The sequence below is a fragment of the Neltuma alba genome, unplaced genomic scaffold, assembly GCF_004799145.2.
Source record: "Neltuma alba isolate B1F8T4 unplaced genomic scaffold, ASM479914v2 tig00010689_pilon, whole genome shotgun sequence".
Lineage (NCBI taxonomy): Eukaryota > Viridiplantae > Streptophyta > Magnoliopsida > Fabales > Fabaceae > Neltuma > Neltuma alba.
Window position 1 is genome coordinate 134,058 of NW_021635529.1, and position 144,179 is coordinate 278,236.

The 144,179-nt window shown below is 33.3% G+C and overlaps 10 protein-coding genes and 3 long non-coding RNA genes across 21 annotated transcripts in view; 7 read left to right on the plus strand and 6 right to left on the minus strand.

Annotated features, from left to right (window-relative positions):
• The first annotated feature begins 611 nt into the window (after positions 1-611).
• LOC114758352 (glucan endo-1,3-beta-glucosidase-like) lies at positions 612-3,745 on the plus strand. Its single transcript, XM_028947403.1, has 3 exons — positions 612-1,660; positions 2,802-3,093; positions 3,455-3,745. Exons 1-3 carry the CDS (start codon positions 614-616, stop codon positions 3,655-3,657), a joined length of 1,542 nt encoding a protein of 513 aa, XP_028803236.1. The 5' UTR covers positions 612-613; the 3' UTR covers positions 3,658-3,745.
• A 2,480-nt stretch (positions 3,746-6,225) lies between these two features.
• LOC114758353 (protein DJ-1 homolog C) lies at positions 6,226-14,656 on the plus strand. Of its 2 annotated transcripts, XM_028947405.1 has the most exons (10): positions 6,226-6,338; positions 7,054-7,124; positions 11,843-12,098; positions 12,236-12,436; positions 12,626-12,775; positions 12,863-13,042; positions 13,515-13,598; positions 13,680-13,880; positions 14,000-14,137; positions 14,221-14,656. In XM_028947405.1, the coding sequence occupies exons 3-10, from the start codon at positions 11,883-11,885 to the stop codon at positions 14,431-14,433; spliced, it is 1,383 nt and encodes a 460-aa protein (XP_028803238.1). In that variant the 5' UTR covers positions 6,226-6,338; positions 7,054-7,124; positions 11,843-11,882; the 3' UTR covers positions 14,434-14,656. The 2 variants fall into 2 exon arrangements, with proteins under 2 accessions (XP_028803238.1, XP_028803237.1); XM_028947404.1 differs by lacking the exon at positions 7,054-7,124.
• Positions 14,657-27,649: 12,993 nt separating this feature from the next.
• On the minus strand, positions 27,650-27,997 carry LOC114758345 (uncharacterized). The gene has a single exon (XM_028947398.1). The coding sequence runs from the start codon at positions 27,995-27,997 to the stop codon at positions 27,650-27,652; it is 348 nt and encodes a 115-aa protein (XP_028803231.1).
• A 4,134-nt stretch (positions 27,998-32,131) lies between these two features.
• On the plus strand, positions 32,132-34,831 carry LOC114758354 (transcription initiation factor TFIID subunit 8). Of its 5 annotated transcripts, none has more exons than XM_028947407.1 (3): positions 32,132-32,253; positions 32,895-34,191; positions 34,572-34,831. In XM_028947407.1, the coding sequence occupies exon 2, from the start codon at positions 33,151-33,153 to the stop codon at positions 34,108-34,110; it is 960 nt and encodes a 319-aa protein (XP_028803240.1). In that variant the 5' UTR covers positions 32,132-32,253; positions 32,895-33,150; the 3' UTR covers positions 34,111-34,191; positions 34,572-34,831. The 5 variants fall into 5 exon arrangements, with proteins under 5 accessions (XP_028803240.1, XP_028803241.1, XP_028803242.1 ...); XM_028947408.1 differs by having other exon boundaries at positions 32,951-34,191; XM_028947409.1 differs by having other exon boundaries at positions 32,975-34,191.
• A 6,352-nt stretch (positions 34,832-41,183) lies between these two features.
• On the minus strand, positions 41,184-45,910 carry LOC114758364 (vesicle-associated membrane protein 721). Its single transcript, XM_028947421.1, has 5 exons — positions 45,610-45,910; positions 43,386-43,527; positions 43,186-43,306; positions 42,475-42,537; positions 41,184-41,560 (listed from the first exon to the last, which is right to left on the minus strand). Exons 1-5 carry the CDS (start codon positions 45,803-45,805, stop codon positions 41,411-41,413), a joined length of 672 nt encoding a protein of 223 aa, XP_028803254.1. The 5' UTR covers positions 45,806-45,910; the 3' UTR covers positions 41,184-41,410.
• Positions 45,871-66,296, plus strand: LOC114758365 (uncharacterized). Its single transcript, XR_003741783.1, has 4 exons — positions 45,871-45,942; positions 51,414-51,419; positions 51,950-51,954; positions 66,287-66,296. It is a non-coding gene; the product is annotated as an uncharacterized LOC114758365 (long non-coding RNA).
• LOC114758363 (peptidyl-prolyl cis-trans isomerase FKBP17-1, chloroplastic) lies at positions 62,177-66,534 on the minus strand. 3 transcript variants are annotated; one of them, XM_028947419.1, is made up of 4 exons: positions 66,141-66,534; positions 65,645-65,767; positions 64,632-64,748; positions 62,177-62,519 (listed from the first exon to the last, which is right to left on the minus strand). In XM_028947419.1, the coding sequence occupies exons 1-4, from the start codon at positions 66,477-66,479 to the stop codon at positions 62,493-62,495; spliced, it is 606 nt and encodes a 201-aa protein (XP_028803252.1). In that variant the 5' UTR covers positions 66,480-66,534; the 3' UTR covers positions 62,177-62,492. The 3 variants fall into 3 exon arrangements, with proteins under 3 accessions (XP_028803252.1, XP_028803251.1, XP_028803253.1); XM_028947418.1 differs by lacking the exon at positions 62,177-62,519 and adding an exon at positions 62,571-63,343 and having other exon boundaries at positions 66,141-66,533; XM_028947420.1 differs by lacking the exon at positions 62,177-62,519 and adding an exon at positions 63,206-63,332.
• Positions 66,535-70,766: 4,232 nt separating this feature from the next.
• LOC114758357 (cyanate hydratase) lies at positions 70,767-73,579 on the plus strand. The gene is made up of 4 exons (XM_028947413.1): positions 70,767-71,118; positions 71,646-71,717; positions 72,697-72,805; positions 73,332-73,579. The coding sequence occupies exons 1-4, from the start codon at positions 70,850-70,852 to the stop codon at positions 73,377-73,379; spliced, it is 498 nt and encodes a 165-aa protein (XP_028803246.1). The 5' UTR covers positions 70,767-70,849; the 3' UTR covers positions 73,380-73,579.
• Positions 73,580-84,292: 10,713 nt separating this feature from the next.
• On the minus strand, positions 84,293-94,157 carry LOC114758360 (uncharacterized). Its single transcript, XR_003741781.1, has 3 exons — positions 94,097-94,157; positions 89,386-89,396; positions 84,293-84,303 (listed from the first exon to the last, which is right to left on the minus strand). It is a non-coding gene; the product is annotated as an uncharacterized LOC114758360 (long non-coding RNA).
• On the plus strand, positions 94,016-109,851 carry LOC114758356 (exocyst complex component EXO84C). The gene is made up of 7 exons (XM_028947412.1): positions 94,016-94,198; positions 97,309-97,403; positions 103,589-104,630; positions 106,187-106,705; positions 107,313-107,501; positions 108,395-108,531; positions 109,426-109,851. Exons 1-7 carry the CDS (start codon positions 94,103-94,105, stop codon positions 109,673-109,675), a joined length of 2,328 nt encoding a protein of 775 aa, XP_028803245.1. The 5' UTR covers positions 94,016-94,102; the 3' UTR covers positions 109,676-109,851.
• Positions 109,852-116,907: 7,056 nt separating this feature from the next.
• Positions 116,908-119,539, plus strand: LOC114758359 (protein PHLOEM PROTEIN 2-LIKE A9). 2 transcript variants are annotated; one of them, XM_028947414.1, is made up of 3 exons: positions 116,908-117,086; positions 117,693-117,769; positions 118,953-119,539. In XM_028947414.1, the coding sequence occupies exons 1-3, from the start codon at positions 117,039-117,041 to the stop codon at positions 119,320-119,322; spliced, it is 495 nt and encodes a 164-aa protein (XP_028803247.1). In that variant the 5' UTR covers positions 116,908-117,038; the 3' UTR covers positions 119,323-119,539. The 2 variants fall into 2 exon arrangements, with proteins under 2 accessions (XP_028803247.1, XP_028803248.1); XM_028947415.1 differs by having other exon boundaries at positions 117,696-117,769.
• A 2,324-nt stretch (positions 119,540-121,863) lies between these two features.
• LOC114758361 (lecithin-cholesterol acyltransferase-like 4) lies at positions 121,864-132,823 on the minus strand. The gene is made up of 12 exons (XM_028947416.1): positions 132,355-132,823; positions 131,663-131,754; positions 130,933-131,051; positions 128,687-128,822; positions 128,466-128,517; positions 127,149-127,249; positions 125,704-125,817; positions 124,422-124,514; positions 123,832-123,989; positions 123,678-123,732; positions 123,324-123,377; positions 121,864-122,557 (listed from the first exon to the last, which is right to left on the minus strand). The coding sequence occupies exons 1-12, from the start codon at positions 132,593-132,595 to the stop codon at positions 122,141-122,143; spliced, it is 1,632 nt and encodes a 543-aa protein (XP_028803249.1). The 5' UTR covers positions 132,596-132,823; the 3' UTR covers positions 121,864-122,140.
• A 9,276-nt stretch (positions 132,824-142,099) lies between these two features.
• The window catches only part of LOC114758362 (uncharacterized), a 4,532-nt gene continuing 2,452 nt past the window's right edge, over positions 142,100-144,179 (minus strand). The window contains exon 2 of the long non-coding RNA XR_003741782.1: positions 142,100-142,496. This is a non-coding gene — a long non-coding RNA (uncharacterized LOC114758362). The remainder of the gene's footprint in view (positions 142,497-144,179) is intronic.

Here is a 144,179-nt window from a genome sequence, read left to right on the forward strand (position 1 = left end):
ATAACATCTATCTAAGAAAAATTGAATCTACCAATTGAAGCAAGTAAAAAAAAAAACACAGATTAATATAATTTTTGGTTTTTGGAGTTTATGTTTATTTTTGTTTTAGTTCGTCAAGTCAAAAAAAAAATCTGAGTTTTAATTGAATCATAAAAATTAATATTTTAAATAATAAAAAATTTGATGATCAAAATTAAAATAAAAATAAATTTGAAAAAACAAAAATTATATTTCCTCCAAAAAAAATATTAATGATCATCCCCTACTATACAGTGACGGGTGAATATTAATTAAGCAGTATAGTCATGGATATAGTAGCGTAGAGACGTAGACATCTAGATTCCAGAGAAAACTCCAAAAGAAACAAAACAACCGGACAACCTGAAACCAAACTTTGGAGTAATGTCTTTGCTTGAAATTATTTAATGTTCATTCTTTTTTTAAAAAATTATTTTGTTCATTAATTAATTAATTATTCACGGCCCTTTTTGACCCATAAACCCCACCGCTTCTGACCCCACTTCGCCCCTCTCCTTCCCATTCAACACTTCACACCTCACTTTCACCTCGTCTCTCTCTCTCTCTGTGTGTGTGTGTGTGTGTCTGTGAAGCTATGGCAAACCCCTCACTGAAGTTCTTCTTCCTTCTTTTCTCCTTCGCTTGCATTTTCACTGGCGCCGCACCTTATTCCATCGGCGTCAACTATGGCACCGTCGGTGACAACCTCCCGCCGCCGCCTCGTGTCGCTACCTTCCTCAAGTCCCAAACCAACATCGACCGCGTCAAAATATTCGATGCCAACCCCGACATTCTTCGCGCCTTCGCCAACACCGGCATTGCCGTCACCGTCACCGTCGGCAATGGCGACATCCCTTCTCTCGCCAAGCTCCCTGCTGCTCGTTCCTGGGTTGCCGATAACATCCTCCCGTTTCACCCTAAAACCATCATAAACCGTATCGCCGTCGGCAACGAAATCCTCGCCACCTCCGATAAGTCTTTAATCGCTCATCTCTTACCCGCCATGAAAGCTCTTCATTCAGCTTTAACCCTTGCAAACATGACTAACGTTCAAGTCTCCACGCCTCACTCGCTGGGGATTCTCTCCTCGTCGGAGCCACCAAGCTCGGGTCAGTTCCGACGGGGCTACGACCGGGCCATATTTGCCCCGATTCTCGAGTTTCATAGACAGACCAAATCTCCGTTCATGGTGAACCCGTACCCGTTCTTCGGGCTCCAAGCCGCGCGACCCGAAACACTGAACTACGCTCTGTTTAAGCCAAACGGCGGCGTTTTTGACCAGGCTACAGGGATTAACTACACCAACATGTTTGATGCACAGATGGACGCGATTTTCTCGGCGATGAAGAAGGTTGGATACGACGACGTAGAGATCGTGGTGGCGGAAACGGGTTGGCCTTCGAAGGGTGACCCGAATCAACCCGCGGCCAGTCTGGACAATGCGGTGTCGTATAATGGGAATCTCATAAAGCATGTGAACTCGGCAAAAGGGACGCCATTGATGCCAAACAGGACTTTTGAGACCTATATCTTCGCTTTGTTCAACGAGAACCTCAAGCTCAGTGTCGCAGAGCAGAGTTACGGGTTGTTTAATGCCGATTTTACCCCCATCTATGACGTTGGCGTCCTCAAACATGAACAGGTAATTCCGTAATTTTCGGCTCCTTTTCGGATTTGGAAATTAGACCCGTGTGCGTTTTCAGTTATGTGCTGTCTGATGAAATCCAGCTGTTGTTTCAGATTCCATTTTCAACACACATAATCACGTAGATACAAAAGTACTCCTTTAATTTGCTTTATTTTGCTCCCCAATATTAATCCTACAAAAATAAAAAAGTAGCAAAACTGCATTGCTAATAATCCACTAAACGTATATTCTATATATATATCGTTGATTTGATATCGAAAAATATTTTTATTTTTTTGCCAACAGAAAAATATATTTATTAATTCAAATGATTGTTAATGTGAGGAATATTTGGGTGAAATGAAATAGATTTAAACTTTCAGAGTGAAACTCGGCCTCCTAGGTGGAGGGCTGTTTGGTCATTTGGGTTCGATTTCCATTTATGGGAAAGCGCGAAAGCTTTTCATCGTACAAAAAGTCAAAAAGTTCGCAGGCTTTTCTTGTGCAATTTGATAGTAATTTGATCCCTACGATAGAAAATAAATTTTAAAACAATAAATAATTATAAGATATTCTTTGTAAATGAATTCTTATTTACCTTCTCCCTCAGGTAGTCTCAGAATACAGTTTTTCATATTTCAAATGTATTTTCGTTTAAAATGTTAATTTTTATTTTTAAAAGATTAAAATTTATGATTTAAAATTTGAGTGATAAAAATCACAATTAGAAGAAAAAAATTATATTCCTCCCGTTCTAATTATAAGACCCAATTAACTTATTTGAGGAGATTAAGGAAGTAAGTTAAGTTGGTTATTTATAATAAATAAGTGTTGTTATTCCTAAAATATCCTTGCTAATTAAGTATATTGGCTAAAACTATCATTATTAGAAGGATTATTTTGGAAAAAAATATAAATATAAAAGAGAAAATGGATTTGGTCTTATAATTAGGACCAAATAAAAAGTTAAATTGAGTCTTATAATAAGAATAATAAGAATCGGAGGAGTATTAGCTATTTTTTGGATATTTTGCGAGACACTTTTTTTTTTTTGGCCGACATTGACAAGACATTAGATGATCAGAATGTTGCACTGTTACCGGGAAAGGTCATCGGGAAGAAAAGTGTTATTAATTTGGGTATGGATTGTGTACAGGCGCTGAGTCCTACATCCGGGCCAGCGGCGATGGGACCAACGTCGGATTCAGAGAACAAGTGGTGCGTGGCGAAAACGAACGTGAGCGATGAGGTCTTGCAGAAGAACATAGATTATGTGTGCAGCAAGGGAATAGACTGTGGGCCCATAAAGGAAGGTGGGCCATGCTTTAAGCCCGACACTGTAAGGTCTCATGCCACATATGCAATGAATGCATATTATCAAGCTTCCGGCCGGCATGACTCCGATTGCTATTTTGCCGGCACCGGCGTGATCAGCACCACTGACCCAAGTAAGTCTTTTTAAAATTACATATTTGATAAAATTTACCACTAAGAATTTCCAGAAATATCTTGATATTTTAAAAAAAAGAAGTTCGAGAGATTTGTTATGTTTTATTTTCTATTAGTTTATTAAAAAATAAATTATTATTATTTTCACTATAATCAACGTTTAGCTAGATATTTATAATTTGATCTATTTTAATGTTTTCGTCACATCATATGTGCTATGTGCTATGTGCTATGTGCTATGTGCTAATGAAATTATATCGTAATGATAAAAGCAGTAATTATAATAGATGTAAATTAAATAAATTTAATTTTAAGAAAAAGGGGCAATAAATTAAATTATGGTGGTGGTGGTGATGTCAGGTTACCGGAAATGTGCATACGGCGGAGCACGGAGTGGAGCAAAGAGAGGAGAAGGACCATCACGGGCAGAGACAGGTGGCAGTGTGAGAGGTGGCAGTGTGAGATTGGGCAGTGATACTTTCCGTCTCCAACATAATAATGCTGTAGCCTTGGGTTCTTATGTAGTACTCCTATTATTGTTGCACTTTTGTATGCTTTCTTAATTCTTGTTGTTATTGATATATGGATCTCTGCCCTTGAATTTTGAGTAGAATTGTCATGTGATGCGACAGTAAAATGTGATGCCCTTGTCTTGGGTTTTACTTTTTCTTGGGTCTCTGGACATGTTAATTGTCCAATTGTCCCCGCAACCAAAGCACGTTAGTCTTCTCTAAAATTGAATCATTTTTTAACTTTTTCATATGGGAAAATGACCCCAAAAAGATTGAATATAGTAAATTCCAAAATGCAGAGTTACCACTTCCAAATAACACGAAATAAGGCAAGCTTGAATTGGAATTATGAAAACTTGAAAAATATGACCAATATGTCTTTGTGTGAAGTATGAACTAACAATTTTTGAATTGAAAATGACAAATTATAAATTACTTATCAGAACATGTTATTAAGATATAACTTGTGAATTGAAAATAACAAGATGTGAACTGAAAATAATAATAACAAAACCCAAAATAACAATTCGATCACACAATGGCATATTAGTTATTTCTTCAAATTTTCATAATTCCAGTTTAGGTTTTTTTTTTCTTGTCATTTTAAAGTGTTACATATTTTTTTTTTTAGAATTTTCTATATTCAATGTTCTTCTTTTGATCACTTTCCTTCACATATTAAAGTTTGATTTAAGAACCATGGTTCCTTATATTCCCTAACTATTGATGTTGTTGTTGAATTAAGCTGTAAAAAGATAGTGATCTTGATGCAGGCCATCATAGGAGATTGGAGGCTGAAAATTGTTTATACTAATATGATACTGTTTAGCACTGTGCTTTTTAAAGATTCACCTCATTAGATCAAAGGCATTGTTCTTCAAAAGGCTCAAATTAAATTTGGAATCACATCACAATGCAAGAAACTGGAATTACTTATTTTTCCTATTTTATAATTTTTGGTCAAATCAGAGAGTGCATGTAACTAAATATAGTTGGCTATCCCTTCTGTCCAAATGTTCCTCCTTCTGAAAAGGAGCATTTGGCTCAGATAGTTAAAGTTCTTGTTATTGAACGAAAGACCAAATATTTAGGAACTTGGATATATACGAAAGTACTGTAAACTTACTGATTCTGCTTTGCATAGACTTCTTTTGGGGTTTCGTCGGTGATCAAAAGAAAATTCGTGTTTAAAACTGGAACGTATGAATTCAAATTCTTTCATTAAAGTTACTTATAATGCTTCTTAGTTTTGGAAGCTAAGGGAATTAGTTCAGTAGTTGATTTAATTGTTCCTAATCTTAAACAAAGAGTAGGTACTAGTTCAAATGTTCCCTTAAACCATGCCTATGAGATCTAATAGTCCTCTTGCTGCCAATCAGACATTAATAATAGCTGATCTTGTTGGAAGAGGCAGCAATATATGGCACCCTGTTAAATGGAACTCTCAACTCATAAGAAGATTGTATGATCTTCATACTTTTAAGCAAATTATTTGTTTTTGTTGTTTTTTCTTTTGGGGATGGCCAAACATGGTTTTAATATTTTAATGAAGTACTCTTCCGATCCTAAATATAAGACATTTTTTATAGTGTAAAATGTCTTATATTTAGGATCAGAGGAATAGCTTGTTTCTCATCTACCAAGGCAAGACTCTTTTTCGGATAAGATATATCAGGAAATTCATCTTACACTATAAAAAATGTCTTATATTTAGGATCGAAAGAATAGCTTGTTTCTCATCTACCAAGACAAGACTCTTTTTCGAATAAGATATATTGAGACATTCATTTTCCATGTAAATACTTGTTATTTTTTTCTGATGACTAAATGCTTGTCATTTTTTGCTTAAAAAAAAGGTAAATCTTGAAATCTTCTTTGTCATTTGGAGAAATTCTCAAATTGCATCATCTCAATGCTTCATCTTTATATCTTTTTATATTTGAACTACTTCTTAATAGAAACTTTTTAACAAATATAATCACTATAGGATTGCTTTGAGGACAAAATAGATAAATATTTGATATAAAGTAGATTGTGATGTCACATTTAGGGTCACATTGAATTTTCAGCTCGTTTTTTTTTAATTAACTACAAGAGGTAGTGTGTGTATATATTTTTGTGTTAAACTTGGTCTTCAAATCATTTACAAAAATTATAAATTTTATAATAAAAATAGTTGTGAATTTAAAAAAGAATGTCAATTTTAACAGAATAATTGTAAATTGAGTCATCTCCTTTTTATTCTTTTGGTGGTTCTCCCTATTTTCCTCTTTTTCCTCCTATTCCTTCTGCTTCTTCTTTTTCAAATTTTCTACTGGAAAATTTTAATAAGAGTAATATTTGAAAATTTTTAATTAATAACTTATTAAGTGATCATCAATTTTTTGGGGGAAAAAGTCATATATAAAGGATAAAAAGAAATAACAACACTGTAGAAAAAGAACTGATTTCAAAACCTTTGGCCCAAAAAAAATTTTGATTTTAAACCTCAAGAATTAGCGGGGAATTTTCTCTGGAAAAAAAATCTAAAATAACACTTTTGGCGAAAATAAATTAATTTTAGGCTTTAAACAGAGCCCTTTTCAGTGCTCACTCAAAAAAAAAAAAAAAGCCCTTTTCGTTTAATAAATTCCTCTTTTGGTTCGGCATTCCCCCTTTGGTTGAGCTCCCCGTCGGACGCCGTCCACTGTTGCCAGCCCTGCGTGGTTGTTCTCCTGCAAGTGTTGAAGAAGGTGCGTACTTCTTCTTCTCCCTCAATCCGTTGACATTGATTTGTTCAATCTGGCTTTGAATTGGTTCCCCCCGTCATCTGTTGATTTCTGTTCATTGCCAACCCTGCGTCTGTCGCCGTTGTACCGTTTCTTGCTTTGTCTTCTGTTTATTTCACTTTAGTTATTTCGAAGATCGTAAATTGCTAGAGTCTTAATAGTGTTATTCTCAAGTGGCTTGGAGGAGTTGCCTGCACCAATTCGGCTTACCAAGGCGTCTTCATTAAAGTATCTGGAACAAAAATTAAAAAGGGAATGATATCAACTTAGCATCTTTCAAAGATTTGGCCCCGGCCCTCGGGGGGGGGGGGTTTGCTGTCTTTAATCAACCTCCACCTCAATAATGTGAGGTGGCGGATGATGAAGGAAAAAACGTAAATCCTTTTTAATTTCACATCTCACTGTTTTGCATCTTATTTCACAAAACAATTTCTTAAGAACCGCTACTATGCAGGAATCTAGCTAGTTGAGTAACTTGTTCATCTAAAAAATTTTATAATGTTGCATTCCTTGTTATCATTTCTGTCAGAGAATCATTTTTTCCTGTGTCAGAATGATTGCATTATTTCTCTTATTGGAAATTTTGCTTATTTTCATAGGCATTGAGTTTCAGTTTACATAGTTGTCAATAAGCTTTTAATGCATATACTGTCAGCAAACTTCACTTCATGCGTAGCAGGATTTTGATGTTCATGGAAGGTTGATTAGTCTTAACAGTGAATATACTTCTTGACTGGCAGAAAGGAGCTTGTAAGCATTTCTTCACCCAAATCAGTGGTAAATGCTGAGTTGCTGACAATAGTTTTTTCTTAGGGCTTCTGTTTCTTATATTTTCTCATCTACCAGCTCTTTTCCATGAACCCTATGCGAAACCTAAGCATTAGGAAATCAACTTCAAACCCACCTTAAAGGCAAAAGCCAAAAAGAAGAAGAACTGTGCTGAAATCGAGGCTCAAGTGGGCAAAAACCCCATCAGACTTATCTTTTGGTGTGGCAAAAGTTGCCATTTCGCAGATCTGTCAGTCAGTTGGCTTTAAGAGAACCCAGCTCTATGCTGTTGAAACCTTAACTAATGTTGCTGTAGAATATCTGCAAGCCATTGGCAAATCAGCTGCCTCTTTTTCCAATGCCTCAAATTGCACCAACGCCAACCTCTTTGACCTCATCAATGCTGTTCATGACATAAGCTCTGTGCAGGGATTTCCCACAGCTTCAGAGATGCAAAAGAGTGAGGTGCTTAGATCTAGAGCATTGAGAGACATAATGAAATTTTCCAACCTTTATAAAGAATTATCATGTGCAAAGCCAATTCCCTGCCCAAGTTTTTCTCCATGTCCAAATCCAGTACAACCCATTGATTCAAATGCATCCATGGGCTGCTATAAACAAAATCTGCGAGGTTCTCACATACCAAGATGGCTGCCAGACTTTCCTCCTGAAAGCTCATGCAAGATTTGCAGTCAGGTAATTAAGGAAAGGAAAAATGGTGAAAAATTGTGGGGATAGTCAACTCCCTTGGAGATTTGTGGTGGTGGCATTGGGCAAAAATAGGAAAGTATTACAGACCGATGAGGTGTGTGGGAAAGAATTGAATGATGGAAGGATGGAGCTAGCAAAAGAAGCAAGTTAAAGTTTAACATTAGAAGGCAGAAAGGGCAAGCTTTTGGGTTATACAATACTCTGAGATTCCCCAACATTGGACTTATAAAAATGCACCTCCCTCGAGAGCCAAAGTTCTCGATGGCTCCACACCATAGTACTTTATTTGGCCTATTGTCGGTCAGAACCCTCTGTGGATAGCCCTTTTTGTGATATCAGGCTTTCAATGAAAGCACTGATGTGATAAGTATAAGTCTAAAAAAAGAGCCTAAACTCAAAAGACTATCATATTAAAAGGGAGAACTATTTGAACTTATAAATCACAAAATACTTATCCCCACTGTAAAACTCATGACATGTTTCCACCTATGGGAATTTGTTTAACTTTGATCATTAATATTTTTAAAGCCAAAACTGCTTCCTTTTTAATACTTTCATGATATTGATCCAACAAAATTTTTTGGATACTCATAGTTCATACACAAAAATTTTTGGGACAAAATTGAAGTTTAACCCATTTTGAAATGTCTCAACTTATGGGAATTTGTTTGCCATAGCTTGGTTGGGTTTAGAAACAGATGAAATGCCCAAGAAGTGATTAAAGCACCAAGAGAAGATGCAAGACTAAACAGTTTTGAGCATGGCTGCGATGCAAAACGAAACAGTTTTGAGCATGGATGCGTTTAAGGAAGCAGATAGTGGCATTTTGGGGTGAAATGACGCAGCCCATTTTATCTCATATAAAATGTCCTAGCGTACCAAATTTGGTGTGAATCTGCTTTGGGGTGGCCTCTGAACTATCTTCAAAATTTTAGTCCAAGACCTTTACTGAAATATTTTGGTGCCATCAACAGGACCTGGGTTTAACGGAGATTTAACTTCCTATAAGGAGAGTTACCCCATTTCACCTGCTCCTGTTGTAAATGAAAGCTGTATTTCGGTGTCGTATAGCCCTAAGATTTTTAGGGCACAAGGTAAATAGAGTAATAAGAAGCCAATGCAGAATTAAACAAATAATAACCATAGTAATATATCTTCAGATTTTTCTTCACTCGTTATATCCCCTCTTCTCCTCTCCTTGTCGTCGCTGCTGTGGGTGGGTGGCTATGGTTGAACGTCACCCCTTTTCCTTTTCTCTTGTACATGGATTGTGTGAGGTACGTTCTAATATTTCTTCCTCCTTGGTTTTCAAGAATGTTGTTTTTTCCTTCTCTGTTGTGTCGTATGTATGGACTGGGAAATCGTTGGTTTTCCTCCGATATCAAGGTTTGATGATTATTTAGAGTTGGATTATAACTGTAATTTATGAAGTTTGGGACTGTGATTCTAAAAGGAATATTCTTGGAGCCTATCAAATTGAATGCACACTAGGTGGTTGATAAAATGTTTGAAAGGAGAATTTAAAGCTGATAGATATGAGTAATGTAGCATAGACCAAATTCTGGGATTGAGGAAATCTCGAGAAACCATTTTTGTTGCTTGGAGAGTTATGATTGGTAATTTATGAGCATGTGGCGTTGTTTATATTTGATTACCCATAAGGTGCTTGATGAAGTGATTGGTAGATGAATTTTAAATTATTGTAGCAATTTAGCGTGCTGAAGTTATTTGTTTATGAGTTAATTTTGGGTGCCTTCAAAGTGTTGGATAAAATACTTGAAGGAAACAAGAGTTATAAGTGAGTTGTAAGATAGTTATGATGAATATGATATTTGTTGGACTTGGAAGCATGTATGAAAAGGAAGAATACAAGACTTCTTTTATGCTTGCTTGGATTGTCTTTAGAATGGCTAAGTAGCCAACCATGGTGTGTATGCATACACACACACACACACATATTATCAATATCAATTAGATTTAATATTATATTCTATGTGAGGAGGGTTGAAGCCAAGACCTCTGTCTATGCTTATTAAAAGTTTAGAACGGTGGATGTGTTCATTAGGTCATGGAAAGTTATCGCTAAATAATTTAAGGAAGTTGGACTGAATCTTGAACGTTGATAATCATAATTACTAGATGGTTACTGCTAAATTGGTGGTAGTATGGATTTTATTAAATGGATTCTTTGAATTCTTATAAAGGTTGTGAAACGGGAGTTATAATAGTTTTGTTTTGGGCATCAAGGCTTTTAAAAAGTGGATGCTATGTGAAAGCTGCTAATAAAGTAAATTGTAGGTATCTGGCAATGTAACGGGCAGTGCAGCTTATCTGGTTCGTCTTGCTGATCATTTAATAGTTTGGGCTTGAAGTTGAAGCGTCATTTTGAATGATCCCTAATTTAAATTAGAACCTTAAACTCTTGTATGTGTTTGTAAATCTTCTTGTAGGTGCTCTGCATAGGCCACAAGTAGGATCTCACCTTATTTATTGTTCAGTATATCTGTTGTTATGGAGCGGCTCCGCTCTTTGGTTGAATTGTGCTAATTTACTATTGTAGAGTTTTCAAATGGTCCTCTACCAAAATTTCTACGAGTTTGTGATTTTTGTTATATAAATTATATTCATACTCTGAATTATGAATTATAAATATGTCTATATATATATATATAAATACAGGAAATTTTATATATTTAAGGCTTAAGGGCAGTGGGATCTTTCACATTTCATGCCGGTCACCCCTTAATTTTCGGGGTGTGGCATGACTTTTGCTAGGAGGAGGAAGTGAGAGAAAATTAATTAGTGTTTAATAAGGTTTTATTTTCTTATTTTGCTGTTGCTTAATTTGAGTTATTGTGGAGAGATTTTAAGAGTCATGTAAGGATACATATTGTAGTTAATGGGACGCCAACGTCCAGTTTTTGCTACTTAGTTGTCGGAGTGAGTTCTAAAATTTCAGGAATTACTTTTGGATTTTATTTGATTATTTTGATGTAATTCCAGTCTATAAATAGCCACCATAGAGCTAGTCATTCAGCAATAGCATATCAATTTTATCCTTTGGAGATTCTCCATATTCTTTGACTAGTAAGAAATAGTCGAGATACTTGCTCTACTTTTCTTCCTAGGCAAGGAATTCTAAAGTTTGGTGAATTTTAGAGTTCATCTGACTAGGTAAATACTGACGTATGTTAGGTGTGTTGAAATGTGTTTTTATTTTATTGTCATGTGACGAGTCTCAAGGGAGGAATGATTGGCCGATTATATTTGAAGGTGATATTATTGATGGTAAGTATTTTGGGCATGATCACGTGATGATTGTATCTTGGGAGTGGTCATCTTGAGAACAAATTCTGTGGAGGTACTGTCATAGTTTGAGCTTATGGTTATTTCAAGATTTTGGGTGCATGGACAAACCTAATTCGACAATCAAAACTTGCCCGAAGTGTTGGTGTCAATTTGTTTGAGTAGCAAAATTAACCATGTCTAAAAATCACAATTTTTGGCTTTTGGGTTTTCTAACTTAGGAGAAGTTTTGGTTTCAAGTGTGCGGTTGTCATTGCTTGATTTCCACCAGAATTTAAGAATTTTTTCTACTTAGAATTTTGGGTTTTACTTCTGTTCTATGTAGAATCATGGGAAGTTCTAGTTTGGCTGCTTTTCATGTAGGTGCTCTTATAATAGATAGTGATTTAAAATACTAATTGGCTCAGGTCTATTTTGGATCATGATAAAACCATTGTATTAGTTGTAATTATTGCTGTTTGGACTTGAATAGCCCATATGACCATGTTTTGCATATGAGAGCTTTATTTAATTAGTTGCATGAGTTAATTGCTACACTGGGATTGGTAAGTTAAATTAACAATTAACAATTAAAGAAAAATATATTTATTATTATTCCAATTATATCCCCCCCCTAAAAAAAACCCCCACCCCCACCCACTATTTGTATGTATAGCCATTGACTGACTGGATTTTATGTTCAGAATCGGGAGCTCTTTAAAGCGTGCACAGGAGGAGCTACAGATGGCGTCTTTGTCATCGATGCTGCTGCCACATCCTGCAGAGCTTTGTTCTGTGGCTGTAGCTACTGTTCCTTCTATATCATTTTCTTCTGTAACCCCTCAAAGAAAGAGGACGCCTACCTCAAAACGCTCTTCTAAGCTCACAAAGTCCATCTCTCCACTTAAACCCTCAACAACTGTGACTAAAACTTTAGAATCCTCTATTCCTCTCAAAAAGGTGGTTCAAATGTTCATTGTATATGGAAATTTATTGGATCTAATTCACATTCTTTGACTGCTGCTAAATGCCCTAGAAATTTTGCGATATATGGGATCTTCTCACTTTATTTTTATTTTTTCTTGTGGGCAAATCAGGTATTGGTTCCTATTGGTTTTGGAACTGAAGAAATGGAAGCTGTTATTTTAGTTGATGTTCTGCGTCGAGCTGGTGCAGAGGTGACTGTGGCATCAGTGGAGCCACAACTTGAAGTGGAAGCTGCTGGTGGTATCAAATTGGTAGCTGATGCTGACATTTCAACATGCTCGGATGAAATTTTTGATCTTGTGGCTTTACCGGTGTGTTATAAAACTATTATTGGTGATTGTTCTGTTTTGCACCTTAGATATCAACAAAATCTTTTATCTGTAGTCTGAGAAAGTATGAGCAATGACATTAAGCCCTTGTAGCAAAGTGAACTATATATTAGAGTTTCATCTTATCTTATGCTGCATGCCATTAAGTTATTTAAATCTCCCGTTTTACAGGGAGGAATGCCTGGTTCAACAAGATTAAGGGATTGTGAGGTCCTGAGAAAAATAACCTGCAAGCAAGCAGAGGAAAAGAGGCTCTATGGTGCTATATGTGCTGCTCCAGCAGTTACTCTTTTGCCATGGGGTCTGCTAAGAAAAAAGAAGGTAGTTTAATTGGATGAACATCTATTATAGTTCTTATGATGCTTGCTGGTCAACACTGGCTAATTTTTATATAGTTTGTCATGCAAGACGACTTGTCATCCTGCATTCATGGACAAGCTTCCAACATTTTGGGCTGTTAAATCAAATATTCAAGTTTCAGGAGAGCTTACAACAAGCCGTGGCCCTGGAACTACTTTTCAGTTTGCTCTATCCTTGGTAGAACAGCTATTTGGGGAGTCAGCTGCCAGAGAAGTTGGAGAATTGCTGGTATATTGTTATATTGTTGAGCCCTGTCTAACTTCTTCTTCAATGTTGTGCTCAGCCGCTATCTTTGTTTAGTGATGGAAAAATTAGGCTTCAATTCCTACCAAAAACGCAAAACCCCAGGCCTAAAATGGACTTCAGCATGCCCGCAGTTTTTTTTCTTTGCCTTTTCTGTTGATAGATTGATGCAATGCGGAACAGAAGTTAATAACAAGATGAAATAAAACTAGAAATTTAGTAATAGCCTATAAGGAATGGTATGCAAGGACTCGTCTCTTTTGTATGCCAAATTTTGATGTGATCAGGGTGAAAAAAGCCTCAAAGCCAACTGTTTGAATGGTCAAGGTACTTAGTTTGGTTGAGGTAGAATTTAGGAATAGAAAAGAGTAGATGAAAATAAAGGCTAAGAGATAAACTTGTGTGAAACTGAAATCCAAAAATTGAAATGTAGATTAAAGCTCTTTTCTTGTAACAGTTGTTAGGTAATGCCAATGATGATTGTACAACCAAGAAGGAATTCAACACAGTTGAGTGGTCCCTTGATCACCATACGCCCAGTGTAAGCCGTACTACAATAGCCGATTGATGAGTCTACGTAACCCTATCTTGCAATATGAATCTTACTTAAAATAATATGCAGGTTCTCTTAGCAGTTGCTCATGGTTCTGAGGAGATTGAAGTAGTGATTATTGCAGATATTCTAAAGCGAGCAAAAGCTAATGTCATAGTTGCATCGGTAGAAAAAGATCGTGAAATTTTGGCTTCTCGAGGAACGAAAATAATTGCTGATATGTTGATTAATGATGCTCAAGAGTTAGCATATGATTTGATTATTCTTCCGGTGAGATGGATTTCTATATATAACATATAAATTTTCAAAGTTTTTAGCTCCAGAGATTTTAGAAAATAAATATCTTGCCCCAAATATTTGTTGATGTTGAATTTATCATGAACTTGAAGGGGGGAACTGATGGCACTCAGAGGTTAATCAAATGTAAAGTTCTCAAAAGACTTCTCAAAGAACAAAATGCATCCAGAAGAATTTCTGGGGCAGTGTCTTCTTCGCTTGTGATCCTTCATAAACAAGGTTTACTGAAGGTATTGGACACTCTCTTATTACAACTCTGCTTTCTAACCCATTTCTTAGTCAAAACGTAATATAGATACTGTTGATTTTCTAGGAAAAGAACTTCACAGCTCATCCTTCCATTGTGGACAATCTCAATGATGAAACAATAGGTGGTGCTAAGGTAGTTATTGATGGAAAACTGATAACTGGTGAGGGACTTGCCTCTGTCACACATTTTGCGTTGGCCATTGTTAATAAGCTTTATGGTCATGGAAGGGCCAGAAGTGTAGCAGAAGGCCTTGTTTTTGAGTATCCTAGGAGTTAACTCTTAGAGAAATTCTTTGGTGTAACATGGATGGAATCCATTGTATGTTATTGACTGGTTAGCTTGATTCGTGATAGGAACAGAGGAAGAAGGTTGGGTATTAAATAGGCAGTCCAACAATCTTGTCCTACGCTGCCCTGTGCAAACAAATCACAAAACCAAAAAAGCATATATAATGACATCATGTAATCTATCTGATTGGGTTGGGATCAAGTTTTGTTGTCGTTTCTCTGTTGAGCAGTAGATTAATTTGACTGAGAAAAAATGGTAAATAATTTTTAATAGATGAAATGGGTTGTATGGATTTTAATTTCTCTCTGTCAATCTCTCCACCACTAAATTTTAGTAAGGTAGAGGGTCCAATTCTTAAATTGACACGAGTCAAGAGAGAAAACTGGTTCAGACTCACATTTGTTTGAGATAAGCCTGCATTAACCGATTGATGAGCATAAGCTGACAATAACAAAATATCCGCTTTCTCTCAAGTTCTATTCGATTCAACGTAGAGAGGAAATAGAATTAATGGATTTTTCAAGCATAACATGATGAGGGGGAAAGCAGAGGACAAAAGTTTCAAACTGAAAAATTCTTAGAAATAAGGAAATGCGTTAAGAGAATGGCGAAGAAAGGAAACTTCGAAAAAAAAAAATACGATGCTAAACAAGCATGGATTTATATAAAAGTTAAGGTGTGTTTATCAATCTTAAATATTCTGTCAGGTATGTCTAGCATTGTAAAATATATATTTTCTTGTGTCTAGTACTATGAAGTATATTTTTCAAATGCATCTAGTATCTAAAAATATTTTGAAATGTAATTTTACTCTTAAAATATTAATGTTTTCAAAAGTAATTGTAGTTTTAAAATACTATTTCATGAGTAATTTTAATTTTGTTTTTAAATCCTCAAAAAATCCGTTAAATAAATGTATATTAAGTATCATAAAGTATTTTTTATTATTTTGTTAGGGCGTTAAACACACTTGGAAAAATATTCTAAGATATTAAACACACTTGTCAAAATATTTTAGAGGTGCTAAATGCTTATTGACCTTTTATAAAATTACTACGAACGGTCAAAGTTTCCCCCAAAAAGCGCCGTCCGTATGGATCCTTGCAAGCCCCCGAATCCGGATTAGTCTGGGGACGTTGTCACGGCTGAAAGACGCCTATTTCCCTGGGATACCGGATGGAGTAATCCAAAAAAAAAAAAAAAATTTCCCCCAAAAAAAAGTAAATGGACATAAAATACACTAATATATATATATGGACATAAAATACACTAATATATATATATAAGTTCAGTTGCCAATTTTGAAAGTTTATATTTAAAAATGAAAAAAAAATCACAAATCAATTGTGAAGCCATTTCACCACTTGAGAAATCAACCAATTGATATTTCAATTTGCACACTGAAAATTACAAGATTTTCAGCCAGCTTTTCCAAAGTTTACACTAAGTGCTAACCGCATAAGGGCATTTTCAACTATTTTCTTTTTTTCAAAAAGAATTTAACTTTAGTCTTCCTCATAATTTCATAAACTTGTGATCCTTCAGTCTCATTTTTTTTTCCCGCCCCAAGTTCATTTATGTTCTCAACTCTGAATGACATTAATTTTAACCAATTTTAATGTATCCTTTCATACTTGATGCATTACACAAGATCTAAAAAAAACATATTAAGATTAAAAATGTTCAAAATTTCTTATGCAGTAGTCTATAATCAACTATACATATGGGGAGTGAGTTGTTTTTTTTTTAAAAAAAAAATAAAAAGCAAATATAGTAATCATTAAAAAAAGTACAAATAAACCTCTTATTTTAAGCAATGAGGGACGGTGAGAAGAATGAAACTTTTAAATATGTCTTCAAATTATTGAATTTTTTTAATGAGAACTGTAAGGTTGAATGGTCAGACTTCTGAACACTTCTTAAATAAAAAATTAAATTTAAAGTATTTAAATGAGGAAAAGTAGGTGACATTAAAAGAGTCTCCTCTTCACATGAGGCAACAAAATTTTTTGAATCTTTTTACAGTAGTTTGTCTTGGTCTTTTGGTCTAAATATTGATTTGTTATAGGATCTAGGTAATTAATTTACATAAATTAAAAAAAATTAATTTAGTCAAATACTTGTAAATATATGTGTTAGTTTTAAAAATATTTTTATATGAAAAGTACTTTTATTAATTTTATTTATTACCATATGTGATTAATAGATAGTTTAACCAAAAAAAAAATAACAAAAATACATACGAGACATAAAATGAATTAGATATCAAATATATATGTGTGTGTATTTGTGTTTTTGTATATATAGGTGCTCCAGGGAGTGGAAAGAGCACCCAGTGTTTAAAAATAGCTTCAGAATTTGGATTTGCCCATCTTAGTGCTGGGGATCTTCTTTAAAACAGAAACTAACTCCAAAACTCAACGCGGGTAAGTAAATGTATAAAATTATATGCATGTAAATTCCATGCATTGGATAAAATTGGATCAATAGATTACATATTTAGGGCATGTTTGTTTTCTGTTTTTTGGTTTTTTGTTCTCAGAAAAATTTTATAAAATAGTTTTTTAGAAAGGTTTTGAAAACAAAAAACAAAAAAAAAATCTGTTTGAATAATTGTTCTAAAAAATTATATTTAAAAATAAATATATAGAGATTGGAGGGTGAAATTTCGATAAGAACTCAAGTCCTCAAATAAAAAAAGTCATGGAGTAGAGAAGAAAGGGTTTTTCAATTTTCCCAAACAAAAAATAAGAAATACAAAAACAAAAACAAGAAAACAACTAGAAATCATTTTGGTCTCTTGGTTTTTTTAAAAAGACAGATTTATATTTTTTGTTTTTTTTAAAAAGTCGCTCAACTAAAAACAAATTATCAAACAAGTTTTAAAAAAAAAATGTTTTCAAAATAAGAAAACAAACAAACCATTAATTACTATGAATTTTATATTGGAAAAATAGCAAATAAACACCCCCAATATGTGAAATTACAATTTAGGACTCTCAATTTGAAAAATAGTAAATAAAAACCCAGTCTCATATTACAAATATAAAATCTTTGTGAAATGTCTGAAATACCCTTTAGCAAAATAACAAGTTGACTATAGGAAATGACTAATTCACTTTAGTGAATAACAATTTCAGTGGATCAAATCACAACTTGACTGAGAGTATGTCAAATGACAAGTTGACTATAGGAAATGACAAGTTTACTTTAGCGAATGACAACTTCAGTAGACCAAATCACAACTTGGCTGAGGGGCATTTCAAACATTTCACCAAGATTTCATATTTACAATATAGGATCGGGTCTTTATTTGTTATTTTTCAAATTGAGGTCCCAAATCGTAATTTCACATATTAGGTGGTCTTTATTTGTCATTTTTCCTTTTATATTCTTATATTGATATATTAAATATATTGTCTTATTAAGTTTAATATATTTTTCATCTCTCTAGTCATTTATATTAAGTTTCATGCGTTAATAATATTTTTGTTGAGATCAATGATGGAGGAGTACAAGAAACGAGGGAAGCTTGTTCCGAGTGAGATGGCATTAAGGTTACGTTTGGTAGGAAGCATTGAAAATGAGGGGATTGAGATTGAGATTACAAGTGAGAAAATCTATCAAGAGAGTGTTTAGTATAAAAGATTATTTGATATATGGGATTAGCTAAAGCCATGTATGTGGGATTGGAGAATACCATAGGGGGAAGTGGTATTCCCCAGTCCCACCTTTATGGGTTTGTCTAATCCCATATAACAAATAATTACTCATACTAAGTATTATTTTAATAATTTTTTTCAATTACAATTCTAATCCCAATCCTTTATTTTTAATGCTTCGTACCAAACGGGACCTAAGAGTTTTGGGCGAAGCAATGAAGAGGAGTGAACCAACAAATTTGTTATTGATGGATTCCCAAGAAACCAAGAAAATGTTGAAGCAGCTGAGAATTTTGTGAGTCTCAAATGCTTCAAAATAATTATCCTCAATTAATTAATTAATTTTTAATTTTTTGTTTATCTATAGTGCTTGTGTGAGTGAATGATCAATGATTGACTTTGAAAAGAAAATAATTATCCTAATTAATTAAATCATGTTTAACCGATAAAAATAGAGCCAAACTTGGTTCTATATTTTGCTTGCAATGAAGAAGAGTCCATTAGGCGCCTTTCAAACAGAAATCAGGTTAGTTAATCACTCTTTCGGCTTTATTCAATCATTAATATTACAGATTGCTCAATTCAAATTTGATTATTGTCATATTCAGATATTCAATAAAATAGGCACTTTCGACATATTTCTCTTCATTATTAATAAATTTCGAATCTCAACATATTTTTCCTTATTATTAATAAATTTTGAATATGTGGCCATGTCTAATCAAAAGACATCAAATTCCTTTCATTCAACTTAGACATTACTGGTAAGGTTAAGGAGCAATGGTCATGTTTGATTAAAAAAAAAAAAAAAAAGAGGAGCAATAGCCATGAAATTTTTTCTCATAAGCGTTTGGCGTCTTAAGCTTTTTTTTTTTTTGTTGCCCATCCAATTTACCGGAGCTTTGCTCCGACTACATCTGGATCCGACCCGCGTTGCGTATCTAGCTGTGATAAGTGAGTCTCCCAACGGAGATTTGTATATACGCTGAAGCTCGAACTCGAGACCTCGCTTAAACAGTACCAAACCGCTGCATCGTAAGCTTTTTAAAAAAACAAAAATACACACAAAGCTTCAAGAGATAGAAAAAGTTTCCCAAACTGTAAAAGGGCCTAACATCCTTACATGGGGTCCACAATTTCGTGGGCATTTTTGCCCCTTTTGAAAACTTTAGGATGCCTTGTCTATTAAAGAAAATTTCATGGGCGATTTTGCCATAGTCGTTGGATAAAGATAGAATTACTGCAAGGTTTCAATAAAGAAATCTAATTACTGAAAAATCTCAATAATAAGTGAGTGATATAAAACTGTTATTATTTATTGTATTATACCTTGTCATTACACTTTTAGATGATTAAATCCCTTCGATACTACCTTATAATATGAACCCTGCCTTTGGCGTATTTAATGCTTGGGGGGATTTTACCTTTTTTTTTTTTTTTCAAATTCCTTGTGTATTTTTGTTACACTAAAAACTTAGGATAGCAGACCCATCACCCATGGCCCATGGTAGGTATTTCTACTCTTTAACCCTTGTTGGCAAGATAAATAAATTGAAATTTTTATAGCTTATAAATGTAATAACTTTTGTTAAATGGTAACATATAGATTATTGATAGATTAATACTAAGCTGAGCAATATATAGGATTATACATACATATATTTTTGAGTGAAGAATATACAAATATTAAGTGTTTGATATATGTTTGAGGGTGGCATAAACTATGAGAAGTAATTTTGAAGTGAATGTTGAAGGGAAGAGTTGATGATAACATTGAGACCATCAAGAAGAGACTTGACGTTTATTATCAAAGCACATTACTAGCGATTGATTATTACTCCTCAGAGGGCAGAGTTTGCAAGGTATGTATATATAATATTGAATATTACAAAAAAAATGTGTCGTATTGATTTTTTTTGTATTATAAAAAGCAAAACGTTAGTACATTGCCAATTCTTAATTATTAAAAATCCCACAAGAGAAAAGAAAAAAATTAAAAATGACTAAAAACCGGATGGGTACTTAAATTAGTTGAGACGACGATTAAAAAGACAAAAGTGAACTGAGGTCAATTGAATCATAATTAAAATATATAGCTTGAAAAGAGTAGTATTTTAAATAAAAAAAGCATTAACTATTTAAATGAAAAAGCATTAACTAACAAGTATATGGAGCAATCATACATAATTCACACAAAACCTAGCAAACCAAAGGCCACTAAAGGGCAAATAGGACAAATTGTTTTTTCCCCCTTAACTCAAAACAACATCATTTGAGACTCAGTAGCGTGAGGGGAAAAAAAATATAAAAAATCAACATGGTTGACCTATTCAAAATTCTTTATCCGAGGGTTTAAAAAATTAGTTCACTGATTTATTGGTCTAACCAAGCAATTCAAATAGGATTTTAGTACCATGAAAAAATCAAACTTCATAGATGAAGGAAGATGTTTATAATATAATGCAACAAAGCATTCCCATGCTTTATTGTAGGCAAAAATGCACATTTTGTTAGTTAACTTCATATAAAATTTAATTTTGGTTTCTTAATTTATAAAGTACTACCTCCTGTCCTAATTATAAGAGCCAGTTGACTAATTTGAGAAGATTGAGGAAGTAAGTTGAGTTAGTTATTTGTCCTAAATAGATATTGTCTTTCCTAAAATATCCTTGCTAATCAAGTGTATTGACTAGAACTATCATTATTAGAAGGGCTATTTTGAAAAAAAATGTATAAATATGAGAGACAAAGTGGATTGGGGTCTTATATTTAGGACCAAAATAAAAGTCAAACAGGGTCTTATATTAAGGACCGGAGGTAGATATATTTAGTCCTCTAATCTTAACACATTTAATTTTAAATGTTTATTTTTTGTGCCAATTATTATTATTTTAAAAATTAAATTTAATATATTAGCATTTGAGAATATTTTCTTAACATTTAAAAACTTAATAGATGCATTTTTATCAAAATAAAATGCTGTATGAAATTAAAGGATGAAAAAAATTCACTCAGGCTTTTATTGTCCTCCCTCCTGTCACAAGCAAAGACAGGTGGCGGTGTGAGATTGGGCAGTGATACTTTCCTTCTCCAACATAATAATGTTGTAGGCTTGGGTTCTCATGTAATACTCCTATTATTGTTGCTCTTTTGTATGCTTTCTTAATTCTTGTTATTATTGATATATGGATCTGGGAAAATGACACATAAAGAAACCTGAAATAATAAAATGCCAAAATGGGAAGCTAAGCAAATGTATTACCAGATAGGGAAGTGTTTCCTGATTTGGGATTATGCAAATGTTGCACAATTACGAAACAGCCCCTGTCAGTTAGCGTTTGAAAGCAAAGAGAGAGAAGGCGCGAACACTCGTGCACTGCCTGTCGTGCTTCTCGGTTTCTCGCTTCCACCATCCCCATTGTTGCCCTAAAAACGCCAGCAAGCTAGACAGTTGAGGACCCCGAAATAGTGTGTGCGTAAGAGAGCAGAGGAGTTGGAAGTGGAAGGGTGTGCTGTTCGAAGGGCGAACATGGTCGCGTTTGACTGATTGTGTGGAAAGACGAAGGTTGGCGCACGGTGATTCACCATTGCAGTTAACATCAACAGCATTTCAGTGAGGTAAGTTTAGGCATTTAAGTTTCGTGCTGTGGTCGACGTTTCTGGGTGAGTTTGGGAAGCAATGATTGGGCAATATTTAGATATGACGCGATGAAGTTTGTGAATGACAGGAATGGCGATTAAGGGTTTATGCTGAGTCTCTGTGGCAAGCTATTTTGTTTTTTATAACGTAGTTGAGAACTGGAAAAATGGGTTTTCAAATCAGTAGGAAAATTGTCTGATTGACTGGAAAAATTATATGAACAACTGGAAATGACAATAACATACTGGTAAATGACTATGATCGAACCTAAAATGACCATATTCATAGTAATGACCTTACTGTCTGAATGAGTGGAAAGATTATATGAATAAACTGGAAATGACAATACCATACTGGTAAATGACTATGAAGGAACTTGAAATGACCATATTCATAGGAATGACCTTACTGTCGGACTGTAATGGCCATGTTGGTAATGACAATGAATTAATTGGAAATGACCATATTCATAGTAATGACCTAACTGTTAGTCTGTAATGGGCATATTGGTAATGACAATAAATTAACTGGAAACGACCATATTCATAGTAGCATCCTTACTGTCACTCTGTAATGGCCATATTGTAAATAACAATGAAGGAACTGGAAATGACCATAACGAATCTGGAAAGAACTAGATATCTAGTAGATGTATAAAAATTATGATTTAATGATGGTACCTTGATGACTTTGCAGAACTATACGAGATGGTGTTGGAAGAAGGGGAAGGGTCCACAAGCAAAGGAGTCCACAGTGGGCTTGTGTTGTTCAGAAGGGAGTATATGGCAAAACGAGGGGAGAAGTGTAAAAACACAAGAGAAGAAAAAATTGAAGTGGGGAAGGCATGGAGGGCCCTGAGTGAAGAAGAGAAAGATAGGTATAATGAGAGGGCAAGGAAAACGAAGCCATAGAAAGGTGAGAAGAAGAAGTATGATGTTCCCTTATACACCTGGTGCTCATTGCCCGGATTTCTATCATTGGCTGAATATGTGAAGAAGAACAGGCGATTGAGGCAGAAAGTTCAGAGGATGGGATTTGGGAACTTGCTTAATGTGAATGTGAAGCAACTTCCACGTGATCTACTTGTGTCATTGTTGAGATGCTATGACCCACCAACACATTTTTTGACCATTAGAGGGTAAGGGCAGGCAATTGAGGCAAAATATGCCCATGAGTTTCTAGGTGTACCTGACAGTGGGGAGAAAGTGAAATATGATGTTAGTGAGGATGACCTGGAATACAAGAGGTTGAAGGATACTTATTGGAAGGTTCCATTTACCTAGATACTGAAGAGGATATTATCTGGGGAAGAAAGCGACAATTTTGAGTTCCTATTTATGCTTTATATAGTTGGAGCTTTTTTATGTCCTGGGTCAAGCACAACTGTACATATACGTTTGTTGAAAGTGATGCATCACACAATGGATGGGTTTGGGAAATATGATTGGTCAACGTACATAATCAAGAACCTGTGGAAGGAAATGGGAGACTTTGTGAAGATGACAAAGAAGAAGAAGAAAGGAACCTGCAATGTTGGAGGGTGTCTTTATTTGCTGCTGGTAAGTCAATATTTTTCTTATGGTTCACTATATTTTTGTTTTATGTTATTGTTGTAGAAGTGTGACCTATTTTTGTTTGGTTTTGCAGCTGTATTTTGCTGAGCGTTTCCCGCTGGGATTGTCTGTTGACCGGGGTTTAACAAGCGCCATTGAATATTAGACCGAGGAGAAGATAAAGGAGAGGGTGGAGAAAGAGAGAGGTAGCAACATGGGAATATTGCATGGAAGCAGTGGCAGCGATGTTTACTCAGCAGGACATGAGGACAGTCCAATTCTGCAGTCTTTAGATCTGGTATATGGGAACTTAGAAAATATACGTGACCTGAGTTTAAGTTAGTCTATTAGCAAGGTTGATACTTGAGATGACAAGACTTTATTTACAAATGACCAGTGAGATACTAGCATTCGATAACAGTGAACAATTTTTTTGATTTCTTCATTTACTGTGTATGTAGGTATTGAAGGAGTTGAGGGCTCGTTTTGTCAAGAAGCTTGAAGAAAGCCAGAGGACGTTAATGAAGGCTCTTGATGATGAGCTACTCAAACTGCAGATTGGATTGAACGCCAAAGTTAAGGGGATGGGGAATGAGAATGCCACTGCTAAAGAAGGGGTTGAAATAGTTGGTGATGCAGGTGGTAACGATGCTGAAGAAGCTGATGATGTTGACCGAGTGGTGGAGGAGATTGCAAAAGAGGTTGCAGTGGGAGGTGCAGATGAGGAACTTGATGAGGATGAAACCAACAAAGGAGATGATGAGAAGGATGAGGATGAGGATGAAGAACAATATGACCTTCATGACAGGGAAGTCAGTGATGATTACATGGTTGAGGAGGTGGAAGAAGAGGGTGACCGTGATGGTCATGGAGGTGATGATGACGACGATGAGGATGAGGAGGAAGATGACCATGATGACAGGGAAGGAGGTCATGTGGTTGATGAGGAGGAAGATGACCATGATGACAGGGAAGGAGGTCATGATTATGTGGTTGAGGAGGCGGAAGATGATGATAAGAAGGTTCGGGATTCAGATGATGAGGGTGAGGAAGATACACATGTACTGACAATGACCCCTACCAATGTTCCTTTGCTGTTGGATCGCGAATGGGTGAGTAGTGACAGTGGGGAGGAAGGAGGGCCTGAAAAATCGATTGACGTTAGGAGGTCAACAAGGGCAAAGAGTTCCACAATTAAATCTTCGTGGATAGAATTCAAGGCAGCTCTGAGGACGAAGAGGCCAAAGGAGGAAAGGGACATCTTTTTCACTTTAATATCCCGTAGACCCAAGGGAGAGGAAGAGGGGAATATGTAAGTATATCCCCAGCTAGCGTTTTGTTTTCAAATGACACAGTGTGCCCTGACAATGACAGCAATAGAATTGAAATAACAATAAAATACATGGGGATGACAAGTATTGATGTCCCCAACACCATACTTTCTGTCACTGACATCTGACAATGTTTGCAAGACTGTCATCAAAATGTTTGATGAAGATATAGACCGACAATAGCTGTTTTCCCTGGGTGGAGTGAACAGAGTAAATAACAGGGTATTTTAGAATGCTCTGTCCCTGCACCCATGATTATGTTTGATAATGTTTGGTGAGATTATTGTATCAGAATGACGTTTTCACTTGTGTTCCGTAGGTGCTTAATTTGGTGTGCAAGGCAGTGATGGAGGACATGAAGGCAGAGTTGGGGCTAGAGAAGAGGCATATTTTCGATGTTGATTTCATGGTGAGGTTGCATAATTCCAAATGCAAATACCAATGACAGCAATTGAATTGGAAATGACTTGTTCTCTGTTAATGGATTAACAATTTCATGTCATGCAGAACATGATGGCACATGATCCAACCTGGAAAGCCCAAAAATATAAGAAGCTCTTTCTTCCTGAGTTCCTTGGCTACAACTTAGCTTAATGTGATTTCATAATTGGTCCGGCTCTTGTTGGCCAACACTGGTTTTGCGTTGCCATTCAACCTAGCACATTGGATTTCCACGTATTAGACTCCATGAGGGACCAGTTTGGAACCAAGGACAGAAAGAAGAAGAAGAAGAAGAAGGTTGTCATCAAAGACCCAGTGGAAATGGCTGTGGATGACTGTGTAAGAAAAAACTCATTATCTTTACCCTAGTTTTTTAACTTGGAAAATCATTAAACTTTCTATGTTGGTCCTGAATCTTGTTGCAGAGGATGAGGTTCAATATTATACTGGACTTGGTCAAGCCAAGATTGGTTGGGAAAAAGCCAATGTCTCCCATGATATTTGCAGAAGTTCCCCAGCAGAATAACCTGTCAGTTTTGTCAAATTCGATTTCTGTGTGGTAAATGCACATGTCAGATGTGTTAACTAACTGTGCTGATATTGCTACGTCCACAGGAGGGATTGTGGGGTGCACTGCATGATGTGGCTGAGAAGATGGGAACCTGGTGTGACCCTTACCTACACAGAGGAAGAAGTTGCTGGCTTTCGTCGTGATCTGACATGGTGGTTGGTGAATCATGAACAAAATGAAAAACGTGACGAGGCATTGGCCCTTATTCGACGACCACAACCAACCAAGAGCACAAAGTCCAAGAAAAGGCATCGGTCTTAGGTGTCTCGATGTTAGGGTCATAATTCACTTGTCCTCTGTTAGATTGCTGTATTTAATGTGCATTGTAGGCTGATCAGAAATTTACTGTGTATTGTTATGGTTAACAGAGATTGGTGTCCATAAATGTATGATTGTTGAGATCCATGATGCCAATTTATTCCCCAGTGACATAAATGAATCTGACATAAATGAATCTGAGTTTAACCACACCAAAACAGATGATGACAACAACCCCATTGGACATGTGCTATTGGTTTCCATTTTCTGTTGAGGTCGCTAAATTTTACTTCAATATATCCTGTTGGTATCCAACAGAAAATGACACCAAGTGAAGCGAATATAACGGCGATAATGATAAGGATAACCTGGTCTGATTTTATAACATCAGTTTAACACAGCTGTCAGCTTATGCTGATAGCATCACTGCCAATGACCAGAACAAATTTAAAAATGACAACAAGTGATCCGAATATGACAACGATAATGATAAGGATAACCTGGTCTGATTTTATAACATCAGTTTAACACAGCTGTCAGCTTATGCTCAAAACCAATTTAAAAATGACAATAAGTGATCCGAATATGACAACGATAATGATAAGGATAACCTGGTCTGATTTTATAACATCAGTTTAACACAACTGTCAGCTTATGCTGATAGCATCACTGCTAATGACCAGAACCAATTTAAAAATGACAACAAGTGATCCGAATATGACAACGATAATGATAAGGATAACCTGGTCTGATTTTATAACATCAGTTTAACACAGCTGTCAGCTTATGCTGATAGCATCACTGCCAATGACCAGAACCAATTTAAAAATGACAACAAGTGATCCGAAATGACAACGATAATGATAAGGATAACCTGGTCTGATTTTATAACATCAGTTTAACACAGCTGTCAGCTTATGCTGATAGCATCACTGCCAATGACCAGAACCAATTTAAAAATGACAACAAGTGATCCGAATATGACAACGATAATGATAAGGATAACCTGGTCTGATTTTATAACATCAGTTTAACACAGCTGTCAGCTTATGCTGATAACATCACTGCCAATGACCAGAACCAATTTAAAAATGACAACAAGTGATCCGAATATGACAACGATAATGATAAGGATAACCTGGTCTGATTTTATAACATCAGTTTAACACAGCTGTCAGCTTATGCTGATAGCATCACTGCCAATGACCAGAACCAATTTACAAATGACAACAAGTGATCCGAATATGACAACAATAATGATAAGGATAACATGGTCTGATTTTATAACATCAGTTTAACACCGCTATCAACTTATGCTGATAGCATCACTGCCAATGACCAGAACAAATTTAAAAATGACAACAAGTGATCCGAATATGACAATGATAATGATAAGGATAACCTGGTCTGATTTTATAACATCAGTTTAACATCGGCTGTCAGCTTATCCTGATAGCATCACTGCCAATGACCAGAACAATTTTTAAAATGACAACAAGTAATGCGCCATTAACAAAAGCTAACATCCCCATAACAGTAACTTCCTTTCATGTATTCAATGACAAGTGGACATTAAGATACTAGCCACACTTAATGCTCCCTTATCACTGAAATTTCTATCAGCTTACTTACAAAAAAATGTCTCCACCTAGCTCCTAACTACAACCCCATTTCCAAAAAAGTTGACAAGGGCGGAGCATAAAACTATGTACACCAAAAAATGACCCATCCCCACTGTACTCGAAACTTCATGATGGATTAGGATTTCTGCAATTCCTCCTTGTGTGTCCAGGTTGGTGGCATCTTTCACAGTGGTATATTCGTTTGTTCTGGAACTGTGGTTCATCCTTGTTTACTTTTGGTCTTCCTGGTGGTCGGGATGTCATGGGAGGTAGCAAGAAAACTTGCTCACTGACATTTTCTATTCTATAGTAGTCATTTGGGTGAGGCATGTCTGTTGTTACCACAGGAATCATACTGCGAGCATAAATCTTTTCTTGTGATGACTTTTTATAGCAATTATCAATATAATCATAAATATTGCCGTGCACAATCTTGATGGCAGCACAAGCATGGGAACAAGGGATCCCCGTCATTTACCAAGATCTGCAACTGCATTGGTGTAGTCCAAGATCAACCTGATGGTCTCCACGTGATGTTGTCACCTTCACTCTTCCCCCACCATAATTTTCAACATACATATGGTCAGACCCAGCCACCATATCCAGCACCTTACTCTCTATATTTGGACCAACGCAATTCTTCCATTTGGTCATAGCCACATAGGAGGCATGCAGCTTTCTTGCAACTTTATCTCGGTGCTCATAGATCAATTGGGGTACAGTATGCTTTCTCTCATTGACCATCCATGCATTGAATGATTCTGCTATATTACTTGTAATATTGTCCCATCTTTTATATGGGAACCTGCTTTTAGCCCACCTATCTACATCCCCATGATGAATAAGCCAATCAAATAGCCTTGGAGAAAAGGATCTCATGTCATCCATTGCTGCCTCAAATTTCTCATCTGTCCTTGCGTATGCAATTTTATCCAATAAATATAGTGCATCCTCCTTTGATCGGCCATTTGTCCTTGTTTGCCCCTTATTAATTTTCATAACTTCTGAACTAAAATTCTCCTTGACGTGTCTATAACAAAAGGCATGCCTTTGACCCCCAAAGATTGATGCTACTCCTCCGATGATAGCATTGTGTTGATCTGATACAATCGTTACTTCCACAGAACCCAGGATTTTTTTTTATCATATAGAAAAACCACGTCCAGTCATCTAGTGTTTCTCCCTTCACAATTGCAATTGCAAACGGCAGCAGCTCGTTATCTGCATCATAAGCTAAAGCTGACAACATTGTCCCCTTGTATGGTCCGCTTAAGTGAGTTCCATCAACATACATAATACGCCTCGCACCACCCAAGAAACCCTCAATGCATGCCCCGTAGGCAATGAAAACACGCTCAAACCGGTTCCCAATAGCAGTCTATTCAGCCACGGATTTTTCATCTGTTTCCTTTATCCTTTCGCATACCCATGGTATGAGCATGTATGATTGTTTAGGCCTGCCATATATGTCTTCCAATGACTTCTCTCTTGCTCTATAAGCCTGTTTATATGTTAGATCAATCCCATACTCTCGTTTCAACCTCTTCCTTATCTCAGAAGTGCGCTTGTCTGCATGATCCCTCATCTCATCAATTATTATTGATGAGTTCAAACTAGCTCTTCCAATATGCATCACGTCCAAGCTATCTTGGGCAGAATGAACATGCCAGTTTATAAATGTCGTCACTCGTAGCACATCACAACTCTTCCCCACATGATTTGCACATAACTTCCATGGACAACCCTCAACTTTACACCTCATCGACATGAATTCCTTGTTATTCCTCACATACTTGGCCACAAACTTGTTTGCAAGTGCAAACTTGTATACAGACACCCGAAATACATCTGCACTAGGAAAACGTTGGCCCACTCCTGTAAAAAGTCCCCTCCATTCCGCATGAACCATCTCACTACCATCCGTATCTTAAGCTACGATAGATGTATCCACATTAGGGGGCCTACTTATTTCATCATTGTCACATTCACGAGTATTTTCTTCATTGAGCCAGCCATAATCACAACACAAACTAATGGGAAACGCATCCAGTTCCGTTTGCTGTGACATGCCCATGAATCTCTCTGTTCTGCATTCATAATGACAAGACTCGTTAACATAAATGACAAGAACAAATTCATAAATGACAACAAATAGTTAGGACAAACTTCCACTTACATTTCTACATTGTCCCTTGGTTGGGGACCCACTTGTCTTTTTTCGGCTACATACACATGATCGCTGTTCCCATTGTATTGAAAGAGGTTATACATTTCAACATTGTCATGAAGGTCAATCAATGTCTTCTCATCAAAGGCCACTATGTACTTAATGTCATAATTTCTTCCATCACCACCAATCCACTCAGATATCATTAGCCTCAATTCATCAAGTGTCAGCCCATCCTTAATGCTTCTTAACCTCACGCCACCTCCATTATATCTCACTTCACCTTCACCATTTGTCACAAATTTCCCCCCCACATGAAAATAACAGAACAGCTCCTTCCCACAAGATGACCCAGCTTCGAAATTCATTTATCTTCATTACCTGCACTGATAACAGAAGTCGAATGATTATATGACTTAATACCATCATCATCAACTTACACGACCAACTTAGGGTTTGACACATTCATGCTTATAATTTGCAACAAAACACTCATTTCTTTCCTGTCCATACTAATGCTTTATTTTCTCAGAATCAATCCACTCCATTATTCGAATCTCCCTCTAACATTGTCCCTTTATCTGACACTAATCACTCTAACCCACTTGTGACACCATCAAACCCCTCTCCCTCAGTGTTTTTCCTTCCCCGTGCATTCACCCTCTGATCACCGTCCTTCCTCACACTTTCTATATACCCACGCCATCTCCATGCTTCGCCACCCTCTCCACCTCAAAACCATCCCCACATCGACGACATTACCATCCAATGAGAAGAGGAAAATCAACCAGCGCATAAAGGAGACGGACAAAAGATAGAGGCGAACAATATAGTCACTGAATACTAACCTCGCTTTCATCGTTCAGTTGTTGCTTCGCGCATTCATGCTCCCACGTTCATGGTCCCTCCCAAGTTTTTCCTCCAGCTCCCGCCACAACTTGCACACTTCCACCGGTCACTTTTTCTGTTTGCATATGAGGGGCTGTTTCGTAATTATGCAACATTTGCATAATCCCAAATCAAGCAACACTTCCCTATCTGGTAATACATTTGCTTAGCTTCCCATTTTGGCATTTTATAATTTCAGGTTTCTTTATATGTCATTTTCCCTATGGATCTCTGCCCTTGAATTTTGAGTAGAATTGTCATGCGATGCTACAGTAAAATGTGATGCTCTTGTCTTGGGTTTTCCTTTTTCTTGGGTCTCTGGACATGTTAATTATCCAATTGCCCCCGCAACCAAAGCACGTTAGTCTTCTCTAAAATTGAATCATTTCTTAACTTTTTCATATGGGAAAATGACCCCAAAAAAATTGAATATAGTAAATTTCAAAATGCACAGTTAACACTTCCAAATAACACGAAATAAGGAAAGCCTGAATTGGAATTATGAAAACTTGAAAAAAAATGACCAATATATGTCTTTGTGTGAAATATGAACCAACAATTTTTGAACCGAAAATGATAAATTCTAAATTGCTCATCACAACATGTTATTAGGATATAACTTGTGAATTGAAAATAACAGGATGTGAACTAAAAATAATAATAACAGAATGCAAAATAACAATTTGATAACACAAGGGCATATTAGTTATTTCTTCACATTTTCATAATTTTAGTTTAGGCCTTTTTTTCCTGTCATTTTAAAGTGCTAAATATGCTTTTTAGAATTTTCTATATTCAGTTTTCTTCTTTTGATCACTTTCCCTTCACATATTAAAGTTTGATTTAAGAAGCATGGTTCCTTATATTCCCTTAAACCATGCCTATGAGATCTAATAGTCCTCTTGCTGCCAATCAGACATTAATAATAGCTGATCTTGCTGAAAGAGGCAGCAATATATGGCACCCTGTTAAATGGAACTCTCAAGTCATAAGAAGATTGTTTGATCTTCAAACTTTTAAGCAAATTATTTGTTTTTGTTGTTTTTTCTTTTTGGGGGATGACCAAACATGGTTTTAATATTTTAATGAAGTACTCCTCCGATCATAATATAAGATCCTTTTTATAATGTAAATTATACTATAAAAAGAATCTTATATCTAGAACCGGAGGAGTAGCTTGTTTCTCATCTACCAAGGCAGGACTCTTTTTTGGATAAGATATATCGGGAAATTCATCTTCCATGTAAATACTTGTCATTTTTTCTGATGACTAAATACTTGTTATTTTTTGCTTAAAAAAAAAGGTAAATCTTGAAATCTTCTTTGTCATTTGGAGAAATTCTCAAATTGCATCATCTTAATGCTTGATCTTTATATCTTTTTTATATTTGAACTACCTCTTAAAAAAAATTTGATTTTAAACCTCAAGAATTAGCGGGGAATTTTCTCTGGAAAAAAACTAAAATAACACTTTTGGCGAAAATGAATTAATTTTAGGCTTTAAACAGAGCCCTTTTCAGTGCTCACTCAAAATAAAATAAAATAAAAAAAAAAGCCCTTTTCGCTTGATAAATTCCTTTTTTGGTTCGGCATTCCCCCCTGGTTGAGCTCCCCGTCGGACGCCGTCCACTGTTGTCAGCCCTGCGTGGTTGTTCTCCGGCAAGTGTTGAAGAAGGTGCGTACTTCTTCTTCTCCCTCAATCCGTTTACATTGATTTGTTCAATCTGGCTTTGAATTTGTTTCCCCCGTCATCTGTTGATTTCTGTTCATTGCCAACCCTGCGTCTGTCGCCGTCGTACCGTTTCTTGCTTTGTCTTCTGTTTTTTTCACTTTAATTATTTCGAAGATCGTAAATTGCTAGAGTCTTAATAGTGTCATTCTTAAGTGGCTTGGAGGAGTTGCCTGCACCAATTCGGCTAACCAAGGCATCTTCATTAAAGTATCTGGAACAAAAATTAAAAAGGGAATGATATCACCTTAGCATCTTTCAAAGATTTGGCCCCCGCCCCCCCCCCCCGGGGGGGGGGGTTTGCTGTCTTTAATCAACCTCCACCTCAATAATGTGAGGTGGCGGATGATGAAGGAAAAAACGTAAATCCTTTTTAGTTTCACATCTCATTATTTTGCATCTTATTTCACAAAACAATTTCTTAAGAACCGCTACTATGCAGGAATCTAGCTAGTTGAGTAACTTGTTCTTCTAAAAAATTTTATAATGTTGCATTCCTTGTTATCATTTGTATAAGAGAATCATTTTTTCCTGTGTCAGAATGATTGCATTATTTCTCTTATGGGGAATTTTGCTTATTTTCATAGGCATTGAGTTTCAGTTTACATAGTTGTCAATAAGCTTTTAATCCATATACTGTCAGCAAACTTCACTTCATGCGTAGCAGGATTTTGATGTTCAGGGAAGGTTGATTAGTCTTAACAGTGAATATACTTCTTGACTGGCAGAAAGGAGCTTGTAAGCATTTCTTCACCCACATCAGTGGTAAATGCTGAGTTGCTGACAATAGTTTTTGCATAGGGCTTCTGTTTCTTATATGTTCTCATCCACCAGCTCTTTTCCATGGACCCTATGCAAAACCTAAGCATTAGGAAATCAACTTCAAAACCAACCTTAAAGGCAAAAGCCAAAAAGAAGAAGAAGAACCGTGCTGAAAGCGAGGCTCAAGTGGCAAAAGCCCCATCAGACTTATCTTTTGGTGTGGCAAAAGTTGCCATTTCGCAGATCTGTCAGTCAGTTGGCTTTAAGAGAACCCAGCTCTATGCTGTTGAAACCTTAACTAATGTTGCTGTAGAATATCTGCGAGCCATTGGCAAATCAGCTGCCTCTTTTTCCAATGCCTCAAATCGCACCAACGCCAACCTCTTTGACCTCATCAATGCTGTTCATGACATATGCTCTGTGCGGGGATTTCCCACAGCTTCAGAGATGCACAAGAGTGAGCTGCTTAGATCTGGAGCATTGAGAGACATTATGAAATTTTCCAGCCTTTATAAAGAATTATCATGTGCAAAGCCAATTCCCTGCCCAAGTTTTTCTCCATGTCCAAATCCAGTACAACCCATTGATTCAAACACATCCATGGGCTGCTATAAACAAAATCTGCGAGGTTCTCACATACCAAGATGGCTGCCAGACTTTCCTCCCGAAAGCTCATACAGGATTTGCGGCCAGGTAATTAAGGAAAGGAAAAATGGTGAAAAATTGTGGGAACAGTCAATTCCCTTGGAGATTTGTGGTGGTGGTATTGAGGAAAATAGGAAAGTATTACAGACCGATGAGGTATGTGGGAAAGAATTGAATGATGGAAGGATGGAGCTGGCAAAAGAAAGAGGCAAGTTGAAGTTTAACATTGGAAGGCAGAAAGAGCAAGCTTTTGGGTTAGATATGAATATGAACAGTGGTTTTTGTAGAGGAGGCAAACGTGTGTGTTGGAATCACAGTGAAATGAATGATTGCATGTTTGAGGATGGGAGTTTCCGTTCTGGGAAGTATACGTCAAGTGTGCTTGCAAATTTATAAGACTGATGTATTTTGACTTTGATTTGAAAGCGGAAGGTTGTAAGCCTCCGCACAGAATTTTCCAGCCCTCGAAGATTCAAGGTACATGTTAACACTCACCATCAAGTCCTTTATTCAAATTCTCTACAATTATAAAAGTGATTGTTTGTATAGTACTCATAAAAGGGTAGAGACAACAGTGCGAAAACGCAAGTATGACTGCTGAGAATCCAGTTTATGATATTTCACTTTGATAATTGAAAGTTTAATTTGTTATAAATATAGATAACTCTTGAGACTCTTGGAATCATTGTTCTTCACATTCATGAAATCCATATCTTCCTTATTGTTTGACACGATGAGACCTATAAGTTGTAGTCATAGGCCTATTATCTATTTTTCTTCATCTCTTTTTTCCTTTCCAATTTATAATATTTCATAACATAATTAGTTTTATTCATTCCTTTATTTTGCTTTTGCAGTTCAATGGCGAGGGCCGAATTCCAACTAAAGATATGTACTTGAGGGTTAAGGTATGTAATGGGCGTGGGACCAGGTGCCTAAGCTGGGGCTTTTGGATAGGTCTCCTCCATAATGATCATATTGATCCTGATGATAATTCTGAAGCTCAGTGTAAAAGAAATTGTATTAATCTTTATCTTTCTATAGGAGAAACACACTTATAGTACCGTCGGGATTAATGTGTTTGGAGGAATTGTATAAATTTAGGTGCTTTTCTTCTGAAAAAAAATACCTGATAGATTGAAATAGAGTCAGGAAAATAGGTCGAGCCCGTTGGGTTGACTCGTTTAAACCCATTTAAGTTGAGGGCAGGGCTTGTAATTTGAGATTTTTAAAGAGAATTTGGATTTAAAAGGGCCAGTCTTGTGAGGCTCGAAAATAAAAAAGGCCAGCTCGTTTAAGCCCCCAACAATAATTTTTTTAATTTATATTTTTTTCTTGATCCTAACCTAAGTCCCTAACATTTTACATATTCTCCCTCTCTAAGTTTCACTCTCAATTTTTCACTTACTCTCAGCTCACACCTCAATCTCTAATGATATTAAAATAAATAAAAATATATTCTCCATATCTTTAATTAGATTTCAAATTTGTATTTATTTGAACCAACAATTATATATTAAGATAAACAAAATATATTCCTCACATTAAAACAAAAATTTTAATGATTGAACTAATAGATACGTATCAATTTGTATATATGTTATAAAATTTAAATAAATAAGTTAACACTTTTTCTATAGTGACTATATCGTAATTTGTACTGTATATTTAAATAGAGTTGGACAAGCGAGCTAGACAAAATCAAAAAAGATCATCCTCAACAAAAGCAAAAAAAAGATGACATAGTTAGCTCATTAAAAGTATATTATGGATCAATCCAAAGTGCTAAGAGTTTTAGACTTCCCATGAGATTATACAGCAAAGTGATTTTCATAATTAAAACCCGAGAAATCATTGATATTTTTAGAAGTTAAGAAGAGACTATTACTAGTAAAGCACAATCAAATATTCTTACAATTAATGATAGTGATCATAGTATTTGTCCACTTCTTTTTTAGTGAAAACATTTTTCTATTTTTAATGGAACTTTTGGATGTTAATGTCATTGACTTATTATGTCTAATGGATGTTTTAATTTTTTGTATGTTGATGGACATTTAAATATGATGATCTTTTATATCTGTGACTTAATTTTATTCACATATATGTCTTTTACTAGTAATTTTATTGGTTTTTTTTATAAAACATATGAAAAATATGAAAAATGAAATTTTTTTATTAAACGGGCCGAAAGCCCGCGGGCCGGCCCTAAGCCTGTCTGCTTAAGGGTCAGGTCTAGCAAATTAGAGTATTTTTAAAATTTTGGCCCTATAGAGCCGGCCCTTTTAAACCTGCCAGCCCTGCAGGGTCAGTCCTGGAGCGTCAGGCTGGCCTATTTTCCCAGCTCTAGATGGAAAGATAATAACTCAAATAAAAAACCAATTTAAGTCCTTGATTTGATAATATTTATATTTTCAGTTGGAACCGCACAAAACTAAATGGTTAGTTGTAACTTGGCATTTAGCTTTGAGACGTTGAGAAAGACGTGGAACTATAATCAAGCAGCATACCATATTGGTAATGATATAAGTATGAAGCCATTTTCTAAGCTTAAGAGCACCCATTTAGTCACAACTTGAGACCAAAGCAAGCACAATGACAAGATTAGGAGCATAGAAGTCAGTAAATGTTGTTGATTTACCAAACAAATCTGACTTTTATCTAGCAAACCCCTTAGCAAAAATTCAATATAGGTTTTTGCTTTAGTCTTCATTTTCACAATACAAGTAGATGGCATAGACCAAATATATTTATTACTTGGGAAGCAAATAGACTTTTCTGACCATATTGAAGCCATTTGAAGACAAACATTTATTTTCTTCTAACAACATATCCATAGCGACTTTAAATTTAATTCTCAGCCATTAAAAATTCAATTGTCATGAGCTGAAATATACCATTCACAAGACAAATCTAACCTGGCCAATGTGGCAAGTTTCGTTTTAGTACCTCAGGAGCCAAGTAAGGACATATAACAATCTCATTAAATCTTTCATCTGTAGAAAATGACAAGTATCAGTAAATGAATCTTGGACAAAAGAAACTGATTGATAAAAGATGGATTTCTTGTAATTATAAAATCTCACAATGACTGCAGTAGATATAAATTCATAGTACTCTATTGAAAGCAGCTTCTAAAGGATTGTTGTGTACTGGATCCATCTTTTTTTTATTTTTCAGAATTAAATGTATACACCTATATATGTTTCACTTTGAGGTGCATGATAGAAAAAATTGAAACAGCAAGGGACAAAAGAAGAAACTTTTTAGAATAAAAAATCTACACTACTAATCAAGCACATATCTGAATGGAAACCAAAGTTGAATCAACAGGTGAATTTCTTGATAATTCAATGATAGGATGGATTGTTTCATCTTATAGACGCATAAGCATAACTAGGGTTGCACATGGGCAGGGCTGGGCAGGACAAACCCCTTGCCCGATGCCCAGCCCGAAAGATGAGCGGGCTGCGTTTTGCAGCCCGCTACCCGGCCCTGCCCAGTAGAAGCCCTAACCATTTTGGGCAGGGCAAGGGCGGGCTGGGCAGGGCGGGCTTTTCTGCCCAGCGTAGTGACACCATGTCCTATATCATATGTAGAAAAAAAAATTCAATTATCGTATTTTGAGACAAGTGAGAGGAAAAAAATTATCACGAATGAGTCTATCACTCATACATACATATATATATATATATATATAAGGCCTATGTAGTCTTGTTCTTCAACTTTCAATTTCTTATGGGAGGTAAAAAAAATATATTTAATAATTAGAACATTTAATAATCAAGCTAAATCAGTAGTTCAATTCCTTAGTTTATTCATATAGTTGGCAGATTATTATAATCATAATTTTATGTTCCTTTCATTTTTTTCTAATTTTACCTAATTTTTTTGGCCAAAACAAAAGAGATAATTGCTTAAAATAATATTATCTTATATATATAATTATATATTTTTCGGGCAGGACCAAATGGGCAGGGTAGCATACCCTGCCCGCGGCCCTGCCTAGCCCAGCCCGAAGATGCCTATTTTTGCTTGGGCATCTTTTTACTGGGCTGGGCTGGGCTGGGCGCTTTTCTTGCGGGCTTAGACGGGCTTATTGGGCATGCAGGCCTCATGCACACCCCTAAGCATAACCCAATTTACATAGAAGAAGGAAGCTAATAGCCCAATTAAAAAAAAAAAAGAAGAAGGCCTTTCACTTGTGAACTTGTTGATTTTTTTTTTTGTTGGATGTGAACTTGTTGATTTGAAAAAGCTAATGATGGGTTAGGTCAAGAACTTAGAAGGGAAAAGAAAAGTGCATACTGGGGTTTCAAACTGAGAAGAGATTTCCTCCTTCAAACTCTAGACAAATCTTCTTTACCCAAATCAATGGAATGAAAATTTAGTGTTTTCATTGTTGACTACATAAAATAGGAGAGGTGGAGATTGAGCGAATTGCCGAAAAAACTGCCTTAAACTGACTATTTATAGCCACCACACGTATATACAGCCACAAACTCACACGCACAATCAATCCTACTGCCTGTAATTGTCACTGAACCCACATCTATGACCATGGGCTATTACAGTCGAAAAAGTTGATTGCTACAAACATTATGACAAAGTGGATATAATTGCCGATACAAAATTTGAAAACCAAAAAATATGCAAAGTGGGAAGGTCTGGTTGACACGTATTCATGAACAATAGTTGCTGAAATTTTATTTTAATCCATTAATTAATCCAAACAATAGCCACTATTTGTGAAATGTTAATTTTAGTTGAAAAATTAAAATTTTAATTTTAATTTAAAATTTGAATTATTAATTAAATTTATTTAAAATATGATATATTAATTTGAAATTAGAAAATTTGAATACGAAGGAATGTGGGTGCAGTGATCAAAACTCACAACAAGCAATTTTCACTTTCAATTAAAAAATCTATGAAAACAAAGTCTCAAATTTAAGAAGTATTAATTTTAATTTAAAAATATTTCTCAATTGGAATAAAAAAACTACACATAACAAATCCTTAAAATCCAGAACAACATGTTCTAGTGATCAAAATTCACATGTCGGCCTTGCAACCAACTCCTGCTTTGTAACCAACCACCAAATAATCGTGAGATAGATCATGTTTTAAATTTTACATTTTATAAGTTCTATTTTTTCTACGAATAATTTTCCACAAAAAAGAAAAAGAAAAAGAAAAGCGCATGAAAAGGAGAACATGGGTAGAATCATAGACGCATGAATAGGGGAATATGAGGCTTTTATACAAATTTAAAAATGAGGACCATTTATCTACATATTGGTGACGACACATGTGAGCCTGATAGCAACTCTTGTTTTGTACTATACTTTTATATATTAACGAGGCACACCCCAAAACATGGCGCTAATATTTATTTTAGAAATATGTTTGTTTTTATGAAATATTAATTTTAATTTATTATTTGAAATATTATTAAATGTAATTTAAAATCTAAAATATTAATTTGAACCCAAAGAGTAACCAATTGTTGCTTTTTAATGAAATATTAATTTTAATTCAAAATTTAATATATTAATTAAATTAATATAAAATATAAAATATTAACTTAAAATCAGAAAACTGCCCAAAACACAACATTGGAATACGGCACAGAAACATGGGGTGTGATCAAAAGTCACATCCACAGAGATTCCTTCAAATTTTCATTTTTATTAAAAAAAATTTCTTATTTATCTGCAGTGTGTCACGTGGCATGCTGTTAGCACGCAATTCCACCAACGGCACTTTTTTTGGAATTAATGATCCTAACTAAACAAAAAAATATTACTTCACTTAAGTGTAATTAAAAAAATGCCCACGTTCAAACTTAAATGATAATTTTTTTTTTAATTTACAGCCACCATATATTGAAGAAATAGCTCACGTTCAAAATTACTTGAAATTAGGAAATTAAAAATAAATTTGTAACATGATATCTGCATATTTTTTGCATATAAAAATTCAGTATATTTATTTTTTAGAAAAGCCTGTCACGTGGCATAATGCAAACATGTTTTGGTTAAAAAACTGTCCCCGTTCACCCCTAAAACGGATGATATTTTAATTTATTAGCTAGCATATATTCAGAAAACTACACACATTCAAAATTACTTGTAATCATAAATTAAAAATAAATCTGAAACATGGGATCTTTTTTTTTTTTTCCCCTGTCATGCATAAGCGGTTTTATAAATCGTGCCCACATTTATAATGAAACTATCCACTCACATTTCATAGTGCATGATCCAAAACATGGGGTGTGGCCTTTTATTTTTTTAAAGAAAAGAAAAAAATATTTATCTTATCATTAGTGATATCACGTGTCATGCTGTCAGCTACTCATGCCTTGTACTCTATTTTTATATATTAATAGATTAATAATAGATAGATTTTTCCACTTTTACTACTGTTTATTTTCGAATAAAAAAATCTAATATCATTAATTTGTACATGGTCTTCAAGGCATCAGCTGTTCGATATTTATATTCATCATATTTCGACTGAAAAAAAAAAAAATATATATATATATATATTCCCTTTCGTTAACTAAATTAAAAATTTGGAAATATAAAATATTAAAATCACATTTTAGGATAAAAACATTGGGCTGAGCTCGAACCAAAGTTTTGAAAATTACCAAGATACTAGGCTTGATTGGATTAATGTATTAGAAATCACTTATAAGTACGTTTAGATAATTTTTTTTTCATATGTTTATCTCATATTTTGTAAAACACGATTAACAAATTATTTATAAACTATTTTAAATGAATCCTAACCCAATTGACTTTTACAAACTGAAATTGGGATAAAATTTTAGTATAATGTTATTTACACCTAAATAGATTTGTATATAAAAGAAATCAATTTGACATACATTTATTTAAATGATATATTAAAAAAGAAAAGGCTAGAAGTGAACAGTTTTTTCACTAAACATAGGTCTTTTTTTATTAAAAAATAATATTGTCAGCTATTAAAAATAAATGCTCTTCCCAGTAGAATTTGAATTTTGATCCGCCAAAGTTATGAGAATGAAAAATTTGCTTCATCTTTAAAATAGCTAGGCAAAAATTCAATTTTGTCCCTAAAATTACGTCATACATCGTTTTGGACCTCAATTGACGTTCTGGGGTGTAAAAGTCAATTTTAGAATGTCAAGAGGCCATTCAAATGCAGTCTATGCTTACGGGATTGAAAAGGAATACGTTAGGCTGAAAAATTGCAGAATTTCCAGGTCATTAAGCATAATTAATTTCTCTTATAGATTCTTAGGCATACCTGCCTATTATCATTGTCAATTATTTTATTCCACCCACGAAAATTTTCAGAAAAATAACTCTAATAACACAGACCACATCGTTTGCACTTGCATCGTACGCATTTTTCATTTCCGTACATTCATGCCTTTCAGAATTTGTATAAATAAAGCACAATTAAACTTTAAAAAAAAAAAAAAATCCCAACGTACTTATATTAGCAAAAATCATTCATTCTTATAATGTTCAATCTGGTTTGAGCATAATAAAAGCAATACACGGGATTTGCCAAATTCACTACATACAAAGCCATGGCAAGAATTCAAAATATTTTCCTCACCTATAATATAATCACAAAAAAAAAAAAAAGTTTGGAATATCAAGAGACAAAATGCCCTCAGGGAGCAATGATATGCTTATTTCCCACAGTTGAAGCCATGACAAACAGAAAGAACTATTATGAGGATGAGTGCTATTAGAATTCCCAGTACGATCAGCTTGATCTTCATGTTTTGCAGCCACATCTTTCGACGTATCTTGGTTCCCGTGTTTCTAAAGTCTTGTGCCTGAAACGTAAATCATACAACACCATGGCAAAGTTACATGTTTTGCTTATACTCCACCAACAAAAACTCAAATTGGATACTGATGGCAGATAAAAAAATCTCGTCAGAACCTAAACAAACATCATACGGTCCATGTAGCTACCTCACTAAGGCTTCTTGTAATTGTAGCATATGGACATTTGTTTTAATTTTTAAAACCTAGACAAACTTCACCTAAAGCCAAAAATATAACTACACGTATGTACAAATCTCCCTCCTATTTTCAAAATATACACGCACATACCCAAGAAAGCAAGACTAAATTACACAAAATTCTATTGAATCTCATTGAAATTAAGAGACTTCTATTTTGTTTTTATTTTTTCCCCACTGAAGGTCTATGTATATTTAGATTTAGAGACAGATTTTTTTTGTGGTAATTTTAACAAAATCAATAAAATTTGTCTAGTTTACGTTTTGTTTGGAGAGTCAACATGAATTTCAGACACCGAAAAAAAGTTCACGTAATTATAGATAACTTACAAAATAAGTTCATATTAATTTTGAAAGTAAAAGAGAGATTTGTGCATTTTCATCAAAACCCAAGAGAAGTCTACGTAATTTTGACAAAACTTAGGAGACAAACATGTAATTTACCTTCCTTTTCTTAGAAGGTAATCATTATTTTTAATCCTTAGAATTATTAATATTTTATTATACCTTTTGTCCATTTCATTTCACTCTATTAGGTAAGCCAAATTCTATCAGGTATACCAAACGGGCCCTACACGTAAACTTCATCCTCGAAAATCACAACCAGAAGTTTTGTACTCATTTATGATCCTGATCATGCATATGGAAGTTTCATAAACACAACACTATTCAAACACAAAATAAAAGGGTCATTGTACATGCAAGCAGTTCACCACACCAACCTGGTGATTAAGGTTCTCAGTCTTGTCCACCAGAAGCTCTATCTTTTCCCCCCGGTCTAGAACCTAAAATAAATTATAAACTAGTCAATGTCAACTGATAAAATGGCATCATACACAAGACACCGTTGAAGGTTATATTACTATGAAATATAAAACTGCACTTTTTCCAGTTTTTTCTTCTGATAGGTACAACCATCTGAGATCTCTGCCTATCCATACAAGACAAGGTTGGATTTACAGCTGTCATTATGACAGAATTAAAATGTCCTCACACCATTCTGGCACATAAAATTTGTTGTGATCAAGAATGCACAGAAATATGATTTGAAAGACAAATTAACTGCTAGAACACATTTTGCATGTTAAATTTTCCCCTTCTGATTTCAGCTTAGCAAAAATTGACTTTGAAATTTCATATTTGGAAAATACATTTCGACCAAGGAAAATAGGAATACAGAATAGTGTCTCTTGAAAGAATATCAGGCTTCAGACGCAAAGCAGGAGATGCAAGACTTGCATTATATAAGCCAATGCTAACTTATAGGACTCAATTACAAGTTACAGATGTTTTTTACCAAATTTTTCTCATAAGAGCTTATAATTTTAATGCTTCATCTGCCATTACTCTCTTATGGAAGTTTATTTCGTCAATTTATGTGGTACTATCATCTTGAACTAAAGCAGCTACAAAGTGAATCTATAACTTGGCACCTTTTCGATATTCTCCATCATGACACCTTTAACTTCCGAAACCTGAGCTTTCACCTTTGCAAGTTTGCTGATCTCTTCAGGATGATCAACACAGTACTGCATATGTTCCTTCAACTTTGGACTGAAGAAAAGAGCACAGCACATAATAAGCGAATAAGACATAGTAAATCCACCAAACTTAACTTCCAAAGATAAAATACCTAAACTCCTTGTTAAGGCTATTGGCGGCAGCAGTAGCAGCCTTTCCGCCACCATAAATTGATGCAAAATCATCCTTGACACGCTCTAAAAATGCCATGGGTACCTGTCTTCCAATTGATTCATCCGCTACAATACAGTATGCTACAAGAAACAAAACACCAGGACGTCAGATATTTATCAACACAATACAAGAATCAGAATGTCTAAGGTTAGCCTCCTGAAGAAAGGATAATATTTCAACAAGAAATGTGCACCAAAATAGGATTTCTAAATGATACAATACACCAAATGGTTACATTAATAGATCAATGTTTAGAAGAATTATCGTCTCCCATGACGCATGCTGTATTATATTTATTCAGTAAGGGGTCACGATAAATTTTGGGTGAGTGGCATGACTTGTTAAAAAGTAGCTGAGCTGGTAGAAAACAAACTAACAAGTACTAATACAAAAAAAAATTCTGAATTATTGTTTTGCTTGAAGTACTAGCAACATCAACTGCCTGAAATTTTCCAGTAAGAATATATGACTATTGTTTTGCTTCTACCATTCCATGCAAAAGAACCAGAGGAAAAGAATGAAAAACTTAGGAGATGGTTAGGAAAAGCACATAGACTAGTTGATGATCTAAACAGATCAATACGTCTAATCTGAAGGTTACCTCAGTTTACACAGATGCAAAGTTTTACTCGTTTAGCTCTGGAAACCCTTAGTTACGGAGATTCTGAAAGCATCAATTCTAAAAAGTAGGGGTAACACCCACCAAAATCAACAGCAACTAAGTAGTTGTTTGAGATAGATAATTTTTGCAAACTCATGATGCACAAAGAGTTCAATTGTCAACTGAATTCACCCCTTTAGGATGATAAGATCAAGAAAATACGTTTAAGAAATAATAGACAACATCTTTGGGCTTGGTGTCCTTTAATTTTGGTTTTCTTTAGCGTCAATCTTTGAACTTATGTGTACTTTATCTTGATTAATAAAACTCCTTTCACTCAAAAAAAAAAAAAAAGAAGAAGAAGAAATAATAGACAACCTAATTGTTGACTCTAAACTGTCAGAGTAATTCTATAGCCGTCACATCAAGATCTCCAATTCACATATAAGGAAGTTCATACTTCATACTTAACAGGCCAAATGGTTATAAAATAAAATATGAACAGTAAGAAAAAAGCAATCTTGTCATTTCCACGAAATACAGATCAACTCACGGAGCTTTCAGCTTTTCATATTTGTAGTTTAGTTTTCATATTTTTCTTACCATTAAAAAGCTGGGTATACAACCCAATAAGACCAATGAAAAATATCTTAAAGATGCAAAAGCCAAACAAGCAAGCGAGGGCAATAAATGACCATCGTGATATTTCTGTTCCCCAGACATTGTTCAGGCATGCTAGAAGCATGGAATTATTGAACTCCATATCCAAGTCAGTTCATATCCTCGGAAAATGTGGGCTACAACGCCTGTTGCATGATTTACTCTAATCCATTCTCTGCTATTTTCTTTCGCTAGCCGATATCAACAAACTGATGCCCCATTATTAGATGATACTTTATTCCTCCGAACTAGATATCTTGATGCAAAAATTTAAATTTGATATTGGAAGCATAGAGTCAGTCAATTGGAATTAGATCAAAAGATTAGAACATATAGGCGACAGATGATAACCCATATATTGAATTTACTCAGTGCCTCATTCCCGGATAAAATAACCAAAAATCCATTCACAATCATAAAGCCATACTTAATTTCAACAGCCTTCCCAAGAATAGCCCACCCACATTTCCCCGAGTAGATCATCAGATTTGTTGAGTACCTAAAGAAAGCTTTTCACTCGACGATTATAACTTCACAAGCAGTGCCCTTCGGATAAAGAAATAAACGAAAATAATCTTGCTAGACAAAATGAAAAATAACAAATGAAAATAAAGAATATAATTTATGGGTTGAGAGAGGAGGGATCCAATTCCTTCTGCTAAAATAGTAAAAATCAAATTCAAAACTCAAATCACACCAACAAACTAAACAATAGATGCCAAACCAAGATCGGTGTACAAGCAACCAAACATAATAATGATAACCTCTGTGGGTTGAGAGAAATTTATCCAAATCAAACAGCAAATTCCCCGGTTACACTTTTCCTCTTCACCGGCAACGGCAAGCCCATGCCCAGAGGAACTGAACCGAAATAGGCAATCAAGAGGCAAAAAAAACTTACTGAAGCCATTATCAACGAGATAATTGAAGGTGTGGCCATCGCAGTTGTAAGTGAACTTGTTGTTGGTGGCAGGAAGCTTCTGGAGGCACTGAAAGGCGATGGAATTGAAGTTACCACTGAATTCAGTGTAGTCGGCAAGAATAACAGTTCCCCGAGCAACAAAAGCATAGATCAAAGGCTTCTGGTTATGACCCATCTCCTTCTTCTTCTTCTTCGTCTAATCCTTGTCTATGAATTGGGTATATGTTAGTTCTTCCTCAGGATATCAAAGAGAGAGAGATCTGGGAACAGTTCTTGCTTTTGCTGTTCCTTCACCAAGACTCTCTCCCTCTCGTCGCTTTTTTAGAGAGAGAAAGTAGAGAGAGGAGGAAAGAGGAGGGTTTAATCAGTTTTAAAAGGAGAGAGAAACCCAAAGTTGCGTTTGTTGTCTCCGAGGCAAGAGGGAGAGTTGGACACCAAAGAAAAGAAAGTCATGAAAGAAAATGAAGGAAAATCATTACGTGTAGCTATGACAGCATATTATTACAGTTAATTATGAATTAAAAATAAGATTGGAATTTTTATTTTAAAATTCTTTTTTTATACAATTTATTTTGAAATTCATCCTAAATATAATACTAATTTTATAATATACTATAAAATAAATCTTATATTTAGGATTGGAGGGAGTATTATATTTCTGTTTGACCTCTTAATTTATAAAATACTTTTTTAATTATTTAACTCACCCAATAAATTTCAAATGATGGCTTTTTGTGTCAGTCAATAATTTTTGTTTCAACATTTAAAATTTTAACATTGGTATTTTTTAATTAAAACTAAAGATATACGATTAAGAGACTAAAAAGATATTTTATACGATTAAGAGTGAAAAAAAAATTTTATTGAGTAGGCACTTTGCCTAATTATAATTAATATTTGATAAATTATATAAAAATTATTTGTTGTCTTGTCGTTGTCTTCTTCTTCCGTCCTTCTAATATCCAAACAATAAGCAAAACTTTAAAATATTTTTAAAATAAAAAAATTGTATAAACGACATTTTAACTAATGAGAAAAGAGTTAACCACCTTTTTTTTTCCCCCCTCACTCTAAACATACGAAATGACTAGTTTTGACTTTATTGTTCAATTAAATTTTCTAGTTCTCATCCCTAAGGTGACTATTCGTTAGTGAAATTTCTCGCTTACTAGGAAACAAATTTGAACACTTATAAGATTGAATCTACTAAAAATAGGCTAATTTTTTATGATGTAGCAAATTAATATTCAAATTTTTATTAAGAAATACTTTCCATTTACACTACGAAATATATTTTATATTTAGAATTGGAAGAATATTTATATTTGGTGCTCAACGGTATTTTAAATATATTTCTAATAAAAGGATATCTTTATTTAATTGACAAAAAAAAAAGAAGTAAATTTGAACTAATTTTTGTAATTTTTATTTATAGTGATTATTATTGAAACTAAAAATGATTATTTCAGTTGTAGTGAATCTTACATGAAATCATTTATTGTAAGAACAACTAATCTTCTAAAGAACCCGTTAAAAAGAAATGAGATTATTTGTACAATTCACCTTTGTTTTTACACTTACCTTATTTGATAAAACGAATAAAACTTATTCAATTAAATCTCTTATATATTTTATTCAAAATTTGTTAACATACTATGCACATTAATGTTATAAATATTAATTAAAGGCTCCTCAAAAATCTTAAAATGTTTATTTGTCCACATGTTTCTTATCTTATTTTGACTTGAAATATTAAAAAAAAAATGACTCAGATAGAATCGGGTGTCTTTGTATGGTTCCCCTTTAAGAAAAAGATAGGTGTTTTTCCGCAGGGTAATTTCTAGAAGCCCCATAAGACAATATGTGTTTACATTTTCTTTCCAAATAGTATCCTTCCACCATTCATTTCTTAGTTTGAATTTAGGGTCTTAATTGCGTTGTCTTATTGGTTTGTTATATAGAAAGTTTAAGCAAGTTAGGTTTTAATTCATGAAAATTAAGATGTTTTTAATTTCAAAGAGTATTTACAGAAGTATTTATATATCACCTACCAACTTTGCTCTATATTTCCCCCTCCGTGCGAGGGAGTATATAATCATACTTTGTTTTTTTTTGGATGAAATAATCATACTCTATTATTAATCACTTCATTGTTTCACTGGAAAAAGTTCACATCCGTAGGCCATAATTTAGATATTTTAAACATTTAATGCATTTTTTATATTTTTACTCATAATTCATTATATGCATTATTGCATTTATTTTAACATTCTCTATATTTTTCTCAGATTAAATACTATATTTAGTTTCTAAAATTTAATCTTATTTTGATTTTAGTTCTGAAGTTTAAGACCAATAATTTTAGTCTCTGAAATTTAAAACAATTTTTTTGATCCCTGAAATTTAATCTCATTTTGCTTTTGATTCTTACTTTTGGTACTAAAAATCTTAACTCGAATCAAAACGAAATCAAATTTTAGGAACTAAAATTGTTAGTTTAAAATTTCATGGATCAAAACTAAAATAAGATCAAATTTCAGGAATTAAAATTATTGGTTTCGAATTTTAAGGACAAAAATCAAAATAAGGTTAAATTTCATACACTAAAAATGGTATTAATTTGTTTTTTTTACTTAATCTCTCTTTCAATTACTGTCCATATATTTTAAAAAAATACGCTTCTTATATGTTTATTATCTTTAACGGATTTGAACTAATTTTTTAATTTATGCAATTTGATTATTTGTATCTTACACTAACAAATAGTAATTGATAAATCGATAAATGTCATGCAATTACGTGATGTTAGCTACTCCACCTACTTTTTCTTTGTGAAGGTAGTATCATATCTATTCCATGAAGACTAAGCGAAAAGCAATGAGTTCATTAATTTCGATTTCTTTTATTTGCTGCCTGTAAGGATTGAACTTTCAATCACTCAAAGGTTAAACAAAATACCTACGCTAAGCATAATATTAACATAAGCATGAGATGTTTTATTACTTAAATAAATAATTGGAGTTGAATACTTAATTTTTATGTCTGAAATGGAGCAAACCTAATTAGAAAAGGATGTCTAGTTATTCTCAATATTTTACCTCTTATGAAAAATTTGAATATATTTGATTTAATAAAAATAGATAAGTGGAATTATAAAAGTTTAATAAAATGAATATTAAGATAGAAAAGTAAGAAAATAACTGAAAATTTTCTATCCTACTATTTTCACCACTATGGTGGTATATATGTAAGGCACATGTAAGGAAAAAAATTGGTCCTAAACATAAAATACATGTAGGATAATTAACACAGCCGAGACACTAATGGATTCCCTACATACCCTTGTAAAGATGAAACAACAAAGGTTTCGAGAATTCGATATCTAAAAGAAATATGAGAAAAAATACACATAATACTCCTCCGATCCTTAATATAAGACCCATTTAACTAATTTGATTAGATTAAGGAAGTTAGGTAAGTTAGTTAATTATAAGAAAAGTGACTTATTTTTCCTAAAACATCATAATCATCTTTTTTAATACTCCATCTCCTTCTTCTACTTGATTGTGGTTGAGAGAGTATCCATAGGGGTAATTTAGAGAAAATTGATAAATATGAGAAATGGGTCTTATATTTAGGACCAAAACTAACCCAAGAATTGGGTCCTATATTAAGGACCGGAGGAGTATTTTTTTAATAGCCTTTCTTTAATAAGAATAAATATGAAAAATTTAATTAATTTAATATGTTTTTTATATGAGAATGAAGTATAAATGACTTGCATGTTAGAATGGTATTCTTTTTTTAAAAAAAAAAATCAGATTCATTAAAATATTATCTCCCCTGTGCAGCATTAATTCTTGATCTCTCTCTCAGTCTCTCCTGAGTAGCCTTCCTACTACATATCTAAGAAAAGTGGCAGTAATTTTTTGAAGTGGTGAGAAAATGGGACATCCACAAGAAATGATTAGAGAAGAAAGTGCCAACTCTTGCATGCTGCTCCAATCATACATGCCACATCGTCACATGACCAAGCAACCCACTAGATCTATCCCAAAGCCAGGAAAACCAGTAATGTTGATAAGGCCATATGCAAATAACCGAATTATGTAAATTAAGAAGATGACTAAACGCGATTGAGGACAATAAATAAGTAAAAATTGCAATTTAATTTTCAAAAACATTCTAATTTGGGGGGGGGTTGGGGGAGCACGTGAGAGGAAGAGAGAGAGAGAGAGAGATTTTTTGCCAAGGAGGAGAGAGGTTGAGCAAATAGAAATATGGAGTAATTAACTCAGTGAAACTCACCAATAATTAGAAGTTTTAGACATTGATATTATTAGTGCATCATCATCTCGCTAAACAAATTCTCTTATATATAAGATTGGAATCAGAGGGAGTAATAGTTGTTATATATAAATGGATTTTGATTAAATTTTAATCAAATTAATGTATATTAAAACTTGCCAAAAACTAAACATGACACATATAAGAAATAATAAAAATTGAAGAGTTTAAGAAACGAAATAAAATAAAAATAAATATAAACTATTTTAATATATAAAGACTGCTCATTGATAGTGATACAATAAGGAGAATTACAATCAAATCCCAATTATTAACAAGTGAAGAATAAGCAATGACATGTTCCAAAATAAAACTAGAATGACAACATCTTCAGGTCACTTGTCATTGGGACTTTTTGATAATTAAATTTTTTTTCTTGGGATCTCTTGGTAATTCACCCAATATAATATGTATCCATTGTTATGATTATATTTTTAAAAGTTATGAAGGATAGTGAGATAACTAGTGATTGTAAATAAATTATTTATTATGTCTTTTAAACTTGTGTTTTGTGATTTCAAAACGTTGTGAGGGCTGGATAAAAAAGTTTTAAAGGTTCCCTCCGAAAAAAAATTTTCTTCAAAGGGGTGGATTTAAAAAAATTGTTGAAAGATATTATATACATTAAAGTACATATTAGTTTTCTTTGGGGTTATCTTGTATAATGCCCCAGCTCCATTATCATTGCTTTTATTATTATTAAAAAAATATTGTTGCTAACTAAAATTGGTTTCTTAGTAAGATTGATTGTGTGGTAAAATAATTGATCCCTCCTGTCAACTACCATCTCTTCCGGCTGATGCAGCAAGATCAAGGTACCTTGATGAATTTTCATTTAGTAGTTGATCTTTTAATGCATGCCCCTTAATTTGGAGATCTACTACTTGGAATTCCTTCCTATCTGTTCTTTATATGCTCATGACACATTGCGGATGCCATTCTTGCCACACCTCTTTCCATTTTAAATCATTATGATGGTTTATATTGGAGTGGAAATAATTCGGAAATTTATAAGGTCAAAGATATGGCTCAATATATTCAGACTCAAATGGATAGAATAGAAGATTCTTAGAGGTTCTTGTGAAAAATTAATCTTCCATTCAAACAGTTACTTTTCATTTGGAAGCTTTCATGTGATACATCTTGAAGTCTCGTAATATGATTATGAATACTTCTGGCATGTATGTCTTTGGATGTATGGAAAAAGAAATTTTGGAGCACTTATTCACCTCTTTTCCCCTGTCAAGGGCTTTTTATGGTTTGATTGTTTTGTGAGCTTAAAAGCTAGCTAAAGGATATGTTGCTTTATCTCCACAATGATTGATACTTAACTTTAGTCTGGGGCATAATTTGTCTTCTTAACACCATTTGAAGGAAGAAGAATCTGACTCTTTACAAGGGTATATTACTTTGTTCTCATGAAATTATTCCTTAAGTCTAAAGTTCTAATCCTTCTTGGATGTAATTTTCTTGAATCCAATGGTCTCTTGCGGTGACCAACAAATATTGTTTTCACCCTTATGGTCTAACCACAAGAGTTGAAATATTTTCCTTCATAAATTTAAAAAATTTAAGAAACAATTACTGTCATAAAGTCATCTGCTATCAAAGTTTGCTCTTGAAGGACTTTTGTGGAGATGTAAATATGAAGCTGGTCCAATCTTTCTAAGTGTTTTAATGCATCCTTATTATGGATTCACAACTCTAACTTTCTTATTGCAGTTTCAAAGCCTGCGCTACAAATCTCTTGTATCGAGAAATGATTCATCCTCATTCCTACATCTCAACCCTCTATGGCACACTACCACAAAAAAAGTTTTTCACAATGGTCATTAAGAAAAACACTGTAAAAAAAACTTGACGATGACATTTTTGTAATTATATGAAAGTAAGTTTTATTCTTCACAGTGGTTATATAGAAAATCACCGTGAAAAGTCCTTTTGATGGCAGTTTTTGAAAACACCGCCTTAGAAAGTGTTTTTTACGCTGGTTTTTTAAAACCGCCTTTAAAAGTTTATCAAAATTTTAAAATCCTATCCATCGCGCGATAGTTTTTATTTTTCATAGCCAAAGCTCATGCTCCCCCACTACCGTCCCCATTTGATTTTCTCCCTCCTCCTACCTTTGCTAGCATTTATCCCTTACTTTTATTGTCTCTGCCATATTCTTCCATCGCCGCCGCCGTCACCGTCATGTCATCCTCTTCATCCTTATCTGTGAGTTTTTTTGTCCTTTTTCCTTCATTCTTTTCCTGGGTTTCACAACTTTTGTGGTTTAGTTGTTTCTTTGATTAAAAATATGATGCTTGTTTTGAGTTTAAATAAATATGATTTTTATTTCTCTTCTTGTTTATACATACTTTAATACTTGAAAGCTTAAGTAGATCTGACTTCTGTCTCTCTCATTTTGTAGATCAAAGTTTGATAGCATGAATTTTATCAAATTTATGTCTTTGTTGTGACCTTCATTAAATCTTACTAGCTTTGGTCTGGTAGTTGAATGCAAAGCTAAGTGGTGTTATTATGGTGGGAAACGGATTTACTTTTGCTGCATCAGAATGCTTTTGACTGGTAGCATATTATTGGTTGATTGATTCTCAAACCCCTTCTCCTAGTGTTTTGTTGCCCCGTTCTATCCTAATCAATAGAATGAAAAGAAAATTTAAAAAAAAAACTTTTCACAGTGGTTATTTATATAATCACCATGAAAAGTCACATAGTACAATGGTTCTTAAACATCATGAAATTCTCTATATTTTATATCGATGGCATTGTACATCGCTTTCAAAACCGCCGTGAAAAGCTTCTTTTAACCACCGTAAAATGTCTTTTTTACAGTAGTGACAGGACATTTTCTTTTAATTATTTTTTTTTCTTACTCTATTAATGTTGTTTACTTACATTCCTTTATTAGTTATTTAAAGCAATTTATTTGCTCTTTATTATTGCAGCCTTTAAACATATCTTCTGTTATCTATCATTTTGTCTCATTCCCCAAAAATATTATCCCATGTTTTAGGTGTATGGTATAAAATCTACTTTTGATAAATAATAACCAATTGTGTTTTAAATCTTCTAATCTTAATATTGCTAGCAAAAATGTTGACATTAAAATTATAAGTATTGACAAAACATTCTCAAATGCTAATATATTCAATTTAATTTTTAAGACTAACAACATTCGTGTTTAAGATTAAAAAATGTTGACTTTAAAATTTTAAATATGTTGATATATGTTGTTATGTGTCCTTTTTTATAAAAAAAAACAATTGATTTGACTCAATCTAATCTTATTCATTAATCATTATAGCTAAAGTCATAAGAAATATAAACATCTTTACATAATTTATGATACTTCTTTCTATCTTTATTAGAAGCGCTTAATAAAAGATTTACTTAAACTGCTGAAATTAGTTAAAATTAGGGAAAATTAGAGAGAAGGACCTAAAAAAATTAGTATTTATTAAGAGGGATCTTAAAAATTGTAATTAATTTGAAAGACCAAAAATTAAAATAAAATTTTACAATTACCAAATTATCCATTATCAAATCCCCATATTATCTCTAACACCATCCTATCTCAATTTGACAGTTAATTATCAATTGAACTTGATTTTTCTCTCTCTCTCTCTCTCTGTATCTCTTTTTGATGCAGTCAAAGTTTTTATCACTAGCAATTGTCTTCTTGTAAATCCAGAACAAAAAAGACAAATTAAAAGGAATCAACTAGCAGACTATTTATTGGACGGTATGTATATTCTGAACATTATTTTCCCTCCTTTAGTTTATTTGTACCGAATGTTTTCTAATTTTTTCATCGCCTCTATATAAAGACTTTTTGGATGAATATAAAAGTATATAGTTGTACCTTCATTCAATCCCAACTATACATACATATGAACACAATCACACTACATATACAAAGCTTCTTAAATGAATATAAATATAGTTCTTTGTTTTAACCAAAATATGAAAATCAAGTAAATAGTATATCTTCGTAACCTAAGCTTCACTAATAATTTTTCCAACCACATCGGAATGAGGGGCAAAATCGCAGTTGCGCAAGCTGGAAATTTTTCCTACCATATTGGAATGAAAGGCTAGTAGATGCAGATATGAATGACTGAAAAATAGGACTCTATTTTTTGTTAATTGTTGTATTTAGTTTTTAATTTTAATGGGGGGCAATTTAGCAATTATAAATTTATAGTTCAATTGATAACTGATAGTCAAATATTAAGATGGGTCTTGGAGATAATGTAGAGATTTGGCCAGGGATAATTTCATAATTGTAAATTCATATTTAAATTTTTGGTCCTTCAAATTAATTACAATTTTTAAGATCCCTCTCCATAAATACTAATTTTTTTAGGTTCTTCTCCTCAATTTTCCCTTAAAATTAATTATTTTTATTAAAATATTAAAATTATTTTCAATAAAAGTCATTAATTAGATGAATTTGGTCTATTGTTTGCGAAATTTTATAATTAGTTAAGAATATTAGATGTATGAAATTAATGTTTTAAACAAGAAAAAATGATTAGAAAATACTTAATGCAATTCAAAAAGACAAAAAGATCATCCAAATAAATGAAATGACCAAATAGACATGAGATATTAATATGAGATTTGTAAGTTTTGGTGAAATGACTAAAACACTCGTGAAGTAAGAAAAAGAAGTAGCTAAAGTTTTTCACACAATAATATATTGAAGCAAGATAGCAATTTATCGCAAATTGGAAAGCCAAAAGCTTGGAGCAAGATGTGAAAGATGAGAAAAGGAAAGTGTGAGTAATTTTTCTTTCAAAATGCTATTACCTTACTCCTCTGACTATCACCATTTTACAAACATTGTTCATTCTAATGGGTTTTGCTTATAGGTAAGTGGGTTTGTAGTATGAGAGGGAATTAACATGCGACATTACATGAGTGAGTAGAGGTTGACAGTGAGGTTTGGGTTTTTAATTTTTGCGGTTTCTTGATGCTCATATAGGGATGTGTTTGTTGATGAAAAGGGTTTAGATTGAGAATTTGATGAGGATGGGAGATTGATGTGTTGAAAATGGAAAAATGGGGGCAAGTGATTAGTGGCCATGATGTTTGAGGCAAACAGTAAGCATAAGGTGGTTAATGTTGTTAAAATCATTAATCAAATTGTGAAACCCTATATTAAGGTTGTCAATGGAGAAGTGTGTGTTGGGTGTTTCATAAGGTGAAAGAAATTGATTATTGCGAAATTAAAATTTTGAGTTATGATTTTTTGTTGCAGGTTAGCAAGCTTTGATAACATCTAACACTGGGTCAACATCTTCAAAGGAGACTTTTGAACCTTTCTTAATTTTTTGATAGAAGGATTGGGGGATAAGCTATTCCTTTTATAGATGATGCCTAGTAAATAAGATATGTTTTGTGGCATGAATGACAAGAAATTAAATGCTTATTTAATTTTAATGTTAACTTGTCATTTGAATATGTGTAATGTAGTTGCTGTCATATATATGCTAGTTTTTAGTAAATACTATCACTTTAGTAGTAAATTCCGTTACAAGTATAGTGAATCATGAATGTTAATATCAACATGTTTATTAGGATGTACTTTAGTTGTTCTTGTATACTAATTTCTCAAAACATTTACCCTTGTATAATTCTCCTAAAAGGTTAAATTTGGTAGAAATTGACCAGGTAAATAGTATGAAAATGGTCAAGTTCCTAAAAACAAGTTGCAAAAAATATTATTGAGATGGTCACTTTTATTTCGCAAGTTGTTAGTCTTGTTACATGTTTAGTAAAATTGTCTAGAAATGGCTAAAAACATGTTGCAAATAAATAGGCTGCAAATCCCATAACACAAATGGTCAATTTCATTTTGCAAGTTATTAATCTTATTACATGTTTTGTAAAACACTATGCAAATGCCTAAAAACAAGTTGTAAAAAGCATTATTCAAATAGTCATTTTCATTTCACAATTTGTTGTTCCCATTATATGTTTAGTAAAATTTTCTACAAATGGCTAGAAATAAGTTGCAAATAAACAATTTGCAGAAAGCATTGTGCAATTGGTCACTTTCATTTCACAAGTTGTTAATCACGTTACATGTATAGTAACTTTGTTCAACTCAATCTCTCAGAGTTTCACTAAGTCTATAAATGGCTAAAAATAGGTTGTGGAATGTATCGTCAATCACTTCATAAATGTTATGAAAGACTTGTTTCATTATAATCACACCCAAAAGTAAACACAATTCTTCCCTGTTATTAATAACTGTGCAATAAGAGTGATTAAATATGTCTTTGTAAATGAACTCCATCTACAATCATAAATCAAATATCATAACAATAGTTGTATAATGCACATGTCTTTACAAGTGCTATAAGCTTAATCTATCTAATGTTTACTATTATGACATGTATTGTTTTTTGGTTGTTGTGGTAGGTTGTTTCGATCAAGGCAAGCTCAATGCTTCTTCACGTCTCGAATTAAGGTTATGATTAACTAGCCACCACATGAAGTTTTGCCATAACTTAGCAAAATGTTCCTCAATATAGTGAACTATCACATTAGGCTCCCATTTGCTCAATCATGTTAATAAATGAATGCCACATTCTTGTCAGCATATGAAAACATACCAACAATGTACATGAGTCAAAATTATACTACCATTCACACATAACAACAACAACAACTTAACCTACTCATAGATTGTTTTGTTGTGGAATAGGGGCCCAAATAATGTCATTATTTTCTTCTTCCCAAATATAGTCATTCACATCCCAAATGTGACTTTACTTGCAGCTTTTAAAAAAAGGGTGAGAAAAAGGAATGCCAATAAACAAACCGGAAAAAATGATTTTTAATTCATTTGCACACAATTTTACTAAACATATAATGTTAATAACAACTTGCGAAATGAAATTAACATTTTTGCCATGAGTTTTGCACCCTATTTTCATATTATTATTCTAGTCAATTTCCACCAAGTCCCTTTTATGGGAATTAAACAAGGGGCAAAATATTTTTTTTAAAAATTAGAACATAAGTACAGATGAAATACATTATAATAAATGTGTTACCAGTAACTTTGATAATTTACTACATGTGTAGTGGAATTAACTACTAAAGTGACAATATTTATCAAAAGCCTATGATAGCAACTACATTATATGTATTCAAATGACAAGTTAATATTAAGATTAAATTAACAGCTAATGATTTTAACAATCAATTTTCATTTTAATTCACCAACAATCAATTTTCATCATCTTATGAAACACCCAACGTACACTCTTCCTCTATTAGTAACTTTAATATAAAGTTTTTAGTATAGAATTTCACAATTCAACTAATGATTTTTAACAACACTAACTACTTTATGCTTACTATTTGCTCTCAAACATCACAGTTATGTAATCATTTGCCACTATTTTTTTCATTTTCAATATGTCAATCTCTCATCCCTATCAAATTCTCAATCAAAACGCTTTTCATCAACAAACTCATCCCCATCTAAGCATCCAAAAACCAAAAAAATTAAGAACCCACACCCCACAATCAACATATACTCATTTACATAATGTCACATGTTAATTTTTTCTCTTACTACAAATTTACTTGCCCACAAGCAAAGCCCATCCAAATGAACAATATTTGCATAATTGTGGCAGTTATAGGAGTAAGATAATAGCATTTTGAAAGAGAAATTACTTATAGTCTCCTCTTTATGGCTTTCAAGTATTGCTCTAAACTTCTTTTTTCTAGCTCTTTAATGTGTTGGTATACTGTGAAAACATTCAGTTGCTTATTTTTCTCACTTTAGGGGTGTTTTAGTCATTTCATCAAAACTTGTAAATCCCGTATTAATACCTCATGCCCATTTGGTCATTTTATTTATTTGGCTGACCTTTTTGTCTTTTTCAATTTCAGTAAGTACTTTTTGGTCATTTTTCTTTTAAACAAGACATGTTATATGTTATATTATGAAACATGATAGTGATCTTAGAAAAAAGATTGCTAGTATTACTTTTCATAATCCAAATACCTAAAATAATTAATTAATGACTTTAATGAAACCATTAGAACAGTACTATGCACTCTTTTTTTTTGGAAATATGACAAAATGATATTAAAAAGACAAGAGTTTTACATAGTATTATGAGTTAAAGTGCAAGTAGAATTGGTAAGAAACCCAAGAAAAAAAGGTAAGGACACAACTTTGACAAATTTATGAAAAAAATCCTACAGTAGTGACAAAACTTCTTGCTAGCTAGGTGATAGAGAATATATGAGGAGAATCTGTGAGGATACGAATGAAGAACTTTTGAATACAATAAATGGATAATAACTACTTAGATCTTGCATTTATTAAATCAGACTTGTAAATCCAGGAAAAGTGTAGTTCATAAACACTTGGTGAAAAAAGATAGTCCTAACATAGATTGATTCCTCCATGTAAAAACTCCTTGATTAAAAGGCCATGATAACAAATGATGGCTTGACAATAAAGAAGACTCATTAGTATGCCATCGTTAGTCATGTCAATTCCTTCAATTGAATTATTAGAAAATATCTAAGCAAAGGAAAAGTGAGAGAGAAGCAATGTTTCCAACTAAAATGGGCATTTTATAAAATGGTCCTAGAAAATGGCCTAATACCACTAAATGCTTTTCACTTTTTTTTATTTAATTAATACGTCTTAGAGTTATATTCATCTTTAAATCTTTCAGCCTCTCGACCAAACTAACCCTATGGCAATCTTTTGTGTGTGTTTCTATGAAAAAAACAAAGATTAATCTTTTGATCTGTATAATTTTGACTTGATTGTATTTTAATTCTCAAAATTTCACTCAATGTAACTTGGTCGTTAATATTTAATTCAATTGTAATTCAGTATCTAAACTTTTACTTTGATATGAGTCAATCCCCATAATTTTAACTATTTACAAGTTTAGCCCTTAAGTTTTTATAAAATATATAATTTTAGTTTTTTAAAAATATAGGGACCAAAGTCTTAAATGCTTAAAACTATAGAAATTAATCAATTATATTAAGTCAAAGTTAAGTGATGATGAGTTGTATCAAGTCAAGGTCCAAAGATTGTGTTATAATCAAATCAAAATTATAAGGATCGGTTATAATTAAATGAAAAATATAGGCATCAAAGGATTAATTGTCAACCAACAAGGGTTAGATCCAGCAAAAAGGTACTAGCCAATGTCCAAGTCTTTGTTAGGAGAGGTCCCCACATTTACCTCTAATAAGATTATCTTCAATAGAAAAATACTTATGCCTAGTAAAAAAAAGGTTCCCATAATTTTAATTTCCTATATATATATATATTTCGTTTGTAGTTACAACATGATTGCAAAATTACTATTATTTTTCACTCTTTTGGTTGAATAAAGAAAGAAGGGATATATAGAACAAGTGAAAGTTACACACTATGGATGAGTACCACCAAAATGGTTCCAATATTTATGTCAAGAGGTTAAAGTTGTACAATCATTGAAGCCTAAGGTGGTTTCTCTTGTTTCAATGTGATGGCTATAACATGAAGCATCCATATTCAATGATGGATGTGGTGATTAGAATTGAATGGATGTTGAAGTATACAACATTCGTGCAAACTAAGGATTATTTTCGATGAGCTCATAATTAATGGCATGATAGTGATGTCTTGATGATTCTTGCCTCTTGGTAGTGAGAGATGATGTTGACCTTGTTCCTAAGGCATACCTCATGTAATTTAAATCCAGAATAAAAACATAGGTTAACTTGTACAATTTTACTTCTACTAAATATAAAAACCAGTTAAAAAGGTTACTTTGATCTTAAAGCTAAAATCTCTATTCACTCTCTCTTTCAAATTTTATGATCTTAGGTATTAAAGGAGTTTTTGGCAATTTTAATAATAAATTATTAAAGAAGGCCTTTTAGAAAACTAACACATTTTTTTTATAAATAACTAAATTAAATAATTTTCTTAATCTTTATAAATTATTCTTTGATAGGGGTGATATAAGTAACAAATAAACCAATCTTTTCATTTTTATTCCCATTAAATATATGCCTGCATATACAATAAAGTTTCACTCATCATCTCTTATATATATTCTTTGCAAAAATAACTAAATAACTGTATAATTAGGAAAAAAATATGGCTTACAAATTTATTGCTTTAACTAATTTAAATGTTGAGGAAGGAAGAAAGTATTACTTATGACTTATTATATTTTTATGCAGTAGTATTTGACTGTATTAATTTTAATTAAAGATTCATGGGAGACAATAATCATATTTTTTATTAACTATAACTAAACACACACATATATAAACATGTCAATGACTAGTTGCCCCATACGTAACACTGTTCATCACACTTGGATAAGGTTTAGATTTGAGCTATGTATATTCTTTTTCTTAAAAATATAATTTCCGAAAGATCAGGTAGACATACCCTGACAAAGTTGACGTTGTTTAATTATTTATGCCTCTTATGACAAAGTACCACATGAAAGGGATGCAAGGGAATTGTGGTATAGAATATATTGTGATATGAGTCGGTATTTTAATTATATAAAGTTTGAAGTGGGTCAAGCTTTATTTATAACATTTTTGCTATTTTTATAAATTTCATATTATATATAATAAATAAGACAGATTATTATTGGTAATATAAAATGTGAAAGGCCAAAGTGGGCAGAAGTTTTTTTAATTCGATTTCCTTGTACAACTTTAAACTATTAGTACTTGTCCATTTAATTAAAAACTTTTTTTTTTTTAAGAAAAAAAGTCGGCAAAAGGGGACCCTATTCCATGCCCCAATAATTTAGATGGACGGCCTTACCAGAAAGTAGAATGTGTGAGAGCCTCTCCCTCTCTCTCTTATTAAAAAAACAGTTTTTTAAATGACAAGCAGGAGTCTCATGTTTGAGGTCCCCAGCTTCAAAATCTGAACTCTAAACGATAACGATAACAGATATTTAGCGTCCAGGACAGTCCTTATATTAATGCTTACAGATTACGTTAAATTCGATTATTAGACTTGATTTTGAATAAGAAAACATATTGTGATAGATTTATTATTTTTTTGCCAACGTGTAATAGATTTATTTAATTTTTATACTCTTTATTTTTTTTTTAAGCAGAATTTTAAATTTGAGTCAGAAGTTACCCATTAGCTAAGCCAAATCAGTCTCACTCAGCCTCAAGGAGAGTTACAGTTAGGTAACCAAAAAAAAAGAGTTTTTGACAATTAAGTTTTCAACAAATTTTTTTTAAAATAAGTTTTTTTTTTTTGCATTTTTGAAAAATAAGTTATGCATATTGACGTAAACAATTATAAATTCAAAAGTCTCCGATAATAGATTTAAGTTTCAGATGTAACTTTCAAATTCTAACTAAAACAGCTGTTTACAAATGTCTGAATTAATATTTTCAACTTGATTTTTAAAATATTTTGTTAAGGATCTAAATGTCATTAAAATTTAAAACATTCATTTAAGATATAATTGTCATTTCCCCAGTAGTATATCAAAAATAAATTTTGATTGGTTTGATAAATCTAATATATTTCAATTCATAATTTTTTCAAAGTGATTTTTTTTGTTAATTTCATGTCTGTTTATATACTATTTAATTTTAACTATTTCAATACTCTTATGTAAATATAGAATGTAAAAGATCAATTTCAAGAACATAACGGCAAAAAATAATTTGAGAACGACCTTTATATTTTTCACCGAATAATTTCTTCATTTATCAACCAAAAAAAAACAGAGATTGTTTTTGTTTTGTTTTGACTGAATTAAATCTAGTTAATCAGACAACTAAAATTGATTGTATTAGTTAAGAAACTAGTCTTGAAATTGTTTGATTTTTTTATTTATTTTAGTCAATTCTAGTTAGCTTAGATACGTTAAATGGATTCCTGTAAACATGACAAGTGGTACAAATAAACATTATTAAATCTATATATCTGTACATTATATACAAATTCAAAAAAAAAAAAAAAGAAATAATGCTATTTTAAGTTTTGGTAAACAAAAAAAACACTATTTTAAGTTATAAATAGTCAAATGCAATGCATAAGATCACATTAATTAGTTTAATAAGAAAACCATATTTATATTAATAAAACATATGTAATAAAGAAATTTAAGATTGCACAATGTGACATAACTTTGTTGACAAGAAACCAATCTTTCCTGTAACCATCATAAGCATGTATTCTCTCACATGACAGCATTTAGTTTATATCGATTAAATTTACTTAATGGTACAAATAAACATTAATAAATCTAACAAAAATTTCATACACACACATACTAACGAAATTTAAAGCCGGACAACGTAACATAACTTTATTGACAGGACAGGAAATATCATCAAGAAACTAATTCCTTTTCACATCCTTAGACTTAGTCTAGGATATCCTCCTTAGTCTGCACAATCACAAAGTGTATTCTGCGATGAGCATAAGCCCAAAGTATCAGCGGCTTCATTCTACGGCACTTTACTTAGTCTTGGTCCCTCCGGTCAAAACCCTCCGCAGCAATGAAAACACAAATGTGATGAATATAAACTTAAGAAAGAGCTTAATTCCAAAAAACTAATTTATTAGAAGAAATAGTCTTTTAAACTTATAAACTTCACAGCACTTGTGAGGCTCCCTGATATGAAACTCATAACATATTCCCTCATATCAAATCACAGCATTTAGAATATTACAAATGCTTTCTAGCGAAACTGAACCGAGTTGTTAAAAATCATCATGAGACTCTAGACAACGAATTTACCCCCCCCGGGGGACACGCCCACCATTAAACATCAGAAGCCTCAGTTCTATAGTTTATTTATTTTAAACATGAGTCCTCGAATCTTGTGGCTGTTAGGCTCCAGATTCTTCTTCCATGGATAAACCATCGGGCACAAACATAGCTTAAGCTATTTAGTTAGCGATTTAGTATTACTGCAAGCTTATACACCGTTCATCTTTCTTATTAATTGTAGTGTAAAAGTTCTATTGCCCAATAATGATCTCATCATTAAAGAAGAAACAATCTATATGCAGTGACTTGATATTGAAGTCTAAGGTGACAAAACCCCAAGAACAAGGCCTCTGATCTTTCGGCAGGCGGTAGATAGTAGCGGTGACTAAGCTGGATTCCCAATTATTGTCTGTACAAAATACTTGAAAGTGGACCGTGATTTTGTGTTCTGCACGCCTAGTTCATACAGGTTGACTTCACTGATGTCTCAGACTAACCAATTCGATATCAAATATAAGTGTTCCCAAAGTGGAGCCTTCTCCATTTGCAAGACGCGTTGGATTAAAAATGGTGGTGAACAGCCTTTGCCTGTCAAAGAACTTTTATAACAGGGAAGGAAATATAAGGATTACTATTTACCACAATGATAAGTACTGTTTGAACGACAGAAGAAACATTGGAAAAAAATTCCATGCTAAAATATAAATCATATAAAACTAACAGGGAAGAAATACCAAATTTTAATAAACAGGGTAGCTTTTTCTAATCCATAAAGCAATTAGTAAACCGTCCTTTCATTTAACATGTAAAGCTCCCTTTGACGCAAGTTTGAGATTATTACCGAAGGATACTTGAGGAAAATAAGTTGGGAGTTTATCATCACCTAGGGCAGTGTTGGGTGGGAAGAATGAAAAGTAAAAGGGAAGTTAATGCATTTTTTAAGTCTCATTGGTACATAAACGGTAACTCCTAAAGAAAGTGAAACACAAAAATTTTATTGAGCATAAAGACTGGTGCGCAGATTGTTAACAAGTTTGTGCATGAATGATTTTAATGCTCTTACTTGAGGGGAGTGCAACTACAGTTTGATGGTCCAGGTTAAAGCAAGTGTGTCACAATAAAGCCAGGTAGATGTGAACTAGTTTAAACTTTCTTAGTACTTGAACGTTTTCTACAAGTTAAAGTCACACAGGGAACTTTGTTATGTAGTTTAAGTAGACTTCTTTTTTGCCATCAATGTAATTTAAGTAAACTAGCGGGGCCTTTTCTCTCTTTCCCATGTTCTTACAATAAATTCAACCATGATAACTTGTCACACATGAAAAATTCCTAAAACTAATTGCAAGTACATTGCATGCACTTTTTTACTTCTGGCAGCAGAGCTTTTTGACAATACTTCTGCAGTACTACAACCAAACGCTGCTTCATTTTGATTATGATAGAAATAAGCAAACACAAAAAACATCTTCATTTCTTCAATTGTATATAACTGGAGTCCCTTAAAAGTTCTTCCAAGTCTCCGCTAAACGCATCAGAAAAAATTGTGGCCTCCTTTCTAGTTATGAACATGTCACAGGTGACATTGCTGTATGTTTCAATTCTGGAGTTAAGTTTTAAAGTGCCAAGAATTGATGGGACACTTCAGTCCACACTTTTGTTTTATTCACAATAAGAACGGCTTTGCAGCTCAAGAGTCAGGTAGTCACACAGAGATTTAGACAAGCAAACAAAAAATTTACACTCTTTCTAGGTCTCCATGTCTGTGTGTCTGTGTGTGTGTTTATAACAGTTTGACATGCGTTTTAATTAAACAAGAACTATTTTAAAGTTATCCAACTAGAAAGTCAAGGCATCATCATAAATTTAGGTATGAAAAAAATTGCTCACATTGGGTGGGATGGGCTCCTGTGACGTGTTTTGATATCCTTGGGAAGGAGGGATGATGACCCGACGGATGCCACCTACTTTCATTGATCTCACGGCTGCCTCAATTCCTGGAATGACCTGCATATGGCATGCAATGCCGGCATAACAATATTATGTTTTAGGAAGACAAACACTAGGTTCAACATCCAAACTAAGCCGATTAAACCTGACTAATTTAGCAAACCATGTAGGCATGTGCCCAAACAATTCGTAGTTTCGTGTTGCCTAGTTCCTTCACCAACCAAAATATGCCAATTTTTAACCTCTTAAGTAATCTTTCACGGAAAAAAAAACTCTTTTAATCTTTAATATAAGACCTATTTAACTAATTTGGTTAAATTAAGAAAATCAGGTAAGTTGGTTAATTATAAGAAATATAACATGTTTTTCTTAAAATACTATAATCATCTTCCTTAATATCTTCCCTTTTCTTCTTATTTGATTATAATTGAAAGAATATCAATAGAGATAATTTAAAAAAAATTAATAAATATGATAAATAGATTTATATTTAAAATCTAAATTAACTCAACAATTTAAGTCACACCTTGAGGATCGCAAAAGTAACATCTAAAGTTATCTTTCTTAAATGCCATATACTGTAAATAGTGATTAACAAGCATCATGTCAGAAATGGCTATACCACGAGCCAGCCAAGGTTGTCTCAACTGAAAAATAAGCAGCTTTTGTCATGTTCACACGAAGACAACATGAGAAGACGGATATAATAAAATCTACCTTGGCATCTATAAAGCTCTTAAAATCCATTACTATAAAGGAGGGTAGGATATAATAAATCTCTGAATAATGTTACTTTGTTCTCTCTCTCTCTCTCTCTCTGTGGCGATACTGTTACAGTGTTACTTTGTTCTGGCTAACTGTTACCAAATAGCTTCAAATTTTTTTTTAACTATTAGTGTACCGATTGGACATCTATGAGGAGGCCAATGTTAATCATTGACATTCAGGCTCACCTTCCCAAAACCAAGGATGAAAACAAAAGGATTTGGTTCACCAGTATCATCTTTGTGGTCATATGTTGAGTCAAAACGCCATCCTTGTTTAGCTGCCAACCGTCCATAGTAATGAATTGCAACCTTCAAATCAAGAGATTTTATTTTTCACCAATTGAGAAATCTGAATTTAAAGTGCATACATTAGACTTTCGAAAATGACGCATTCATTTATGATTATCACACCAGCTCAAATGCTAAAAAATGGAAAATTTTAGGACTCCTCTTCAGATTGAATAACAGTATAAAAGAAGAAATTATTAATTATGCTAAGAAAGAAGAAAGATGCAGATGAAGAGGATAAGAGATACTCCTTGAGCAAACAAACAGCATGCGCATAGCAACAATAAATGATTTCACCCAAGAAAGGAAGCAAATAGCATTAGATGGCATTAGTATATAATACTGCACGGAACAAGAAGCAGAGACTTATAAATCAATAAAGAGAAAGAAATACCTGGTCTCCATTGGTGGGAACCTCCCCAGAACCATCAAGCAGGTCTAAAGCCTTAACGCCACCCGAATTCGGGATCTCAAAGAAGTCAGATACAGGGAATTTCGAAGAAGAGGAAGATAACAAAGATGAGCCCAACGAAGGAGGAGGAAGAGAGGAGATTAAGCCGTAGAAAGAAGCGGCGGAGACGAGAGAGAGAGAAAGAACTCTTCTTCTTGTGGTTGAAGACGAGAAAGACGAAATTGAAGAGGGAAGAACGTTGTGAGCTGAGGGAGATGATGCAGATTGAGAAGGCAAAATAAATTGAGTCGAATTAGAGTGAGGAAAGTATTGCATTATCATCTTCTGCCCTGTTCGGATTTCTGAATGCGAATTGCCACACAATCGAAGTTAATAACTGCCGGACATCTTGTTCGTTTTGCGGAACTTGAAGGAGAAAATACATTTAATCTTTTTCTTCAAAAAAAAAAGCCAACAAAAAAAAATGTTACTCCCACCCTTCCTTTATACTACTACCTCCGGTAAACAGAATAACATCTTATTTAATTTTTATTTTGATTCTAAATATAATATTTTAATTCGCTTTACTCTTATATTTATTTATTTATTTATTTTTAAGTTAGTCATTCTAATAATGGTAGTTCTAGACAATAAATTTGATTAGTAAAGATATTTTAGAAAAAATAATACTTATTTATTACAAATAACTAACTTAACTTATTTTCTCAATCCACTCAAATCGGTCAACTAACTCTTATATTTAGAACGAGAGGTAATACTATATTTTTATGTATAAAACATTTTTAACATATTATACATAAATTAAAAAAATATTAAATTATATTTTATTCATATTTAATATATATACATCTTTTAAAAAAATAATTACCTGTCCTATAACAAATAAAGAATGAAATAACATATTTATGTTTAAAAATTTAATAAAATAATTTATAAATAAAGCTAATGAAAAAGAGTATCCCTATGTCTTATAAATAGAATGAGCCGAATAAGCGACAACTAAACTCATTAAAAGTTAAGATTGTGTAATTATTATCTTAAAAAAGCTATAAATGTGTAAAAGATAGGGAGATTGAGTGGGAAAAAGGTAAATCAGAGTTATTTACTATGGGTAAAAATAAAGAAGAATGCATTAATTATTTTTTAGGATTAAATACAACATTTTTTTTCTTTTATTGAAAACATTCATATGTTTATTGAAAAGATTGTCACCACATTTCCAATCACACATTTCATATGATTCAAGATCAAACTTTTCTCGTATATTTATATTTCATAAATTACCATTGAAATTGAAAAGCTATTGATTAGCATAAATATATCTATTTTTTTTATAAGAAAAGAAACTGTGACGACCATTCTTTTAAAACCCATTTAGATCAAAATTTCAATTTATTCGAACGATTAACCATTATAGAAAAGAAGAAACCTTAAAATTTTAAAATCGCTATCATGGTTAAAGAAAATAAACTTATATTACGAGCCACATCAATCGTTCACTTGGGCCTTGGACTTTCAAAGTTCAGAAATATCATTCAACCATTAGCCCAAACCAAACTTATATTTTCAAATGTACGAACTGATAAATCAGTTTAATATAAATTATAGAGCTCATTAGTCAAAAGTCAACACTTTCAAAAGAGCGTTACATGCAGAGTCTAAGATGTCTTGGGCCTCCTTGCGGCCCTATCATACCAGATAGTAGTAATTAAAAGTATTCTTTTACATCATGATAGTAGATGAGCCCTATGTGGCAATATATAACAAGTCAGCACATAGAACAAAAGCAGGGAGGCTATACAAGCTATAACAGTACACTATGCCTCCGAAGCCTTCTCTGATGGGCCACCACCTGAATTATCGCCTGAAAATGTTAAACCACGGGATGAGACAAATGCCTCAGTAACCAACTTTCTAACTTATCATACATACTAACACGTGCTCGTGAGATGTCAAGTGGGATAGTTATTAATTCTCAAGAAACATAGATATATCCATAAAAATATAATTTTAATCATCCAAACCCTCACTATGGGGGTCAACACACAAGCCACATAAGTCTATCCCTCACTCTGGGGGATCAATCAAACATATGGGCCTATCTCTCACTTTGGGAGACGAATAAGAAGCCACAAAGGCCTATCCCTCACTATGAGGGACGAAAGAAGAAGCCAACCAATGTGCACCAATGGCGGCCTTACCACGTGGTAGGATAGTGCTCAATCCAAAATCTAAATAATAATTAATCATTCACAATATAATGAAAAATATCTCAATAATCTTTTCTCAGTATAATCCATAAGATATAAATCATATATCTTTTCCAAATTTCTCAATCACAATTCCAAAAATCTCACAAGACAATTTTCATAGCTCAACAGATATAACGTATCTACTTGAGTTCCAAATAACAAATATTATTCTAAAATAGCAAAATACTCACAAACAATATATTAGCACATATAACAAGTGGAAAGTGGTTACCTTTCGCCAAAGCAATACTAAGGATTACCACAAGGTCAATCATTTACTCAACCAATAATTAATCTACACAATTAATATAACCACATATTAACATAAACTAATTAATTAATTAAGCTTATATATTAGTTAAATTCCTAATTTAATTTAATTATCATTCTAAATTCTCACAACTCTTATAATCCAAAATTAAGTACTTTAGAACTAATTGGTAATTTTCTAACAAGCCAAATTATTTATTTACATCCCCCAACTTATTTACTTTAATAAAAAGAATTTTCTAAAATTTCTAAATATGAAATTAGTATATTTTAAATTCTAAAAATCTCATTTAAAATTTAAGCCTCAAAATCGGACCATCAAAAATTCAATAGTGTGTCAAATATTTATATATATAAATAATCAAACCAAGATTTTAATGGCATATATATGTTTTTTTCATAAATAAGAAACTTTAACTACAATAATTATTTTAAAACCTCCAGTCACTCAATAAATAAAACTAAACCGATTAAAATTTTAAGAATATATCAAACAACCCAAATAAATTATTTAACTTAATTTTAATCGGTATAAATATGATATGTATCATAAATAACATATTTTTTAATTAAAAATTAATTTTTAAATACCAAAATCAATAAATAGACAAATCTAAACCAGTAGAAATGATCTACTATAACAGATCTACAATACTGTGATTAACACTCATCTAAACTAAATACTTGTTCCAAACTCTATACCAAAAATTTTCTCTAAGCAACACAAAATTACTATCATTAGATAGATATGATTGAGTAGAACAATTTTTATAAAGGAAGTTTTATAATTAGAAATAGTTTTACTTACCAAAACTATCTGAAATGATGAAGAAAGAAGGGAGAGCAGATGAGCGACGCAGCAAGCGGAATGAACGCGGAGAGAGAAAAGGAGAAGAGAAAAAAAATGACCGGAGAAGGTTAAAAGAAGTCACTCGGGGTCAACTAAAGTTAAAGACCCAAAATAAAACGGAGAAAATAACAATTTGGAACCTTTTTTTAAAAAAAAAAATATTTAAGTCCGTGGTATAAAATTTAAGATGTTACACAGTAATCTATTTTATTGATAACAAAAAAAAAAACATAATACGTGACCTGCGGAATCCGAATCTTAAGGCTTTGTTTGGTTCAACGAAAGAGAAAGGAGGGGAGGGGAGGTTAATTAAAGAAAAGGGAGAAAAGGAAAAAGGAGGTCATGGATTTTGTTTGGTGGGAGGGGAGGAGAAGGAAGGGGAGATTTCTTATTTGCTTTATAAGAGGAGGAGAGGGAAAGCAATTATAAATTGACAAATATGTTGTTATCTGTATATTTAGACTGTTTTATTCTTTTATTACAATATCTATATCAAAATTATTATTTCTTAATTTATCAATTTCAAAAAAACCAATTACCTCACTTATATGTGATAAAAAAAATATTATGATCAAACTAAAAAAAATTAGGAAATATGATAAAAAGTTCAACATTATATCTCATTAATTCTGTAATTATATGTATTAATATATATGATGTGTATATATTATATAATTGTAACACACACGTTATGATATGTATATATTAATATATATGCATGTTTGCAATCTATCTAAGATTATAATACACATGCTATGATATATAATTATAATACACATATGTTATGATATGTATATATTAATATATATGATATGTATATATTATATAATTATAATATTATATTATTAGTGGCTGAAAAGAAAAAGAGGTGAAAAATAGATTTCTAATAAAAGGGACAAATTTGAAATATTAAAAAGTTAGCATAGGTAGTTTAGTCACTATCAAACATAATATTTTTTTCCCTTTTAAAAAACTTCAAATTTAAAGGGGAGCATAAAGAGGAGAGGGGAGCATTAAAAGATAAATTTCTTTTCTCCCCTTTCTTTTATTTTTTCCAACCAAACACTTTTTCCAACCAAACACACTTATCCCCTCTTCTTTCCTCCCCTCAATAACCCTTCAACCAAACATAGCCTAATAGCCTAATTGATTGTCAACTAGATCTGCCTCTTTCCGATTTTAAACAAATACGATGTCTTTTTTTTTTTGGCTTGCCCAGCTAGGAGGCTGTAATAAGATTAGAAAAAGGGTGTTCGCTAATTGGATAAAGCGCAGAGGAATCTAACTCGCCTTGGCAATTCCGTATTGATTCCACAGAAATGGAGGAGAACAAAAGCACCATAACGGGCCGCCTTCAGGCTATAAAGCGCAAGAGTGGCAAGTCCTACAATCAGTTGGCTGAGGACACTGGACTCACCAATGTCTATGTTGCCCAACTTCTCAGGCGTCAAGCTCAGCTCAAGCCTGAGACTGCCCCTAAGTTGCGGGCAGCGTTGCCTGACCTGCCCGAAGATCTTGTGCATGAGATGATGAAACCCCCCATGAGGTCTTTTGACCCTAATCTTATCCAAGAACCCACCATTTACAGGTACAACACCTTTATTAGATTGCTTGGATCTCCTCGATTTTGCCTTCTGAGATGAAGATCCTGTTGTTAGCCTTAAATTTCAGTCTTTTTTCCGGTTATTAGGTGTAGGGGTATTCCTGGACCTTGATCGGGTTAAATACTCTGCTCATCCAATCTTAAACAGGCCTGCTACATATAGAATTTTACTTATAGGATTCTTGCAAGAAGTCTTAAGATAGCTGATTGGTTAAAATATCAGTCTTTATTAATGATCAAGCTGGTGTTAAGTGAACACAATCCCGTTTTTGTGGAAGAAGTGAGTATTGGCAGTGGCAGATTATTTTGATAGGTCAAAATGTAGGAGGTAATTATCTTGAGCATTTCCTGATGTATTTGGTGAAAACAATTTTTGTGTTGTAAATGTGTGCGGTAATATCAGTAAAGCATGTTACTCTGACGGGCATTGAGCAATTTGACATTTTGAGTTATCGGCTCTGATTCTTTTGGTACTTGATGTTGTTGGTTTATATTGATCTCGTATTTTATAGGTTGAACGAAGCTGTTATGCATTTTGGGGAAAGCATCAAGGAAATCGTCAATGAGGAGTTTGGAGATGGGATGTAAGTTCTGATCTATATTATGGTGGAGTTTAGATCTATGTTACAATGATCTTTTTGTTAGTCTTTTCTGTATATCTCTATCATTGAAAATACTATGAGCAGAATTCTGTTGATTTTCCTGCCTTATAGGTAAATAATAAAACAGAATTTAGTTTTTAAGAAATGTTCGTTTAGCTCTAGAAATTAATCCCCTCTGGTTCCAATTTAAATTACTTTATCACTGTTAGTTACGCACTTTTCCAGTTCTTCCTAGTTTTATGTGATGATCTTGCTGTGGAAATTACATATAGTATGTTGTTAAATAATAAAAATATTTGTGTACAAGAGATGTTGATAGGTAAGAAAACATGGTTTCTGGGTCGTGATTCAGGTGAAGATATATACATATACGTATATGCTTATGCGTGTATATATCTTAATTGAAGTTTGACATGTCCATGTCTGTGTCTCTTTTCGTAATCCATAGGTTCTTTATAATTTATAAGATAAAGTAGCGTCTAGCACCCCTTATGTTATTGTCCAGTCATAGTCAGCACCCTAATCGTATTTATAGTTTAGGACCTTAATCTTATGGGAAAAATAACGTCAAGGTGCTGGATACATCATCAATAAGATTAAGGTGTTGGATGCAATTGGAAAATAACATTAGGGTGTTGGATGCTACTTTGTCCTAACTTTTATTTTTATGTGAATTTTGTGCTTCATGTAGGAGTGGCTCATTCTTGTCAGTATTAAGGAATTTTTTTCCAGTTTCCTTCCCCCCCCCCTCCCAAAACGTTAGAACATTTTGCAAAAGATATAATAGATGGCACATAATATTGTTGAGTTAATCAACCGCTATCCCATTATGATGTTGAGAATACTCGCAATCCTAATATAACGTTGGGGTTGGTAAAACACACCATGACCGATTCATCAGCTGTTCTTGTTTGTAAATGCTGGCTTGAAAATATTATCTCACTGTTGCTTTATTGTGTAGCATGTCAGCTATAGACTTCTACTGCTCAGTTGACAAAGTTAAAGGAGTCGATGGGAAGGATCGTGTGGTGGTAACATTTGATGGGAAATATTTGCCATATACTGAGCAGGTCTGTTGCTGCATATTTATTTTTCCTAGATGGATTTTGCTGCAGAGAACAAAGATCTATTGAAAGACTGATAAAAAAACATTATAAAAAATTTCTTCCCTTGACAACAAACTGATTAGCGAGCCACAGTCAAGTCTTATTTAGTTATTTATTTAGTCTTATTTAGTTGTTGACCGCAAACATTATGAAAAATTTCCTCTGTTGTTGTCGTCGTGGTTTCATAGATTGTAGTCTTGAGTCTTTTTGCATCTGGTCAGCCACTAGAGTCTTGATGTTCAGCTCAAACATGTCTGTGTTAGCCCTCATTGGTTGATGAGCCAGAGGCTGCATGAGAATATCTGAATGCATTTATCTCCCTTTCTTTTCTTTTGACTTATGGGTAAATGGATTCAGAAATTGAGTTTGCATCATCAGTTAACAAATTAAGCATACTGACAATTCTGCAACTAATTTACGCTGTATTTTTATATGTTTAATGTCCTTTAGTAATGTTTCATATACATTTGGCCTTTCTTAATGGGTACAGAAATCAGAGCACATGGTTTCCAGGGGAAGGCTTCCGGGAAGTCAATGAGTATCCTCATGCAAGTTCCCTTACATGTTGCCTATAGACATTGGAAGAGAATAATGAAATCATCATTACTCTCTGCACATTCAGGAGCATCTTTTAGATTATATGTTACATTACATTGCAGTACTGGCTTATGTTGGTAATATCATGATACTGACATCGACTATGGATATAGATATATAAATATATATATTTTTGAGAAATCTCTTCTATCATTCTATGTTGGTTAAATACCAGATGCATTCTATCAAAAAAAAAAATTGTCTTTTTATCCTTAAAAAAAAAAAATCCCTCTTGTCCTAAATATAATATTCATTTTGTTGTGTAAATTATATTATAATGTACATCTTACATTTCGGATCGGAGGCAGGTTATGTGGTTTTTTCTGGAGTAAGACAAAATGATATTGAGAAAATTAGAGTTTTACATGGTATTATCCATATTGTATTGAGCAAGCAAATGATTCAACTCACCAAACGATAAAAGAAAGACCACCTCTATCAAGATAGACAAGTGTTTCTTTTAGCTACACTTTAAATTTTGAGAATTTAAGGCCATTGTTAATCTTTATAGCCTCTTTGGTCTGACATGTGAAGGCTGATAAGAGAAAATGAAATAGCTTTCAAAACCTTCGTTTTGATTTTTTGTGATGTCCACATTGTATAGGTGTCTGCCTCACTTTCTGGTTGAGGCCATTCGTTTAAGCCGAATGACACGAAGCCCAATTGTTTTCCCAAACCACATTGCCCTAGTGAACAGTGAAATGAATATGGGTTCTGTTTGACATCATGTTATCAAGATAAAATTCTGGTTATATATTTATATCGTATTCTATAAATTATTATTAAAAAACTACTAATAAGTTATTTTAAATAGGCTAAGTGAGCCATTTTGGAGTCCACTTAAGACGAACAATTATTATATATGTGTTGATGTTGATTTCCAATAAGAGTTGCCTCGTTGGTAAAAAGTCAACTCATGATCTATCAGGTTGTGAGTTTGAAATCCATTATCAATGTGAGGATCTTGTTGGTGATAATTTGTAAGTACTTCTATAAGTGATTTATGAGTTTGGAAGCATATGTTGACTCTGACAAGTGTAAGCCCCTAAAGCTTAACTCACATAATATTGCATAACAAAAAAAGATATTAATCTTGATTGACAAGTGCAAGATTCTAATAAAGAAAAATTACTATATTAGTCAAATTGACAACATCTAACGCATAAGTTGCAAGGAATTTTCAAGTTAACCAATGAAAAAAAAAAAGCGAAAATTTACAACCGATTTTAAGATTCAGTTTTAGATTTTAGATTGAGATTTTAGTTTCCATTTGTTCTAGGGAAAGGAAATGCAGAAGAGTACAGGAGAAGGAATAAAGGAATGTCACAAATTATTTGCTTGGTTGATTTATCTTTGTTTATATTCTCATTGCTTTGAAATCCCAATTTCCACAATATTGGTGTTGAACACCCCATCAGGAGTTGAATGATATGGTTTGAGATTCCAAGAATAAAAATGGAGTGGGTCTGTTTTCAAATATAAGTTGTTTCACCAATAAACAATTGAAAGTATTAAATTTATGACAAAATTATACAGGTAATTTTTAATATTATTAAATTTATTAAATTCTAACATCATATTCTCTTTGGTCTTATATGTAATATTCAAATAACCAAGTTATGCAGATAAAAAATTTGGCTAAAACTTGTCAAGGGCAATAAGTTTATAAAAAAATGTATTTTATTTGTAAAAATGTTCTTATTTATGGAGTGAAAGTGGGTAAAAGAGAGAATAAATAGGAAAAAGGAGATAACTATAATTAATAAAATAGAGGTAAAAGAGAAAAAAAAAAAGCTGGTTAAAATTTCAAGAGTCTTTAATATAAGAGCTAGATAACTAATTTAAAAAAATTAAAAAAATTAGTTAAATTAACTATTTGTAATAAATGTATATTAACTTCTTTAAAACATCTTCTTTAATTATGTGTATTAAAATGACATCTTGGTGGAAATCTCTTACAATCAATAGGGATATTTTAAAAAAAAAAATGAGACAGAGATAATTGATGTCTCATGTCCAAGACCAAATCCAATACTTAATTAGCTCACATATTAAGAATTGGAGGCAGTATTTTATATGTAGGATTGGAGTTTTAATGTCTACTCTATGTCATTAACCTAAATAAATATGAGTATATATGGATGAAAAATATTCGATAGTTTATAAAACTACCAAATGCCTAGCAAAAACCATCAACAACATCTTTTAATAGATGCTTTATGTATGGGACTGAAGGTATGTTGAATGATAACATACCATTTTAATATTAAAAGATTAGATAAATTGAGACTCAAACTTACTATAATCAATAATATTAAAATACTTTTCAAATAGGGAGTAATATATCTGTTTTTCCGAAGTTCAAATAAGATTGTTATTCAAGAACGAATTGATCTTGTGAATGCAAAACTTTTTGGAAAAAAAATTATTTTTCATTATGATTAATTATGATGTTGTTTATTTTATTTTATTTAAAATTATTATTTTACTACTGATGATTGAAAAATATTTTTCTAAATTCAAGAAGGATAATTTTTATTTATATATTTTATATTAGAGGTATAAAGTTTTCACCACAAAAATTTTAGAGGTACAATCATTCATTCATCTTTCTATTTATTTTATTTTATTTTAATGATACTTTCATTTCAACCAAACAAATACAATCATGAATTGAAAATTTATTCCAAAATAATAGAAAGTTTCATGGTAACAAATACAATAGAAAATGACAGTTCAAAATACAAATGGCCTCAACCCTCATGTTGCAAGGCTTTTGAAAAAAAATATTAATTAATGAGTTTATAATAGCTATTAATTAATAATTAGTGTTATAAATATTACGTTACGTGGATATGCATAATTCTAAAGCCTCTTAGGATTCCATTTAATGGTTAATATTATGTTACGTGGATGTGCATAATTCTATAGCCTCTTAGGATTCCATTTAATGGTTAATGGCATTATACTTATAACTTCCAAAGTGAAGGTTTTTAGTATTTATTCCTTATAACCTCCAATTGTACAATTGTGTTGCTTAATTCACTTCTTTATGTATTTGTAACTCTTTAGATTAGTCTTCAATGTTGGGGTCCTATAAATAGGAGATGATGTACACATATTTGAGATAATAAAGTGAATGAAAATTTCTTCTTATTTTCTCCTCCAATATCCTCTTATTTTCTCTATCTCCCCCCATCTCAATTTTTATATTTTTCTTATTTTCATAACACGTTATCAGTACAAACTTGTTCTGAAGATTTGAGGTATGAACTTTGTTAAGTGATATATTCTCATAGTATATAATTTTCTATACATTTGCTATATATTATTGCTATTCTTTTACATTATTTGTTACTTTATTCTTTGTATACATTTTAATTTCGTTATTTTTCAATGCTTCTTGTTATGTTGTTTATTTATATATATCTATCTGGTTTATTTTATCTTGTTTTACATCTATCATAATATTGTATATGATTATATAATGTAATTTATATATAAATTTATTTGTGTCTTTATATTTAATTATGAATTTGAATTTAATTAATTTGTTTAGTTACAATATTATTTTAATTTCATTTTATTGAATAACTGGAAGTCATAATACTTTTGATCATGTGATTAGGTCACTAGAAGTTACATAAATTTTATAATAGTTCTTTTGTAAAAGAACAATATAGGTGTCTTTAAATAGTAGGATAAGAAAAATCTATAACACTTTGATAATTTAATAGTGATAAATATCAAAGTCTTAAAGGCTACATGGTGATAGATATCAAAACTCTAAAAGCTAATGGTTCAAATATCAAATGGCATAAAAGAACTTTATTTAAAAGATTTCTGCTATAATCCTAAAGACTAATATTTGAAGAAATTGATTATGTGAAGCAAGAAAAATGTCTATAAAGGTGATAAAGAACATGATCACATTGTACTAGTGAAATTAATGATTGAAGGGCAATAATCTTCACAACACTAGAACCAAGTTAGGTGAGCTTGAATGCATCGATCAAAACAGGGAAAGATGCTTTTAAAGCGTACTCATTCCGAATCTTGGCTATCAAACCATAATTGAGGAAATAGTAATACTTCTATAGTAAAAAATAATTATGAGCAAATGTTATAATATGACCAAAAGTCATATAGATGAATATATATACTAATACATTGAAAGTAAATGTTAGAATTGCTTATGAAACCAAAAAAGACCATGAGATGTTATGAAAAATACCAAATATAGTTATCATGCCCAAGGCAATGACTTATGACGAAAGATACCCAAAGTAATTAAAGTTGAAAGATATAATCATAAGCCCTGAAAGTTATATGATATTTAATTTTTATTAGTATTAATTTTTTGCGAGTGATTGGTAGAAAAATATACAAGAGTGGTGTGAAACTAAATATACCAAAAAAAAAGTAGCTATTGTCATTTTGAAATATTAATTTAATGTGACAATTTATTTGCACATTTAAGAATATGAAATGTGAATATAATTTATTTTTACAGTAATAGAATAGCCTAATATTGATATTTGATTGTGCCATTTGTGTGCAAATTAAAGAGATGATATACTATTCATAGTTTGTTCATTTATATCCTATTCATATGATCTCATCTAATACTAGTTTTGACTTATTGTGATTTATTGATAATAAATTTTATTATTAGCATTTGAAATTATTTTGAGTTTAACTAAATAAGAAATTAGTTGAGAAAGAAAATTAAGCATTCATATAATATGAAAGTATTTTTTTCAAATAATATATTTTGTGTGTTGCAAATTGAATAAATGATATATGATATCTTGATTAATGTTGAGAAGTTTTGAACAATACATTCAATTTTACACTTTATTCTCAAAATGTTTATTTTAAAAGATTCTCTACATTTTGTGTTACTTTTAACTATATGAGTTTGATTGTGATAAGAAATTAAACATATACAAATGATAATTATAATTTTTAAAAAAATTTATGAATATCAGATTAATTCAAATATCGTTTAATTCTTTAAGCTTTGAATATTTTGAAATAACATAAAAGAAAATTGGATATTTATATTTCTCTATTCTAACGTTAAGAGATATGTTAATTCTTAATTTTCTGAAATGATGAACATTGATTTTATGTATTTAAATTAAATTAGTCTTTTTATACCATTTGTGAGAAAAATAAAAATCATATATTTATGTCACATTTGAATTGAGAGAATGGAAAGTTATTTAATTTTATGAGAAAATTTATTATAAATAGTTGATGTTGATTTTGATTAGTTGGAAAAAATCTTAGTTAAAGAAAAGAGGACAGCATATTCTTTCTTGCCCTAGTGATAATGTCACTTTTACGCTTCTTGGTAACAACATCACTTTTTTTTAAGTGGATTATTTCTAATACTTTTCATATAATCTTTTTTTTAATCGACCCAAACATAATGTATTGTCATCATATGGAAGTTTTAAATATATTTTTGCAACATATTTTCATGATATGTTGAGTTATCAATATACGTTCCACCAGTCTTATAGATTGTGAAAACAATAACAAAAAAGTTATTATGAAAATCATTAGGATATATCTTGTATCTAAATGTTCAATTGGTTTGAACACAATAATCTTGTATAATAGTTTCATAAAACTACAACATCAAATATAAATTTTATTATTCCCTTATGTACTTGCAAGAACTTAACAATAAATAACAACATGCAATATTAATATTATCATAGAGTGAATATTGCAATATTAACTTTAACACTTCTTGTTAAGGTTTTTGACGAGGCAATTTTAATATATATTATGTACTCTTTTTCATTAACTAGATTTTTGTCCCACTCAGTTTTTCCTAGTTTTAATGAGATAAAATATTTGTTTATGAACGTCCAGGGGAGAGTGATATAAATATTATGTTGTGTGGATGTTCATAAGTTTATAGCCTCTTAAGATTTCATCTCATAGTTAATGACATTATACCTTATAACTCCTAAATTGAAGAGTTTCTAGTATTTATTCCCTATAACCTCCAATTGTACAATTATGTTGCTTAATTTCCTTCTTTATGTATTTGTAACTTTTTAGATTAGTCTTTAATGTTGGGATTCTATAAATAGGAGATGATGTACACATATTTGAAATAATGAAGTAGATGAAAATTTCTCCTTATTTTCTCTACCAATTTCCTTTTATTTTCTCCATCTCCCCCATCTCCATCTTTATACTTTTCTTATTCTCATAACAATTAGTAATTAATTCAAATTTTCAAGTTTTCTTTTTCATTTTAAAAGAAAATTTCTTCCGCTCATTACAAACCCTTTCATCCTTATAATTTTTATTTTAATGTTTGGGGGTGTTGAACTTGGAATTTGGATCATTCAATCAAATGTATTTAATTTCTCCTTCTTGAAGATTAGTAGGAGTGTAAGAAACATTGTGTACTATTATGTAAAAATTCCTTCCTAAATATGGCAAACGCTATGTTTGGCTTGATAGAGGGAAGGGAAAGAAGGGATTTCAATAGAGGGAAAGGGAGGGCAAGTGAAGGGAGGAGAGATATGGAGGGGAAGGGAAGGAAGGAGAGGAGAGAGGAGGAATTTTAATAATTCTTCGTTTGGATTGATTGAAGGGAAAGAAAGAGGAGGCATTTTAATGATACCTTATTTGACACAAGAGGAAAAAGGATAGGAGCTATTCAAAAATTTAAATTATTTTTTTTATTTTATCAATACGTATGAGGTAATTTATGAACTTTAAAAAAAAAAAACACACACTAGCTTGTGCTTTTGCCACAAGCACAACTCATTAAGAAAAACAAAACAAAACAATTAAAGTCCAATTTTTTTCCATAATGTTATTTGCTAATTCTACTGGGTTTAAAAGAAAAATTACATTTTTACCATTTTTTATCTTTCATTTCCTTATTTTTTAATTTTTAACTAATTAAAAGATTAAAAGATGCTTATTATCTAGCTTAACTTAATATTACTCTATATTGACTTTCTCAAAAATATTATAATTCTTTATCGTTTCTTTTTCTATCACAATGATTTTTATCATTTCATATGTTTTTAGCAAAATTTTAAGTAGTTTGATTTTTCTAGTAGAATTGTTGAATATAAGAGGAGAATGAAGTTGAGTATATTAAATTTATTAAAATTATAAGATTGAGAGAGAAGTGTAGAATGAAAGGGGTAAAGAGAGGATAAAGGAGAAATTATGTTATTTGACTAAGGTTACTTCTGAAATTAAATATTTTCTCTCTAATTATCCCTCCGAAGAACCCCACTTTTAGAGGGGAGGCCAAGAGGAGGAAAGGAGAGAATGGGAACCCCTCCCCTCCTTAAAAATTGTTCCAGCCAAACAAGACAAGGGGAGCAACTCTCTTTTTTTTATTAAAAAATAGTCCAGCCAAAAGAGGGGAGGGGAGCCACTTCCCTCCCCTCCCCTCTAAAAACCTCATATCAAACATTGTATAAATATCACAACTCAAAATCTAAAAGAAAATGACAAATAAAAAAACTAAAAAAATATGATATTCCAAATCAAATATCAAAAAGTTAAAAATAATAGAGAAAGAAGTAGTGACAATATACTATTTTGCAAATATAATTAAATGACTTAAATGTCCTCATATTAAAAAGTTTATTAATAAGTTTTGAAATAAATATTAAACAACAAATGACAATAAAAATATTGACAATGATAAGTTATTTATTAACAAGTTGTAAACTGATAATGACAAGTGTTGAACAACCAATAACAAGAAATATACTAGTATTATTTTTTTTTTTTTGGAAAAAAAAGGTCATGAGCCATTCTTTGCTCTCGCCAACAAATTTTCCAAAGATTGGGGAGGGGGACCGCCAAACAGTGGAAGAAGATGATCTACTGCAAAGAGATATGAAAAAAATTAAAAGCAGTGAAGGCATAGTTGTTTTGGGCAGCAGGAAAGGTGAACGTAGATCCTTCAAAGAGATTCTTCATGGTGCTCTTTTGTAGAGGAGTGAATCAAACGAGAATCTGCAAGAAGAAGAAGAGGATCTGGAATCAATCAGATCTGAAATCAAGGTTATTAAGCATCATAAAGGCAAAATTGAGATTCCTAAATTTGTTTTTACTGAGAGGGCTTTACATAAATACGTAAACATTATCAGTTAAGCCTGATCATTAAGGTTCTTGGTGGAAGATTCAATCTGAGAATGATGAATGAGAGGCTCCAAAAGATGTGGGCGAAAACTAGATCTATTGAGGTGATTGACCTCTCTAATGATTTTTTCATTGTCAACTTTTCTGTTGTTGAAGACTATGAGTTGGCTGTCTTAGTGTCACATCTTACTTATATAGTACCTTAGCATTCATTTAGAACCATGCCAGACCATGTTGGATGGTCTTACACTTAAAAATTTCAATTTAGACATTAATTTTCGGAAAATTACAGTTCACTGTCCAGTTTTCAGATTACAGGTCCAACTTTGAAAAATCATAACTAATTCTAGAAAAATCGTATGGAAGTGTTCCAAAATTCTACAGAAAGCACTTTCAATGCTCTTTAAGGGAAAAATATTCAACTGAACTCACCCTCACTGAAAACGTACAGTTTATTGGATTAAGATTACTATTCGTTTGGTAAAATCTGGACTTTCCAGATTCTCCGCCTTAACTTTGAAAATCCATATCTTTTTGTATACACATCCAAATGAGGTGATTCACCACCCATTTTAAAGCTTGGGATGTGAAATATAAGTATACCAAATTTCGTAGCTTAACTCATTCATATGATAGGCCAAAATAAAGCTCAAAACTAACTGCTCCATGACCTACATTTTATCCCTTAACATCTCTTTACTTTAATTCTTTTTATTTCTTTGGCATACCTAACTTGGGCTTACTTTTTCCCATTCATGCTCATACATTCCTATACATGCCATAAGCTTTATAATTAAATACATGGCATTCACAACATAAGTCATAACATAGGAGAATTATACATTGAATAATAATATCAATCATTAGCATCAATAACTCTCCACTTCTTCTCCTTGCTTCTCATGCCATTAGTGCCCACCATTGATTGACCTAAATGGTTGGTTAGGGAGGGGGTGAGATTCGGGGGAATCTCAGTAGCAAACAATACTATATTAATCATGTTAAATGGATGCTCATGCACTACACACAACTTGTTTATTCTCTTGTTAATTAGTAACATACTAGCATGCTCAAAGCTAACTTTTTGATGCATGGCCATGGAGACATAATCTAATCATCATGAATAGCAATTACAGCAGCTAAAACATGTCACAATAACATTCAATAACATGTACACGGCAACACACAAGCATACCACATCAAGCAATGACAATAGGTAAGTTCACTACCTTGCACCTCAAGCCTTCCTCTTACTTTTCCTTTGACTCCCTTGACTTTCCAACCATGTTAGCTTTTGGTCAACATCATCAAACATCCTCTTGGATGTTCCAAAGGTCCTAAACATAGTCATAATGATCATACAATCTATTAGGACCACTAGATTACATAAAGTTCAAAGCTAGCTCTCTTGAACCTCAACCCTTTCTCTTAGTCTTAGGGTTTTCTTTCTAGCTTTTCTAATATAAATCTCATCATTTCCTATCCTTATGATCCATTTCTTGTCAATTAGGACCACTTTAGATGGCCTTAGATTCAAGAATACCAAATCTGGAAATTTTGATTCGCAGGTACTGTTCATGCAGAATCTCCAGAATTTTTGTTCAACTTTGAAAATTCATAATTAATTCTAGAAAAATCAAAATTGAGTGCTTCCAAGTCTCACTGAAAGATAATTAAGTTAATTTTGAACTAAAAATAGTTTCAGGAACCAATTCTACGCTGAAAAGCACCGAAATTGTACGGAACTTGACACTCTTCTAAAAGTTCAACACTGTTTCCAGATTTCAATCTCTAACTTTGAAAAATCACCATAAATCGTACACATATCCAAATAGAGTGTTTTACCCATGGATTTAAAGCTCACAGAATATAATTTAAGCATGCAAAATTTCAGAATCAGATATGAACAGTAACTAATTCGAAATAGGTATCAAATCAGATGCTACAGCCACCACATACCTTGATCTTGAAGCTTGAACTGGACTTTCTCTCACTAGAAACAGCTCTTTCTCTCTCTAGATGCAAGAGTGGCAGAGTTTCCCCTATAGATCCTTGCTTGGCTGAAAATGAAGGGGAGGGAATGCCTATTTATAGCCAAAATTTTGGCTTGAATGGACCAAAATACCCTTGGTGGCTAATAGAAAAGGTAAGGGCAATTTTGGAACTTCAAGTTGACTTTTACATCATCCTTACATCATCTTCTTGCATCATGCTTACCTCAACCTTCTAGAAGATGCCAAGTGTCATAAAAGTGGTGAAGGAGATGGGAGATTAGATCCTAGCCGTTGGATCAAACTTAATTCCTCCTAATTTACTTGGCCCACGTTTCTCCGGCTTCCTTTATGGCCTTCCGGAGCTTAGAAAATTGTTCTGTCTGCTTTATAAATTCCCTTTAATTCTAGAGAATATCTATGAATTTTCTTAGGCCATAACACTTTCTTTAAACCTTGCATAAAAATTTATTTACCAAAATGCCCTTTTATCGGCAAAACCGGCTCTTTAATTTATTAAAGCCACTCCACTGGCCTTTTGGTTGCAAGACTAATTTTATAAATTAGTACAACCTTTCAACCATTTAACTTCATTTTTGTATACATTTTTGAGGTCTCTTGCTATTTTAAATAATTACCTCACATGGTATACTTTTTACCGGTAATAACCTCATAAATTCCGTTGAAGCTGCCTCAGGGTATTTTCATCTTTTCTCTTCACAGAAGAGCCTTAGAATATTATTTTTTATTTTCTAGGATTTTCTTGGAATTCTTTGCGTACTCTTCCATTTTTACCCCTGTTGGTCATAACTTTCTGAATTTACAGTTTAGTCCCTTCTTGGACTTAGTTTCATATAATCCTCTCTTTGAGGCTTCTAGCTTAACCTTTGGCCTGTATCTAGTCTTTTTTCTCTCTCTGGGCCTTCGAGACTTTACTAGAGCCTCTAACTTGATTACACTTGAACCCTTGAAAAACTTCTACTTTGCAGTTTAGTCACTGAAACTGCTTTGACTTCCTTTCTCATCTTTGAGACTTCTGCTCAAAAAGGGTCTGGTAGCCTATCCAATTCAGGCTACTTTTGATGCTTCTAGGCCCAAAAGTCTGGATGTTACACTTAGGAGGTCCATGGATGATATCAGATTTTTATGTTACTATAAGGAAGTGGAGACCTAATTTTGAACCTGCATCTGAGGCTATAAAAGATGTATTGGTTTGGGTTAGATTTCCATATTTGCCACTTGAATATTATGAAGAAGAGATCTTGGAAACCATGGGGAAAAAAGTTGGAAGCATTGTGAAAGTAGATATGTTGACTTCCCTAAGGGCTAAGAGGGTTATGCTAGAGTGGATGTTCAAGTAGATCTTAGTAAACCCCTCCTTCCTGCCTATATTCTTAATGGAAAAGAAACATCGGTTGTCTATGAAGGTCTTCATGCTTTGTGCTTCACATGTGGACGGTATGGACATACAATGAAGGAGTGTCATGAAGCTCAAGGGGAGACTCATGGAAGGGAGGAAGGTGGAGAGCAAATGAAGGAAGAGAAGTTATATAGAGAGTGGATGACTGTAAAAGGTAACAGAAGAACTAGAAGAAATAGAGGTGAAAATGGGAGAAATGCTCCTCAACAAGATGTTAGGGGCTCGAGATTTTCAAGACTTAAAGGCTTGGAAGAAGAAGGAAATGAGTTAGAAAATGTAGGTAAAAAGGAAGCGACACAAATACAAGGAACTATTTCAGTTAAAGAATGGGTTAAGAGGAAGGCGAAAGCAGTAATATCTAAAGAAGTGTCACATGAAATTGTAATGAGGGAAGCTTTAACTAAGAAGCCTAATGAAAGACTAGTTAGGGATCATACTTTGACCCAGAGATTGACTAAACAAAAGAGGCGGGCTAGAAGCAGAGGAGAGGAGGAAGTAAGTATTGTACAAACAGATACTAACATAATATTGTGATGGAAGGGAGAGAAGTCTTGGGTGAGATAGATACAAATGTTGTTTATGAAACCCCCGAAGTGGCTCAAGAAATCAACTTATTAAGGGGTACTAATACTAGAAGGCCCCCTGACAAAAACATAGAAGAGGGTATAGACCAACCGATAATGGGTGAAGATACTAATGTTAAGAGGCCTAGCCAAATGGTTAAGGGAGCTGTTATGAACCTTGATTGATGTCTAATCTTCTATTATGAATTGTTTTATGGATCAAACTATTTTAGTCTAGAATTGTAGGGGTGCTAGAAGTGCATCTTTTAGTAAAAGTTTAAAGATGATTGTCGATAACAAAAAACTTGATTTAATTGGATTACCAGAGACAAGAGTTAACCATCCGTGTGCTAAAGGTCTTTTTAAGAAATTAAGCTTTTAAAAGTGGATTGTGGTCTCTGGAATTGGCTTCTTAGGAGGTATATGGGTGGCTTGGAGTGACGAGAAGGTGTCAGTAGTGTTTATAAAATAAGACCTTCGGTTTGTCTACTTAGATGTGAGCTTTAATGGTGAAGAGAGTTGGAAAATCACCATAGCTTATGTTAGTCCGAGAGATAAGGAAAAGAGGCTATTCTAGGACAGGATGGTGGAAATTGCTAAAGTGAATGGAGGATTGTGGGCTATTATTGGTGACTTGAATGACATAAGGGGAGATGAAGAGAAGAGGGGAGGTGCACCAATTAATAGTAAGAGATGTGATGTTTTTAATGAAAGAATTAATAATTGTAATATGTTTGAAATTGGTGGCTGGGGACATAAGTATACTTGAAAGGGCCTTGCTGTACCAGGATATGAAAGAGTCTTTGAAAAACTAGGCCATGGGGTTTGCAATGATATATGGAGATGTAGATACAAGGAGGTAGTGGTTAAAGTCCTTACTAGATTGGACTGCTTTGACCATAACCCTTTGCTTCTTTGTTTAAAGGAGGAAACTAAAAGATCGGGGTAGCGACCTTTTTTATTTGAGGTTGCGTGGATGCTCCATGATGATTTCAAACCTTTTGTTGAAGAAAATTGGAGTAATAAGGTGTCTATTTGCCAGAACCTGATGGAGTTGCAATAGAAGTTGAAGTTGTGAAATGTAGAAGTCTTTAGAAACATTCAGAAGAAGAAAAGATAGATTTTAGCTTGGATTGATGGAATTCAGAATAAAATCAGTAGTATGGTTAGACCTTAGCGGTCGCTTGTGAACTTGGAAAAGAAATTACAGAAGGAATTGGAGGATGTGTTGAAGCAAGAAGAGATTCATTGGTATCAAAAGTCTAGAGGAGAGTGGATTATAGATGGGGATAGAAATACTAAATTCTATCACATCCTACTCTTGTGAGAAGAAGGAGAAATAAGGTTGCTATGTTGAAGGGTGAGAATAGAGAATAGGTGGAGGATGAGTTATTATTGCAGGGAATGGCTAGAGACTTTTTCACCACACTATTCAGGGAAGAAGGAAGAGTTGATTTAGAGCAAAGCTTGGAAACAACAACCACCTTTCCTAGTCTAGATGAGGTAGATTTAGGCATAATAGCTAGAAATGTTTCTGAGGAAGAGGTACATCAAGCTATGTTTTCTATAGGAGCTTTTAAAGCTCCTAAAGAGAATGGTTTTCTAGCTCTCTTTTTTTTCTAAATAGAATGGAGTATGATAGGGAATGATGTTTACTTTTATGTTAAATGACTTTGGAATGATGAGGAGGATTTGAAGAATATTAACAAAACTCTTGTTGCACTTATTCCTAAGGTAGACAGACCAGAAACTTAAAGCAGATGAGGCCTATTGCCCTATGTAATGCCTTGTATAAGTATGTGACCAAAATATTAGCTAGTAGATTAAAGAATAGTTTGAAGAAAGTTGTAGCACCTAATCAAGTAAGCTTTGTTCCAGGCCGTTATATTCAAGATAATATAATTGTGGCTCAAGAAATTATCTAGCCCATGAAGAAGATGAGGGGGAAAAGAGGTTTTTTTGCTATTAAAATTGACTTAGAAAAGGCTTATGATAGATTGATATGGAAATTTATAGAGGATGTATTGAAGGAGATGAATTTAAAGGAGGAGTTTAGAGACCTTATTAAGAGGTTTATTACTTCAGTGTCAACTCAAATCTTATGGAATGGCTATAAAACTGACGGTTTCTTCCCTACAAGAGGTATTAGAAAAAGGGATCTCCTATCCCCTTACATTTTTGTCCTAACCATGAAGAAACCTTCTCATATCATTCAGGATGAGTGGAGAAAGGGTGCTTGGAAAACTATTAAAATTGGAAGGAGTAGTCCTGATGTTACCCACCTTATGTTTACAGATGATCTAATTGTCTTTAGTGAAGCAATTGAAGCTCAGATGAAGGTGACCCTGGATAGTTTGAATAGATTATGTTCCTTTTCAGGTCAAAAGGTTAATGTCACTAAAACGGCTACGTTCTTTTTTAGGAACGTGGGTAGTGGAATTAGGAAAAACTTAGTCTTAATGTTCGGGTTTAAAGAAGAATGTGACTTGGGTATGTATCTTGGGATTCCTTTGTCTTATGGCTAAGGGAAAGGGAAAAGCTCTAGGTTTATAGTTGACAGAGTTAAGAGAAGATTAGCTGGATGGAACATTAACTGTCTTTCTATGGCAGGTTGCACTACCCTAGCTACATCTGTATTGGGAGCCCTCCCCATTTACCCTATGATGGTGAATTTGTTGCCTAAGGCTCTCCTAGATGAGATTGAGAGAATTCAGAGGAATTTTATCTGGGGTCATGACTATGACACAAGGAAATTACACCTAGTAAGTTGGGAGCAAGTTCAGAAACCATGAGATTGTGGAGGCTTGAGGGTTTTAAATTTGCAAGATATGAATCGTGCTTACTTCTTGAAATTGGCTTAGAAATTAAAAGTGAATACTCAAGGATTGTGGAGGGATGTTTTACTCCATAAATACAATAAGGGCAGGGAATTAGATGCGGATTTTCCTGTTCATAAGAATGCCTCCCCCCTCTAGAAAGACCTTGCTGAGGTTTGATCACTCTTAAATGGAAACTTATGGAGAGATGTTGTGGATGGTTGCTCCACAATCTTTTAGAAGGATGAGTGGGTGGAATAGGAACTTGTCTTATGGAATGAGAAGAGTGTTGATGTTAATGAAGGATCTCTGAATTGGCAAGTCTTAGATGTTGTTACAGCATTAGGTGAATGGGATTGGATGAAGATAGGACCTTTTTTACCTACTCAGATACAAGGAAAAATCAAGGCTTGTGTCCCCCCTCATAGAGAAGGGAGAGGTAGGTGGTTATGGAAAGGGAAAGGGGATGGATTGCACTTAGTTAGAAGTGGGTGCAAATTAATTAGGAGAGATAAGGTGGAAAGGGGTGAAAAGATTTGGGACCTAGTTTGGAAGTGGAAAGGACCAGAGAAAATCCGCTTGTTCTTCTGGTTAGTAGCTCAAGACCGCCTTTATACAGGAGATTTAAGAAACAGATGCTAGGGGGCAAGCAGTATATGTGACGTTTGTGGTGCTAGAGAAACAACTTTTCATGTGCTTAAAGAATGCAGTTTTGCAAGTAGTGTCTGGGATGGTTTGGGTTGGTTAGATAAGAATTTCAGAAGGGACTTGGCAAGTTTGAATCTTTTAGAATGTGAAATTATACAGCAGTGGCTCCAGACAAACAGAACGATTTAGATCCATACCATGGCGTGTGATTTTTAGTGTGACTTGTTGGACTATTTGGAAACAAAGGAATGCAAGACTATTCAAGGCTGATCCCTCTGATTCACGCTCCTGTGTTGAGTAGAAATTTGCTGCAGAAATTAAGCAAGCTCATAAAGATAAGATATTAGTAAGACAGTAGCTTTACAAGAAGAAGGACTTTACCAATGGAGGAAGCCAAAGAAGGGTTGGGTAAAGGCCAACTACGATGGTAGGGGTAACCTAGGCTTCTTAGGGTGTGGAGGAGTGCTTCGAGATGATGAAGGAAGATGGATCAGTGGTTTTGCAGAGCAAGTAGATTTTGTGATGCCTTGGATGCTGAAGCATGGGGTGCGAAGAAAAGTTTAGATATAGCATGGGATTTGGGAATTAAAAATTTAGTGCTTGAGGTGGATTTGGAGGAATTAGGAAGGAAATTGAAAGGGAAAGAAGTAAAGAAGGGGTACTCAAATTGCTTGATAGAAAGTATTTTGAAACTCTTGTCACGAGAATGGAGAGTTAGGCTCGGCGGAAGGCAAACGAAAGTGTTGATAGAATGGCTAAGTTCAGCTTTGAGAAACAAGGGAGATGGAGCCACGTGAAAGATGTCCCACTACATATTATACAGCTAGTGGAAAGAGAAAGAATTGTATGTGAAGATATTGTAGCAGTTTTGGAAGTTTTGAATCTCGATGGTATATGATAGTGTTGAGTCTTGGGTTAGAGCCCTCTCTTCCAACTAAAAATAAAAAGAAAAGTACTGACATTGACAAGTTGGATAGTTTTTTTTCTCCAAATCTAATATAAGGGCATTTTGGTCATTTAATTATATTTGCAAAATACCAGATCATACACCATTTACTTCTTTGTCATTTTTAGCTTACTGATTGGACAATGATAATTTCTTCTCTTTGGAGTTTTCGCAATCCAAAATTAAAATGATTCTAGGTCTATCTGTGATGATGCCTAGACATCCTAAATGTGCGATCAACTATATACTAGAAATCTTGTAATACCCAGATGATATTCAGTCGGGTCGGGTCAGATCTCACAATCAATGTATTTTACTTGGTGTATTATTAATAAAATCATATTACAATTCAAAATATATTATTATGAAAAAGGTGTTATTTAAATGCATTAATAAGAAATTATTAATTAGAGAATTAACCAATCAAATTCAAAACAATGAAATTATTGTGTTTCAAATGGATTTCTGAATTTATTGATTGGGATATTAATACAATAATATCTTTTATGGCATATATTAATTATATTAGATTGAAAATGGATTTTGAAAACTATATTAGTTATAATAATAACATTCAAAATAACATTTGAAAAATAACACGTCTTTTCAAAAAAATTATCTTTTGTTGATAATAAGAACAGCTTGATTATAAATTAATTCAATAAGGAATGATGGCACTCGTCCTAATAATTGACTTAAATTAAATGATGATTTCAATGTCCATCCAAAAATATTCAATCATACGAGATTTGTACATATTAAATTAAATAAGGTGCATTATAATTATAATCAAATGAGAATTCAATTGGACAATCAAATTGAGAAATTAGAATCCCTATTTCCATTCAAACTGTATGGATTAGAGAACACTAAGGAAAATTTTAAATTAAAATCAAGGTAATGAAGTAAATTGATTCTCATATGATTTTCAAATAAATTTCTCTAATTAACCCATTGATCACTTTGGCGTGCATGATATTAATTACGTCATTCTTTTGACTAATTAATTTCCATTGTGAAGACTATACATGATAAAAAGGGCAACGCTCCCCACCATTTCTTTCACTTTATTTACAACGCTCTCCATAATTAACCCATTCTTTTCATGTTATTTGCTGAATTTCTCTCAATTAATCTGTCCTCGCACAGTTTCATAGTTCGATGTCAAAGTAAGTAGTAAACTTCTCTCACAATCTGATCAAGGACGTAGATTGTAGCAAAGAAACATGGTGCATCATTGTTAGAGTGCTAAGACAGTGGACAGTCGCTAAGAAGTCTCCACCCTTTGATGTCTAGAAAGTTAGTATGATTTTATCCAATGAAAAGGTTAGTAATTAATAATATTGTTTTGTTCATTAAAAAAAATGCAATGAACTCATTTCATTGTATTCTATGCAACCAGGGTGATAGGATTGAAGCTTCGGTTGCTCATAAAGGACATATACCAAGATATGTCAAAGATTTAGTACAGGGTAGGGTTTATCAATTTGAAAACTTCGAAATCGTGGACAATGATGATGACAGTTACAAAACTTGTGACCATCTTTGCAAAATTATGTTTCATGTAATGACATTTTTTCAAGAGCATGATTTGCCAATCCCCCTATATGCATTTAACTTTGTTCCAATCAAGGACATTGCCAACAACAATGCCAAAAACAATAAATTAGTTGATTAGCATTCCTTTCCTATATTGTTTTCGTTGATTGTATCCAATGCACGTTTATGTTTTGAGTGACATTATATCTATTTCAATTTCTTCTTACCGATTCAACAAGTTCATGCAGATATTATTGGATTTTTGCAAGCATTTAGGAACTTGGTTGATCATAAAAATGAGTCTAGAACAATGAAGAAATTGGCTCTCACCATTACTAATAAAAAGTAACATACTTCTTTTTCTTATCTAGGACCTCTAACAAGTGAGGATAAAAATAGATGATTGGATGTCAATTTGACATATTCTTATCTTATTATTTTTTATTTGCAGTGAAATCTGAGTAAACGTATCTCTTTTTGGAGAGGTTGCAAAAAAGGCATTTGAGGCCACGACAGATGATTTAGAAGTTCCCACCATAGTTGTCATACGGTTTGCTAAGATTGCAAAGAAAAAAGTATTGTACATTGTTAGTAGTATCTCACTTATTCATGTTTTTTTTTATGAGACTTACACTTCAATTTCAATTTTGGTTCAAGGTTATGGACACATATCTAATGTCTTTTATGTGACAAGAGTTTATTTCAATCCAAATTTTCCAAAGGTCAGGAGTTTCTTTGACAGGTAAAAACTTATCGTTGTTTTATATTAATCAAGCATTTGTCTTGTAAGTGTGTGTGTGTATCATGGTGTTCCCAAACTTAAATCTTAGCTTCCTTTCATAGCCTCAATGATATGTCTAGAGCAAATCAGGCTTTCTTGCAAATCTCCTCTATTATATCGCTTGAGATTACCAGTGACTCTCTCTTAACTTTCCCTATTAGAATTCCATTGGGTGAAATTTCTAGATTAACAGAGGCCAGTTTTTTCATTTCATTAGCTTTTTGTCATAGTAATTACTTTTTAAATGTTTGAATGTTTGAATTACTAACTTTTATTTTCATGTAATTTATTAGGCATCAAAAGTTGTTACCAAAGTAACCATCTAAAAACTTTGAGACATCTTATGGTTGGTACTATGATGGATGTCCATGCGATAGAAAACCAGCATATGAGGGTGATAAGTTGAAATGTAATTCTTATCATAGGGAAGTGCTAATGACTGAACCCAAGTAAGTTTCAACTAATGTCAACATTCTCTAACTATGAGTTTTCATAGCACTTCATGTTAACAGTTGAACCTTTATTTGAAAAGGTTCAGGCTTCATTACATAGTTTTTGATTTTACTGCAAAGGGTTCCATACTGTTCTTCAACCATTATGCATCTGAACTCGTACATTGTTCAGCGGTTGATCTTAGGAAGGTGGTACTCAAGGTTTGCAGTTATATATATAATGAGATATACTTTTTGTAGGTTGTTGTTTGTTGTTATATTTGTTTCAAAATATGTCTTGTAATTTTGTGTGCATTGTGAAACTATGACAAAATTATTCATAATTCACAACTCATGTAATGCACGGGAGAGTTTTTTAGTTGTATAACAAAATGTGCGATCCATAAAATTATGGTGTTTGGGCTATGATGGGAGTAATATGAAAAACTACTATAAGCTATACCTAGAAATTAGCTGCTTATGACTTATGACTTTTGGTTTTTGAAATATGAAGAGAGGAACAATTAAAAAATTTACTATTTTTTTTTCTGGTTTTTATCATAAGTATCAAATAATTAATTTACAGATAACAAAAAATCAATTAAAATTAGTTGAAAATAATAAATAATTTAGAAATATACTTTTATTTTCAAATATAGCTTTATAATAAATGATAAAAAAGATAAAAAAAATTACGAGATTAGCAGGAGCATATACATTTAAATTGAAATTAATAAAATAGATCACACTCCTCCTAAATTTGGAGCTAAGATCAGGAGGAGCTTATAAATAGTTTAAAATTATTATATAATGTAAATTGATAATTTTTTTATTTTTTATTATTTAATAAAAGTCATACCTATTTTGATAATTTTATGAACTAAAATTATTTATTGAATCATAATTCAAACAACTTATTTGCAAAAACTAACTTATTTATAAAAGTCAATTCAAACATAAATCACATTCTTTTTATAGGTATAGATATCTTCCTATTGAAAGTAATCTTGTTTGAGATACTATCACGCACTAAATGTGGATACCTCCTCCAATAAAAATTCAAACATTGATTCACTATATTGTCAACATAAATTGTGTTGCTCAATTTAACTTTTACCTAATCTAATTTTTTTAAAAACTAAAAAGATATTTGAATAAAAACTAAACTATAATTTTAAAAATAATTTTATGAGTATACGAGATAAATACTTAAAAAAATTTGTTTTTAAAAAGCAGCCCTAGACATTTGCTACAATCCAAACGGGCGCTATGACTTCTGAGGCATCATCACCGGCCTTGGTCTTGCTCTGCTCTGCCTCGTGCTCACTGACCCAGAAACGAGGTCATCGTATCGTAAAGATCTGAGAAAAAGGAAAACACAGTAATGGAGAGTAGCGAGGAAGAAGATGACTTTCCTTCCATTGAAGGCATAATCCCGCAGAGCAAGGTTGACTCCCTCTACCAGTCCCACACTGAAAAGGTTCGCTCTTCTTCTAACTTCTCCAATATTGATCTCCAACCCTTCATTTTGTAAGTGCATTAGCTAAATGTTAGTTCCCGAGAACAATGAACTCAATATTCGACATAAAAATTGGGATTTTGGGTTGTTATGCTTGATTTGTCGCTGTTCACTTTGTCTGCTAACTGACGGGGATTTTGGCTACCTCTCAAATTTACTTTCCTGTACTGCTTTTTAAGAAAGTGGTTGACTCCGGTTCTCCCATTGAGATTGATTACTGATCGTGTCTGATTTAATGTTATCTATTTGAATAACGCCTTTGATGTTTTGTGGTTTGGACGAGAGCATTGTTGTCTCTTCCCCAGTATGGAAAATTTCCAATATTTTTTGTTTTGGTATATTTGCTGGGAAATTATGACACGAACCAGGCCAGACCTTCGACATCTCACCTGCATTTCATGCGCCCATGTAGATTGGCTTTGTGCTACATTCGAGCCATGGGCAAATACTTCAATACCATCTTCAATACCAAGGCTGTACAATTGCGGCTGGATTGTAGTGGAATGCTCTGATATGTGATAAGAACTCATCTGGAAAGATTTTGGGGTGTCTCAAAGCCTTAAGGGTCATCTGTCTTGATTTTTTTCCAATAAAGGACATATCTTGCTTACTGTTTTGAAACTTCAGCATCAGAAATGAGCCACCCTGAGTGGCTTCCTTCAAGATGTGTTTTTGACCTTCTTGAGCTCTAGGCAGCCCTTTCTTTTGGCATCCCTTCTATGCTTACCAGCTCTTTGTAAGAGCGCTGATTTCATAGTTCAAGCTATCTATACATATGAGATTCCCTACTCTATGAAATAAAATCCCTTGTGATCTTTATCTTTAGCAGATGTCCAAGACATCTCAGAAAGAAAAATACGCTTCAATGCAATTCACATGGCTTTCTGATTAAACCAACTTTCGTAAACTGCCTCACAATTTCCTATCCTTCTGTTAGGTAAGGATATAGGTTGGTTTTGAGGCTAAATCCAATCAGATAGGGATCTCCTTGGAGGGAAAACTGATCAGAAACACCAAATTGAGGACACGAATACTCTCCTCCTACAAGAGCTCCAAAGACAAAGAAATACCCCTTAAAATCCAAGCATTCTTCTACAACCAACTGCACCATAATACTGCACATTGCCACAATGATTTATCCTCTTTTACTTCCAATCTCTGATGGCACATCCTTTGAGAAAGATTTGTCCAATTCACTTTCAACATTTCAGTAATTTGCTTTGTGTATATAAATCATTTATTTTAGTTTCTGTATTCATGTTTAGTAGAGATGGATCTAGATCTAAACATATGGAGGGACAAAACAAAGCTAAATAATATTCCCCCTGTTTTTCATTCTTTTTTTGTGGCAGTGGCCCCCCCGGGGGCTGCTTGCCCCCTACATGTTACTTTGGCTTGAGATTTATGCTGTAAACTTAGGGGATGTTTGGATAAAATCAAACCATGGTTTGGAAAATAGCTTCTGGAGAGTAGATTCTTGGGAGAATAGATTTTGTGAAGAATAGATTTTATGAAAAATGATTCTGATAAAGTAAGAGTGTTTGGATAGTTGTTATGAGAAGCACTTTTTATATGTGCAAATTATTAAAAGGGGCATAAGTTAATATTATAATTACATAAAAGATGGATTTTATAATATATTTGAATGTGAAGAAATAAATTTGTTGATAATATATTTTTTTACCAACATAATTAATAATATATAAGAAATGTAATTAATAAATAATTAATATATGTATATATATTTATAAAACATAAGATTAAATATGGCCATAGAAAAATGGTTTTTTTTCCACTAACAGAAAAAAATTAATTTTCTTTAAAGATTTTAAACATGAAATCCCATAACATTTTTTCATAACTATTTTTTGTAACAACAGACTACCTCCGAGGTTAGATTACAAAGAACCTATGAATAGATGGGAATAACAAAGAGACAAGATTACCCATACTTGTCTATAATGAATTAAAATTAAACTTGTGTATTTTTTTGGGTCAAAATTTATAATAGCCCTCTCCATATAAATAATAATATTTTAATCAAGAAATATAAAGATAATTCGTTTGGATTTACAGTATGATCTTAAAATCACTGTGAGCTTTCTCATTCAAATAATTGCACAAATGAATATTATTCAAAGTTGTACGAATTCAATATAAAATCGTAGCTAGTTCCTGGGAGGGTTTGAGAAGGTAAATCACTGATCTTTAAACGGGAATGAATAACAATATTATAGGACCAAAGGCGGAAGAGAATGAAGACAAGAAATGAATAATTGAGGGTATATCCGTTTGGGCCAAAAAAAAGAAGAAGAAAAAAGCACATATCCGTTGGAATACACAAAACCCACCCTTACACTCTCCAATTTTCTCCCCAAAAGCATATCCATTTCGCTTCTCCCCAAACCATGGTTTCTGCTTTTTCCATAGTGTTTGGCAATTTTTTTTGCCCAAACCATACCCAAACAGGGCCTTATGTTTATATGGCCCTGCTCCAGGCCTTTTTTATCTCAGCTAAACCTGACTTTGGATTTGACACAAATGATAATGTTGTCCAACATGATTGTAAATAAAATGGGTTGCACTGGAGCTTTTAATTAGGCTTCCAATGAATTATGCATGTAGAGCTGATGTATATGGTCATAAAAATTCATCGTTCTGGCCATTGAGGGAAAAAATATTTCGATTTTCATCTAGTTTGGTTAATACTGTGATAAAATAAATCAACCAATCTGAGAATTGCCCTATCTTTGTAACGTTGTGCATCTATGCGGAGGGAAACTTTTTTATTAAGAATTGAAATCATAATTTTATAATGTCTTTGTTATAAACCACAATGGAAAATCTATTCCATGTTAAATTAGATGCCTGTGATGTGCTTTTGAAAACTTGACGTGTTTTAATGCTTTCAAATTGCTTGACCTTGTAGGGCTTATGATGCCAATCTCTTTTTAAGTTATTTTTATTATTTTTAGGTGAGTTCATTTCTAAGGAGGGCAAGAATTGCATAATCATTATAAATTGCACGGTGAATTTATATTTTAGATTGTGATGAAACTTCATTTCTGCAGGGGATTAGAAAGCTTTGCTGTGAGCTCTTGGATTTGAAGGATGGTGTGGAGAACTTATGTGGCAATATGCACTCAAAGTTCCTGGCTTTCTTGAGGTAATATATGTCAGCTTCGTTAAATATTTCTGAATCTCTTCCATCTATTCTTTCTTAATAATCATGTACCATTTTTTGGCCAACTGAATTTGGTGATGTTACCCTAAGGTATGCCAGAAAATTGTAATGACGTCTAAATTTTCTGCTAGATAAAATCATTTTCTTTCATTTTGTATGTACAAACAAGACAAACTAGGCAATATCCATTCTGTAGTAGAAATGGCAGCTAGCAATTTCATCTTCTTTATTGGATTAGGCATGCATATAGTTAAAGTTTTTAAACTTTTTGAGTTTACGACACAGCATTTCCTATAGAAAGAATGGGAAACCCATTGAATAAATCATCATCTTTAATGTCTGCCCAACGAAATTAGAATACGAGTGAAAATTTTTGATGTAGAACTATCATTATCCAGAGTAAGAACCTATCGGAAGAATGATTCAGAAATGTTTTTCATATTATTCCATTGTAGAGATAGTACATAAATAGGGTCAGATTTCCTTACAATATATTTGGAAATCTGATTGTATTGAATAGAATTTATGATGGGGAATCCCCATGATTAGAGACCGTGATTCTAGGTGATTTAGAAAAGGAAATACACAGCTTTAAGGGATCTGATCCAAATGGCTAGTGCTAGGAATTAGGGATTCGATTTTGACACTTCCTCTCAAGCTGGAGAATAGATGTCAAGCATTCCCAGCTTGCTTCGAAGCCCTTCAAATTGTACCCTCGCTAATGGTTTAGTCATCATGTCTGCAATTTGGTTGGAGGACTTTATGTTGGATAGATTTATGATGCCTGCTTCCACTTTCTCTTTGATAAAATGTCTGTTTATTTCCACATGCTTTGTTCTATCATGGTAGACATGATTCCTTGTCATTTCAATACTTGCCTTGTTGTCACACTAAAGATAAAGAGGTCCCTCATAGGGTATTTTGAGCTCTTTAAGGAGCCTTGTGATCCAGATTCCTTCACACATTCCTAGGGCAGCTACTCTTAACTCAGATTCAGCGCTACTTCTAGATACTACGGACTGCTTCTTGCTCCTCCATGTTACCAAGTTCCTCCACACATATGTGCAGTATCCTGTAGTGGACCTTCTATGCTCTACTACTCTCCCATGATCTGCATCTGTGTATATTTCTATGCCTCTCCTTCTATTTTTCTCAAAGAAGATTCCTTTTCTAGGATTAAGTTTTAGATGACTTGGGATTTTGAGCACGGCTTCCATATGTTCTTCTTAAGGTTAGTGCATGAATTGGCTTACCACTCCTACTGCATAGCTTATGTCAGGGCGTGTGTGAGTTAAGTAAATTAACTTTCCCACCAGCCTTTCTGAGTTAATTGGAGTGCCGTTTGGTTTCACCTCTAAGTTGCAAGTAGCTTCCATTGGTGTTTCACTAGGTTTTGATCCGAGCATTCTTGTCTCATAGAGAAGGTCAAGTGTATACTTCTGTTGGTATACATTAATCCCTTTCTTTGTTCTTGCCACTTCCATGCCTAGGAATTACCACTCATCTGCCCAAGGTCTTTAACTTGAAAATCTATAGCCAATACCCTCTTTAGTAGATTTATTGTCGTATCATCATTTCTTGTGATTACAATATCGTCAACATAAACAATAAGTATGGTAACCATCCTATTGTTATGTCTTACAAATAGGGTTTGGTCTGCTTCCCCTTGGAGATACCTGAGGCACTTTAGGACCTTTGTAAATCTATCGAACCAGGCCCTAGGTGATTGTTTTAGTCCATATAGTGACTTTTTGAGCTTGTAGACTTTAATAGCGATTTCAGTTCCTCCTATCGTTGGGCATCTCCATGTAAACTTCCTCCTCTAAATCTCCATTGAGAAAAGCATTCTTTATGTTTAGTTGATGTAGGGGCCAGTTGGATGCTATGAACAATAGAACCTTGAGGGTGTTGAATTTGGCTACTAGGCCAAAAGTCTCCTCATAGTTGATTCCTTAAGTCTGAGTGTATGCCTTTACTACGAGCCTTGCTTTGTACTTGTTGAGACTGCCATCAAGATTGAACTTTGGCAGGAAGGCCCATTTGCAACCTACCACTCTCTTTCCTGGGGGTAGTTTTGTGATGTCCCACGTTCTGTTCTCCTTTAGGGCTTTAAGTTCTTCTTCCACTGCCTTTCTCCAATTGGGATTGGTCATGGCCTGTTGGAGGTTTCTGATATCTTCACCTGTGCACTTAGCACCAAAGTTTTGCATTCTAGTAGAAAGGTTACCACATGATACAAATCCTTGTATAGGATGTTGGGTACATGAAGGTTACCACATGATGCAAATCCTTGTATAGGATGTTGGGTACATGAAGGTTACCACATGATACAAGGATGTTGGTTACATGATCTTACTCCCTTAGAGCAATTGGCCATCCCAAGTCTTTGGGATCCAATTCTATGTTAGATTCATGGTCTTGCCTTGGAGCGGGAGAGTCTTGTCTTTCATCTTGGTTTTTAGGGTTGTTCTTGGTATTGGAGTCAATCCGTTTTTTGATTTTCAGTGTTTACAAGGTTGTTAGGGTTGGTGTTAGATCTTGTTGCTGTCATTTCATTGCTGGTTGAGTTTTCTGGTTCCTCGTGTGGGTTTTCTGGAGTGAGTAGTGTAGTTTCAGGTCAGTTTAGTGGGTTTGCTGGTGGAATGATTGCTGTTTCAGGTCTGTTCTGCAGAGTTTCTGAGGTGTGAGTGACTTCAGTTTCAGGTGTGAAGTGAGTGTCCTGAATTAGCCATTCTATGACTGTACAATTCTCCCCCGAATGGGTAATTGAGGGTAATATGCTTCTTCCTCATAGAAGACAGCATTTTTTGTGAAGTAAACATTTTTAGTGGTTGGGGAATAGCACTTATATCCTTTTTGTGTCGGAGAATATCCCAAAAAAGTACACTTTTCGGCCCTTGACTTGAGTTTTCCTGTATTTTTATAAATGAATACTGCACACTTAAAAACTTTAGGTGGTAGGTTATTAATTAGAGGGGAATTTGGATAGTTTTCAAGTAATATCTGGACAGGAGTTTTTAAATTTAGTACTTTGGAGGGTACTCTATTTATGAGATTTGTTGTTGTTATTACTGCTTCTCCCCAAAAAGGTTTGGTACATTTTTCTCAATCACTATTGCGCGGGTCACTTCCAGCAAGTGTTTATTCTTTCTTTCTGCCACTCCATTCTGCTGGGGGGTGTAAATGCAGGAAGTTTGATGATGTGCCCCTTGTTGGTCAAGAAAATTTTTGAAGGACCTATTCATATATTCTTTTGCATTATCACTGCGCAAAACTTTAATTGTGGTTTGAAATTGATTTTTCACAAAGATGAAAAACCTTTTGAAAGTTTCAAAAACTTCAGATTTTTCTTTCAACAGGAAAACCCAAGTCATTTGCATGTGATCATCGATAAAGGTAACAAACCAGTGTGTCTAGGAGAAATTTTTACCCTTTGTAGGCCCCCAATGTCACTGTGAATGAGAGTGAAAGGAGCAATAGGCTTATAGGGTTGTTTTGGATAGGTACTTCTAGTTTGTTTTGCAAATTGACATGTATCACACCTTAGGAAATCTAAAGAGTCTTTATTGAAAAGTTGTGGAAACAAATATTTCATGTAGCTGAAGGGAGGGTGGCCTAACCTATGGTGCCACAATAAGATGTCTTTGGTTTGAGTGTGGTGGCTAACCATTGCCTGTCTTTTTCCCTATTGTTCATGGTTAAATAGTAGAGTCCATCCCACTCCTTAGCCTTGCCAATCATCCGCCCCGAGACTGGATCCTGAAACACACATTCGGTGTCATTGAATAAGACATGGTATTGCTGACTTTTAGTCAGTTTGCTTACAAAAATCAGATTACATTTTAGTTCAAGCACATATAGCACATTATGTATGTGAGATACTTAGATAGTTCAATAGTTCCAATACCACATACTGGAGTTGTATTTAAGAGTTTTAAAAAGGGATTTATTACCAGTCATGTGGTCTGAAGCTCCAGAATCAACAATCCAAATATCATCACTGGTCACCATAGTATTAAGGGCAATTATAGAGTTACCTGATTTTACTAAATTGGTGGTAGGGAGACTGGTTTGTTTTTCCAGAATTCGTCTCAGCATTTGGAGCTCTTATGGGCTCAATTTTTCTCCCTCCTCTTCTTTCTTCTCAGCATGGTAGCCTTTCCTTTCTGTTCTTCGTTTGTTCTTCAGGTTAGGTGGCTTTCCATGGAGTCTCTAGCAAATGTCCTTGGTATGACTCTTTTTGCTGCAGTGATGACACCATTTTTCTGTCTTTCTTTTCTGTTCGGTTGAGTTGGTCCCCTTTGTGATTAGTACAGAAGCCTCGGTCTGTATAACTGGTATTTGTGTGAGTTGTTTCCTGCTTTCCTCACATTTGACCATGTTAAATGTTTCAAACAGAGAAGTGAGAGGCTTGAGGCCTATAATCCAGCCCCTAACATCCTCAAAGGTATCGGTTAGTCCCAAAAAATTCATAGGTTCTCTCAATTCAATAAGTTGTCTGTAGCATCTCAATTTCAATAAGTTGTCTGTAGCATTGAGCATCTACAACTCATTTCCATGAGTGTACCTCAAACAGATCTAGTTGTTGCCAAATTCTCATGAGAGTACTATAATACTGGGTTACGGTTATTGTACCTTGCTTAAACTCCCTAAGTTGTTTCTTTAGTTAGTAAAGTGCTCTTTTGTTGTCAACAAAGGAGTAGGTTCATTTGGCAGCATCCTATGTCTCCTTTGTTGTCCTAGCGAGCAAGTACCCTTCACTGATCTCCAGTGTCATTGAGTTACATAACCAGGCCATGACTTGGTTATTTTCAGCGAACCATGTGTCAAATGATGGGTCATCTGGCAGCAGTTGCTGTGCCTGGCCATTAATGTATTTCTCTTTCCGGCGGCCCCTCAAGGACATTAGGACGCTTTGTTACCACTGGAGATAATTGCTCCCATTTAGCTTATGAGAAACCACCATTTGTTGATTTTCAATTGGAGAGGTGAGCTTTGGCACCATTGTGGAGCTAGTGGAGGGGCCAGTTGCGGCAGAGGATGATGAATCTAAAGCGGCCGAGGTACTCGACGCATGGGATGAGGGAGAAGTAGTCATCAGGGCTATCGGAATTGAGCCCGTGCTTGATTGATTACATCGTAGAGTTCCAAACAAAGGAGGAAACTCTTTGCTGTTCATTCTTTTCTGCTTTGCTCTGATACCATATCGGAAGAATGATTCAGAAATGTTTTTCATATTATTCCATTGTAGAGATAGTACATAAATTGGGTCAGATTTCCTTACAGTATATTTGGAAATTGATTGTATTGAATAGAATTTATGATAGGGAATCCCCATGATTGGAGACCGTGATTCTAGGTGATTTAGAAAAGGAAATTCACAGATTTAAAAGATCTGATCCAAATGGCTAGTGCTAGGAATTAGGGATTCGATTCTGACAGAACCATAGTGCAGCATGCTGGTTTATCAGCTTTTCACTCTTCACAATATTTATCATGAATTTCAAAATTTAAAGTACTAATTATTTTCCTTAGCAAGAATCACGGTGCTGGCTTAGTACGTTGAAAGTTGATGTAATACGGAAGCCTGATAAAAATATGAGTTACAAGCTGTTTTTTTTTATTATTTATTATTTATTTTTCTTTTACCTTTTTTCAGTTTTAGTTTTGTCAAAAAAGAACCATTCTAAAAGCTCAATCATACGTGTGTGAAAGGGAAGATAGGGAATCTGCAGCTGAAGTGGGGTTTCTAGTGAGGAATCTTTCCATTAGCACTAGTTTGTTTGGTGTGGGGCCCTTAACAGCCTGTGGTTACTCTGGGTGATGGAGATGGAAAAGGGCCTGTACTTGACATGAGAATTTTGCTGATGAATTAATTTGCACTGAGTACAATCTGCATTCCCCTGTACCGCTTAAGCTGTTAGTAGAAAGTTTAGGAATGCTCTTCTGTATATGTATCCTTAGTTTGCATCCATCATAAAAATTCCCTGTGGACTTGATATGTGGGTAAAACATAAACCCACTTTTTCCTTTTAGTATGAAAATCAGTTTGAGGGAGGGCGGTCAATGAGAACTGAACTATAGAGAGAGAACTGAATTATCTTAAAACCACATTTCTCAATATCCTATATTATTGAATCTTGTTCTGTTTTTTGTGGTCATTGTAGGATATCTGAAGAGGCAGTGGAAGTAAAGCATGAATTGATTGAGCTGCGAAAGCATATTTCGGCTCAAGGTATTCTTGTGCAGGATTTGATGACTGGTGTCTGCCATGAATTAGAAAAATGGAACCGGTCAAGCAATGATGTTGATCAAATTCAGCAAGAACCTGAAATATCTGAACTTCTTGAGCCCTTAACAAATGAAAGATATGACCGCAAAACAGTATTTTTGGAGAACATTGATGTTCTCTTGGCTGAACATAAGTTGGAAGAAGCACTGGAGGCAATGGATGCTGAAGAAAAGAGTTCCCCAGAGCTAAAAGGCTCGGGGAACTTATCAGATGAAGTATCCTCGTACAAGTCAGCTTTCTTAGAAAGAAAGGCAACGCTTGAGGACCAGCTGGTTGCAATTGCTGAGCAGCCTTCCATTAGCTTCTGTGAGCTGAAGAAGGCCTTGTCTTCTTTAATCAGACTTGGAAAAGGACCTCTAGCACACCAGCTACTGCTGAAATTTTATGGGTCTCACCTCCAAAAGAGGATAGAGGCCTTGCTTCCCTCTTGTTCTCTCTGTCCTGAGACGTTTTCTTCTACATTAGCCAGGCTTGTTTTTTCTGTAATCTCTATGACGACAAAGGAATCTGCTTCAATTTTTGGAGACAATCCTGTTTATACCAATAGGGTTGTTCAGTGGGCAGAGTGGGAAATTGAATTTTTCGTACGATTGGTAAAGGAGAACTCGCCCCCATCTGAGACTGTTTCTGCCTTCCGTGCTGCAAGCAATGGCATTCAAGCTAGTCTGAACTATTGCTTAATGTTGGAGTCCCAGGGACTGAAAATGTCTAAGTTATTGCTCGTGCTTTTGCGTCCTTCTGTTGAAGAAGTTTTAGAATCTAATTTTAGACGTGCTAGAAGAGTAGTTCTTGGCTTGACAGAATCTGATGAGTGCTTCCCATTGTCACCACAATTCGCATCTTCATTGTCTGCGATAGTAACATCATCTAGTAGCATCCTTGTTGATAGTGGAATGCGTTTTATGTACATAACTGAGGTAAGTTAATTTCATCATATAATATAGCTAATTAAGTAGAAAATCATTTAGTTTATATCATGTTTGAGGTGATGCTTGAGCCTTACTATTTTACATGCAAGAATTTGTGAAAATTGTAGTAGGACCAGTAAAAGCCTTTGTCTTCGGCCCCTTTCCTCTTGTTATTTCTTTTATGGGGAGGACTCTTGCAATAGATGTGATTGTCATCTCAACAGAGCATTATCTAAAGTTCTCAAAAAACGTATTTTTGTCATTTGCTGAAAGAATTACTCCTCCGGTCCTTAATATAAGACCCATTTAACTAATTTGATTAGATTAAGGAAGTTAAGTAAGTTAGTTAATTATAAGAAAAGTGACACATTTTTCCTAAAACACCATAATCATCTTTCTTAATACCTCCTCTCCCTCTTCTATTTGATTATAGTTGAGGGAGTATCTATAGGGGTAATTTAGAGAAAATTAATAAATATGAGAAATGGGTCTTATATATAGGACCAAAACCAACTCAAGAATTGGGTCTTATATTAAGGACCGGAGGAGTATTTATTATTTAATAGAGTCTTGACATACTCAAGTTAGCGTGAGTGGTCAAGACTCTTGTTCCTTAAATAAATGGTTGGGGTTTCAATTTCCAACCTCTATGTGTTGAGCAAACCTAATTAGGAGGGGTTTAGCCTTTACCCTTCATGCTCCAAGGGAGATTAATCTCTGCTACAGACCTAGTGTCGTGAAAAAAAATAAAAAATAAAAAAAATCATGACAATGTTTCAGGTTTTAGTAAAGCTTCCTTGTTAGCCATGTTCTCTAGTGCTTACTTTGGTTCTTCCGTGATGCATAAGGAATGGTTATTGCGGTTATAGCTTTTGATGCTTTACAAGTGCCAATTGTAGAAGTTACATTCTGGAAGTGTATATAATATTTTGTCTCTTGCATGCCTTATGAATAATACATGTATTTGTGCGGATTCATCTCCCTTCTCTTTCAACCACTTTGTACAAAATTGGAAAATAACAGTAATGATGCAATGAATTATTTTTAAGATTGTGTTTCTTCGTGTTGTTGCCCTCACAAACTCAACTAGTGTAGGATGAGTAGTGGTGTGTATTTATTAATTATTGGATTTGGTGGTCATATCTGTTCAGGTACCTATCTAGGTAAAATTCCTCATGCATTGGGAGATTATCTTTATCTAGAGTTTATTATTATTTAAGAGTCTCAGTTATCTTTATCATAACCTTTATGAGTTGTATATCTTAAGATTATTGTTATGAATAATAGAAGAGAGGGGCTGCCACTGTGTGTTAGAGTTCTGCATGTGTGTGAGCCTCTTCATTCATCATATTTATGCTCCTTGTCTTGAATTTTACTACATAATTTAGGCTCCCCCTCTGTGTTGGCATTTACAGCTGTCATGTTTTAGTTTGACCGATTGTAAGCAAGTATAACGGTGAGCACTGCGATAAGTGCCTATGATTGAACGTGCATGGAACTTTGCTTCGCCCATTATTAATTTAAACGTAAATGCTGTATTCATGGACCTATGGTGCAATTTACAGGAGATATTAGGACAGTTGACACCCTTGGCCGTTCTGCATTTTGGAGGAAGTTTACTGAGCAGAATTTCTCAGCTATTTGATAAGTACATGGATGCTCTTATCAAAGCCCTGCCAGGTCCTTCTGATGATGATAATCTTCCAGAGCTGAAAGAGGCTATGCCATTCAGAGCTGAGACAGACTCAGAACAACTTGCAGTAGTGGGTGTTGCATTTACCATTTTAGACGAACTGTTACCAAATGCTGTAATATCAATGTGGAAGCAACAAAATGAAAGGAATGAACCAAAGAGTGCAAATGCTGAGACTGTTGTTCCCAATACTAGTGTAGAATTGAAGGAGTGGAGAAAACATCTTCAGCATTCTTTTGACAAACTTAGGGATCATTTTTGCAGGCAGTATGTGTTGAGTTTCATTTATTCACGAGAAGGAAGAACACGACTGAATGCCCAAATTTACTTAAGTGAAAACCGAGATGATCATTATCGGGACTCTGAGCCCTTGCCTTCACTTCCATTTCAGGTCACTACTCTTTTTCTTCAGCTTTAGCTGCAGAACTTGTTTTGGTACTCTATTTGCTTTTATTGGGTTTTTTATGGCTAGACATTCCCTTTGTATTTCCATGCTTACTTTTTGGTAGTATTCAATATTGATTCTTCTTTTCCCTTATCCGCTTCAATTTTACTAGTAGTCTCCATCTTGTGACAATTTTGATGCTTAACTGGTGTCTATGTTGTGTTCAGCATAATAAAAATTTACCATTTATACATACTGCTAGTTTCATGATGTTTTGTTGTACAATTGAGTCTTCAATGTGCTTTTCACCTTAAGCACAATTTTTATTTTAAGCGATAGCGTGCAGGCGACTTTGAGTAGTAATTGAAAAATGGGAGCTTTTTTACTGAACATCTTTTATTTACTGATAACTCCATCTTTTGTGAAGACTGCACATAGAAAATTGGCTACTTAAGATTATATTGCAGTATTAAGGTGGTTTCAACTGAAGATTGACCAAATAAGGATTGAATAAAGATGTATTGGATTTGGATAGGGCATTAAATTGTGTGATTGCTATCTTTCTACGAAGTTAATAGTTGTTATCTTTTTGGTTTCCTGCTGATATGTGCAGGCATTATTTGCAAAGCTGCAACAATTAGCCACTGTGGCTGGAGATGTATTGCTTGGGAAAGAGAAAATACAGAAGATTTTACTTGCTAGATTAACAGAGACTGTTGTTATGTGGTTATCAGATGAGCAAGAGTTCTGGGGTGTGTTAGAGGATAATTCAGCACCCCTCCGGCCACTTGGCTTGCAGCAGGTACTTTGATATCTAAAAGCTACCTTTTCTATTTCCCTATCTTCTTCTGGAACAAGCTCTAATCATTTTATTGTCTTACATCATTTTTATGAATAATCATGTTATTATGCATCAAATTTTAGGGAAAATGCCCAAACATCCTTTAAAATTCGGGTCACTTGCATTATTGCATGTATGCCCATAAACTTTCAAAACCGAAAAATAGATATCAACTTTTACTCTGAAAATAGGTCTCTCTGTCTGGTTTTCCTTTTAGCACCATCTCTCCATTTGCCACTTCAACTCTGGTAACTCCCTGGGCCAGAACAATTCGCCACGTAATTTATGAGATAACTTCGTTATGGATAAAATAGATAGGGGGACATAATTTACGGTTTCTTCAGAAGGTTTTTTGCAAGTGGCCTAAAGTTCAAGGGTTTCCCCAGATTTTCCACACTGAATTTTAGATACCATTTTAATATTATTTAAATTCAGCTTACTATCTCCTTTTCATGTTATCGGTGTTGATTTGAAGATTCACACCTCAGATTGGGTCATAAGTTACCATATAAGATCCATTAGTTTGACTAATATGAGTTTCATGAATATGAAAGGCAAATAAGCAAAGTTTTTACCCTATTTATTCTCCTCGGATCATTAAACATTTCTCAGGAGACGTTACAAAGATGACATTTTAAATTTTAGATGACTTATTTGTTACTTTATTGTATTGAATAGTAAATTTAACGAGCCCTTGTGATAAGTTATTTATATGGTCTGCAAAAATTTTGATGTTTAAAAAGTCTTAAAATGTCATTAATATGAGTCATTAGCTATCATTTTCTGTTGTTGTTGTTGTTTTTTTTTTTTTTTTTTCCCGGGTCCTCTGAATCATAATTGACTCTTCGTGGCAGTTGATTCTTGATATGCACTTTACTGTTGAAATTGCACGCTTTGCGGGATATCCATCTCGACATGTCCATCAAATTGCATCAGCTATAATTGCTCGTGCCATCAGGACCTTCTCTGCTAGGGGCATTGATTTACAGAGGTATTCTTCCTTTCTTCAGCCTATGTTCTTGCCTCTTTCCTTTATTCACCTGTTTTCTACTGGATGAGGATCCTCTCATGTGATAATATCGGTGTCATTTTAGTTCATTACGCATTTTACTTTAAAAGTAAATCAAGAAATAAAATAACGCCTTATCACATTTCATATAAAAATTGGCTTAGCAAAGCTATGAATATTGAAGATTTTAGTTATCATCTTATATGTTATCGTTTTTATTGGTTGTATTTTGAGTGAAAACCAGAAAAATAGGTCCTGCACATTGTATGGAGTGTGTGCATTACATGAAGTCTAACTAATGAATCTGTGCTGTTCATGATTCATGAATAGTGCTGTCTTATTATTCATTGCTCGTAAAAAATGTGGTTAATTATAAGTTTTGTATATTAATCACGATAAGTGACTAAAATGACTATTATGGGGTCCTAATTTCATGTAACGGTCTCCTTTTACTTGTATTTCTCCTTTCTTGTTGACATGCTTAGTTCTTTCAGCTTGAGGCCATTTGTATATTGTTGTATTCTTTCTTCGACGTTGAATGAGATTTTCCACATTCTCTCTCAAAGCAGGGAAAAAAAAGGGCACAATAACAATTATGGACCTTATAAGCCATTCAATGTAAATCGAGTCTCTGTATATGACCAAAACTTCAAAATTTATAGCTCAAACTTCCCTATTTACAACTTGAAGATTCTTATTTCACATTAATCTTCTTATAAGGTCTTACATTTGTTATGGACTTGAAATTAATATTGAATGTTGATTGAGTTGCGACTAAAATGACACTATCATATGATATCATGAGAGGAACCTGATCTCGTGATCTTCCACTGGGTTCTGGGAATCTGACTGCTCATTATTGTCATTTTTGGTTAGTGCACTTCCTGAGGATGAATGGTTTGTGGAGACTGCAAAGTCTGCAATAAACAAATTATTGCTGGGGGCTTCTGGGTCTGAGACATCTGATATAGACGAAGATCACATAATTTTGAATGAAGAAGTTGTATCAGATTCAGATACTGCATCATCCCTTTCTTCATTGGAATCTACAGAGTCATTTGCTTCTGCTAGAGCAAGCATGGCAGAAGCTGAAAGCCCTTCTAGCTTGTCTGATGCGGAAAGCTAGTTGAAGTTTTTTTAACCTAGAAGGCTGCTCTGTTCTTAATTTTCAGATTGCAACATCAGGTTATAATTTGTGGTGTATTAAATAGGACACATAAGATTTGTTGTAGGACATAAACTATGGGCTAAATTATATCTCAAGTTAGAAAGTTATGCATGCATGAATTTTCCAAAAGCTTACCTTGGAACACACGGTAACGGAAGAGCAAAAAGCACAGTTCAGTAAAACATGGGAAAAAATAAAGTTGCTGCATGGGACATTTTCTCTATTATATAGAAGGAAAGACAATTCTTTGTCTCCCTTTTAGATAAAAGGAGATACGTAAGGATGATGCTTCTCTGTTCATAAATGAATGAGTTTTACATTTAAGGTCAGTAACTTTAATTAATATAAAATGATAATAAAACTTTTTTGTTGTGGCAATTTTGCTACGATTTTAGCTTTTAGGGTAAATTTGTGTTTAGAAAGATTTTCAGATGCTCAGCAATCATGAGCAAAAACTTTCGAAACAAATGTGTGCCTTGACCTGATAAAATTTCAATCTTTTTGATATTCATTGTCAACATTTCAACGTTGTTTGTCACGGATTTAGGAGCTTAACGTATTTTAATTAGGATCCACGTATCTCGTCATAGAATATCTTATGGACATTTTTGCCCTTCTGCTTATTTACACTTGGCACGAGACCAAGCCCTTACCAATGGATGCTTGGCCTGTTACGAATTGAAAAATTTTACATCGTTTTTTTTTTTTTCCAGAATTGATGGGTGAAACCTGTCCCGTAATATATATTAAAATTCTTGTCACTCCTCACAAAATACTCTGAGCATATATATATATATATATATATATATTACCCCTTAGCAGAAAAATAAAATATAAAATACTAGTATATGATAAGTTATACTATTAATAAGTTATCTTATTACACATTACTAGTCTTCAGTGTCGCCTTAAATAATAATTTCTAACTCAAATTCCTTTAAAAAATAATGCACGTGTCATTACCTATACTCTCTCAATTTTTAATTTGGTATCCATATTTTTTTCTTAACTAAATCATTTAATTTTACCTTTTCAGCAACATCAATACTTGTAACTTTGTTCTATTAACATTTTAATCTCTATTTAAGGGTTAATGATATTAATAAAGAAAAATTAAAGATTTAACTAAGAGAAGAAAACACAGACATCAAATTGAATTTTCCAAAAGCTTACCTTGGAACACACGGTAACGGAAGAGCAAAAACCACTGGTCAGTAAAACATGGGAAAAAACAAGGAAGTTGCTGCGTGGGACATTTTCTCTATTATATAGAAGGAAAAACAATTCTTTTTTCTCCCTTTTAGATAAAAGGAGATAGGAAAGCATAATACTTCCTAAATGTAACACCTATTATATTTATACTATAAAATAAGTTTTACATTTTAATTATATAAAATGATAATAAAACTTCAAACTACTTTTTTTGTGGTGGCAATTTTGCTATGATTTTAATTTTTAGGGTAAATTTGTATTTAGAAAAGTTTTCAGATGTGTGGTTTGACCTGATAAAATTTCAGTCTTTTTTATCTTCATTGTCAACATTTCAACGTTGTTTGTCACGGATGTAGGAGTTTTGTGCCGTCATAGAATATCTTATGGACATTTTTGCCCTTCTGCTTATTTACACATGGGACGAGACTAAACCCTTACTAATGGATATTTGGCCTTTGTTACGAGTTGAAAAATTTTACATCGTGATGGGTGAAACTTGTCCCGTAATATATATTAAAATTCTTGTCACTCCTCACAAAATACTCTGAGCGTATATATATAGATATAGATATTTACCCCTTGGCAGAAAAATGAAATATATAATATAATAAGTTATACTATTAATAAATTATCTTATTACACATTACTAGTCTTCAGTGTTGCCTTAAATAATAATTTCTAACTCAAATTCCTATACTTTCCCTCAAGTTTTAATTGGGTACCCATATATTTTTTCTTAATTAATCCATTTAATTTTACCTTTTCAGCAACATTAATACTTTGTAACTTTGTTCTATTAACATTTTAATCTCTATTTAAGGGTTAACGATATTAATAAAGCAAAATTAAAGATTTAACTAAGAGAGGAAAACACATAGACATCAAATTGAAAATTGATAAAAAAAAAAAAAGTATAGATACGTCCAAAATGGTTTTTCTTTATACAATAATAATGATGGTATTGTGCCTACTATAACTATTTTCTTCTTCATGATGAATTGATTACCATTTCCGCCTTTACACTTGGAAATCGGAAAAAAAAAAAGTGAAAAAATATTACTACTCCAGTCCTAAATGTAAGACCCTTATACTAGTGTGTATAAGGGTCTTACATTTAGGACCGGAAGAGTACGTCTTTAAATTTAACTTTTCTATATCTGACGTCTGATAGATATCAGCAGAATATTGAGGAATAGAATAGACAGAATAATAAAAATAATAATATATAAATATTAACGTTAGATAATGTCATTTTCATCCCGAACCCGCACGCATTCATTGAATAAGAGCTCTGTTTCCCTTCTAGAACTGAAAGAAAGAAAGAAAAGAAGGATGAAGTTATAAGGTTAACGGGCGGCCGATAACTTTATGGAACATTTTAGGGACGTTGAAGTTGAGATAAGGCCTAAACTTTTCCTTGGTTTGCTTCCCATGAACTTTTAGTAAGATTCTTAAATCACTTGCTAAGACAAGATTAACCACAAGAACTCTATACACACACACACACACACAAACTTAATACAAGACCTAGTTGCCTCATTTAATCTGAAGAGATTAAAAAAACTAAATAAATTAATTATTTAAAATATTTATATTTATTGTTTTTATTCAAACTAATTTGCCTAATTTATGAACTGATATATAATTCAATGATACACATAAGTATTTTAGAGATATCATGTAATATATGCTATAATTAATAATCTATTTAACTTCCTTAATCTCCCCAAATTATTCTACTGAATCTTATATTGAGGACATGAGGTGATATTAGAAAAAACAATACAACTTGTATAGCACACAAATTTATTACTCCCCAAAATTCATGAACTCTAACAAGTTAGCTTTCATTACTCTGTCAAGAGAATAACAACGGTAATAACAAGAAGCCTTATCTTTTTGAATTAATTGGGTCGGCTACAAGGATTAATTGCATGATGTCATTATACTCTATCAATGACTAAATCTTTATCCAAGTTGTTAACTAAAAATTCTCATTTAATGATTTTATTGAGCGTTCTCTTTCTTCAGTGAGAAGAAAAACATACTACATACATATGTACGTACGTACACATACACACGAGTATTTCATCTTTTCTTAATCTGAAATGTATAAGAACTTAACTATGTGGGAAACCATTCAACATTAATCAGTGGGTTTTTTTTTTCGCTGTCGGTAAAAGGTTGATTCCATGTTTGGCCAAAAAAAAAAAGGTTGATTCCTTGGAGATAGGTAGACAGATAATAGTGATTATCTCAATCGGAATATTTTCCGTGTCATATTGAGTCACTTATAACCAATGGGCAGTTCACCCATTCTGCTGCGCCAGAGATTAATGAAAAAGCAATGGAAAAGGAATAGCTTCAGTTGAAGAAGCTGGGCATACATGGAAGTTCATTGATTCTACCCGTTTCATTGATCTTCTGGAATATATATATATATATATATATCGATCTCAGCATGTGTCATTATATTCGTCAACATCGATCGTCTGAATTGTGTGGCCATTAGGGTTTGATGGGATAGGATCCACAGGTCACATGAGGAGGAGAAGATATGCCAAATTTAGGATAATCCCTTTTCTGTGGGGATGGAATCTGTGCGTTTTTAATGTGAAATCTGCAGAACAAAGTCAAAACGATTTCAAATTCCTGATTTCTTTAAACCCAGCACCTTCTTGAATCTTCAATTATTTTCCTTGGACGACGTGCGCTTTGCATATATATGTAGTTAAGACTTGTTATATAGTGTGATGACGACTTCAAATACATGCAGCTCCCACGGTTCAAATTTAAAATTTAAAACTTAATGTGTCGGTTTTAATTTGATAAAGTGCCCTTTTCAGTTCTCCAACCTAGTAACCCTAAAAAAATACGCTAATTTTAAATTTTTAAATATTGACAAAATGTTCTCAAGTTAATTAATACCGACATATTAAGTTTCATTTACAAAAATCATAAGGTTTGGCACAAAAATTGTCATCTAAAAATAGTGATTTTAGATGAGTAAATTTTAGTTTATTTATATAAATTAGTTAAAGCACTGAAAGTGCTTTTTTTTTTTTTTTGGCTATTTAATGTTCCCAGTTCGAATCCTCCCCATGTTCAAAAAATTGTTCGTGATGCCACTGAATTAAACCTACCTTGTGTTCCGTCCAAATGCATGGCTGGATCGCGTTGCTATGTAAAGAGGCGGTGATAAGATAAAAGTGCTCCTATCCATTAAAGTCCGTTACTTTTAGTATGGTGGGACCTACACGATGTTTTGCTTAAACTTAAACCGTTGTATGCGTAAAACTTTTATAGTATTAGATCCATAAAAAGAGAAATACTTGATGCTTTTTTTTTTTTTGGGCCTCTTTTTACGTATATATGAATGTTTCTTTCTTTTCATTTTCCTAATATAAAATATGGTTAATATATATTTTTATTTCCTAAAATTGGGGCCTCTTTTTATTTTAGTCTCTCAAATGTCAAACCCTTGATTTTAGTCTTTGAAATTTAATTTATTTCAAAACATTAGTTTTTGGAGGTATAATGGTGTTAAAATCTGATGAAGTGATAAACAGCGTTAGAATGGTGATGTTGACTCGCCAAATGACATTGAGCTGGATCTTTTGTGGATAATAAAAGAGGGGAAGAATAGGTTCTCAAAATGTAAATGTTTAGCCCTTTTTTCCCTCTATGTTCATTGGAGGGGTTGTCAACTGTGTTGTGTTTAAAGTCTCATTCCCTTTACATAAGATCCAACTAGGTGTCATCTGATGAGTCCATATCATTATTTTAATGTCGTTTACAACGTTTCAACAGATTTTAACACCGATACACCTCTAAAGACTTATGCTTTAAGATAGATTAAATCTGAGATAATAAAATCAAGAGTTTAAAATTTGAGGAACCAATATCAAAATACGCTTAAATTTCATAAGTACAAAAAATTATATTAACCATATGAAATATATAGGAATTTTTACTGTAATAACGTTTACATTATTGAGAGGGGTTCGAGAGTGATGGTGGTGGTAAGTTGATTCCATATTCCATACAGAGATCCAATGATCACAGGCGTTGATTCAAAAAGATAAAATTCTCGAGCCCTTAGGGGGAAATAAATTAAAAGAAGGAATTTCCTCCTTAAAGAAGATAGATGAGAATATTTGTTCTTTATATTCATCACTCAACCTGAGCGGTACATAAAAAAGAATACAGTAATAAAGAAATTGAGAATAAGTACGTGTGCATTAAATTACTGCATGTGGAGACTATGTTTTATTCTTCTCTTTTTTGAGGTTATTGAGGCCAAAGAACATATTCCTTCCGATTACCTTGATCTACTTTGCTTCATAAAGGAGGAGAAGCGAAAGCCTTATTTATTACTACTTCCAGTGTTTAATATAAACACTAGTTGGAGATTCAATTTAATTCTAAATATAAGACCTCAATTCACCCTCTCTCTCATATTTATCTATTAATTGCAAGAATTGTTACAGTTCACATGATTAACAAGAATGTTTTAGAAAAAAACAACATCTACTTATTACAAATTAACTAACTAACATAACTAATTTTTTTAATATTTATAAACCAGTTATCTAGTTCTTATATGAAGCACCAAAGATAGTATCTGATTATGAAACAAATTAAAATCTTTTACAATTCACGTCAACCTGAGTAATTGGTTTAGCATTAAGGGCGACAAACATAATCTTAAAGCATTCTGTAAGGAGTTACGTTACCGAGTATGGTGTATTTGTTAACAAGGAATGCGTGGATCCCATATGTCGTGCTATGTGTAAATGAATTAGGGGTAAAAGTACGTAACTCGTAAAGTTTTAGTATAATAGTGCAATTTTACCCATTAATCTTAAAAAAGGTGTAAAAAAATCCAGCTTAAAGGCGCACATTGGCAAACCGCGTTGGCCGTGAACGTAAAAATTATTGGAATTTTATTCATGTAAAAATGTACGTACCTTTAATCCTTAATATGAGACTCTGTTAACTAATTTAAAGAAATTAACGAAATAAAAAATTACTTAATTATAGTATATGTTATATGATCTTTCTAAAGTACATATAACGTGATCTCTCTGAAAAATAGAAGATAGAATTGGGAGTTTGAACTAACCTGGAAAATAGGCAGAAGAGAAAATAGGAAGTGAAGGTAGCTTCTAGATAGCCTGGGTTCCAAATCAAAATTTGTTTATGTGACTATGATGTATGACAAATAAAATGTTTCACCAAAGATTTTTGTTAGCTAATACAAATTTGACCACATGTATTTTCGCGGGTCAAATAAAATTTCAATATTTATAATATTTGTGGACAAATCTATCTCTCTATTTTTTTTTTTGGCCACCACATGCTTCTATCACTTTATAGAGGATTTTTGCATTGGTTTTTAGAGTTAATGGACAAATTAAAACTGTATCATACTTAAGTTTAGGATGCCAATAGCTGTTCCTAGAATACTTTGTGAGTATTTTTACATTTTAACCATCGGTTTATTATCATTTTTCATTTTGACCCAATAGTATAGGGTATATATACATGTCATTGGAGATTCATTATTGTCTCTGTTCAATAATTGTATGTATGTTAAAGAAGATCCGGATCAATATGGCACAACTAGTAGTATTAAAATCTAGCTGATTTAATTTATTAAAACTTTTGGTTTAGTAATTTAACGTTGAAAATATATTTATACGTATTTTTTGTGACACAACTTTACATTATAATTCTAAACTTTGTATCAAGAAAAAGAACCTTCATCTCTTGAAAAGTGGTCACCACTTAGGGATTCCTTTGTTGTCAAGTTGTTTTAAAATATATATTCTCTCTCTCTCTCTTCTTTTTTAGGTGCAGGACAATAACTTTATTCTTCGCGTTTTGATGAAACACGTTATTCTCTTTCTCATCATCTCAACACTACTATAAAACCCTAACTCCCTTCATAAACTTCCATCAAACTTCATTCATCAACCAAAGAAAAGCACAGAAGAGGAAAAAAGAGAGCTTTGAATTTACAAGAAACAAAGAAAGGGGAAGAAGAAGAAGAGGAGGAGAAGAAGGAGGAAGGAGCTAGTTTACACATATATTGCTCGTTTCAAAAATGAAGAAGCCTCATCACCTCGCAGAACCTAATTGTTTTGAAGAAAAGGCAAGTATATATCTATACACAGACACACATAGACTGGGTTTTTTTCTCGTTGTATGCGGGCATCTGACAAGGTTAGATTTGACCATTGTCGGGTCTAATTGAGGGTAGCACATACACTGGTTTTTGCTTGTATAAATATAATTTTCTTTTAAAAATATTATTCTAAGAGTAAGTTACACAAGTCCTCCTTCCCACACTTTTTATTGAAATGACCCAGTCTTTCCTTTTATTTCAAGAAAGGAATAGAAAAATATTGTATAATTCAACCAATTAAATTAATGAAAGATTTGTGGGTCTTATTCTTTAGTTAGGACAGTTTATGTTTTCTTAAAAATGGAAAAAAATTATGCCTATATAATTTTAGATAAACTTGAGAAAGGTTAGTATTATTTTATAGGGTTAATACAAATTTTGGTCCCTCAAGTTTCTTTTATATAATTCAATTAAAAACATGGATCATTTTACTCCTTAAGGGACCAAATCAAAATAAAGACAAATTTAAAAGACTAAAGATTATATTAATCCTATTATATATATTACTCAGAAATTTTGAGATTATAATTATTTTATGCATGCGCTGATCAATATATTGAAAAATTAATGCAGGCTGAGGATAATTTTGAGATTTTTCCCAGAGGACTCAACATTGTTTGGGGGGACGACCCTCGTTATTGGAGCCTTGAGTGAGTATCAAATATTATTTATTTAATTTTTATATTGAATTTTATCACAAATAAATAAATCTTTAATTCCTTTGATTGCCATATAGAAAAGAATAAGTTTGATGATTAACTGCTTTCGAATTATTAGATCTATATACGTGGGTGTATTATTAGAGCATATATAATATCTGGCGCATATAAGGGTGGCTGAGGTAAATAAATCGTATATAATATACTCACATGAATAATAAAATGGTCAATAAACTGATGGTTCGGCTTTAAGCAAAAGTATATGATATTGCATTTTTTGTGTGTATATGATATTGTATAAATATTAATAATATCCTCGTCAAATAAATATTCTTGTTAGTGTATCAATAATATAATCTAATACCCTGAATCATTATATCTTATTTTAGTTCTGGTAAAAGTACATTTTTGTTCTTTTAGTTTCCAAGCTAACAAATTCACATACCTATCAATTTCAATGTATGAAATACACATTAATCTTACGAGAGGCTAAACAATGTTTATATATATGTTAAAGACCTGCTTCCTTCTCTCTCTCCCTCTCACGCACACATACATACAACCTCCAACCCTTAATATAAGAATTACATAACTAACTTGTCGATATTAAGAAAAATTAGTTAAGTCAGTTATTTATAACAAATGATATTGCTACTTTTCATAAAATACCTTCTTTTTTTTTTTTTAATCAGGTGCCTTGTAACTACCTCTTTATAGAAACCCCTTTAATTACTATGTGCAACTTTGGGGGGAAATATAAATTTGGAAATAAAAGTAGGTTGTAGTTTTATATTTAAAACCGAAATAAATCCTATTTGCCTGTCATATTTAGGAGGTAATTAATACATACGCACATGTTTGTGTGTGTAATCAATGGGAATAATTTAAAAATTGAGATTTTATATTTAGAAAAATACTTAAGTCAGTATGATCATCATCTCAAGTTCTTTAATCACATAGGGTACTTAGATATGTGTAATTGAAAAACTCGATCGTTATAATGAATGTATATAACTTGATGTAAATATTATCGTTATATTTAATACCAAAATAAATCCCTTAATCTAGATGTTATATTTCGAAGAACCGGAGGCAATATACATACATATATATATATATATATATATATATATATATATGATGCTTTAAGGGTTGTTTAATGAATTTGCAGTAAGACTTCTACGAACGGGGCTGCGACGCTGATCCAAGTATCATGGCTAGACGTATCAGGTATGGTGGAAGTTAAGCAGGGAAAGAAATACAGAGTGACGTTTGAAGTGATGATGAAGCCGGACGCGTTCGGGTGGACGGGAAGTCCGGTGCTGGTCATGGCCAAGGTGGGGAAGAAGGGCAAGTATACCTACTCCGAGATCCTTCTGAGTAGCCATTCCGGTGAGGCCATCACCATCCCGGACGGTGGGGTCGAAGTCGACCTGACGCAAGGGTCGGAGAAGAAGATTTACTTTGGGCTCTATGAAGTTTGGAGTGGCAAATGGAAGGGAGGGCTTATGATCAAGAAGGCCAAGGTCGAACCCGTAACTTAAAGCGACACACATATACACACCTTCTCTTCTTTGTTTGCTGATCTTTAATTATATTAGTCAATAAGATCTTCGTCGTCGTCGTCGTCGATCATGAGAAATTAATGCCAGTGTCTGTTTTATTTGTGTAATAATGAATAACGTGTTTGCAATTATATATGCTCTACGCGTATGTATTTGGAACGCATTCTATATGCGTATTTGTACTTTTGTGTGCTGTTTTTCTCTCTCTAGTCTCTCTTTCTTCCTCTCTCTCTCTCTCTCACACACACGCGAAACAGAAGAATTTAGTTAGTCCCATCAAAACTGGCGTTCGCATTCCGTGCTCATCAGCCTGATGAGCACGGAGTGCTCAGCACTCAAAACGCTGTGCGTTTTGAGTGCTGAGCATTTTTTTTTTCACTTTATTTTTTTGTTACAAAAAAATTTATACCATCTCAAATTATTAATATAAAAATTATCTTGATATTTAATTTAGTTTTAAATATAATATTCTAATCTACTTTATCTCTTATATATATATATATTTTCAATATAGTCCTTATAATAATTGTACGTGTTAAAGATTTAATCAATTGTTGATTTTAGTTAATACACATAATTAGTGAGAGGCATTTTAGAGAAAACAACACTTATTTATTACAACTGACTAATTTAGCTAATTTTTGTAGTATACTTGAATTAGTTAAACTAACTCTTATATTAAGAATCAGAAGAAGTATAAATTAAAATTATTTTTGGTTAACATTTATCTAGTACTCAAAAATATTTTTTTAGATGTTTTCAATATCTTAAAGTATTTTATGATTTATTTATTACCTTAAAATATTTGTTCACGTGCATTTAATGTTTTAAAATTTTTTCTATTTCTTGATATTGTATCATAAAATATTTTAGAATACTAAAAAATATTTCAGGATACTAAATAAATCATAAAAGACTTTAGAATACTAGATCCTAAAATATGTTTTTAGGTAAACCCAGTCACAAAGTATTTTAAAATAATGAACATATATAAAAAATATTTTAGGTACCAAATAGATCACAAAATACTTTAAAATACTAGATTCTTAAATATTTTTTCAAATGCATTGTCAGAAAATATTTTAGAACACTAAATACATATAAGAAAATATTTCAGGATATGATAAAATATTTTAAAATATTAAATATGTGTAAAAAAATATTTAAGAGTATTAGATAAACTTTAACTAAAAATAATTCTAATACATATATTTTTTTGTAATAAAAAAAAAAGGTCCCTCATGCTCAGCACTCAAAACGTGGACGTTTTGAGCGATGAGCACGGAATGCGGATCCTCAAAAGCGCCATATTTATTAACCATGTTTTCATTAATTGTCTCAAAAGTTGTAAAAGCGCGACTAATTAAGAATTGAGTTTAGAATAAGTTTGACTATATTAAGTAATCCACGACCTTAATTGAATGTCAGCGAAGCGTGCTTGGAAAATTGTCGCACAAACCATGAAGATGTTGAGGTCTATGAAAACGTCGATCGAACTGGACCAGGCCGAAAACCACCGAACTTGGCGCTTGACCAGTGTTTAGCCCTCGTGAACTGGGAAATGTTGAGCCAAGGTGACTCAAAGTAACCCAGAAACAACCCGGTTAACCTGACCGGCATAGCAGGTTAACTTACTTTTTTTTTTAGCCCCCCAAAAAACAAAAACTGTTTTGATGCAAAAAGAAGTCATCTTCTTTTGTTTTTTTTTTTCAAGTTGTCAATAGTCATTAGTTTAGTGATTAAAGAATTGCAAGTAAGAATATCTTGTTATCATATTTTGCTAGATTAAATATCTAGTGATTTTAATAGTATGGTATCGTGATGTCAATTTGTCAAAAGAATTATAAAGAACATCAGAAATAAATTGTAAGTATGATTATTTTGCTAATAATTCATGATACTGAATTGATATTTAGTCTTTGAATGGTGTGATAAGAAATTAACTTATTGTTTTTTATTCTTCACCTATTTGACTCTTAAGCTAACTCTAATCTAACCTTTTTCTTTTTTTTTGGATATAACTTAGATGATTTCTTAAGTTACTTTAAACTTGAAACTAATCTCTGTCATGTAAAAAACATTAAAATTAAAACCCTCCTAACAAGTGCGCCTTTTGGGATTTAAACTTGTATTTTCCTCTTTACGACCGCTTATCATATTTATCATTTTTTCGAAAAGTAACGTCTATAAAATGATATACTTCTAAAAAGATCATGTTACACTTGTTAAAATTAAATAATTTATTTAGTTTTTCTAATCTATCCAAATTAATCAAGTAATCCTTATATTAAAAACCGGAAGAATCATTTCTCAAATGCATTACCCAGAAAAACAGAGACAGCTTATTTCTTGAAGAAGAAACCGTGCATATACTTGGTATTAGGTAGCTACATTCTTTTATGCCTTTTCCCATTCAAGCCGATTTATCCATTTCTGCTTAATTACTAAAATTGTGCATGACAGCTTTTGGCAGCTCACTTTTTTCAAACTCACCCACCGTTACTTGGGAACACCATGTCATGCTTATACAATATCAGAAATCTAGGTTCATAAAAGCAAAGACCTTTCCTTTAGAAATTTGTAGATGGCACATCATCTTACTATGCCAGACCTTATATACCAGACATTGAGTGTTTTTGTCAGAACGATGGCATATTTCTCATGTATGATATAACCCTTAGATACATATATACCATTACAACCCCTTCAAACATGATGTCATCGACGAATATAATAAGCTGTACAGGATAATTACCATTCACTTCCACTGCAACACTTTAAAAGAAGCTGATTTTTATCAGGCATCGACTGAGACGGTTAACTCGTTCAGTTGAACACACTGCCGCCCGCCGTTGTTGCCAGAGTGAACAAGGATACCGGGATGAGCGTCAGAACAGGACTGATTGGCTCCTTCGTGCGAAACAGATATGGCACTCAGAGAAATTTTATCAGCAGAATGGCTGCATTCATCTTGGTCGTGAGAAATTATTTCCCATTCCCCTTTAAGGGATGAGACATCTAGATCATTCTCTTTGCGCTGCTCCATTTCAAACGCAGTTGGCAGAATCACATAATCGTTCAGTGGGTTGTAGTAGGGATCGGGATCTCCAGCCTTCAGCCAATGTTTGAGAATCCGAAATACGTGACGCTCACAAAGAATACCCCTGTGTTCGCCTGGAACTCCAACCCTTGCCTCTGCTTTGAGCCCATCAGCCTGCAAATGAAACAAGGATGAAGCCATGTTGTGGGACAAAATCAAACTAAAGGTCACGCATAGGCAGCAACGGCAATGGGGAACCATGAAACGGTGGTAGTCATCGCGACGGCTGGCTTCTACAGAAATAGGATGCAACAATGATTATGATGGTCTCTGATGTGTGAGATGGCAGCCGCAGAACGGCAATGACAATTAGAGTCTGGGTGATAATCTAGACGGGGGCACAGTAGTAATCATAGTGAAGAAACTAGGCATTAATAGCTGCGAAGTACATCTTCAGCTTAGCAGATATGCTGCTTACGGCAACCATGGATCCCTATATTGCTGTAGACAAGATGATATTCATCCAATCCTTCATGTAGGACCTGATCAGGGAATTGATGTTGGTCCTATATACAAGACCTATTTTATATGTTTATCAATTTTTTTCCAAATTAACCCTATTTATATTCCCCCAGCAATAATCACTAGGAAAGGGAGGAAAAGAATTAAGAAATATGCTTAAGATGTTATAGAAAAAACATATCAAATTATCTAATTTAACTAGCATCCTTAATCTACTCAAATTAATTAGGTCTTACATTAAGGATTAGAGGAGTATCATACAAGAAGTATTGAAATAATAGGTCTAATCAACTTATATCAAGGAACATCTAATCCGTCCGTCGAAGATTCTGAAGTAACATCATCAAATTCCAATTTCACAGAAATTAAGAACGTCTAAATTGATTCACTGGGGGGGAACAAGTTTAAGGTGTCAAACCTTAGCTGATTCGGCTGGTACTGTTCCATCACCGTCAACACAAATGTATTTGGCCTGAAAATATTTATTAAAAGAGGTCAGCATTTGCAAATGGAAAAACACAAATGGCCTCAAGGAAAATAGGATACTTGTGAAACAGTCTGGGAGAGAAATTGAATGTATTGCATTTTAATTTAATGTTTTAATCCAATTAAATGTGTTTTCAAAACCATAGATGATAAAACAATGCAGGTGGAAAACTATCCAGAGTTATTTTAACTATTCGCATAGATAAGACAGGTCAATGGACACTGCAAGCACCATATTTATATGTATAACCTGCACCATACAAATATTGGTATATAAGCAAATGACCTGGGAATAACGTAGCTGTTGTAGATCTGAGACAGGCTTCTCTCCACTTCCATAGCTGCGGAATAGTAATTTAAACTTCATGAGTTATTGTACATTTCCAAAGAATTAGAACCTTCTAATAAAATCCATTTTTATTAGGCGTTGGAAGCATTACCAAACAGTATGGGGCGTCTCAAGACCAATCCCATAAATATTGTAGAATTTGACTTCAGAAGGAAGTTTCGCACCAGATAAAATCTCGCGAGTTTTATTTGCCCACTTCATGATCTCCATGTTAAAGGGAAGGGGCAAATCCTCACCATCATAGTTGACCTATATCATGGTTAAACAATATTATAACAACCTAAGATGTCTAAGATGTACTAATAATCATGCAGGACATCGAATGAAGAGAAATACTTGTAACTGTCAAAAGCATTACAGTAACTACACAGCCTTCCTACAAATAAACCTTCGTAATGCCAGTTTCCCTGTTATCCTTTCACAGAAACAAAGACTAAACAGTTTTCTTTAAACACTAATCACAGAGGAATCAGTTTTAAACCCGGGGGGGGGGGGGGGAATCTCATAGGGATGGCTGTGTTTTTCTATTACAAGTTGTTCACAAAATTAATATGATTAGTAAACTGAACAATCATAACATACTCCAGACCCTAAAGTTTAGAAAATAATATATTCAAGTTCATGAAAGATATGGAAAGAACTGAAGTTCAAATGCTGTACAAGATAAAGCAGACAACTCACTTTGTTATTTGCAAGAGATTCCTTTATAATCTCAATACTATCTTCTGGATGATGAGACTCCAGAATAACACGAGGTTTCCCATCAGAATCATGCTTTGATAGAATAGAAATAGAAAAGAGAGATAGAAGAGAGATTCAGAGAAGAGAAGGGTCATCGTGCTTGAAGTAGAGGGTGCCACCTGATTAGTGACCGATACGTGGGGTACCGACTTGAAGGACACGCTCTTACCGGTTTGCTTCGATAAGGCTATTTCTTGAATCCGGGCAAGCCTTCGCGCCTCACGCAGTGTTCTTGGATTAAACATCTGAACTGAAACTTCAATATCCGGTTTGAGAGCTGAGACGTAGGCGTCCACGAGATAATCTTCCGAGAGATCGAGCTTCGCTGTGATTGAATCAAACTCGGCGTTGAAGTCTGCCAGGGAACCCGTTTGACGCAGATGAGTGAACTCGGCCATGGGAGTGTCAAGCAGGGGGCCGAAAGTATCTCGGAGCAAATCGACGTATTCCTCCCATCCCATCGGTCGTCCCCCACGCCGTTTTTCGACCGCCAGATGCCACTTGAAGGTCGTATCGTCCAAGTGCAACGACGCAACCTTCACCTTCGACGCCTCTGGAGTCTCGTCGAATTCGAAGAATCGTTCACAGCGCGCAATCCATGCAAGAACGTCAGTACCGTTGAATCTTGGGAAGTCCATTTTCGTCAGCTGGGTCGGTCGTTGATATCCGTTCCGGTTCCCGCGTCGATCTTGATCAGGGCGTCGCTCGTGGTCACGGTTCTGGGCCACGACAACACCTTCACGGAAATCCCGAACAAGGTTCTGCAATTGAGTATTGAAGCCCAAGACTGTTTCTTGGAGTTCATCGATGGTACCCAGGCGTTTTTCGATCTGATCCAAGCGTTCCTCCATGAGTCTAGTTTGGCCACGGGTAAGTACCATAAACCAAGCGAAATTGCGTGGGTAGTGCCGAGGAAAGAGTGGCTCTGATACCACTGATAGAATAGAAATAGAAAAGAGAGATAGAAGAGAGATTCAGAGAAGAGAAGGGTAGAAATTAGGACGAGAGACAGAGGAGAAATGATCAGGAGAAAGAACAGAGAGGAAAACAGAGAGAAGGCGGTTTAGAACTGAATAGTGCACTGAATAATTCTGGAAATCAAATCTGTACAATGGGTACCCGGGTAATGTCTATTTATAATCATAAACTAATCCTACTTAAATAACGGTTAGTGACCGTTACTCCTACTCCTACTATTATTTAAAAGTAATTACAATAATACATCATGCTTCCTATCAGAATCATGCTTCTCACGCCACAGTTCTAGAGCTGGGGTGTTCTCCCAGTGAAAATCAGGGCAACCCATAAGTTCATATAGAGATGGACATTCAACCAGCTGTAACATTGTAAGAAGCTAATCAATAATCAATAATATCAAAAATTTCACAGCATCAGAATAAAAGAAAAACAAACGAAAACGAAACATAAGTGAATCAATCACAGAAACAAGGCCAGGTGTATGCCATTGCTTCACTTATTTCATGCAAAGATGAGTTGAAATAACCCAAATAAAACAAAGAACACACCATCCAGCTATCTAGACCCACTAAATCCCGAACACAATCATGCAGTTGATTATTCGTAAGTTGTCATAGTAACTGATTATTGACTAACGAGTTATGGACAATATTTATAAGCCAAAACCCCTCTTTTTGATATCTTTGTTAGTTTCAACAATTCATATATATATTTGTTTTCAATATCAAAATACATCTCAAGACTGACTCCAAACCCTTTGAGTTGTATATGTCATTTCAAAAAGATCTTATACCATTGTTGCCTATTTCTCACATAGAAACATTGATCGCTTAGCACTTCTACCGTCATACAAACATGATAAAACCCCATATTTTATTTGTATTATTAATTGGTTAAAAAAGTAATAAAAGCTTTATGTTTCCAACAGTTAAATCACATTAGGTAGCTATGCCAACTTAGTTTTTCTTCCAGAAACAACCAATTTGAATCTTGTTTTTCAAACCTCTTTTGTTTAATAACTCAAAACATTTTTTCTTCCCGATAACAATAACAGATCTGTTTAGAGCAATTGTTCTACTTAAAAGTTTTTCAAAAATAGACCTCTACTTTCTGCATTTAAAACATGAGGAAAATGATTTTGGTCATTGATTTCGTAAATAAATTTACAGTCCAAATCAATCAACCATTTTTTTTTACAATATTCTAGATATTACAGATAATTCTTATACTACAAATTATAACTTGAATGAAAGGAAGTCAAGACTCTAACTTTGAAATCTTCAAACTGAGTCTTATGAAAATATTTTCAGAATATAGTTTACAGAAATTTTGCTGAATGTTATTCTAACACTATATTCAAAAACTAATAGACATAAACATTATCAAACGGATCCATTACATGCTATCTATAGTCATGTCTTTTATATCCACTATCTCATTTATGAACATATTGTCAATATAGATACTATGCCTCACTTGTATAGAATGGTCAACTATGGCAGTATTAACGGTTACACAAAAAAGGGCAGAAATGCTTAGTTTCCTGAAGTTTCGCGTCCAAGACAGCATGTGATAAGTAACAATGATGACTATAAGGGAAAGATGATCCATTAAAAAAATTTGTAATTGAAGATGATTGAAGAGTAAACTCAAATATATATTTAAGAAATGCAAATGACTGATTTCTACCAACTGGTGCATGCTCCATTTTGAAATGAAGAAATTCTGCTCCCATCCCTCAACAAATGACATTCCATTTAAAAAGGTAGAATTGACATATCCAGGTGCACCTGTCAGAAAACGTGGTTCACTATTATGCAGCTGCAAATACAGCTAAAAAAAACAAAAAATACACCAAGGCAGGTTATGCAAGCTACGACTTTTCAGGTCAAGGGTAAAACAAAGAGAGAACGAAAAAGCAGAGCATAAATAGGGATATATCCATTTTGGCATCCTCCTCCCAAAGAACTGGTAAGCCAGAACCCACAGGACAGCCTAAAATCAACCCTGACCGAAATGAAGGTATATATTTAATAAAAATAAACTGAGAATACTCAAAGCATTATTTTCCAGCCAGATACCCAAAGCCTGCACAATGATCAAGGAGCATAGTTCTAATATCCTTATGGCCATTTTCATCTCTCAAAACATTGAAAATGGAAGAAAAGAAGAGCTCCACATCTTCAGAGGTTTGAACCGGCTTGATTTACTTAACAATGAAAACTAGAGAAAGAAAATAACATAATTAGTATCGGATGGTCCAAATACATCCCAAAGAGTCAGCCGTGAACCATGCAGCACAAGACCCTTTGTTCTTGCCCTGGTCCTTTCCCCTCTCCAAACCCCTCCCAGAGCCTTATGCCTCCTTTATTTGGACGAAAAAATCCAAAATAAATAAATATCAACAAAAAGAAACATAGACTGTGGTGGTTTTGACATCTTAGTCCAGGGCATCACAGTCCCAGAATAAAATGAAACATGAAGAATGCATTCCCAGGTATGCATTCCATGCACTCCCATCCGCACTCTTTTTTTCTCTATGCAAATGTAAACACTAACTTGGAATGCAAAACACTATAGACAATGAAATGAAAAAATACAAATTTGGAAATAACATACTAACAACAAATAAACATTACTACTACCCACATTAAACGAGCTTTTGGTTTTAGAGCTGCAGCAAAAGCAACCAAATTAATATATGAGTAAGGATCAAGTTGCATTAACTATTCGCCATTGAATAACCTTTTATACTTACTCATCTCTTTTCCCAAGCCATATGCAATATCACGACCATGTTCACTTTTTATTTATAAATCATTTAATAACCTCTGCATGACCTTGTTTATGTGCCCAGCAAAAAATTTAGCCTATCAAAATATTATAATATCCCTTTTGGAACTAACAACAGTCCCTAGCTTGACAAATTATATTGAAAAATGTGTGGTATGATTTCATTCAGTATGTTAAATTAAGGCATGAGCAAATATAAGATTAGTTGCTTACCCTGGAATGGAGCGGCAATTGCAATCCAATTCTTAACATATTTCTCAAAAATCTGCAAAACAAAAAGCACAAACTTGTAAACTTTACCCAACAGCGGATACTTTGCATGATGCACGTCTACAAACCACAGGCTAATACATAAATTGAAAGATTGCAGGAAACTGTAGAGACAAATAGAAAAAAAGCTTAAACAAACTTAAGAGGCCTGATGGATTCTTTACATCACTACGCAGGCACATGAAACATTTCACCAAAAGGCCACCCATAGAATGGCTTATGATATTTATCTTCTTCCCTCCTGCAGCATTGTACACTGATTCTAATTTTGCAGCCAACCGATCTAAAGTTTCTGGCAACCTACATGACAATAAGTGGTACAATTGTTAGAGCACCTAATTTAGTTTACTAATCAGGTAAGTACATATTAAAGTAGTTATCCTTGAATAAATGGCCAATCATACCACCAGGGAAACAACGCCAAACAGACACATATTAAGAATAAGCAGTCTGATTAAATTAAATTTTGACGAGACTATAGTTTAGGGCCCCCACGTGAAGATCTTTCTACTGAAGGACCTTAAATTTTGAAATTATTCTAAAGGACCCTAAGACCAAAATTTAAACTGCACAATCTTACTTTTTAAACTGCAAGTTAAAATTTTATCATTCAAGAGTCCTAAAAAATGATTTTCAAATTAAGGTCGCTCAGTTTAAATATCTTTAGCATGGGGCCTTCAGCGGTAATCTTCCCCCTGATTTTGCATTTACATTTTAGTTTTTGCTATGCTTGGCTCACAAGAATAGTGTTACACAGTAAATAAACAAAAAGGGAGTCAGTTACATTTTAGCTACGGCTGCACATGCCCAGCTGCTTGTTCTGACTTAGTTCAGAGGAAATTTAATTAGGATACTTTGGAGGGCCTCGTTTGGTACAATTTTCTTGGGGGAAAGGGTCTCTTAGGAGTAAGGTATTTGGTACAATTTTCTTGGGGGAAAGGGTCTCTTAGGAGTAAGGTATTGTTATGTAATAAATTAAAGAAGAGGGGGTTAGTTAAGGAGTTACCAGTAGTTAGGATTGGTTACTTAATTAGGGTCCAAGATATCAGGCTATACATAGACAGGTCGAGTTAGGTTGTAATCAGCTTTGGAATAATGAAGATTTCAGTTTTGTTTTTCTACTCCCCCCCCCCAAATCTATCTTCTCTCTCGGTCGTCTATTTCCATTGATTCCCTCTCCCTCTTTCCTACTTCTACGTCAAATGGTTTCCTAGGAAATCTTCTGCTCATTTATCGCCAAAAAAGGTAAATGATGACATTCACGAGAAAAGAGTAAGCAAATGAATTCATCTAGGGAAGAGCAGCTCAAGCTAAAACGATGGGTCACCAACCAGCAATCAGCATCAACCCATGGAGCTTAAAAGTTTTTGGCGGTGACAAGACTAAAACGTGGAGGCTGACTTACTCTAGGAGAAAGAAACGTGCTAGAGAAGAATAAGGGGCTCAAGGGCTGAGTTTGCTGCTATTTTTCTGATGTTTTCTTTATTTTATTTTTACTGTTCCTGCTTTTTTGATTGGTTGCTTCTGTTGGATGAGAAATAAGTGGGAATACCCCGCTTCAACTTCAGAACAGATTAGGTGTTTCATTTGAATTCTTTTGATTATTCCGTTGAACTATTTTCCTGGATTTTCTCTCTGTAAAACTCTATAAATAGGCACTTTGCCTTAGAAATAAAGCATCAAATATTTTCAGAGAGTAATTTCTTGTGTATGGAGATTCTCCTCAGTCTATTTCTAAGTGAGTGAGATTCTTACCTTACATACAAATAGAAGAATTCATTTTTCCTGCTCTTTATTTTTCTGTGATTATTTTATTCGGTCTCTACCAGGCACCCATCTAAAAAGTAAAATTTTTTTCTTTTTCCAGAAAACTTTTCCAAAAGTAAACTTCCAACAGAACAAGCAGAACCTGGAGAAAGATCATTGATCATTATAGCATATAATCCTCTGCCATACTGTAAAAGGTACGCATCAGAAGAAAAAAAGTAAATGTTTCTTTTATGCCTTTCAAGTAAGGTAACCCTCAAGATCCTGGGGACAAAGTAAAGACCAATTTAATCTGCTCTCTACATTTTCCATAAGCCATTACATGCATCAATTGGGTTTGCATTTGAAAAATCATAATCTCTTCTTCATCTATAATCATAAAGGAAAAGAAGCATAAAGCCCATGGATAAGAGAGCAGAGGTGGCAATCAATGCTTACCGTTTCTGTGCCAAACACAGCAGGATAAAAAATCTAATGTACTTGTATGAAAAGTATTGTTGTAGGGTTTATTAATTGAAAACAATCCAAAAATTTATTCAAGAAATGGATTGCTGAGTAACATTCTCGATCATGCCTCAACAAAGGGAAGGTAATTAAAGATATATTGATTAAATTGGACGTGAGTTTTGCAATGATATGGTACCTGTTACTTTGGCGAAAATCATAACCAAAGCCAAAAAGGGTCTTTCCCTCCTGAAACCCCCATTTAATCATTTCAACGATCATGTCATGGAAATAATAAACACACTCACGTCCAATTACCTGCATCATAAAATTTGTATAGGAACCAAGAATCAAGTGTTATTTCATCTGGATTGTAGGGTGCACAACTAGGTAATAGAATTGCATTGATTCACAGGATTTTTAAGCAAATTAATGCTCATAAATACTAAATATACCATAAAATGTAAAATTAGTCAACAAAGTGTACTTATATTCTCATTAAATATATATATTGATTCAAAATAAAAAGGTAATTCCGCTGTATGAAATCACCATAAACCAAACTACTGGCACCTGCTGTACATTCTCAGTTTACATGGGCCAAAGCCTTCAGGTATTCATAGATAGATTGTATGGGAAGGGAAAAGAGAAGTATATGCACATGCTTATTTTTATCAGGTGCGTGTGTGCGTGCGTGCGTGTGTGTGTGTGTGTGTGTGTGTGTGAGAGAGAGAGAGGAATGAATGACTGCAGAGAAGTACAAACTTCATTGAACCATATAATAAAAAACATAAGCAGCTTGGAATACCATTTGTCCTAGTGTCCAAAAAAGCTTCCACTAAACTTCCTCATGGATCAAGAAGGGTAACGTAAAACATAGAACAAAAGGAATAAACGCTTCTTCATTTTGTCCCGAGAACTAAGCATACCATATCAGGGTCCAAAACATCAATTGCATATAGTCCATATCTGTCTTCCGGAACAGTAACACTGGTGTTTGAGTCCATAGAAACAGTTTTACCTGGTTCCAACAGAAATTATTAGTGTTCAGCCTTCTAAATTTTAAGTTCTTGTTGCACCACCTTCACTTCTACCATATAAACAACCAAATGATTATAATCCCCATGTTTTCATTTTGTAATTTACTAGTTTAGTAGTATCATATAAATTAAAAAAGTATTAATCATATTCATTAATATTTTTTACACTAATACAGCCCGTTGAATATTAATGGCTTTCATTAATATAAAAGGAGGGAACGCAAACGAAGTTACATGAACAACTTCTGGAACTATAACATTATAGTTTATGTAAACAAGCATAAGCAAACATGGATGAGGAAAGCTGAGAAGGAGACTAGTCTAATTTTACCTGCACTTCGTTTGCAATAAGATTAAATGAACCTTTTTTGCGAGAAGTTGTTTCTTTGGCAAAAAAAAAAATCAATAAAGCAGTTAAGTGCGAAACGAACTTCACTCAGCAAATGAAGTCACATATAGAGTTCTTATAAAAGCTTAATTGTTTTTCCCCGGGCCAGCTTACAAAAGCTTAATTAAAAGAACAAACGACTCTTCAAATGGATAAGAAACACTTTCAAACTTAATTAACACAATTTAGTTACCGGTAGCAGGATCAAAACGAGACCATAGCTTTGTCCGGAATGTATAATCAGCGGCGAGAATCCGAACCCAAACCCTTTCTTCTTTACCATTCTCATCATCTACAGCCTTAAGAATCGAACCAGCAATACCAGGCACCAACAGAACAGGGTCGAGATTGGGATTCACGTAAGGCTGGGGCTGCTTGATGAGCTTCAACCACAGTTCCACCGATTGCAAGATATCTTCCAACAGCATAGCCATTGCGAGATGAAAAATCTAGCAATCAAACAACGTCAGGATCGCAAAAGTGCGACCGAATTCAGAATTTTCTCGAATGGATGAATAATTTTAAAACCGAATTGCAGAATCAACAGGCAATAGGTGGAACAAAATGGAAGATGATCAAATTAGGGTTTGGATTTGGGGAAGATGTGGCGTGAGATGATGAAGGTGAGTGAGAAGATGCCAGGACTCGTGTCCAAGGCGACAACCTACTACAGTTAAAAAATGGAGACCAGAAATAGTGACGTAAAGATTACGGTCCCCTGACTTTTTCAGTTTAAATACAATATAGTAATAATTAAAATAAATTAAATATTGACTTTTCCTTTATCCAAAAACAAATGTTGACTCATTTTTTGACAAAAACAAAAAAATAAAATAAGCAAAATCAATGTGAGCAACCAAGAAAAGAATTTAATCATAAAAAAAATTTCATAACAAATGGCATCATATAATAACAAATTTTGGTGCCAAAAAAAGAAAACAATTAGTCCGGCTCACTTGCGGGCGAGGCTCTTTGGTAAAAGTCTGTGTGATAATTATATATTTTTCCTAAGACTAATAATAGGAAGCAAATATGAAAGAACTTTAAACAAAGACAAATGAAAAATAGTGTACACTGTGACTTCAATCATCAATCCATATGTGGAGAAAATTGCATCATGGACTACAAATCTAAAAGTATGCAAAATATTTAAGGGAAAATAGAAAAAATTTCTTATAATCATCAGGTCAAATTCTTTAATTACAATTTGCCTGGCGTCTTTTTTTTTTTTAAGATTACAACAGAATATGATTATGATTGAAGAACTTGATATAATGATTATAAAAAAATTGACTTAAATATTATCTAACATTTAATAATATCTGTTGGGATTTTCGATTATTGAAAATGCAGTTTCTACCATCTCATTATCTTGAATATGTTCTTCTTCAAAACAAATAAAACATAAGTGTTTTGTAACTCTTATAGAATGCGCTGCTCACAAAAAAATTTATTTCAAATTATAAATGTTTGTATGCTTGGTTCTATTTGAATTTAGATAAAAAAAAATTCAACCAATCCAATCAATTGAGACAAAAAATATATACTTCTTTTCCATTTAATTCAATTAAGTGATTGTTGTTGGTCTAGGAAAAAAAATTACAAGACAAGTTCCGGGTAAATTGGATCCCAAAACTGTAACATCCAGACTTTTAGGCCTAGAAGTTCCAAAAATAGCCTAAATTAAATAGGTTACCAGACCCCTGTGAGCAGAAGTCCCAAAGATGAGAAAGGAAGTTAAAGCAGTTTTAGGGACTAAATTGCAAAGTAAAAGTTTTCAGGAGCTCGAGTATAATTAAGGTTAGAGGCTCCAGTAAAGTCTCGAAGGCCCAAAAAGAGAAAAAAGGCTAGATACAGGCCAATGAGTAAGTTAGAAACCTCAAAGAGATGGTTCTGAGGTTAGGCTTAAGCAGGGGTAAAACCGTGAATTCAAAAAATTATGACCAGCAAGGGCAAAAATGGAAGAGTGTACAGAAAATTCCAAGAAAATCCCAAAAAATGGGAAATAATATTCTAAGACTTTTCTATAAAGAGAAAAGATGAAAATACCCCCTTAAATGGAATTTATGAGGTTGTGACCGGTAAAAAGTATACCGTTTGAGGTAATTATTTGAAATAGCAAGAGACTTCAAAAGTGTATACAAAAATGAGGTTAAATGGTTGAAAGGTTGTACTAATTTATAAAATTAGTCCCGCAACCAAAAGGCCAGTAGAGTGGCTTTAAGAAATTAAAGAGCCGGTTTTGCCAATAAAAGGGTATTTTAGTAAATGAATTTTATGCAAGGCTTAAAGGAAGTGTTATGGGCTAAGAAAATTCATAGATACTCTCTAAAATTAAAGAGAATTTATGGATCTGACAGAAAATAATTACAGAGGCCAGAGCACTGTAATTAGAGAAAAGAAGTTAAACCCGGAGTAAAAGTGCACCGATAAAGTATTAATCAGAGTCTTGCACTTTACTTGGGCCACAAGTCGCCACTTGTCAAGCCTTTAATGGATGGTAATTAAAGCTTTCCAAGTGTCAAGCTACCAATGGAGAGGATCTTGACTTTGGAATTTAATTACATTATGATTTAAGTTAATTAAGAGAGAGGATTAAGATTAAGTAGGCTAATGACACTTGGCATAACATTAATGATGGTTGGTGGGATATTTTGTACACATTAATGAGCTCATCTCTCCCCTAAATCAGATGGGAATTTCGTGCAAGGCATGAAGAGAGGGAAAAAAAGAGAGTTTTGAGGGAAAACCAAGAGAAAGGCATCAACTTTGGTCATACAATCAAGGTTCAAGGTGAGTTCTTGGCTCTAGATGTGTTCTTGCCTTGGTTTCTTTCTCTTTTATGGTTGAAAATATGTCTTCTCTCCCTTTTGATAGCTGGTCGAAATGGTTGATGAGTGGGGAAGGGAGTTTGGTTGTTAGATCTTGCTAGAACACCTCAAAGTATGGTAGATCCAAGTGGATCTATGTGAAAATTGGAAGAATTACGTGCTGATTTGATGGATTTTTCGAATTAGTTACTGTTCATATCTGGTTCTGAAATTTGGCATGCTTAAAGTACACTCTATGAGCTTTAAATCCATGGGTAGAACACTTTATTTGGATATGTGTACGATTTATGGTGATTTTTCAAAGTTAGGGTTTGAAATATGGAAACAGTGTTAAGCTTTTGGAAGGGTGTCGAGTTCCGTACAATTCTGGTACTGTTCGGCGTAGAATTGGTTCCTGAAACTATTTTTCCTTTAAATTTAACTTAATTAGCTTTCAGTGAGACTTGGAAGCACTCAATTTGGATTTTTCTAGATTTAATTATGAATTTTGAAAGTTGATCAAAAATTCTGGAGATTCTGCGTAAACAGTACCCGCAAACCAAAATTTCCAGATTTGATCTTCTTGAATCTAAGGCCATCTAAAGTGGTCCTAATTGACAAGAAATGGATCATAAGAATGGGAAATGATGAGATTTATGTTAGAAAAGTTAGAAAGAAAATCATAAGACTAAGAGAAAGGGTTGAGGTTCAAGAGAGCTAGCTTTGAACTTTATGTAATCTAGTGGTCCTAATAGATTGTATGATCATTATGACTATGTTTAGGACCTTTGGAACATCCAAGAGAATGTTTGATGATGTTGACCGAAAGCTAACATGGTTGGAAAGTCAAGGGAGTCAAAGGAAAAGTAAGAGGAAGGCTTGAGGTGCAAGGTAGTGAACTTACCTATTGTCATTGCTTGATGTGGTATGCTTGTGTGTTGCCGTGTACATGTTATTGAATGTTATTGTGACATGTTTTAACCGCTGTAATTGCTATTCATGATGAGTAGATTATGTCTCCATGGCCATGCATCAAGAAGTTAGCTTTGAGCATGCTAGTATGTCACTAATTAACAAGAGAATAAACAAGTTGCGTGTAGTGCATGAGTATCCATTTAACATGATTAATATGGTATTGTTTGCTACTGAGATTCCCCCGAATCTCACCCCCTCCCTAACCAACCATTTAGGTCAATCAATGGTGGGCACTAATGGCATGAGAAGCAAGGAGAAGAAGTGGAGGGTTATTGATGCTAATTAATGATTGAAATTATTATTCAATGTATAATTCTCCTATGTTATGACTTATGTTATGAATGCCATCAATTCAATGTATGTGCTTAGGATGTTTATGGCATGAATGAAAGTATATGAGCATGAATGGGAAAAAGTAAGCCCATGTTAGGTATGCCAAAAAAATAAAAAGAATTAAAGTAAAGAGATATTAAGGGATAAAACGTAGGTCCTGAAGCAGTTAATTTCAAGCTTCAGTTCGACCTATCATATGAATGAGTTAAGCTACGGAATTTGGTACACTTATAATGCATATCCCAAGCTTTAAAATGAGTGGTAAATCACATCATTTGGATGTGTATACAATGAGATATGAATTTTTGAAGTTAAGGCGCAGAATCTGGAAAGTCCAGATTTTACCAAATGAATAGAAATTTTAATCCAATAAACTGTACGTTTTCAGTGAGGATGAGTTCAGTTGAATATTTTTCCCTTAAAGAGCATTGAAAGATATTTCTGTAGAATTTTGGAACACCTCCATATGATTTTTCTAGAATTAGTTATGATTTTTCAAAGTTGGACCTGTAATCTGAAAACTGGACAGTGAACAGTAATTTCTTGAAAATTAACGTCCAAATTGAAATTTTTAAGCTTAAGACCATCCAAAGTGGTCTGGAATGGTTCTAAATGAATGCTAAGGTATTATATAAGTAAGGTGTGACAAAAACTTATTAGCACCAGGGTATACTAGAAATTATCATACCAGAAATTAAGGTGGAGGTGCATTTCTAGAAGAAGCTTGGGCATCAATACAATTTCACATGGCCTCTCACTGCATTGGATCCGAGTCTTTCTTCTTTTCTCAGATTTAGAAAGCTGATTCATAGCAGTTTAATGTTGGTTCTGTTTGTCAACAAAAGTTGATCTTGTTGTTAAGTATTTAGCTCATTATCCATTAGGTCATATATTTAAATCTCGCTATCAATGTAAGGGTTTTGTTGGTCAGACAATTTATAAATATCTCTATTACTATATGAAAAGGGTTGGTTTTTTGTCTTATTGGTTTTTGACTTAATTCTCTTTTTATTAAATACTCTTCTGGTTCTATTCGAGAAGATTTTTTTTGTCCTATTTATAAGTTGTAAATTAGATTTTTTACATTGATACAATTTTATCATTTACTTATTATTGTGTGACTGTTATTTTCTTGAATATATATATACACACACATTAAATATTAGGACAAAGTTAATAAGATTTAGATTATATTTGGATTGAGGGAAAAGTTGGAGAATAGGGGGAAGGAATAGTCTAGCAAGGATAATAAAGAAGTTTAGTATTTTAGGGATTTTTTTTCTCCTAATATTGTTTCATCCTTAATTTTGTTCCCATTGAAAGTAAGGTTAAGATTTTCTTTATTTTGGTGAAATAGGCTGAAAATTACTTTATAAATAAAACAAGAGAAGTAAGTTAAGTTGTGGTTCGATTTGAATAATAAGCCATCTTTTTCACTGTGACATCGTGGTGGTGTTATTTTGGTGTTTCACATGTGGACAATATTTAGATGATTGGATGAGGATTTTTTATTTTTTTTAATTCAATAAATAAAATAATATTTTCCAGGCCATAAAACTAATTATTATTGTTATCTTTTTTCTTAAAAAAATAAATTGATTGTTATAGTTCTGTGTGATCCAAATTTAAATATTTACTAAATTTTTAATATAATTAAATATCATGATTAAAAAAACCGACAAAACTTTATTTAAATATTCAAATTTGACAGAAAATGAAGTTTGATTAAATTATTAAATCTAAAATATTATTGTGAAATACATAAGCCATTCAAAAAAAATTTTGATGTTCAGTCAAAAAAAAAATTCATCCAAATTAATTAATAAAATTATTTTGTGGGTTTACAAAACTGTTGTTGGCCACCATATTAAATTTCAAAGTAAATGCGCACATTTTTTTAAAAAAAAGAATAATAAGAGAATTAATCATTTATGGGTATTAGTCATTTGTAGACATAAAAGTTTGACATATAAATATAATTAAGAAAATATTTAATTCTTTATTTGAGATTTTTTCTTTGTAATTCTGCCAATAACACTGTTATATTTAATCACGCATTACACCCAAGTATAAATATTTTAATGAAAGTTCAAATAATGCAACATTGATAAGATAATTCATCTCAAATTCAAGTGCTTTGATGCATGCACTTACGGCTATCAATATCTCAATATACTAACTTTAGTAATTAATATAATAGCTAGATGAATAATTAATTTTGGATATTAAAAAATTAGTAAAGTTATAGTAATTTGTAACAAATGTGAAATAATCTTTATAGAGATAATTAACTTCACAAGGCATGTTATATAATGCCATGTGAAGTTAATTGAGATGAGAAAAAGGTGCTAGAATATATTCTAAGGTTATTGGGTGAAACATCCTTTCTTAAACCCTTTTAATATGCATCTAGGAGCATTACGATTCCAATAGATTATAAAATAAACCCATAAATTGAAGTTTGGGAGAATTATAATTAAGTCCCATGGAAGGAAAAAAAATTACAAAACAAGTCCCAAAGATTGTCATTCTCCACTGTAGAACTTGTCATTACAGACGGCTTAGGTTGTTATTGGGACTTTCTAGTAATTATTTCTCTTCTGTGGGATTTGATTGTAATTCTTTCTTGAAGTTTTGAAATTTGATTCTTGAGTTACTATTCACTAGTAAATTCCAGATTTTTTTGTCAAACTCTAAAAATTTATAACTAACTATAGAAAAATCGTAGTAAGGTGATCTAAGTCTTATTTGAAGCTCCTTCAATTCTCTATGGGAAAAAAATATAAATCTGGCCTTTAACCTTCTCAATTTATACAATTAATTTGTGAAAGTTTACTATTCATTTACTAAAAACTGTATTTTTCAGTTTCTCTGCCCTAATTTTGAGCAATTATAACTCTTAGCACACATATTCATTTTAAGTAATCTACCAGTTGTTGTAAAGCTCAGAATGTGTACTTTAAGCATGCCAAATTTTATGGGCAAATTCCATCTTTTACCTCACTTATACTCTGTCACAAATTCATGACTCATTTAGGAATAAATCATCTCTCCTTACTTGCATTAATAATTAATAATTATACATTTCTTGGCATGCAATGATTCCAACATACCCTTGATCATTTCCATGCATCATTAAGTCCATTCACACATGCCAATATCATTATTCATCATTACATTACATTATAGGCATGTTCATGCATACATTAACATCTACAAGAAATATTACATTACAATACATAAACACATTTCTCCCGTCTCTTCTCTTTTTTCTGTGATCTTCATGAATCCATTCCTCTTCCATAGGCATAATACCTATCATGGTTGGTTAAGGGAGGATGAGGTTCAGGAGAATCTTAGTAGCAAACATTACCATGATGTATGTAAGATAGATGCAAGTATATGACATGCTCAGTTAAACATATTTTCACATTTATAAAATGTCATGCAAATATGCTCAACATTTCAAATACACATGACCATGGATTAAACAAGAAGTAGGGTAACATTTAACCATTCATCCTTTCATTAATATCGAACAACATCAATATACAAGTATACACATCAAGTATACGAATAGGTAAGTTCACTACCTTGTGTCTTTAAATTGTCTCTTTGCACTACTACATAAAAGACATTTAATGGCGGTTAAAATGAGCTTTTCATGATGGTTTTGAGAGCATTGTTTATGCCATTGACCTAAAATATAGAGGATTTCATGGCGGTTTAACAACCACCGTGGTATATGACCACAGTGAAAAGTTTTTTTTTTTTTTAGCTTACCTTTCATCCTATTATCAGGATAGAACTAGGGAACAAAGCCACAAAGGAAGGGGGTTTGAGAATCAATTAACCAATAACCTATTAGTAATGGAAAGCATTCTGACAGAGCAAACGTAGATTCTTTCCTTGCCGTATAGCACCACTTAACTTCACTTGCAACCACTATATCGAAACCACTAATAAGACTTAATAAAGATAAAATCAAAGATTTAGATCTGATAAAATTCATGAATTTTAGGCTATTAAACTCTAATCTACAAAATGAGGGAGAGCGCAATCGGGTCTATTCAAGCTTTCAGGTATCAAAGTATGTTTAAGGAAGGAGAAGAACAAAAATCAGATCTATTTAAACTCAAAACAAACATCATATTTTTAATCAAAGAAAATAACCAAACTATGAAAACTATGAAACCCATAGAAAGCATGGAAGAGAAAGGGCAAAAAACTCACAAATAAGAATGAAGAGGATGACGCAACGACGACAACGATAGTAATAGCAATAGCAATAGTGATGGAAGAACATGGCAGAAATAATAGAAGCAAAGGATAAATGCCGGCAAATGTAAGAAGAGGGAGAAAATCGAGTGGGGACGCTAACGGGGGACCATGAACTCTAACTGTGAAAAATGAAAACTATTGCGCGATGGGTAGAGTCTTGAAATTCTGTTAGATTTTTTAAGGCGGTTTTTTTAAAAAACCAAAAAAACTACTGTAAAAAAGATTTTCAGTGTTTTTTTTAAAAACCGCCGTCAAAAGAACTTTTCATATTGGTTTTCTTGATAACCGCCTTGAAAAGTAAAATTTTCTTTCCTATAATTATAAAAATGCCACTATCATTTTTTTACAGCGTTTTTTCTGATGACCACCGTAAATTAGCATTATGAAAGCTCTTTTTTGTAATAGTGTTGCTTCCTCTTGCTTTCTTTGCTTCTAACCATCAAGATTGTTTGATCAACCTTCCAATTTCTCCCTAGCGAGATACACTACTCTTTGTTTTCCCAGTTAACTATATAAATTAAAGTCACACTTCTTCAAAAAGTTGAGCCACTACTATTGAATTATGCGAAGCATCAAATCCTAACCCAAGAAACACTTGTGTAACAAGAACAGGCATGAGTAGTTAGTAATGTTCAACTAGGTAAAGAGAGTTATATGATACTCTTCTTCAATCTTCTTTTTTACATAATTGATTAACTAGGTAAAGTCAAAGTCACTCTTCGTCAATTGACTTGAGCTTGTATTATATTCGGATACTCTTCATTATTCACAAACACACACACACAACTTTAATTTTTGTTCTGTTCTACGACTCACCCTTGTAAAGAGAGTAGATAGTCGTCACCCTTGTTCTCTACATCATCGGAGAGAGGAATTTAGCACGCTAGGCTAGGGTTTTTCAAAGAATACATATAGATTTGATTTGTGTTTGATTAGAGGCAAGCTCTGTCATATATAATGTCTAATCAAAAGAATTATGCGCCAGGAATCCATAGGAAAAACTCTTACCTTATGTTTGGTATGAGAGGATTTGAAAGGAGGAGAGAGGAGAAAAAATTTTAATGAGCTTAATTTAAAAAATTGGATAAATTGAGTTATACAATCAACTATCAACCAACTATATTCTTGAAAACTTGTCCAGTTGTTTAAAAACTAGTCAGGTGTGACACTATGACATCTGAATAGATTCAATTAATCAGATTTGAATAATATTTTGATTGAGATTTGGGTATATTAAATTAAATGAGGAGTATCATTGCTAAATGAAATTTCAGTTGAAGGCTCAAATAAAGAAATTAATAATTTATTTTGAATTTGAATAATATCTTAATTAGGATTTAAATATATTTAATTAAATGAAAATATCATAATTAAATAGTACATCAATTGAGGGCTTAAATGAAGAAATAATTAATTAATTTTAAATTTTCATATGTTCCTCCTAATTTCTGAATCTCTAATTCAAATCCCATTTGAATGAATAAAAAAAAAATCACACTTCTATAAGAAGTGAATCTTGAGATACCTGAGATAATATAATTTATTGGAATTTAAAATTTAACCAAATTTAATCAAATTTCTAGTTTTGATAAAGAAAAGATGTAAGTAATCTGTAATATTTTGCGAGGCGTCGGTTATCTTACATTTCTTTCATTGTAACTAGTCAACCGAAGGCCTTGGCACATTAATATATTTTCTAATGTTTACAATACCTTTTGTCTCTTTGCTTATGTATTCTTGTCTTCTCCTCATCCCTTATCTTCATCAGAAGCTTGCAGAGATGGCACCATGTTGGCTTGAGGCAGTACATGTCCCATTAATGCAGGCAAGGTACGTACGTAGATGATAAGCTCCTGGTCTTTAATTGTGTTAATTAATTAGTCTGTTTCAGATCAATTGTACTGGTAATAAGAGGGGGGGGGGAAGGAAGACGGCCCTGCAAATATATAAATAAATACACACATATACTTCTTGTAAAGATGATTGGGATAAAATACAATAGGAAATAAGCCCAAATCAAATTTGGTGTGAGCATAGTGCTTAAGTGACTCTCGTCCCTTAAGCAACTAGTTAGAGGTTTGAATCTGAAATCTTATATAAATAGAACAAACATAGTTAGAAGGAAAAGGATATTCCTGTTGGTTCTACAAAAAAACATTTATGAAATTTGCATTATATCCCTCTTGTGTAAAATATGAGTATTAATTAAACAACTAAATCACACAATTTAAAAAAGTTAAAATTAGTTAAAGACAATAAATATGTAAAATATGTAATTTATTTTCCTAAAATACCTTTATCTATGGAGAGGGCAAGTGGGAAAGAGAAAGAGTGAAAAAAGATATGAGAGAGAATAAGCAAATAAAAGAGATGAAAAAGATATATATATATATTAATTAATTAAGGGTAAAAATGAAAAAAAAATGCATCAAATGATGATACAAATCCAAATTGTATCTTATGAAAAAACAAACCACACTCTTTTAAAGATTTGATCCTTATCTTTTGAACCAAAGTAAATTCTCATCATTCCCAGTTTTGAAATGACGCAACTCATTTCTTAAACTTGATGTAATAATATAGGGAAAAACATGTATCTGATTTGAACTTAAATCCCAACAATGTCTCTAAGAAGAAGGCCAATTTATGTGGTTGCTTGAATTTCATCTTTGAGAAATCATATATGAACTCACCAGCTCTCTGACAAGTCTAAACAAAACAATTATATATATAGGGTCGTATATATTAGTTTAAGCAAGATGCAAACTAATGGACTATGGAAATATATTTGTTTGACAAAAAAGACAAGTATTATTTGAAGCTCTTTTTCCTTTTAAAACCCTACCTGACTTTGAAGTTGTTTCCTGCTTCACTATGGATGAACATCGCTTTAAAAGATTAGATCTAACCATCAATTTGGTCGAAATCCAAATTAAAACATAAAGGAAAAAAATTAATAATAATATTCAAAAGTCTTTATGTACCAATTAATGAGTCAGCTAATGATTAATGATGATGTTTAATAGAATAGCAAATATTGGATACTTGTTGTGGTCCTTATTATAAACACCTACTAAAAACTTTGCATGCATTAATAAAGTTGAAATTAGTAATTTCTCTAAAATATTAAAATTTTCTTCAATAGAAGTCAATATAGTCAGAAGAGTTTGGTTAGTTAGGAAGTTATATAATTAGTTAGTAGTATGTCTACTGATTTTCAAGCAATAACTATATAACGCCAATGCCAAACTCCTAGAACAACTCTAAAAATTAATAAGTTGGTTGACCATATTTGCCTAAAACACATAACACACAATATATTGAAAAAATAAATTTTATTTTTTGTCACTATGACAGATATATAATTGCGGTTTTAACTTTGTTCTCCGCAGAATTTTCTTAAAATAATCTAGTGGTCATCATTCTAAAAGTGTTTTTTAGTATTATGACCCAAAGTTTTTTTTCCTCCGAAAAATAACAAAATATACTGAACCTGAGTTCTTATGAAATATACGTTGAAATGACGGATGAAGAGATAAATTATTAGAAAATAAATTAATTAATCTTTAGAAAAATAGAATTACATACAGAGGATTAAAATAATGTTTTATTTTTCCAA

Bases quoted from the DNA above. Each gene is read 5' to 3' on its own strand.
- LOC114758352 (XM_028947403.1), top strand. From the start codon at position 614: ATGGCAAACCCCTCACTGAAGTTCTTCTTCCTTCTTTTCTCCTTCGCT. The intron at 1,661-2,801 runs GTAATTCCGTAA...GATTGTGTACAG, and splicing joins GCGTCCTCAAACATGAACAG to GCGCTGAGTCCTACATCCGG. The intron at 3,094-3,454 runs GTAAGTCTTTTT...TGGTGATGTCAG, and splicing joins GATCAGCACCACTGACCCAA to GTTACCGGAAATGTGCATAC.
- LOC114758353 (XM_028947405.1), top strand. From the start codon at position 11,883: ATGGCGTCTTTGTCATCGATGCTGCTGCCACATCCTGCAGAGCTTTGT. The intron at 12,437-12,625 runs GTGTGTTATAAA...CCCGTTTTACAG, and splicing joins TTGATCTTGTGGCTTTACCG to GGAGGAATGCCTGGTTCAAC. The intron at 13,599-13,679 runs GTAAGCCGTACT...AATAATATGCAG, and splicing joins TTGATCACCATACGCCCAGT to GTTCTCTTAGCAGTTGCTCA.
- LOC114758345 (XM_028947398.1), bottom strand. From the start codon at position 27,997: ATGACGGGGATCCCTTGTTCCCATGCTTGTGCTGCCATCAAGATTGTG.
- LOC114758354 (XM_028947407.1), top strand. From the start codon at position 33,151: ATGGACCCTATGCAAAACCTAAGCATTAGGAAATCAACTTCAAAACCA.
- LOC114758364 (XM_028947421.1), bottom strand. From the start codon at position 45,805: ATGGGTCATAACCAGAAGCCTTTGATCTATGCTTTTGTTGCTCGGGGA. The intron at 43,528-45,609 runs GTAAGTTTTTTT...TGTTTCTTGTAG, and splicing joins TCTCGTTGATAATGGCTTCA to CATACTGTATTGTAGCGGAT. The intron at 41,561-42,474 runs GTTGGTGTGGTG...TTTACGTTTCAG, and splicing joins CTGAGAACCTTAATCACCAG to GCACAAGACTTTAGAAACAC.
- LOC114758363 (XM_028947418.1), bottom strand. From the start codon at position 66,479: ATGATAATGCAATACTTTCCTCACTCTAATTCGACTCAATTTATTTTG. The intron at 65,768-66,140 runs GTATTTCTTTCT...CTTGATTTGAAG, and splicing joins TTCCCACCAATGGAGACCAG to GTTGCAATTCATTACTATGG. The intron at 63,344-64,631 runs GTGAGCAATTTT...CTGTTATAAAAG, and splicing joins AGGAGCCCATCCCACCCAAT to TTCTTTGACAGGCAAAGGCT.
- LOC114758357 (XM_028947413.1), top strand. From the start codon at position 70,850: ATGGAGGAGAACAAAAGCACCATAACGGGCCGCCTTCAGGCTATAAAG. The intron at 71,119-71,645 runs GTACAACACCTT...CGTATTTTATAG, and splicing joins CAAGAACCCACCATTTACAG to GTTGAACGAAGCTGTTATGC. The intron at 72,806-73,331 runs GTCTGTTGCTGC...TAATGGGTACAG, and splicing joins ATTTGCCATATACTGAGCAG to AAATCAGAGCACATGGTTTC.
- LOC114758356 (XM_028947412.1), top strand. From the start codon at position 94,103: ATGGAGAGTAGCGAGGAAGAAGATGACTTTCCTTCCATTGAAGGCATA. The intron at 104,631-106,186 runs GTAAGTTAATTT...TGCAATTTACAG, and splicing joins GTTTTATGTACATAACTGAG to GAGATATTAGGACAGTTGAC. The intron at 106,706-107,312 runs GTCACTACTCTT...TGATATGTGCAG, and splicing joins TGCCTTCACTTCCATTTCAG to GCATTATTTGCAAAGCTGCA.
- LOC114758359 (XM_028947414.1), top strand. From the start codon at position 117,039: ATGAAGAAGCCTCATCACCTCGCAGAACCTAATTGTTTTGAAGAAAAG. The intron at 117,087-117,692 runs GCAAGTATATAT...AAATTAATGCAG, and splicing joins CTAATTGTTTTGAAGAAAAG to GCTGAGGATAATTTTGAGAT. The intron at 117,770-118,952 runs GTGAGTATCAAA...AATTTGCAGTAA, and splicing joins CCTCGTTATTGGAGCCTTGA to GACTTCTACGAACGGGGCTG.
- LOC114758361 (XM_028947416.1), bottom strand. From the start codon at position 132,595: ATGGCTATGCTGTTGGAAGATATCTTGCAATCGGTGGAACTGTGGTTG. The intron at 123,990-124,421 runs GTGAGTTGTCTG...ACCATGATATAG, and splicing joins AATCTCTTGCAAATAACAAA to GTCAACTATGATGGTGAGGA. The intron at 122,558-123,323 runs GTTTGACACCTT...TTTCATTTGCAG, and splicing joins TACCAGCCGAATCAGCTAAG to GCTGATGGGCTCAAAGCAGA.